The sequence below is a fragment of the Leptinotarsa decemlineata genome, unplaced genomic scaffold, assembly GCF_025532065.1.
Source record: "Leptinotarsa decemlineata unplaced genomic scaffold, Ldec_3_MD MMD2_tig00026282_RagTag_RagTag, whole genome shotgun sequence".
NCBI lineage: Eukaryota > Metazoa > Arthropoda > Insecta > Coleoptera > Chrysomelidae > Leptinotarsa > Leptinotarsa decemlineata.
Window position 1 is genome coordinate 21,395,963 of NW_027412668.1, and position 105,364 is coordinate 21,501,326.

General features: G+C 34.5%; 2 protein-coding genes and 1 non-coding gene across 3 annotated transcripts; 2 read left to right on the forward strand and 1 right to left on the reverse strand.

Moving 5' to 3' along the window:
- The first annotated feature begins 20,486 nt into the window (after positions 1-20,486).
- Positions 20,487-59,190, forward strand: LOC111515613 (glycoprotein-N-acetylgalactosamine 3-beta-galactosyltransferase 1). The gene is made up of 8 exons (XM_074180041.1): positions 20,487-20,502; positions 27,023-27,258; positions 30,501-30,936; positions 32,417-32,555; positions 35,963-36,122; positions 45,193-45,414; positions 47,746-48,008; positions 58,958-59,190. The coding sequence occupies exons 2-7, from the start codon at positions 27,202-27,204 to the stop codon at positions 47,971-47,973; spliced, it is 1,242 nt and encodes a 413-aa protein (XP_074036142.1). The 5' UTR covers positions 20,487-20,502; positions 27,023-27,201; the 3' UTR covers positions 47,974-48,008; positions 58,958-59,190.
- LOC111515614 (uncharacterized) lies at positions 42,117-43,946 on the reverse strand. The gene is made up of 2 exons (XR_012466766.1): positions 42,943-43,946; positions 42,117-42,851 (listed from the first exon to the last, which is right to left on the reverse strand). It is a non-coding gene; the product is annotated as an uncharacterized protein (transcript).
- A 4,682-nt stretch (positions 59,191-63,872) lies between the features above and the next one.
- Positions 63,873-91,217, forward strand: LOC111506179 (glycoprotein-N-acetylgalactosamine 3-beta-galactosyltransferase 1). Its single transcript, XM_074180042.1, has 6 exons — positions 63,873-64,013; positions 72,974-73,409; positions 82,513-82,651; positions 85,747-85,906; positions 88,543-88,764; positions 90,963-91,217. Exons 1-6 carry the CDS (start codon positions 63,996-63,998, stop codon positions 91,200-91,202), a joined length of 1,215 nt encoding a protein of 404 aa, XP_074036143.1. The 5' UTR covers positions 63,873-63,995; the 3' UTR covers positions 91,203-91,217.
- Positions 91,218-105,364: the final 14,147 nt, after the last annotated feature.

Genomic DNA, 105,364 nt, shown 5'->3' on the forward strand with positions numbered 1-105,364 from the left:
AAGTCGAAAAAGCAGGAGGGTGGGGGCTCCCCCCAACCCCCATGGCGACGGCCCTGCTTCCACGAGCAGATTTTGATTGAATTGGTACAGGAAAAACTGGCTAATGTCTCAGGGTTCATCTCAATATATCTAAAACTACATGTTTTTCGAATCTTTCATTTCAAGAACGATATTATTGTCGAATAAATTTATCGCAATACCAATTCCAAAGTTTATTAGCAGCATCAATCAATCAGTTTATGCATTATGAATGAGAGATACCAAAGTATTATTTTCATCATAACTTGAAACACATAAACATATTCACTCGAATACAAAAGATTAAATATATTAACAGAGCGTTCCTTCAAGAGATGTATATATATTGAAAGGGATATATTTTTAGAAGTAACAAATGTTTTGGAAAAGAACGTTTTTTTTCTGCTACTCTATCTTTATATAAAAAAATGTGGAAATCTTCCGAAGAAAGGAAGGGCGCAATCAATTTTGAAAAAAGTAACTCTATATATAAATGTGTAGATCAGGCAAAGAAGTAAGTTTCAGACACAAACTGGAAGAAAAAGCCCTCCTGAAACAGCTTTCATGTAAACCTAGAATTCCACGAAAGAAAATTTTTTCGAGGCGAATACTCTTTATGAACACTGAATTATACAAAAAAAAAACTCTTCTCTACTCAGTTTGTATTCCAAACATTCGTTATGGAATCAAATCAGATATCATTCACAGGATTTTTACACAATATACTGAATGAAAGGTAACAATTTCACTCACATGTTATCGTCACTGGTAAACATCGATGTTTCGCCGTAAGACACTTGCTTTAGGGCTCTTCAGTACCAATTTGGACAATATTCTAAGAAAAACCCACACAATTCATTCATAAATTACAAATTTCATGTCACGGAATAAGTTTGATCCACTTATGTCATGTCATCGATGACATCGTTATGACATACATTCACTTATGTGGCAGAAGGAATCTTGTTTTTATTGAAAGGGTTATATTTTAAGGAGTGACTGATTTTTTGGGAAAAAAAGTATTTGGCTTTCTACTACTTCATCTTGATACAAAAAATGTGGGAATCTTCCAAAGAAAGGAAAGAAGCAATCAATTTTAAAAGAAGTAACTCTATACATAGATGTGTAGATCATGCAGAGAAGTAACTTTCAGACACAAACTAGAAGCAAAAAGCCCCCCTGAAACAGATACTGTCATATAAACACTGAATTATACAAAAAACACTTTTTTCTACGCAGGTATCATTCACAGGATTTATACACAATATACTAAATGAAAGGTAAACATTTCACTTATATGGAACACTGTCATCCTCACTGGTAGACATCGATATTTCGCCGTGAAATTCTTGCCTTAGGACGCTTCTCTATATTCTGTATCACTACATATAGGCCACACGAAGTCATTCTGAACAGCTAAATATACCCGATCTGATAAATTCACTAGTGATACCATATACCACATGATAACACATGAAAATAATGATTAGTAGACAAAAAATATAACACGCCGCCCATGCCATACAAAGAACTGCCAATGTTCGGTAACTATTTAGTTTTTATGTCATTCGAATTGACTCGGTATATACTTTAGTTATCGTGAATCTCTTATTGAATGATGACATTTTTCCCAGGGTCTGGCATTTTGTTATAAAATTACTTTGCTTCTCAATAATTACATTCCAGCTATGTTTTCTTCAATAAATAATGTGGAATTTTTGAGAAAATATTCATTTCTGGTAGCATGACAATGATTAAGGTTACAGTACGAATCTATACTATGTTAAATTGTTTTAACTCCCCCTATACAATGTGTTACTGAAACTTGCTAGGCTTATTGCCTTAGGTAACTTATATTCCCACCTTTCACAACAGAAGTTGTGTCATCTGCATATGTCCTTACCGCTAAAACCATTTAGTTTGATGTGCTAATATCTGTACCTGCATTAGGTAAGTTGTCAATACATTAGTCGACCCTTTTCTACTTGTCGCCATGGTGTTTGTTATTCTTGAACTTCTTAGAATGGGTTTCCATATTCGGTTGGGATTCACAGCTTTTTCTTTTCTGTTGAAATCATCCGTGTGTTTGTAGATCGTCACAGGGATGCTATCCCTGGTTTGGGGCAATGAGTTCCGTGTTTCCAAACATTTTTCTACGGTTTTCTTTCTTATCACCCCTGTAGGTGATAATGGGTCTCTCTTGTCTTTAGTCGACCTGAGACTTTGTTATATTTCCTTAGTGAGTTTGAAAACCGTTTTAATGTTGTGCTTTCCCAACAGTTTTCCAATGCTGTCTGTGACCCTAGGGATATATGGTAGCAAGCACGTGCAACCATCTGAACTTCCTCCCCCTTTTGAACCGTGGAACTCTTCAGTTTCATGGCCTTGTTGATCTCGTGTATACCTACTGTATTCATTCGATCTCAAGGTCACTGGAAGACGTTCCGTTTCTTCCTCGAGATGCTCTGGTTTACATATTGTTCGAGTTCGTTCAGTTAAATAATAATGAAAATAATCGTCTTTATTGAAGAAAAATCAAATATATAAATCACAATATAATGATGTTACCCTCTCATTTGATCAATAGAAGGCAATATTTAGCCATATCATATCTAATCTTCTAATGATCAGCTATTAATGAAAGCACAGATAAACGAATAGTAGTGAAAATAACTAGAAAACACTATAACACATACAAAATGAAAATACCATAGAGTGCAGAATGGAAAGATGCAAAGAAATGACAAATATTCACGCTGGCTAAATTTTGTTTCCTCATATACCTCTTGAAAGCGCCCTAAGTTCATTATCTTGACATGAGCTTGGATAGAATTGAATAGTTCAATGACACAATAAGTGAAACCCCTTTGAAACATAGTAGAGATGACTCCTCTCTTTTGACTAGGAACCACCAGGTTCGATAGTGCGTGCAGGTATTTATGGGTGTGCGTGGGTTTTCGGTACAATTTGTGGGTTAGTCTAGCACCACATCTTCCGATGAGTACATCTAGGAATGCTATCCGCTGGTCCTGTTCAGTCTCCATGGTGAACTTGATGTTGGGGTGGCGTTGAGTGTTCAAGTGGTCTGTGAAAAGTACAGCGTCCCTTCATGTTTCCAGATGACGAAGGTATCATCCACGTAACGTAGCCACAAAGTCGGATTCAATTCGAAGGTGTCGATTGTCTGCTCTTCAAAGCGTCCCATGAAGTAGTTGGTCATCACTGGACTGAGTGGACTTGCTCATGACATGCGTATGACATGCTCTGAAAAGTCCAACGATATCACTTGGAAACAAGTAGGCTAGCCACCTCAGAGAGTTTTTCATCGGGACATTGGTAAACAAGGTAAACGAGTTTTTGTGAAATTCCTTTAACTCCATAATAATACAGTTTTTAAAGTAGTATGTCATGATCGGCAGTATCTTAAGTTTTGCTAAAATCGCAGTTTTGACATCCGTGCTGAGATCTGTTGAAAAATGCTGATTCATCAGAGAACTGGACTAATCTCCTTTTGATTGTCGTTTCAAAAATCTCTGAAATCATTGGTAGAATTGAAACAGTTCTGTAATTTTTTGAAACATCTTTTCATGTTTCAAAAACTGCTGTTATTTTTGCATGCTTCATTTTACCTAGAAACACTCCTTCGTAATGTATTTACTGATATTATCAATGCAATTGTGTTTCATCATAAGTATAAGTCCTTCAGTATGCTGGATAAAATACCAAAAGCATCTTTTTTTCTGATTGGCATTGAACATCAATTTCAGTGTCATCTATTATTTGGGCAAATTATTTATACACGAATATTTAACTACGCAAAAATATATATTACGGAAGAACAGCACGGGTTTGTTAACAATAAATCAATCAATACCAATGTATTCATTTTTAATAAGTATGCATATAATACACTAGAGTATATGAATTAAATAAAATTGGATTTTCTGAGAATTTGTTTAAATTATTGAAAAGTTATTTACAAAATAGATACTTCTGGGTTAAACACAATGGTAACATAGCACGCAAATTTCATGCTAGCTCTGGTGTTCCTCAAGGATCTAACCATGGATCACTATTATCTGTTCTATTCATAAATGATCTCTCTTCCATTCAGAAATTTTCTGAATGTTTGCTTTTTGTCGACGATCTGAAAATATATAAACAGATACAAACATATTGGGATTGTGTTAATCTGCAAAGTGACATCGACAGTATTTATGAATGGAGCATCACAAACAAATTGAAATTTAATATTAACGAATGAAGCATCATCACAATAACTCTTTTGAAGGATTCTGTTATTTTTGATTATATGATGGATGGGGAAGTCCTCCACAGATGTTCTGAGAATGGAGATCTTGGGATAACTTACATCAGTACTTTATCGTTTACCAAACATTTTCAAAATATCATTGAATAATCAAATCGAATGTCAGGATTCATTAGACATTAGACAAACTCGGGACTTTACGAATAACGATACTATAAAATTATTATACTACTCACTTGTGAGACCTAAGTTGGAATTTGCAAGTATAATATCGGCAGGTGAATATCGGTCTACAATCAATGAAAACGAAAAAATAAAAAATAAATTGCTCAGGTATTTATATTACAAACAGTTCCGAATTAGTTAGGGCTGACCCTGAAGTTATCAGATCCAATCAACTTAGACATTACTTTAAAGTTCTCTCTTCAGAAACTAGGAGATCCCTCACCATGATGTATTTTTGTAATGTGATAAACAACAGGATAAATGCACCAGGAATCCTATCATTATTGAGATTCAATGTCCCTTCTCGTAGGACTCGGAGAACTTATCCATTTAATATTCCGTTGGTGGTACAACGAACAGATCCCCTCTCGTGACCATGTTACGATTGGCCGATACATGTAGTGTGCTTGTAGATTTAGATTGGACTCTACCTCAGAGAGTATTTCTTAGAGCAATATTAGATCATTTCTTGAATACATCTGTTTCATACGGTATACATATTTATCATATTTAGTATTTTCATCTGTTCATGAATATAATTTTCTATCCATAAGCTAATTTAGATATTATTGTTATCGATTTTATTGCACAACCATATTCAATAACAGAGTAAATATAGTGCACTGCTATTCAACCTCAAAGTTCTTGAGTAGGTACACAACTGACTATCATGATTTATAATTATTGAAATGTGAAGATTATTCATTATCCATGTAATTAGAACTTTGCTTTGGTCTGTTTGGATACAAATAAATAAATAAATACATCTATCGATCGTAGAAGTGACATCTTTAATGCCTAGGCAGCGCCGGCTGCTGCTGACGCAATTGACGGTACATTTCGTCGATATCCTTACAATAGGACTCTGCTGTGGTGGTTTGACTCGGTTGCAGAAAGTTATAGTGAATCACACCAGCCGCTGATCACCATACAGTAACCATGGTCGTTTTTGGTGAGTTTTCGCCTTTGGGAAGGGTCTGCGTAGCTCATCGGTGTTCAATCACTGCCCTGAACTTTTCTTATTGAGGTAGAAGATCCACTTTTCATCACTCGTGAGGATCCGATACAAAAAAGGATCATTTTGGTTGCGCAAAAGCAGAGAAGAACATACCTTGAATTGTGACAATTTCTGTCGATCGTTCACTTTTCAACTTCTTTGACCTTTCTAATATGTTTTGCACCATCAAGAACAGCATGGGAGCTGTCGCCCAGTTCTTCCGCCATCCCTTGCACGCATCGTTTATGCTGGATCAGTCTCCACAAGGGTCCTCAATTGCTCTTTCTGAATTTATAATAATAATAATAATAATAATAATAATAATAATAATAATAATAATAATAATAATAATAATCGACTTTATTCAGTATTTAATATTACTAATATTACATAATAGGCGAAATTTGGCTATCAGCTACTCTTACACTTAACCTAATATGCATCATAAAAAAAATAACTGGACCAAATAAAAATAGATTTTGTGATGAAACAAATTGTTTGGAGTATACAACAAGATCATATTTTAATTTATACATTTGATTCTTCTGATCACATATTGAATTTTGCTTTTAGTTTCTGTTCGAATGTGGATTTCGAGAATTGCATGAGATCCTTAGTAATCGTATTATGAAAATAATACAGCAAGGAAGGAAAATGATTTTCTGAACATGGATGACGAATGACAAGGGATGTGTAAGTTTTCGTTACTTCGAAGTTTGAAAGGATGGAGCTCTAACCTCTTTGTCAATTTATTGGATAGAGAAACAGAAGTTTTAGATTTGAGTACTGAATAGGTGATATTGCAGTAGTTATATTCCCTGAGAACGGACATTGATACCCAACCAAGGTTGGCACGAGCTTGGAAAATATGTTCAAATTTACGTATTCCCAAAATGAAGCGAACACAAGAATTTTGCACACGTTGTATTTTGTATTGATTACCGGAATCCAAGAAGGGACCATAGACAGGGTTTCCATAGTTGATTTTCGAAAGGATAGGCGATTGTGAAAGTAGCTTTTTTGTGCTAAAGGACAAGCTGTGTCTATATGGATAAAGAACTCTGAAAGTGGCATAGGTTTTGATCATAAGCTGTTTTACATGTGCGTTGAATTCTGAATTTTGATCAAAAGTGATTCCCACGTTTTTTGCAGAGTCAACCGATTTGAGAATTTGGTCACCTATCTTGAGTTCCATATGATCTTTAGCATATTGTCTTTGGTTTATGTTGCCGAAGAACATAATATGGCATTTGCTAGGATTCAGCTTCAAATTGTGTTTGCTCGACAGAGTTTTAATGACTTTAAGGTCATCATTTATTTGATTTTGGGATACCAAGATGTTATTAGGTTCGATACTATGGTATAGTTGGGTGTCATCCCGCAAATGCTTGTACCTGACAATGCTTAATTTGAGAGAGAGTGTATAAAAAAATAGGATAGGACCAAGAATTGAGCCTTGAGGTACTCCTGATCTAACCCTTTCAAGGGATGAACTTCTCTCATCAACAAAGTACCTTTTGATATCTGTTGTTCAAATAATAACTGAAAAATTTTATGACATCAGCTGAACATTCATAGTATTTGAGCTTGAAAAAGAGGAGTTTGTGGCTAATGGTATCAAGCACCTTATAAAAATCTAATAATACTAGAGCGGTGAGTTTTTTTTTCATCAATATTGGCTACAATACTGTCACTAACATAAAGTAGAGCAGTAATAGTACAATACCCATTTCGAAACCCTGCCTGGTAGTCTGGAAGAATGTTTTCGAATATAATAAAGGCTGTTAGTTTAGTGTATTTCAAGAATTTTTGAAACGGCTGATAAGATACTTACTGGGCGTAAATCTGAGATAGTAAGTGGATTTTTCAATTTAGATAGCGGTTTAACAATGGCTTCTTTCTATACTTTGGGAAAATAAGCTTTTTCCAGGCAGTAATTGATAATATGAGTTAGGTAACATTCAATAAAGGGGCTGCAGTACTCAAGCATACATAAAGTAATACAGTCGGCTCCACAAGAATTGGATTTTAGACTATTGAGAATGTCGTTCACTTCAGAAATTGTGAAAAATTTAAAATTGAACTTGCTTTCGATATTATTGAAGCAATTATTATCATAGTAGTGAAAGTAGGTCGCCGTCGGGCTCTTTATCAACAGAGACAGTGCAGAAGTAATCGTTGAATCCGTCTGGATTCTGGAGGTGACTAGGGATAGCGACTTGTGGATAGCGTAACGGTTGAGTTCTTTCCAAAGATGTTTGGAATTATTTGTACTGAGGACTTGATCATGGAATGCCTTTTTATCGCGGCGAATTGCGGCTAACGTCAAATTCCTGAACTCTCCCAATCAGATAAGAAGGCAGTTCTTTCGTATTTAGCCAACGCATCATCACGTTCTTTCATCATAACTCTTATAGGATTTGTGAGCCATGGTGATTTAGGTTTGCTTACTCGTACTGATTGGGGCATGGTTAGCAAATAAAGCGAGCAGAATGTCATTGAAAAAATCAACTTTTTCATCGAGATCATTAATATGGTAAATATCGTTGAGTGGAGTGTTATTCAAGTCCTCAAGGAATCTGTTGAGGTGGAAATTCTTAAAATCCCTAAAGGTAATAAATTTGGGGTCTACCTGAAGTTTTTCAATCCTTTTTTGTATCGGATCCTCACGAGTGATGAAAAGTGGATCCTCTACCTCAATAAGAAAAGTTCAGGGCAGTGATTGAACACCGATGAGCCACGCAGACCCTTCCCAAAGGCGAAAACTCACCAAAAACGACCATGGTTACTGTATGGTGGTCAGCGGCTGGTGTGATTCACTATAACTTTCTGCAACCGAGCCTGATATATTACTAGCATCAAGTACTCCGAAGGTGCTTATGAGACTGGGGTTAGATAGGAAAATGGGGTCTAACAATGAGAGCGATGTATCACATACCCTAGTGGGCTCATTGATTATTTACTTAAAGTCATAGGCATCAAAACATCTGCTGAGGATATTTTCGGGTTTAAGTAGGTCAATGTTCATATCGCCTAGACAGATAATTTCGTCTACAGTGGGTATAATTTGCGAAAGGTTCTCATCAACATCACTTATGAATTGATTAACGTTTCCAGGAGGTGCTCTGTATATATTACCTATGGCTATTTTACGATTGTTTACTTTGATCTGTATCCAGATTTGTTCAATATTCTCATCAAAAGTGAAAGGAAAATTATATCTAGAACATGGAATATTCTTATTGACATAAAGTGCAACACCTCCACCGCGAGATCTTGTTCTGTCAGACCTGAAAAGAGTATAGTCTGACTGTGTCATCCCATATAGGTCGTTAGTAAGCCATGTTTCAGTTATCGCCATAATGTCATAAGACTGAACAGCATTTTTAAATTCCTAAAAAGATGATATCAGAGATCTCACATTCAAATGGCATTAGTTAACAAAACTCAATCATACATAAAACGTATAAAATTAATATAAAAACAGACCTAATTCAGTGTTTGTTTCAAATAGACGTAAAAACGAGCAAGGCTGTCTTAGTATCAAAAAAAAGAGAAGAATATAGATAAATTATTTCCGTTGATTCCACTTATTTCTATAGGTCGACTACTTCGTAGCTCATCTTCGAGGCTAAAATCTCTGGATCTAATTTTCGCAAACCAACTTCGAACAGTGCGTTCGTAATTTTTTGGGCTGTTTCGGCAGCGCTTTGGTTCAATTAGAATTCGTAGAGGAAAATTGGTCGAAAATCGTTCAACGACATCATATAGTAATGAGCTGAAAAGAGCCAAAAAAAATGAAATTTGAAAAAAAATAATAGCATCAATGTATGTAGTACAAAAACGCATGACATTAAAACGGATAAAACTTTTGAAATAACGTAATATTTTTTCATGTATAAAGAAAATGAATACGCTTGAGTACCTATAGTGAAACACGTTTGCAGATCCGTAAACTGTCCAGTGCAAATCTCACTGTTATTCAAATATATTATACTCATTTTATAGTCTTGTTCATATCGAACATAAACTCTTTCTATTGCTTCACCTAATTTTACTTTCCTTATTGTATCTTATGCATCCAAATTGTTTTCATTTCTTTAAATTTTTCAATATAACATTTCGTTAATTTCATATTATTATATATCATTTCTCTAAAAATAAAGCATATTCTATAAATTGTCAATAATTCCACATGAACACATATGTGGGGTGCAGAGGACTCTAGACGTTTCAGGCACGTCTTTCATTTTGTCACGTTTTGATCTTTCCTCTGCTTTTCGATATAAATTTGTACAGTCTCTGATTTGAGATGGACGGACGGTAGACGGTCGGTTCGTCGTGGGTGATTTGTTCACTTACTCAAATCTACCGCCGTGTTGGTCGCTAGTTCAAGCCCCAGGTTGAGCGATCGATTTTCACTTGCTATCGTCCAGCCCGTGTTAGGAATGACACGTTAAAAGGTAAGGTCTCGTTATTCTTTAGCTCGCACAAGTTTCGACTTCTGAGGGTTATCGTTCGTAGGGGTGCGACAGCTGGTTAACGGAAAAACAGACAGATCGTCTAAACAATGTCCAATTAGTGTTTGAACATCTCTAGAAAAAATCAATCATAAAATCATCCGAATTTTGATAATACCTATCACCTATTGTTTCATATGACTTTTGGAACACCCTATATATCTGAGTCTTTCGTGATTTGATTTTTGGGCATCCCTGTATTGAATATGTCGCTGCGTTAACAAAGAAGTGCATTGAAAATGTCGTATAAATTATTGGAATTTCAATGTACATCAAGCAAGTTTTGTTTATGTATTAGTCATAACGCTTTGTTCGCATTTTTATAAGGAAACAACATGTTTCTTCATTAAATCCATTGTTGAACCAACTTGTGTTGTTTTTCTTTCCAAGGAATCAGACCTCGGGTAAGTTTTGGTCATTTTCTCATAAACCAAGTTCATTACTACAGTACATGCGTGTAGGCAAATCCACTGATAGTATAATTGCGGAAAAAAGCAGTGCTTCATGATTCATGAAAACATTTACCAAATGTTACAAATTCACCATCGCTATAACACTACAAACTGCCCCAACTGAAAACGTTCACTCACCTTATCCCTGAAATAACAATAATAATAATAATAACCGTCTTTATTCATCAACATAATAGAAATAAAATACAAAACTTCAGAACGGTGTCGACAAAAAGGTGAAGTATCAGCCTAGCCTGCTTTCCAGCTAAACCTTGCAACAAAACAATAAATAAATCGAAGAAAACTATACGAGTACTATTTGAGAATCAGGGTATATAGAATCAAAAATACTTCAAAACACTTAAAAATAGTGTTATTATAAAGTATACTTGGTATAAAAATTAAATTGGTGCTTAAATTTTAGCCTTGAAAGCAAATCTTCAGTGACCCAAGGAATATTTTCAATTTATTTTTGAAATTATATAAAGAGAAGTTCTGAAACTCCTTGGGAAGAGTATTATAAAATTTGGGTGCTGAATATGAAAATGAACGTGGGAGCAACTGAAAATAGCTCAAACCCGTCAATTTTCATTTCGAGGGGGAATTAATTCAACAAATATGTCATCATTGTATTATAAACCTGTTGATCTCCAACACTTCTCACCTCAGAAATGTTAGTAATTCTCCCAACTTGTGATACCGAGTTTTAAAAATATTCAATTGCAACCATATCAGCTGATTCAATGGAGTCCTCATAAATAGCTCAGAATTTCGAGATTTTTTCGAAAAATTTTTGTTTATTCATATAGGGTCTTCCAACAGGGACTTTCGAACATTGGCAATTGAAAAGGGCCATCTTGTTGAAGCTATATCTGTTAAATTAGTTGTCATTTATTCAGTCTGTTTTGACAAATTACAACGGACGGATATAGCATTCAACAATACCTGCAAATAATAAAATTGTTTTATCAAAATGAGTGTTCTCTTCGGGCAACCTACCGCGCGCTTCGTCCATTTCACGGTCACTATAATCGTCTTACCGAAAGGACTGTTCGCAATGTGGTGGATAAGTTTGAGTCCACTGGTTCAGTAAACGATCGATCAATACCGACATGTAGTTCTAACAGGACTGCGCTACATGCCACACATCTCATGGCACATTGGATATTCTGCACGAGCGATTTGAGAGGATAGTCATCTCACGTGGTGATGTGAATTGGCCACCGGGATCGTGTGATTTGACCTCGTTAGACTTTTTTGTGGGATTTTCTCGAGTCGCAGGACGTCTCGAATGCCTTCCACCCTGAGAAGTCGTGGTGAACATTTGAACTATGTTATATTCAACACAAAATGACATCAATAGGTCTTTCAAACGAATAAAAAAGTTTGATGATATCTCACACACTTTGTTTTATTTAAATTTGAATATAGAGAGCGTCTAATGAAATACCCTATATTATTCGATATCAGAAACCTTTTGAAACGGGAACAGACTTTATCACATTCGTCAAACAGCAATATGATATTTATTTGAGCTTTCTTTGAAAATTCTGTATATTTATGTAATTAATTATCAGTAAATGACTTAACAAATGGAATTTGTGAACCAATTACAATCTCAGTTCTTGAACAGCAGGTACTTTTTTTGAATATGAATAAAATTATTGCCATTGTGAAAGAAGGTTCAGCAATGGTGAGTGGTCAACCTCTTGTTGGTCGTTCAACAGGGAGTCTGAACGGATAACCTTATTTATTTCCAGAGACTTCAGCAGGTTCAACCTCTGTCCCATAGCTTTCACATGAAGAAAGTCGAACGTGATCGTTCTCCAAGAGGTGGCACCCATAAGTGGAATTGGTCTTCTTCAGTTCAAAACGTGTTTTATGTTCGGATATTCCCGCTTCGAAAATCGACATTAAAAACTGGTGATATGTTTCTCCATTCAGAATTCCGTCAAATAAATGAGGTCCCAAAATTCTATCTTTGTAAATTCCTACCCACGCGTTAATTCTAAATCGCACTTGAGGTCGAATTTCTCGGAATTGTCTGGGGTTGTTTATGCTCCAAATGTGTTCATTATTTCGGTTGAATAACCAACAATTTTGTCCAAATCACATTTTCCAGGGAAACAGTTAAATCAGGTCTTGTTATCAGCCAATTACAAAATTCGAATCGCCTTTCAGGATTACTTTTATTGCAATTTTTGAGATATGTGTATTTTGAAACATTTTAAACCGTTTTTTTTAAGATGTCTCCAAGCACTCCTATGACAAATATTCATTTCGGAGGAAATTCTGTCTCCATATTTTTTCCTCGGCTTTTCAAATGAACCAAACTGGGTGAGATTTTGATCCAATAACTTGAACATAGTTCAATGTAGTTGTCGTCTTCCGGGATACACGTTTAAATACATTTCACATGTTCTGAGACTGTTTCTATCGTGTATGTGATAAATTTGTACCATATCTCATCTTTCTTCGTTCGTGAAAGTCATTTTTCGCCAAAAATTCAATGACTTGTACAATAACAACATGTCATTGAGTGTAACAAATCGAATGTCAAATTCAGAAACATCAAAGTCAAAGCCTAATATGATAAGAATTAATTGTTTTCAATATCTTCAATTTTTGGGAAAAGAATGATAACTTACGATACATCGTTGAAAAAGGTAAAATCTAGTTCTATGTAGCGTCCAATGTAGCGCTCATAAAAAAAATAGAGTTGATGATGGTGGCCGGAAGACGAAACGTCGTATAGCAAATCTGAAAACACCATTATGTAGCAGGGAAAGAGTGGCAATGTGAAAGTGCAATCTATTTGCGAATCCTATAAATAAATAAAGCCAGAAAAAAATAAAAACCATTTTCCAAAATTTCTATTTTTTCCGGATATCTCCGAATATACTCGGAATTTCATAACTTTCTCAACGGCCTATTGTCAGTCAGGTAAATGCCCAAATTTAACCATCTTCGTATCTATCATAGTTTCCGAGATCCCAGTGATGAGGATCGAATTTGAAACACCCTGTATGTTTTCATTCAAAAATTCGATAGAAGAATTGATTGTATGCACTTCGATCATTTTCTAATAACCTTGGAAACAACATTCGCAAACTTCAGTGTAAGCTTTACTGTCACTTCGTATTCGTTATTCCTCATATTGTGAGTAATTTTCTAATGGGACTTGACGAGATAATGGTATCATATGGTTTCAAAAACATTCGAGGAATTTTTCACCTGAAGTCGATGACAAATCAATCAGTTGCAGGTACGTGATCCAAAATTAATTTTAGCACAGCACTTTAGAGCGTACTCAATCTACAATTGGGATTTTTTCATAGAAAACTGCTTGAAGCTTCTCTGATAACGAATAATATTATAGTCATTATACAAGAAATTACTTTTTGAGCCACGCTTCGAAGAATGTCTTTCGAATTTTTCTGCGATAATCATTATTTATTTATTGTTTTTCTGCGTGCTCCCAGTAAATATCTCGTCACTATTCCAGAACGAGGAGGGAACGTAAAGAATTATTGTTTACATATTGTCCGTATTTTGAATACCTCAAGAAAAACTAAAAGGAATTTTAATAGAAATCAACTTGGATAAAACTCCAATCAATTTTGTGAGAGGTAATTGAATTTTGTTTGAACACCTAATGCAATACTAAATACTTTTTAGCTGGAGTCAGAGTAGCTATTGAAAAAATTACATTATTTATGTATAAGTTTCATTTTCAACATCTCCGGCTTCAATTTATTTTTTTGGATCTCATATGGATGTGATTCCTTCAGTTGCAACATTTCCAAAGCATGTTTTTATACAGCTCTTCCTTGGTCATCTTTCAGACTTTGCAGTTTGAGGAAATCCAATTTAGCAATTGTTTTCTTCATTTGTTTTGGTTCAGCTCTCCCTATTAAATTTGAGAAAATATTGTTAATGAAATGATGAGTTATGAAGAAAAGAGAATTGAAACTTTCTATGTTTTTTAACACTTTCATTTGTAACTAACGTTACTGCAGTTTCGTCCTATAAGTACATTTTCAAACTTATACATTAAACTGTATAAGTTGTTTTCCAATAAACAGTGTGTTAAAGCCAAATGAAATAAATTCATTATTTCGGTTGCGGTACATATTTTAACGAAATCTCGAAACACGTCAAATTTAAATTTAAATTATAATTTGACATACTTCAACGGAAAAATTCTACCCCTACCTTCAACCTCCCTCGAATGACAACTACAACTCCCAATTTTTTAAATGGGAAGTATAGGCTTGTGATATATCGTTTGAATGGACTCTTAATTCTCTATTCAAAAATGTTATCGCTTTCAAGTTTATTGCAACAATTGAGATAAAATGAATTAAAATCATGTGGTTACCAAAATTCGATAAAATACACTGAAAACTTATTGCAATATAGTCAAAACTCATTTCATGTTTGAGTATTGATAATAAGAAAGTAAGCAAAAACCATAGAAATGCTCTTTTTAGATGCTATCCTTTAAAAAACTGTAAATAATTTCCGTGGCACCGTTAGTTTAAAACGCCTTGTCAACTTGTTTTGTATGTTACAACATTAGTTGTCAGTATTTCAATTTAAGTTTAAAGTTCTTTAACTTCAAGTCTGACGAATGATTATATTAACAAAAATGCATAGAATAACAGTTTTACAAATGATTGGTAACGGAGATAAAACCCGAACATAACAGGAAGTACTTCGCCTATTTCATGGGAAATTTCCTAATTTACCACCCATATCTCAAGGAACAATAAGCAAAATAGAGAAGCAGTTTCGCGAGCTGCCAATGCAATGAGTGATGAACTCAAATTAGATGTGATGCTTGAGTTTGAGGAAAACACACACACATCGAGTAGACTACATTCAATGTTAGCCATACATCGATAGTAAACGTATTGAAAGAAGATAAAATGCATCCCCATAAAATGATACCTACTCAGGAGCTCATGGAAGACGATTTTGATAAAAGAACTTATTTTTGTGAGCAAATGATGGACATGTTGGATAACAATATCATTCAATTAGAAGACGTTATGTTTTCTGATCAGTGGACTTTGTCTCTTAACGGTCATGCTAATCGGCAAAATTGCTGCTACTGGTCAACGGAAAAGCCTCACTGGATGAGAGAAGAACACACGCAATACCCTCAAAAGGTTAATATTTGGGCACGGATTGTAGGAAAGCATATAATTGGTCCATTTTTCATCGAGGGCAACTTGAATGGCGATAATTATTTGGCACTACTTCAAAATGATGTCATTCCAAGTTTAGCAAATCTGTTTCTGTTTAAAATCTGTTTTTCCATTAACCAGCTGTCATACCCCTACGAACGACAACCCTCAGAAGTCGAAACTTGTGCGAGCTAAGGATTAACGAAGTCTTACCTTTTAACGTGTGATTCCTGACACATGTATATCCTGATCCAGGAAACCCTCAACTTCCAGTGAATACGATATGGTTTCAGCAGGATGGAGCATCACCACATTACCAAGTTGATGTCCGGCAATACCTCGATACAACATTTTCCAATCGTTGGATAGGGAGGCAAAGATCGACTGAATGATCAGCGCGATCACCTGATCTTTCATCATTAAATTTCTTTTTATGGGGATATGTAAAGAGCAATGTGTACAAAAGTAAACCTTCAGATTTGAATGACTTAAAAGAAGGAATAACGCTTGCGATTGAGTCGGTCACGCCTGAAATGTTAAATAAAGTTAGAAGACAGTTTTATTCGATATTAGGATGTTGCCAAGACGTTCGCGGTGAACATTTTGAACATCTACATCGTTAACATCGATAGTTCTTTTTCGTATTCTACAATTCATTACGTTTTGTATTACATTTTAGTTTTTGAGTGTATTTCATCGAGTTTCGGTAACTACATGATGTTAAATATTACTGGAGACTTTTCCCAACACCAAACCGTTATTTTAACACCTTGACACGTGTTTCGATCACCAAGTGATCATCTTCAAGAGGAAGATCAAACTAATTATACTTACAAATCATCTGAAGATCTCCAATAGATTCAATGCATCGCCAGAACACTTCGTGACACGACTACCGTCAAACTCAAACCAGTCCGTTTCGTCTTTGACCAAGGCGTAATAATGATCGAATTCAACGCCAGAACCACAGTGAACAATTACTTCATGGATATTATAATAGTGATTTGCTAGATTGAATTGTTCATCTATTTCGAATCTTCCAAAGAGTTTCTTGCTTCCGTCAGAGGTTGAGTCTTGTTTGTTATTATTAGATTGACTGGTGCCTCAGCTATACTTGTTTCCTTATAACAGTCAGTTAGTTTGGCGCATGTTTGGCAATACAGTCGATCATCACCTGTTAAAAATTCCATTTTCAGATGATTTAACAATGATCTTTGCACGGACTGGTTATTAGTCATATTAGAAAAAGCTAGATGAAGTTCCAGAAATTCACATAAGTTTTCGCTACCTCTTGAACATCAGCTATAAAGTAAACAAGTGAGGATTTTTCCAGCAAAAGATTTACCAACACAAGACGAGATGAACTGTACGGAATCATTCAATCCAGAGCGGTCAGGAGTATTGATTTTGCTATTGTTTTGCTCACGAAGAGTATTCAACAAAAACACCAAGAATTTGGAACAATCCTCTTGGTGTCCTAACGAGTATCTAGTTGACTTCAAAGACTCCAGGAAATCGGTTGGAGGGAAATATGATACATTCTTACGAAACTGCAGCGGCATGAACAGGTGTTTGATGAATAAGTAGGAAACATTCCCGTTCTCGTTCATCATTAAAACCTCGTTCTTGAAATTCTTCGTCATGAAAAACACTTGTAAAATGCCATTCATGTAGCAAGTGTTTCCTAAATCATCCAATCCAATTTTCTTCTCTAGATTTTCAGGACAACTCTCAACTGATTTGTAAAGAAGAACACGTTTCACAGAATCTCCATTCGAACCATTTCTCAAGCTGCGATCGATCCTTCCAAGTGTAGAATGATTTCATAGAGGGATCGATTCGGCTCTTGCTTCATGAAGCTCTTTCACTGATAGGGAAGTAATAATTATGCATAGTTATTATTATAATTTCCAATAATATGGCAAATATAATGTACACAACTTGTACATTTTATACAGATCACAGTGCATTTTCTAATTATTATTTTTGAGTGAGAACTGGTCAAAAGTCGAAACAAAAAAGCTTCATTGCATTCAGAAACATTACGGTATCAGGTACCGTAATGTTCGATTTACCGGCCGCAAATAAGTAAAGCGTAAGTTGATATACTGAACAAAATGAAATTAAATATTTTGTCGGAGATGGGATGAAATCAGTTACTGTTAAGTTATTCAAATCGAAATAAATAGTTTGCAATTTGAAATAATAATAATAATGGTGATACTATTCATTTAATTATAAGTATCACATGAGGCCAATACTGTTCGTGACATATTCAGAAGTCAATTTTTTATTTTTTTGTATATATCATGTATTGTAGTAATAATAACACAGATTTAACAAATATTGTATATGAACATACATATACAGTGCATTTCTTTAATGTCCCCCCTCCTTTTATTTTTTGGCGACTGGCGACTGGGCGCCATCTGGAAAAAATGATTGAAAAGGGGGGTCTTGTGACACATAATTTTGAAGCTCCTGATGAATCCTTCACAACCCTAGAATATGAAGTCAATATCTTCACTTATTACAAAATGGCGGAACATTTAATAATTTCCTGAAGACAAACACATTAACATCGATATTTCTAGGAATATTCCAAAAACCCCACAATGTTTGTTGAGTTATTTTTGTTTATAAAAACGACAAAAAATGTCAGTACGACAATGAGCATTATTGTTCAGTTAGAATATTCTCATTTAGCCACGTCAACAATCTCTAAAATAGATAATTCTCCTCCATTGGTAGAAAAAATTTAAGCGATTTTTATTTACGGTGCGACGCGAAACTTTAACGAGACCGAAAGGATTTTCAATAAACATTTTTCGAATTGTCCTATCTGTAGAAAATATTTGAGGGAACTTGTATCCAAATTCACAATTATCGGTATTGTACAAAACAAAAAGCCTTCAGGTCATCCGTCCATTCCGGAAAAACAGCAAGTGCAAATAATTGATGAGATGGTAGTAAATCTTGAACAGTATACTCATTCCGTCGCGAATGTTTGTGAGGTGTCTCCTTCTACTGTGTGCATTCTTTTAAAGAGGAATTGGTATCATTAATACAACATTAAATTGATACCCCAATTAACTGAAGATGACCCTGATCGAAGAACAGAGTTCTGCGTAATAATGACGGAAACCATTGCAAGGCATCCTACCTATCTCCACAATATTTGTTTCAGTGACGAATGTACATTTTTTGTAAACCAACACTCACGTTTTCCGGGAAATACGTACGAAATATTATAGGACCTCTATTTATTGATCAAAATTTAACAGGAAAAGAGTATTTGAATATGCTGGAAACTACTGTTGACCCTCTCATCACGGAAATCGTCGAAGCGAATGAATTCGATATGGATATTGTATTCCAACAAGATGGAGCACCACGAAATTATTCCAGAAAAGTAAGAAACTATTTAGATATTACTTTTTCCAGTCGTTGGATTAGCCGTCGAGGTACTACAGAATGGCCAACCAGCTGGCTAGATTTGACACCTTTGGACTTTTTGTATGAGGCTATTTCAAGCATAAAGTGTACGAAACTGAAACTGCTTCAATATAGGGCAGAGAATAATAAATATTTGTAGAGATATTGACGTTACTGTGTTCGAAAATGTTCGGCGTGAAATATCGGATAGGCTGTTCATTTGTCAAAAAGTTCAAGGCAACCATTTCAAGCATCTTCTGAACTGACTTCAAGCTCATTACCTCATATTATGTAGTTAAATGTCAATGTATTCAGGTAATTATTAAAAGTTTCGCCAGTTTGTAATAGTTGAAGATGTTATTATATTCCAGGGTTATGAAGCATTTGTCAAGGGCTTCAAAAAGATGTGTCACAAGACCCCCCTTTCCCTTTAATTTCCCAGATTGCGCCCAGTCACCATCAGTATTCATGCATTAACTTCACTATCCCAAATTTAAATTTTTTGAGTTGACCCATTCAAAAAATAAAAGAGGAGGACATTAAATAAATGAACTGTATGTACCTACATATATATTACAGTGATGAAATATTATGAAAATGCAGTTTATTCAAGTGTGTAACGCTTAGGCATTTCAATATATTCGTTACTATCTTCCCATATCGTGAAAATAGTATATATTTTTCACATCAACACCCTGGCAAGAAGGGAATTCATTTCTTCAGATTAGTTTTGCATAATCGAAAACCGTAAAAATACAAAGTCAGAAAAATTAGTAAAGAGATGCCTATTCTGAAGCTAATTCTAATGACATTTCAAAGTTGGGAACTTCCGGCTGGTGTTTTTTCTGGACCATATGAAACAAAAAAATTGGTGATGATTTCTAGGAGACAAAACGTCGGATTGAAAATATTGAGACACTATCTTGAACAGTTAGAAAAGTGGCAATGAAAAATGGTTTTGCTTCTTAAAAAATGAAATGAATTTTCGTTCTTTTCGGATATTTCAGTAATTTTCTGGAATTTTCTGAATTTTTAAACGTCATTTGGATGAATTATGAAATAGATAACTGGTAACTTTCTCCTAACCTAATTCAACCATTTTGTAGGTAGACTGGTTGAGACTAATTATTACGAATATTTTGTTTAGGTAAGATATGATGTTTCGGTGTTTTCGAAAAAGAAAAAAACAAGTTAGTAAATCAATATTATGAAATTTCATTAAGTGAGTCTCTGAAAGCCATTATACTTTTCTTGACAATAAACGTGACGAAATTCTACAATTTTATTATCGTTGAACTGATAAGGTATTAGATAATTTTTTTGCAGGAAGTGTAATTCGACCAATTCCTAGGGAGATGTAATCGTAATCAGTAAGATGAATCAAGTTATGCTGGTGAGTTGAATACTTATATTTTGTACTTCTTGGAGTGAGCTAGTGGTATTCTAAACGGATAAACTATTATTCAGAGGCTGAGTTAAACATAGATATTACTTTTGAAATACGATAGTTTGTATATATTTTATATCACGTCTTGAGAAAATTCTGTAGAAAAAATATATTGAAAACGACCCTAGAAGTAGTTGAAAATATTCACTAAGGGAAAGGTTGAAATAAGACAATTTTTTTTATGAATGAAGTGAAAAATGGATATCATAAAATTATGAAGATAAGGATAATAAATTCAGATGTAATGATCCATAGATTTGTTAAAAACAGTTTCAATAATTGAAAAATCATCTGAGAATTTGAGGGGCATTTTGAAAGATATATACAGTTATGTAGAATCATCTAGAAAACCCAAAAAAGGTTTTGTTTTATATTTCAATTGTTAAAAACTGAAATTACAATGAAATTAAATAAAAGTAACAATTGAAAATCGAACAATTTACAATTAATCAAAATTCAAATTGAAAGTGCAAGCCAAGTTACTTCACGACGTTTCGATTGTGATTGTGAAATACGAGATATGTTGAAACTTTATTATAAATTCAATAGGAATAATACGAAAACAGCACATATTTATTTTGAATCATATCCGGAAAGACAACAGCCGGATAGAACATTATTCGGAATTTTGGACATACACTTGACTAAGTACGGTGTGTTTCAAAAACCAAGAATGAAGTATGGAAGCAGCATGGAAAAAAATATTAGAAATAACTCATTAGCCGAAGTGAAATAATTGTTCTTTCCATAGTCGAAGAAGTATAATTATTTTTGGTACTTTTTTAGATCTGTATCTGTATATGTAGAGTAGGGAGGGTGAGTGTAGGCCCACAGCATTAAGCCACATGTGACCCATTGTATATCCTCCCGAGGAGTTGTCCTTCTAGGATTCTAGGTAATCGTCCATCCTGTTCTTTCCAGGAAAGTGCTGGAGAGACATCTCCCATCACTGGGAGACATCTCCCAGTGACTCCGGACACTCGCATATGACATGCCTGACAGTATCACCTTCCTGTTCACACATCCTGCATAGAGGTGTGTCCACTAGTAAGATTGCATCCTTTGATTTCAACCTATCTCTTTAGGGATTGAGTATGGGTGTGACGCTTGGGTAGTTTCGTAATTGTCGAAGTTATCAGGCCGTAGGTGCCACTGGGTCTTAAAATTCTCAGTCCAGCCGCTTTCTTGGCCAGAGAGTCGGCAATGCGATTACCTTTACTCCTGTCGTGCCCTTCAATCCACCTCAGGATAATGTTATAATCTACCGAGGCTTTGGCTAAATCTTTGTGGCACTCTAGTAATAGCCCTGAGGTATCACGTTGTCTGTTCAAGGCTAATAGGGCTTGTCTGCTATCAGTGCAGACTTTTCTTGTCAGAAATTCCTTTCGTGGTTATGTCTTTTGTGACGATTGAGATACCAGCCAGTTCTGTTTGAACCATGCTGGTATTTTTCCCATTCCCCACTTAATCCGTAGGCTTAGTGATCTGGAGTACACTCCACATCCTGAGCCTTCTTTGGTTTTTGAGCCGTCTGTATATATGCGTATTGCATTTGTAGCATCTGACTCTGTTCTGTTTTATTTGTATTTTGTAGAGTTTATTTAACACAAACCTGGGTTCAGTTGCATCACTGGTTGCCTGCAGCAGAGGTTGCGCAGTAAGCGCTTCTCGCCATAGGCTCAGCCTCAATTGACCCATTCCTACTTCGAGATTTACACCAACCGTGCGCAATCGTAACATGGTCATTAACGCAACCTCCTTAACGTATAGGTCCAAAGGAGTCAGATCAGTAATTAATATCATTGCCAAGGTTGGTGTTGTTCTCATGGTTCATGCGATGATTAAACAAGCCAATCGCTGTATATGATTTTTGGATGGCTGTTGCTTGTAGAACTTTCGATCCTCATGCAATGGCTCCGTCCGTTAACAAAGGTCTTATTATTGCAGTGTAGATCCAGGTGACCACACGGGGTGAAGACCCCATGTGCGTCCCACTGTCCTCCGACATTGCTCATAAGCCACATATGCTCTTTTCGCTCTACTCTGTAGGTGATAGTTTCTGCCGAGGATAGTACCGAGGTATTTCACCTCTTCAGAGAAGTTTAGTTTGCTTTTGAAGATTTAGGGAGGTTTTAAGCCTGATAAACTTCTTTTCCTGGTGAAAAGGACTATCTCAGTCTTATTGAGAGTTTCAGATGAACGCAAATTCTTCCAAATCAACGCATCAAGTCTCGGCAGAAATAGATGTGCCACAGACGAACGTTTAGAAGGAATTCAAAAAAAGTGGTTTGAAATGTTATGAGATACATATTTCACAAAAATTATATCCAGGTGACCCTGAGAGAAGGATGGAATTTTGTAGCTGGTTCTCGAATAGGATAGACCCTACAAACTTCTTGAAAAACGTTATTTGGACCGACGAAAGTCCTTTTTGAACTGTTATGTTTTTAATAGAAATAATGAGCACATATGGAGTGAAAATAATTAACTACACTTCAGAGAAGTCAGACTATAAGTTCGGTTTCGTTTGAATGTGTGGGCTGGAATTTATAACGACCAAATACTTGGACCTCATTTCTTCTCTAATACTTCGAACATGACGGGGCTCCTCCACACAATAAAAGAGCAGTTGGCGAATATTTAAAGCAGAGATTTCCTTTTAGGGGGTTAGGAAATTCTGGACCAGTGAGGTGACCGGCAAGGTCACCTGACCTTACAGTTTTGGATACTTTCTTGTGGAGCACTTCATAGAACAGAATCTATGCAGAGCAAGAATATGACATAGTAGGTGAACTTAAAAAAAATATCATTACGCAATTTAGATCAGAAAAAGGGATATTTTTAGGGCTGTTCTTAATTTGAGACGACGAGGAAGGCCATCATTTCGAACCTTTGTTGTAATATTTTTGTGCATTTCCAACATGCTCATGATTTCATTCTTGGTTTTTGAAACGCACCATACTCAGCCAAGTGTTTGTCCAAAATTCCGAATAATGGTCCACTCGGCTGTTGTCTTTCCGGATATAATTCAAAATGAATTTGTGCTCTTTTCTTACTATTTCTATCAAATTTATAATGAAGTTTCAGCATAGCTCGTATTTCTTCATTTGAGAATGAGGACATTTCGACTGAAATATTTGTTCAAACTTATGATGTTTGATGAGTTCTGACTACTAGTGTCTATTAAACAAAATTTCCCTATGGAGTCATGACCATCTCAGATGAAGTTGTTTTTATTAATGCATGTGGTTCTAGAATAGCAAATCATAACAAATTATACATCATTGAAATTAGAAAGAGAAGCACTATTTTCTGTATAAAATAACAATATGACGCCCATAATAGAAAAAAAAGTCGATGATGATTGCCAGAAGACGAAACGTCGGAGAGTAAATCTGAACATGAAAACGTGTAGCTGAAAAAAATCATCGATGGAATTGTGCTTTTCATTTTGAGCTATGTTGTTAAAAACGCTAGAAAGGATTGAAAACAAAAATTACGATTTTCAGTTTTTTTCTGATATTTTCGGAAATACTCGTTTCAAAACAGTATTTTGTCAAGCACAATATATATATATATATATATATATATATATATATATATATATATATATATATATATATATATATATATATATATATATATATATATATATATATATATATATATATATATATATATATATATATTATCAACTATATACAGGACTATTAAAATTCGTTTCTGTACATGGGGATCTCGTAAACGATAAGAGATAGAGTGTCGGTTGAATTGTGGAAAAATATTTTAGAGACCTATTCAATGATGTAAAAAAATCGAATATAGCTCTTTTGGTTCTGGAGATATACAGGAAAAACCAAAATATCCCAAATTATTTTTTTACCTATATCTTCTTTAAATCCCATTTTGATATTGGCACTTGATGTGGGCTATCAGAATATGTCCATGAATCTTTTATACAGGGTGTCATCTGACTTGGGCCACCTCCATCTTTGAAGTTTTGAATACAGACCTGTATATTGTTTGTTGTAGTTTTTGTTTCGTCGACATTCACTTCATACTGAGAAATTAAATTCAATTTTATATTCGGGTTGTTTCGGGAATATTTGATTATAATTGTGTGAATTATTCCCTTTTAAATTACGGTTCTGGAAATTGGTTGACTGAGTTGAATGAAAACACAATAGTAACTTTCACGTCTCCCTATGTACCGTAGAGTTTTTCGAGAGTTTTTTTTTTATTTTTAGGTACCTATTCATATTTTTTCCATTGCTCTGAGCGTTTTCTACAATGAACTTCCAATAAGAAAACCTCTTATGATTATCTGAAACATATCTACATCAAAAATATATTAAATGTGTTTCAATACGCAAAAAAAATATGATAGCAATAATAACATCCGAAACGAACACTATAATTGTAATGAAATTTGAAATGAAGTGATTTATACATATACACAAAATAATTATTGGCCCCATAAATGTTCGAATTGGAGTCCATCCATTTCGAGATATTTTTGAACTCGGTTTTTTATATTATTTATTGCCTTTAATACACTTATTTGCTGCATTGTTGCGAAATCATTCAAAATCCTCAATCTCGAGTCTTTCACATTTTTTATCTCTCTGAGAGCGTAAATCCTATTTTTCAATGTCCCCCATAAAAAATATTTCAAAATTGTAAGATCTGGTGATCTTGAAGGCCATCTTATTGGTCCATTATTTGTCTCGAAATGGAAGGACTTCGAACATTTATTGCGCCATTAATTTATATAAATTACTTCATTTCAATTTTTCTTACAATTATAGTGTTCGTTTCGGATATTATTATTGCTATAATTTATTTTTCTGTTCATCAAAACACATATCATATATTTTTGTTGTAGATATGTTTCAGATAATCATAAAAGGTTTTCTTATTCGAAGTTCATTGTAGAAAACGCTCAGAGCAATGGAAATATGTAAAAATATGAATAGGTACCTAAAAATGAAATCTAAAAACTCTACGGTACATAGGGAGACGTGAAAGTTGCTATTGTGTTTGTATTTAACTCAGTCAACCAATTTTCAGGGCCGTAATTTAAAAAGGAATAATTCACACAATTATAATCAAATATTACCGAAACATCCCAAAATATAAAATTCAATTTCTCAGTATAAAGTGAACGTCTACGATTCAAAAACTACAACGAAAAATACAGGTCCGTATTTAAAAATTCAAAGATGGGGGTGGCCCAAGTCAGATGACACCCTATATGAAAGATTCATTGATATATTCTGATAGCCCACATCAAGTGCCAATAGCAAAATGTTGACAGATTTTCAATATGTCTGCGAATAAAGAAAATATAGGTAAAAAAATGATGTGTATAGATATATTCTTTGATGTGTATGTAGATTAGTCATTTCGAGTCTCAAAGTATATTCAATCATCATTTTTTTCAATTCTGAGTTATCTGTTTTCAGTGCTTTGTTCTTATTTAGTTATGTTGAAGTTTTGAATGATATTTTTTATGCCCTACTATAAACATGTATGTGTAAAATAAATAGTTACTATTACTACTGTTAGTATTAATGTTTTGGTTAGGATGATTCTCGTTGAAAACGCGTGAACTTTGTTAATTGTCAATGTTTGTAATACAAACCTTCCATTTTAATCCACTCTTGAAGTGTGGACAGGTACTATTTCAGATTAATTCTAACAAAAACATTCAACAGTAACTGATAAAATTTACAGTCATGTTATTTTCATTAGTATTAATCAGTTGTGCTATTTGAGCATTTCAAATAGTGTAATTGTGTATTTAGGTTGACCTCACTTTTTTGAATGTAATAGAAACCTAAGAGTTGTTTATTCAAATAAAATTATTACAGGATTGCATACAAAATTGAAGGCCTATCAAATGATATGTAACTCGACTATTGTTATTGTTTAAAATTTTTGATGAGTTATTTTTTTGGGGGAAGGCTCATTTCAACTGGAAACTATATGAAACAATAATAGCTAGTAAATGATAGTGATTCAAAATTATAACGTTTAGCGAATCAGAGCTTGAATCCTCCATAGATTGCATATCTCCCTTTGAAATTCAAAAAGGTAATGAATAACTTATTGAATATGGAATGTGATATGAGGAATTTGTTATCGAAGACTTCGAAAGTAAATATTCAAAACGAATTCCAAAAAGGTGCTATCAACAAAGATAATATAAATTGACCTCAATAACCTCAGTTTATGTTATATATAATTTTCAATAATAGTGATACTCATTCAGCCGGTTAAGTAACGTTATAAACTTTTCAGAAGCATAATTATTTTGATCAAATGAAAAGTAAATTTTGAACGCTAAGAGAGAATGATGGTTTTATTTCTAAAAACTTATATTTTTCACAAGATTTACAAATATTTATCAATAAAACAGATGGAAAGATATAAAACATGCATGTGAATTGAAGAATACTTCTAGGATATACAGTGATAGAAGAATAGAAAAAATAATAAGAAAGAACATAATCCTAAGTCAATAAGTCTTCAGAAGTTTTTTCTGTGATTAGTGCGGTACAACGAGCCAACTCGCGGCATTCAAATCAGGAACTTCATCATCTTGATTCAGTTTGAGAAGAACACAAGAAAGTTTCTGAAAAGATGATGAATTGTACCTTCAGAACGGTTAATGTTAGCTCTATGGATTCATCCAGGAAGGTAAAAGTTTGTAGTTCCTATGAAATTTAGTTTTTAGGTTGTGCAGTGGGTAATATAACGTTTCAGTATCTCGCAGGACTGCTAAGGGTCTTTTGTACATTGACTTATCGTATTTGATGAGAATATGTCTCTGAATTCCAGGAGATGATAGTACATTTTCGATATGTTACGGTAAACGGAGACTTTTGAAATACTGATGGTTTATAACTTTTTAGAGATGAGACTTTTTTAGAGATGAGCAAGACGAAATGGATGAATAGCCATTTAATCATATCCGGATGTCGTTCGTGGTACCACCCAAGAAAGTAGTTGTTCTACTGTCTAGGAATATTGAGAGGAATGAATGTCTTGGGATTTCATTTCGAAATTTTTATTTTTCATATCCGGATATTATTCAATGTCCATAGTGATATCAGACCGAGAAGTAGTTGTTTCCGGCAGTCTTATATGAAATTCTAATGCGTTGAAATAATGGGAGAGATCAACGTTTCGAGATTTCATTTCAAAATATTCATTTTCTTGTACTTTGTATCTCTCGTCGATAGTCATCATACTTAATTTGATTTCAATTTTGGAATCAATTGTTATAACTGATATATATTTACTAGGTTCAATTTTCTGGAACAACCAAATTAACCTTCCAGTAGTCGCGCGTATCTGACAGATACATGCCGGCAATTCTTTAGCGCATTGGTTGGGAATCTGCTAAGTAGTGGGGTTGTGCCGTCTTCCATCTTCCTGTCTCACAAACTGGAAAATGTTAATATTGGTAACAACTCGTCGCAGTGAACGGTTCAGCTGAAAAGTGCTATTTGTATCTGAGAGATACCCCGTGACCATTAATGTAAGTTTCAATAATCCGATTATATACTTGTTTTATCAACGTGAAAGCAATACTTTATGTTTTACCAACAATACCTTTGCATATTTTTTTCTTGGACTAAGAAACAATACATAAAGAGTCACTTGTATCTGAGAGATATCCGCGACCACAAATTGTCTGAGCGAAAATATTTTTGTTACTTATCATTACGATTATTCTTACAGTGAATTATGGCATCCAAAAGAGTGTATAAGTTTGATAATGAAGCAGGTGTAATAGAGCTGCAAAGGCCCCATTTTGAAGATGATGATGTCATCAGTTGGGGAGGTCTTAGATGAAGCAAATGTTATAGACTCTTCTGAACACATAGAAAAAAGAGATGGAAGTTCAGATAGTGAACAAAACGATTCGGACGGAAGTATAGCGTCAGATAACGAAAATGAAAATTGTTATATAGCTCTCAGAAAGAAAAATGGAAAAATTAGCGACAATTACGTTTGGAAAAAGACACCCTACAACAGAAGGAGAAGGTTAGAGAAGCAAAATATTCTTTTGCGCCTACCAGGAGTTATTGGTAATGCTCGTCAAGCAAGGGGATGACTTGAAATATGGCAATGTCTATTCTATGACACCATTCTGAACTTGCTAGTGGCCTATACCAATCAGCAAATAATGAGTATACAAGTAAATTTCAGCAGAGATTGGGACGCCCGTACTACTGATCCCACTGAAATCAAAGCATTCATAGGGTTACTTTATTTGGCTGGAATGTATAAAGGCGGTCGATTGAATTTAGAGGAGCTGTGGGATACAGAAGGAAACGGTTTCGAAATTTCAGATTGACCATAGGATTGATGTGCTTCAGGTTTCTATTTCGTTCTATAAGGTTCGATAATCGAGAGACCAGAGATGAGAGAAAAAAGAATGATCGTTCAGCTCCTATAAGAGAAGTATTCGAAATGTTCGTAACCAACAGTACAAAGTGTTATTTCACTAGGAGCCAAAGTGACAATCGATGAAAAGCTTGAAGCTTTTTGCGGCAGATGCAACTTCATTCAATATATACCATCAAAACTGGCCAAGTATGGTATTAAGATTTTTGCCCTCGTTGATGCCAAAACAGAGTATACTTGTAATATGGAAATTTATGCCGGACTACAACCAGATGGACCACATTCCATGAGCAATAAAAGCATTGATGTGGTGAAAAGGATTATATCACCCATACACAACACTGGACGAAACGTGACTATGGATAATTGGTTCTGCGATATTTCACTTCTGCAAGATTTATCTACAAACCATAAGTTGTCCATAGTAGGAACACTGAAAACAAAACAAATGGCGAATTCCAAACCAGTTAAAAGTCCTGAAATACCGTCCTGAACCATCCAGTATGTTTGGTTTCAGAAAAGAAGGAACAATAGTATCCTACGTTCCTAAGAAAAACAAACCTGTTGTACCCATCTCAAGTTTACATTTTGATGATAGAATTGAAGAATCTACCGGAGATAAAATGAAACCTGAGATCATTACGTTTCATAATAAAACTGAAGGAGGAGTCGACGTGGTAGATAAATTGTGTTCCTAATACAATGTAGCCCTGAACACTAGACGTTGGCCAATGGTAATATTCTTTAGCATGCTCAATGTAGGAGGAATCAACTCTCAAGTTATCAATGTTGGGAATGGATGTCAAACTGAAAAGCGGCGGCATTTCTTACGAACCCTTGGTAATGAGTTGGTGAGAGAACACCTGCGAAGACGTAGTAATCCCAACACTGGTCTGCCGCATATGATATCAACCAGGCTCAGAGAAATAGTTGATCAAGAAGAAAATTTGCAGCAACCAAATATTCAAAATAATGACCCAAAGCGTAAACGTTGTGTACCATGTCAGAGAGAGAAGCGTACCAGATTAACAAAATTTCAATGTTCCTTCTGCGGGACACATCTCTGTCTCCAACATTTTAGCAACGTTTGTCGAGATGGTTATGCAGGTGCTACTAAGAAACGAAGATTGAAGATTGAAAGGTATTCATTTACTGATTTACAGTTCTTGAAGTTTTCACCAATTTTATGTGATAAATATTACCCATTTTGATTTTAAGAATAACTTTTATTTTGAAAATTACATGTTATAATAAAATTATTGCATTCAATCGTTGTTAACTATCATCCTCGAGTCCAATGAATGAACAGTTTTCATCAGTTAAAGTCGAGTATCTGAGAGATACATCTGCGATCATTTTTGTCGCGCCAGGATCCGCGACAAATGAAAGGTTAACCAAATTATATAAAGAAACGTGAATGTATGGAGATGTTTTTCAATACCTCGCTATATTCGAAAATTTTGTTTGAATATTTGTAATGAAAGGTAGTATTTATACTAACTGAAATGATTCTTCTTCTGTTTCAGAACCAATCACACTTCTACCTGGTGGCTGGCATAGCGATAGGTTTCACAATAGCATACGTTACATTGGCACCAAGTGCTGTCTACGAGCACAATTATGACTATTATGATCACCCAAAAAACGTTAGATTTCATGAATCATACCAGAATGAGGAAAATAATCCCGTAAATCACGGCCACGAAAACGAATATGAAGAATTTCACAGGGAAGGTGATATGGATGATGTATTTGGTCCAAAAGAAGAAGTCGGCGCTCACAATGATAATGATACCTTCCATAAAATGACAAACACAGATCTCGCTGATGCCCTCTATAAGGAAGTGAAAATTTTGTGTTGGGTGATGACTGGACCAGAGAATCATGAGAAGAAAGCAAAACATGTGAAAGCCACCTGGGGAAAACGCTGTAATATTCTATTATTCATGAGCTCCCAAGAAGGTATTTATAATTATCAATATTTTTATGTAATTTATGATCTCTCTTCTATTAAAAAAATATGCGGTAAGTGTATTTCATAACCTTTAAATTGATATGCTACTCCCAAGAAATCAATTGATGTTGAAACAGAGTGAATCAGAAAATATTATGGGAGACCATAATACCTTGAAGAGCAACACATGAAATTCACTTGAGAAAATAATGATTTTTTGATGTATGTGACTATCTATATAGGTACTTTATGTTAAAATTTTCAGCTTTTGACGTTGAATCAAAGTCTATTTGAGTTTGAGTTCCAAGTCATATTTGGTGATTTTGGGATAGTTATTGTTGATCATTATGCTGTGAACATATATATGCTACGGCATCAAACAACTCCGTTGTGAATAGTGAAAATGCTCAGTAGATAATGTTGTAAATCGTGCCCAAAAGAAAATAACGCCGGCCGCCACTGGTAGCCATACACCAATTGTGACGTAGTTGAGAGCGCGCGAATGTTCAATGCCGTTCTAGATGTGGCTAGAATAATACTACCGGATTCGATGGAATTCCGAGGAATGTTCTAGCGCCTTCGATTGCCAAATATAAGTGTCATCCACTCGCCCATCGACACAGTCAAGTGGAAGTTACAGTGCGGTACGAGGAGCGAACTAGTAAGCTTCCTGAAAAGGAAGAAAATGGTTTCCAACCTTTTACAGAAATAAAATGGTTAAAAATTTTTGTATTTCAGATAATCATGAGACGTGAATTGAAGGAATGCAACAGGATCGTGGTATAGTATCTTATACCTCTTGTGAATTCAATTTTGAGACAATTAAGATGCAGAACAGTACCTTGTCGTACGCCATATTCAACAATGCACTCGGTACTCAAACTGCCATTGGGTAATATCTGTTGTTTCCTGTCACTCAGATAATTATTCATTAGTTTTCTGGCTACTCCACGAAAACCCAAATTCTCTAAAATGTCTAATAGTTGCGAGTGATCAACACAATATTCTCAGTTATCATATCTACCTGACTAATGGATGAGGCGATACTGTGAAATTAAACACGCAGGTACCTGGTACGTATGTACCTGATGCGCAGGTACCTGACAAAGGTATGACAAAGGTAAACGAGCTAAAATTCAGAAAATAGAGATGAAAAAGAAAAAAAAAAGGAATATTTTGACTCATAACTGGCTATAACTTTCTCACTGGTGCAACCTTCGCCACTTACGACCAGGCATAAAGCGGCTTTCGTCGACTCCATCAAATCCCGAGCACCCAATTTTTATGCCAACGAAATTAATCAACTTCGTTACGTTGTTGGCTGAAGTGCCATGATTCAAATGGCGCGTAATTTCATTAAATTTAATGAGTATTCACTGACATACTAGTTTAAAGTAGATTTATAAAAACCGTCAAAATTTTCGAAACAACCTGATACTTTTCACTTCTTCTTCCTTTCATTTGAACTTTGTTTTTTCATTATTTCAGATAAAACTTTACCTGCAATTGCATTACCTGTGGGGGAAGGCAGGAACAACTTATGGGCTAAAACAAAAGAAGCATTCAAATATGTATTCCAAAATTATTTCGATGAAGCTGATTGGTTTATGAAAGCAGATGATGATACGTGAGTTGAAAGTTTTTACAAACTCATTATATTTCCCAGATCACCGCATCAAAGAGGAAGACAAATAGATGAATTATCTTCCTCTCTACTCGTTGATCTCGAAATATAGGTAACCGGCATCAAGGCAGTCTTGGCCAGACAAATGAAGAAGGTTGCCAAAATAATAATTCATTCGTCTCATGTGCACCGAAGTGCTTTAAAGAATAGAAGAAAATAAAGTTACGTGAATAAAAAGAAGCGTAAAAATTGCAATCATGCAAGAAGCTAATGACAATATATAGTGAACAGTACAGATCATAAATAATGAGGGTTGAATTCGTCGATATCATAGTAAATTTTTTTAGGTAGATACATTCTGAGTCTGTGTTAGAAACTGATGAGAACTTTGGTTTTCTAGGTTAGATAGTAGTGTTCCAATAAAGAGATTGGATCAGCACGTTTCGACCATAACCGCGATGGGCATCTGCTCATTGGTAAACTCGTTAAATCTATTTTTGGAAGTGATTCATAATTTAAAATCATCTCGTCAACGTAATCTCTACAATGCTTCGAATAGCTCTTTTTTGAAAGATAAATATTTTGTCGATATGGCAAGATTGTTTCTCATTCAGTAATCCGTAGGTCATAACATTATGAAACAGCGGCTTAAACACTTGCCTCATTGCAAATTGACTTCAATAACTCATTTGCAAGTTTGTTAATATGTGTTTTCTAGGAAAGGCTACTTCTCAAGTAACACCTTCATTTCGTTTCCATATTCAACACTGATTTGTTGGATTGGTTAGACTGGCATTGCAGAAAAAAAAGAGTACTTGGAACACCTTGTTCTGTTTTGTTATTGAAAAAATGATGCATTAAAAATATGATAAAAAATTTGACTCAATTTATTTTATACATATACAGGAACATGTTTTTGGGATCTTACCTAAACAAGATCCTTCATCAAAAACGAAATCTTTCAGTTAATATGATTAATGTTCTTCATGTTTGAAGTTGTTAATTTTATTTTAAATGTTTTCTATCCATCAGTAACCTTGAAAGTGGAGCAAAAAATGATTTTGATAGTAAATTGATGGATGTAGCCGTTACTACATGTAGCTATGCATTGATAGTTTAAAAATGTCCTTATAGAACTAATCTGCAATAATGTTAGTTACAAATAAAAGTGGTAAAAACATAGAAAGTTTCAATTCTCTTTTCTTATTTTGATAGTGTCGAGCTTCCAATTTATTGCATTCTCGCTTACTCTGGGTGTTGACTTGTTCACAATGCTTCAGATATCACTTTTTTCTTATAGATGAACAAAAACACGACGTCTTTTCTTCCATTATTCGGTATCGACTGATACCGAATCAGTCATGAGTCATTGAATGGATCATGATTGTGAATTCTAAAGTAACTCTTGACTTTAGATCGAAAAACAAATACTTGTCAATCATCAGAAATGCAATACTCCTTTCGACGCGCGTTTCATCAACCAATTTGGCGTCTTCAGGAGATGTTTCCTTCATCTGTATCGTGTTCCAAATGACAAATACAAACTAACTATCAAATGAAAAGCTGTAACACTCCATAAAATTCAAAATATTCTTGAAAACATTTATTTTTCAGGAACTAATCTGAACAGAACTAATCACATAAAAAAATAGTCAGTTTTTGTTCCAATCATTCACAAGATAAGAAATATAGAGGGCCTTGCCAAGCCAACATTTTCAAAAAGAGAATAATTCCCCTGGTAGGATTCTTGTGAATGATTCGCATGTATCAATATAGTACTTACCTATTCGCTACAATTTTTATGCTATTTCGAAAAATAGGGAATGTACTGATGATTGGTAATGTAATAAGGTGAATTTGAAAATTCCGTGGACTACGTACATTCAATTAGCCATATTTGATTAGCATGTTTAGTTTGTTTGTGAGAGGTATAAAAGTAAGAAATGTTTTTCGGGTTCAGTGATATTCTACTATAGAAAAAAAAATTGATGGAAAAAGTTGTACCAAATTTTGTGTAAACATTGAAATGAGTGCTCGAAAGGCTGACAGTAGCATACGGTGATTGTACTCTGAGTCAGAAAAATGTTTACGAGTTGTACAAGCTTTTCACAAATGGTCGAGAAAATGTGACGAATTGACAAATCGATAAAATACCTGTTTTTGAGCAAAAATGAAAATTCACCATATTTTTTGAAGACAGCGTATAGCAAGTGTTCTAAAAGAATCAATAGGTAAATAATTTCTGGAATGTTCTCAGGTTTTCACATATATACGAATATGTGAAATGTCGAATATATTTTCATATAGATCAGGGGTTCCCAACCTTTTTGCACCAGCGTACCACTTGACTTTTTGAGAAATATTGGCGTACCACCAGACCTAAATATTTTAATAAACGTATAATATTTACTCTTCTAACAGTGTTCAAAGGCTTTTCTGACTGAATTTCTGAGAAAACTTCATATTTAATGATTAGATATTTGTTTCTTTATAACATGCTCATAATAAAGGAGGAAAAAAAGATTAAAGGTATTAATTCACAGTTTTATTTATTACCCATAGGTCTAAAAACATACAAATAAATAGAAAGGTTAATGCAGTCAAGCTGCTGGAAAATAATTCCATTAATTATATATTCCATTATATATATATATATATATATATATATATATATATATATATATATATATATATATATGATGAGCTGTTTTCTCGGGTTTCGCTCCGTGTTCTGTGTATTTTCTCCCCATAAGGATTATTTTCACAACGTTTCGGCAAAGTCTCATTTGCCATCTTCTGGTGATGTCTGGTTTTTTCAACTAGACAACTAGTCTAGTTGAAAAAACCAGACATCACCAGAAGATGGCAAATGAGACTTTGCCGAAACGTTGTGAAAATAATCCTTATGGGGAGAAAATACACAGAACACGGAGCGAAACCCGAGAAAACAGCTCATCATACTTTATCCGTGAGAATCTTCGAGTTAACATATATATATATATATATATATATATATATATATATATATATATATATATATATATAACCGCTCTTAGGATGAGATTCTCATCCAACGCGGTCAGTGCTGTGATATCGAAGGATTCGACGGTCCTACGGGCATTAGATTAGTTGTAATAAACGGTCGGAAATTGATATTGTGTTTAGTTTATTCGCTGTTGTTATTATTGATTTTAGTTTTTGTAGTTGGTTACAAGTAATTTACCACAAAATATTCTATAATAACCCTAAATTTCGTTTTTATATGAGCGCACGCCTATGGTGAGGGAATGAAATTAGCTCCTCACTTTGTTTCGAGGTCACCGAGAACTTTGTGAATTTATGAATGGAAGTGGTGGGAGTGGATTTACTAGTTGATTTTTACTGTGTTTGAATTTTATTAACATTTTCAGGTACGTGATTGTGGAAAATTTGAGGTACATGTTACTTGGCATTGATACACAGAAGCCAATTTACTTCGGAGCCAGATTCAAACCATTCATCAAACAGGGATATATGAGTGGCGGTGCAGGATATGTTCTCAGTAAGGAAGCATTGAGAAAATTTGTAGTTGTGAGTAAAAAAATACATTTCGCTCATTCATAATTTAGTATCAGGATATTGAATGGATTTCATGCAATTTCATTTTTGTTTATATTTATTTTATTGCTCGCCCGGTCTATTCGAAATCATATCCAATTTCGGACAATATTGGGACCAGGCGCATGCGCGAACAGTGAAGCAACAGTTCGAAAGTAGCACGCTATTAGGCTATTAGTCTGGACGCAGTATTGAAATATTGAAGTTCAGTTAGAGGTTAGAGTCTTTGTGTTGTATTGTCAGTGTAGTAATGAAATAAAGTTGGGTTTAATTGTACAGTGTGGTTAATTATTGTGGAACCTACAGGGAAAGACGAAACTATAGTATTATTTCGATAAATATGGATATTGAGGTTGTCAGCTGCTCAAGGTGTAAGATTACCACCTTATTGACCGCTGCTACCTTTCTCTAATAGGACATTTATAAGTCACTCATGCAGGGCTCTGGTTTGAGCGTGAGCATTTGCTGATCTGCTCGGAGGGAGTTTGTTTTTTCTCCTGATGTAGATTCTGCTTTCATTGCTCAACAATTTGGCGCATAATATATCTTGCATTTGATTAGGCTATAAGTCGCTCCCCTGCCGCACCTTCTAGCCTCATGGATTTGCTAACAGAAAAAAGTACTAACTATGCTCTTGTTTAATCTCAACTTGGAATCGTGCAAAAAATAGCAAATGAACGGTTTTATACTGCAGAAGAGGGCAATAAGGTAGTTATGTGAAGGGCAATACAATGAACATTGCAAATCTTTGCTTATCAATCATCCTGTTTCAACTTTCAGTCTAAACACTTCAGAACACAAAATGCCCAATGACAGAATTCATAACACTCGATGACTAAATGAGGTACGATTAATATTGGAGGAATATTAGAGGAAAGTCGCCTAATATGGGGGTAGTGCGACACCTATTGTGAACATTAAAAACTAACCGCCGAGTTCCTAGAAAGCGCCCATTCACGTTTTGGAGCAAACTCGTGATGCGTTTCGACGACTGAGGTTATGGTAATTTTGTGTATGAATAAAAATTTCTGGTGACTGTTGCATTTTAGATATTTAAGGAAACTTAAAGGTAAGTTTTTAAAACTTAATTGTATCATTCAATACGGAATTTGGCGTAGTTTATGGAAATGGTTTTGGTTTTTTTAAGAAAACATCACAGTTTTTTCACAAACATTCCCTTTCAAAAAATCTAATTTGCTCGTAATATGGGATACCTATCAATTCCTAATTTGGGGTACCCCATATTAGGGGACTGTGTGATTTTCCGTGTAAAAGTAAAGTATTTTCTTTCAGATGCCTAAAAAACGAAAAGTTTGGAACAAGGAACGAATGATTTCAGCAATTTCAGCTGTTCGACAAAGCGAAATGGGTGCGCAGACCCACGGTATACCTCAAACGACTTTAGAAAAGTATGTAAAGATGAAGGGAGCACCTGAACACATTGTGAGTTCTTCGTTAGGACGAAAGATAGTTTTTCCAAAACAAATGGAGTCAATGCCCGCAAATCACTGTTTAGAAATGGAAAGAATTTTTTAAGACGGGTGCAGATACAGCTTATGCAAGGCTAATGATATAAGGAATCCATTAAGTGTAGCAAAAGAAAGTGCTAAGAAGAAATGGTTTTCTGGATTTATCGCAAGGCACAAAGAATTGTCATTGAGAACGCCCCAAGGAATATCATATGCGCCAATTAAATCATTTACCAGAGGAAATTTTGCGGCATTTTTTGATTTGTATGATCCACTTTTTGAAAAAATAAATCATAACTGGAATGAAACCACAAAAACTTGAATGTTTCCTCCTGATAAAAACGCATTCAAAGAATATGATTTTGTGGCAGAAATACAAGGAGCAATTAATGAAGAAAGAGTAGAAACATGAACAATGAATGAAGAAAAAGACACAGTAGAGGAAGAACAATTAGATATCAACGAGCCAAAAGAAAAAATCCCTGAAAGACAAGTGACCCCTCCAAGACAGCAAATTGCTGAGAGACAGGTTACCCCTGAGAACAGATTACCCCTGCAAACTTGATGTCTGTTCCAACTGCTTCAAAAGTTATTATTAAAAAAAAGAGTACAAAATGTGGAAAAGCTGCCGCTGTAACTAGCACTCCATACAAAGAGGAATTAGAGGCCAGTATAGAAAAAATAAATTTACCTTCAAATTCGGGCGTCAAAAGAAAGATTAATGATTGAAAACCAAGTCAGCAGAAAAAAATCAAACATACCCGAAAGAAAAAGAAACAGTCAGTTGCCAAAGAAAGAGCAAACAAACGCAAGTTGGTATCCTGGAGTTCTTCTTCAGATTCGGCCCCTGAACCCGAGTATCAAGATTCAGATGACCAGCAGGTAAAAAACTTTGAAGAAGATACCAAATGGGCTCATGTTGAATGTTCTAATTGTTGAAGAAATTTGTATATTTGTATATATATGTTCTTTCTAGATGAGAATTTTTTTACGTTCATAAGGGACGAAACTTTTCACTAGATATACGCATTTCCATAAATGAATTTTTATCAAAAAAAAAAAAAAATAATTTTAGTTATTTTCAAATTTTACATATTAATTTGGGTACCCCATATTGCGAACATATGTACCCCATATTAGGATATCTTATGCCCCTAATATGGGGTAGTGTACTTTTTTCAAATTCTGCATATTTTCTTCTGCTTCTGCCAAAAACACGTTTCTTCCTATCAAATGTTTGATAGTATAACCAGCGAAACATAAAATATGGAAATAATGCTTAAAACTACCTCCGTTTTTTTATTATGGTGTTTTGAAAAAAACTACCCCATATTAGGAGACTTTCCTCTACCAACAAAAACTACTATGCTGTTTAGGAGCAATAAAAATATACATTTATCAGTATTTTTTTGTAAGACTCGAAAGTCTATGATGAAACAATATAAATTCAATTTATCAGGTACACAAATACAAATACATATCTGAATATAAATATCAAATATACCTATTGTTACAGGAGCAGGAGCAGGAGCAGGTATTAAATTTCCCTCAGTTATCTCAAAGGTTCGATTTTATTCCATCCTTTTTATAAAAGAGTACCTATGGTTCTCCACTCACAAGCGATTTTGGTGAAATTGGTGTGAATTGTTGTATTTGTGCCACTTGCCAGTATACAGGTGTCTGCAGTATGCTGAATAATGCCCTCTGTAAATAGTCCCACCGTGATTTAAAAGTGCATATAGATTATAACAACAAGTAGGCACATTTTCTGCTGAAAAATTGTCCATATCCAATTCATCTAGAGAAAATTTGATGACAACATTCAATTCGCCTCTAAATCTTTCTGTTGGAGAGAATTTTTTTAAATGAATTACTAAAATATTGGATAACTTGTGGATTGCATTTCAAACACGTCGGTTTTTCATTTTCATCCAAAGTTTCTTCTCTTGTGAACGAATCCAAGCATTGCCACAAACTCAAATGGTCGGTTCTTTGTGGTATGGAGAGAGACAAATCCCAGAAAAGATCCAATGTTACTGATAAGTATCCACAGTGTGTGCATTTCATCGTAGATTTCAATTGACCAACGAAATTATCTACAATCTCAGAGTTATGCATCCTCCAATATGTGAGCTATGAATCTTGTGCATTTCCGCTGTCGCTCAATTTTTCTTCCATTTCTGTAAGGATTGTTTTTTTTTGTACCTTGGGAGCTGTTTGACTTGTCCATTCAGTCCAAGTCTCCAGAAAATACTGCAGCCTCTTGGGCTTATTGCGTTTATTCTCCCCTCTTCTTATGACACCCATTTCATCAGTCTCGTTTCCTGTATTAGTTTGTACAGGTTTCGTGTTGGATGTTCGTCATATTCTTCTGGGCGTAATTTATCCAGGTGTCCTCTAAGCGGACAATGACCGGTTAGTAACCCAGTAATTATTCTGAGCCGATCCCTACTATATTGAAGAACTTCTTCGGTTCTTTTCTCGGACGGTTCCCTAATGAAGGTTCTACTGGGTTTGTTGCCAGGTACTTTTGTTCAGTACTCTGTGTGCTTCTTATTGATCCATGTCCTAATCTGGTTTCGTACCAATGATTATGGTACCCTGGTTCAGAACCTATATATGAAGTTGATGATCCGCATCATCAGCTTTTAGGATTGGTTTAGGTTTCTCATTAATTGTATTAACGTCTTCATGAAAACCTTCTGAAAGATAACGAAGGAACTCCTGGGCGTCTTGATGAGTATTACCCATGAATCGAGGAGCAAAACGTTGAATCTGATTTTTTTAGGCGGCTGTATTTACTACTCTATCAAATGAATCTTCTGATCACAATTCCTCGATGACACCTGCAAACGCTTTGATTAAAGCACCCTCCATACTAAAAACACTAGTATTGATATCTTTCATGAATTCATACTTTTTCAAATATTCCAATAACCATCTCGTGTTTGATAAACATTTGATTACGCTGTTCAAGAAACAGGTGTTGCCAATATTCTTCAACCCATTTAGCCCAAGGGTTTTGACTGAAGAATTTATTACTGGACAATTCGAAATATCTTCGAAAATCATTTCAGAATTTTGTTGAGAGAAAGTATTTTTCCCATTTGCTTTTGTTTTTATTCCATAAAGTGGTTCGTTATTACCTATTTCTTCTTTTTAAAGTTTGTTTTCAGGAAATATGTAAATTTCATCAAGTTTTTTAAAATCAGGAAGAGTACCAAAAAACGAAACCGCATTTCCTCTTTGGATGGCTATACTAATTTTTTGAAAGAGAAAAGATGTGGCTGTTGATTCGTGGGTTTCATTGGTTACCTTTTTTCCAATGTTATTGATGAAAGGTAAGGCTTCAGAGCCAAAAATACCAAAAGTTTCAACGGCTATTCGGCGAAAGATATACTCATTTCCCAAATTCTGATATTTCTGTAGTTTGGAACTTTCTCCTGAAGAGGCAGCAGCACCAGCTGCTAAAGTCCCACCAGCTGCTAAAGTCCTACCAGATGCTAAAGTCCCAAACAACAGATTTACTGCTTTTCCATGGGGCAAGTGTCATACCATCCCGTCGTTTTCCGTCGTCTCGACTTGTATCTATGGGTTCTAAAATCGCACGAATTTTTGCTGCCCTTTTGATTAGATCAGTTATTGCACAATGGTATAAGAATTTTACGGAATTTGTTCACGTTTGAAAATTGGTAAAAAGTTATCTTTTACAGACTCGATGAATTTCAGTAAGAGAAAATTCCTGAGTTGAGTCTTTACTTAACTTTATCAATTTGGATTTAGTATATTGTTAAAATATATTGGAATAGTTATTCTCTTTTGCATTTTTTTGTCACAGTGATGGATATTTATGTATGAATTCTGAATATATATTATGAACAAAGTTTCTCACGAATTTAGCATTTTGTGAAGGAGAAATTATCGAAAGAGAGAGAAGAAATTATTCAATTTCACTAGGGGGCCAGTTGTATAGGTCTCGTTTATAGTTTAGTTTGAACTTGGGTTCAAGCTTATATTTGAACTTAAGTTTAAACCGATAAAATGCTAAAATATCTTTCAGTTAAAGACTCGTAGACACGACAACATTGACAAGTGAATTGAAATTGACCTGCCGTCGTACATTGACGTAAATGTCATGTGCAATTTGCTTCATAATTTCATAATCTGACTCTGTAATAAAATTCAAATTGAAAATATAATAAAAAGAAATTCTGTAATTTATCAGTCTTTCATTATCACAGTGTTTGATATATCAGCCCCTTTGAAAAAAAATTTTTTTATTTTATGCTAGGCTCTAGAGAGTTATATCTTCTCTAACAAATTTTGTATATTGCAAATTTTTGCAGCACATCTTCAGGTTTTATTATTGAAGGGTTTTTGAATTACATTCACCTGATATGAATATCAGTTTGAGAAACTGATGATTTGTCAAAATATCGGCAATAGAAGCCAAAACGAAGTATGCTTTACATTACCAGAGTTGAAATAAAAATGATCATACCAGAAAGCGTTTTTTTATTATATTAGTAAATAGAAAGCTGCGATCACATTCAATTTAACAAATTCACAAAATGATTATCTATCAAGTTTTGTCTGGTGAAATGTCCATTTTCTTGAATTTGTTCTTCATTAATGTCTTCCCACATCTGCTTCTTGTTCAATGGGATTGTCGTCTTGTGGGTCGGGATCATTCTGGCTAAGATCAATATTATGTAATACCCCCGTAGCTACTATAATGGCTAAAGTGGAGTTCAATAACACCCTCATTCATAGTCTCAAAACTTGAAATCTTCTCTTCCATACTCCATATTGTTGCTCTACAACATTATGGGATTCGTTAGAAAGATTTTCAGCAGCAGTGTTTGGATTTGCTACTGGAATCATTACATGGTTTTCCAGGGTATAGCCTGAATCATCTACAATGAATCTATTTCCATACATCCCACCGTTGAGCTGAGCCTTCAATCAGCTATTACTGTAAATGAGTCTATCATTAGCTGATCCTGGCCAGCGAGCAACTATATTCCTTATGTATAATCACTTGAAATCACTTGAAAAAGATAATATTTTAGCGAAACATGTTGTGATATATTTTTCAAATAAAGTTTGTGGAGATCAAATCGTCAGGTGTAGTTTTTGAAAATCCTTATGTATAAGTTAGCATCAGACACATTCTGAACATTAATTAAAAATTAGCCTTTCCTATTACGAAATTTTTCAGCATTTTCTCCACCTGACCAATTGACCAGTTTCTGTTTTTAGAGACTATGGAGTTGTATTCACGAACACACATCTCAGGAATCATTTATATTATATATTCTCACCTGGAGATTGAATCCTAATATGGGTGCAGTCCACAGCACCAATAACATTAGGAAAATTGGCTATATTCTGGAAGTCGGTTTGGGTTTCCTTCAGTTCCTCATTCGTCATAGGCATCCTAATATACATAGGTAACAATCTCGCTATTTCCCTTGATACATCATGAACAACATGTGATGCTGTGCTAGTGTCAATTCCTCCAAAGTATGCCGCTACATTCAGCATGATGCCTGTAACATAAAACCTTAATGCTACCAGAATTTGTGTCAATGGATTAAGAGTATGATTCCTAAAATGATATAATACAATGGGCTCACTTAAAGATAATGTATCATTATTAGTCATTGTTGTAATTCAAAAGAAATACTCAGTGTGGCGTATTCCTATGCAAATTTAGGCCAATTTCTTGAATTAATACCCTTACAGATGCTTCCGACATCCTGAACCTATTGATAAATTCCTGGTTTATCCAAATGTCCATGGTGTCGATTCGCGGTAGAAAAAATTGCGGTCTTCTTGGGTTTTCCTCTTCAAATAATACATCTTCAAATATGTCCATTAAGAAAACATGAAAATATCTGGGCGCGTCAGGTTATAATACATAAATTAACCACAAATAGTTGACACATCAGTATTCAATCCGAACATGTGTTTAGTGTTTAACCGACGCTTGTAGTTTAACTGCCCCTCCATCCATCTGTTGACAGTTAAACTCCGAATGGCAGTCACAAACACCTATACAACGAATTTTATTCGTTAAACCAAAGTTTAACTAAGACTCGTGGTTTAAACTGAACTTATACAAGTGGGCCTAAGTTGATCAATGTCTCTCCTCTAAATAACACTATTATCTTATTGATCTCAATCATTACTGAAAAAAGTCTCTTAGTAAGATTATTTCTACAGAATTATTATTTTAGAGTCTTAAAAATTCATTGTGTGATCCAGATGAATAACACGGGCTAAGTGACTAAAAGAACGTTTCAATAGCTTGCAATCACTTTTATTGCCAGAAATCCTTGTTTTCGAGTTTTGTCAGGTTTCCATATTCGTTTCACAACTCTGTTCATATGTAAATTAATATCATTTTTATTTTTTCTAAATTTATTTGTGAAGAGTTCACTCTACGACAAGAGTTTTTTCTTTTTACACGTTTTAGCTTCCGCTTCAAAGCCATTTTCAAGAAAGTATGGCTACATTGAAGTCTCAATCTGGTTTTACATCTCAGGTTCTGAGGTTTTCAAAGGTTTTTGACTTGACCCTGGGGTCTCAATCTGCCCCCTTAGAAACGACTGTAGATCATCAGTCCTCAGGCCCTGATTTGGTATTTATGATAGATAGGTGGACCGTTAGTGGGACTGAGATCTTATCCGGAATAATTCGGATATTGAGGAAATTTCATATAGTGCTGGTGATGGAGAATTAGCGAAGGAGTGTCTGCGGTGGTGTGAAGTTTAATGGACGTTGAAGAGTTTGAGGGGTTTTAGAGGACCTGAGTGAAATGTGTGGTATTTAGGTTGAATTTTCATTGTTTCCAGTTGAATAAGTGGAGGTCATTTCGGTAATGGGTGCGTGTGTATTTGTATTTGTTTGTATGTGCGCGCTTGTCTCAGTCTAGAGTCAAAAATAAATTGTTGAAACCTAATCTGATCACTACTAGGTTGGTACTCGGTTCAATTTGTGAGGTTGCAGTCAATAGCTGGGCTGTTACAAAGAAAACTCTTTGTTATATGTCAAGCTTTCGGTATATTCCACACCTTCGTCAGCAAAACTACAATAATAAGATTATATATCTTATTATATATAATATATGATAGTAAGTTCTTCATATATAAATATTGAGAACTTACTAACGTGAGAATAAAATATAGAATGGTTCAAAAACAGATAGAAAAACATGAAATAATGACAGTTGGTCAAAATTTGACTGACATGTCAAGTGAGAAAATTCTGAATAATACTCGAATTACTAGATCTTTCATTTTCTTTATCATATTTCAGTAGGTATGTGTAAATTTTGCTGAGACTTTCAATATTAGTTCTTTTATTCATTGAATGTTCTTCGTGATTGATATGTATCATTTCCAAAAATATTCTTTTAGTCGTATTGATTTCTCTATCTGAAATATGTGGGTTTTCAAAATTCATTTTATGATTCTCCGAATTAACATGTCATGTTAATGCACAAGAATTAACAATTCGTCTACAGTCGCTCTTATTGTTATCCACAGCCACTATCATATTCATTTCAGGAAGCCATACCAAACAAAGCAATTTGTAGACAAGACACTGGAGGTTCTGAAGATGTTGAAATTGGAAAATGTCTTGCAGCTGTTAATGTAGAAGCTGGAGATTCGAGGGATCCAGAGCATAGAGGAAGGTTTTTCGCTTTTTCGCCGCTTCACCATCTCATTCCTGGACACGTAGATAACAAATTTTGGTACTGGAAGTACATATATTATAACGAGTCCCAGGTTAGTAGCTATATATTCAATTGAGTGCATAAATTGACTTATTAAAAATGAACTTTTGAGACATCCCCATTTTCCATTTCATGGTCAGGATAAATTGAAGAGTTGAAAAATAAGATATATTCACATTATATTACAAATCAATTCAGAAAGAGGAATACTTCAAAAAAACATCGATATTGTAGAAGAAGAACAACCCAGTTTGCATTCATGAACTCACTTCCTTCGATAGAGCAGAGTTTTTTCATGAGATTAGAAACTCATTACCTTTTTTCTGGCGTAACGAAGTTTTGGTATGACTATCTTATACCTCAATAGAAAAAAAAACTGAATATATTCTGAGAACAGAAAAAGTAGAAAGTTTTGCACCGATCAAAACAAAACAGATGCACTAGTACCTTCACCTTGCATGCTATTACAGCGGGCGTAAGTAACTGCTCAAAAGTTGTCAAAATCGACGACGAGCAAAAATTGTTTCACAATTTTTAGTAAAAATTGGTAGTACATGTCGTGAATATATAAATCAATAAATATCTTATGTACTATTAAGATAATTATATGTTTTTTCAAATAATGATAATGCGCTGATTCATTACTAGAAAATATGGTATACTGGACTGTATAAATCAAAGATCTGTTGGCAGTGAAAACGTTCAACTCCAATAAATGAATTGTACAGAGTGGGTTAAATGTGCACGCTCAAAAGGAAATTCCTGTTTTCAAACTAGATGAATGAAAACTGATGGTGGTGTCTGAGGGTTAAATTTTATGTGCGTTTTCGAAAAGTTGCCGTAATTTTTTTCCTGTCAAAAATTCTTGTTTATATGAAAAAAATTTCAAAGAACTTTACGCAGAATTCAATGGTGTAAAAAACATATTTTTTCAATATCTCATTTCAAAAAAGTTTTTAACAATATCGAATTCTACGTAACAAAAAGCTTTGGAAATTATTTCATAGAAACAAGATTTTTTTTACTGGAGCAGTTACAGGAACTTCTCGAAAATGCACATTTTTGAAAAACATGCTTTAACTCAAAAACGATGATAGATATCGATATGCGGTTGTCACCATTGAATTTGTCATAAAATTCTACCCTCAGACACAAGCATCAGTTTGAAAACGGAAGTTTCCATTTGAAAGTGTCTAATTCAGCCCACTCTGTACATGTTTCATAACATATATCAATCAGCAAAATCCCCGCGTCACTAATTACAAAAACTAATATGTATGCATGTTTGTATGTATATATTACATATGTGTTTCTTGTATGTTTCTTCGGAAAATACATCGTAAGTATTATTATTACTATTTTTTATCTCAACCATTGTTCATTAAAGAGCGGAATGAAATATAAAATAACGTCAAAAATGAGGAGCTAGGCAGCTCAATATTGTCAATAATAAACGTTGTCATGATATGTATCTCTTTGTCAAAAAAAGTTTTCGAATCTTGTCAAAAGGATTATATCAATCCTGCTCATTGAATAACATGGTGATTTCAAGTTGTTTGTTATGAATTGTATTTGATGTCACAAGTGACGGAAGCACCAAACTCTTACGAAGGTTCGAAATTAATGAACACTTCAATCTACTAGACCACTGTTATAATTTTCATGCAGTCATTGTTCACTGTGGTTCTTGCGTTGAATCTGGTCATTATTACGCCTTGGCCAAAGACGAAACGGACTGGTTTAAGTTTGGTAGTCGTGTCACTAAGTGTTCTGGCGATGTATTGAATTCATTGGATTCTCTGGAGACACCCTACATTTCGTTTTATGAGAGAGAGAGAACATTGGCAGATCAAGATCTTCAGATATGTGGTGCTGCAGGTTTTTCCTGCAGCTGAAAAAGCAAATGCGCCACCGGAATCAATGAAGTCGTCCCGGAGCGCCAATTGATTTTTGTTGTTGTTTCATAGTTTCATGATTTTTATTTTGGAAGTGTTATCATTATATAATATTTCAATTCAACATTTATCTATAACAAGGTATTATTTTTGTCCTTTTTATCAATTCCCTGTTGAAAGGAAGGAAAGAGCGCAAATATTAGCGAGAACTATGTAAAAAATGTTTGATAAAGAGAGTGTCTTTTCAAAACGGATCCAAGGAAAAAGCCTTTCTGAAAGAACTACTTTTCCCCACGAATACATAATTACCCAAATATCACTTTTCATTTTGAATTTGAAAAATGATTAACGAATGGTCTACATGGAGTTTTACTGGAATTTGTCAAATTTTCCTTTTCTCTATTCGTGATATGTGAATGCAAAAGTGGAGAGCTCAGTAATTAAAATATTGTAAAAAACAAAAATCATTCTGGAATTATCTTTTCCAGGGTATGGATTGCTGCTCTGATAATGCAGTCTCATTTCATTATATGAAACCAGATATGATGTATACAATGGAATATCTTTTGTACCACCTTCGTCCATTTGGAATAGCTTATGATCCCAAACTACCACCTAAACTGTCAGGAATCTTGAAGGATGGCCATAGTAAAGAACATAAAGATAACGTATCTTCGGAGGGTCAGACTCAAAATAGAATAGTTTCGCAGACGTGAAAGTAACTAGGACTAAAATAGGATATAAGAAAATGGTATGTATTTCCTCAAGTCAGCAAAAGAGTTTCGGTGTGTTTCTAATGATTTTTTTTTGGTCTTCCTACGCCAGAGATTCCAAGTTTACTGTTCAGTTACATAGAATATTCGATAAAATAACAGTTCTTTTCGATATGAATATGTTTCTTGTATTTGATTTGTTAAGTTATTGTAGATGTGATATTTGTGAGACAGTTCGGTTCTTAGGTTTTCAAGAGACTATTCTATTGAAAAATGGACAGCCGATCTTTGCTTCTAATGACACTTTGATTTTACTTTGTTAGGCAATACTGACCGATTTATTTTGTTGTTGGTAACCTCAAATAATGTTACAAGATATGACACTATTCAGTTGCTAATTCAAATTATGATGATCCCTCTCCGAGAAGGAGTTGATATTAGTTAGATAGTCATACCTTCAAGAAATATGGACAGGCAATTAATGCTATAAATTACACTTTGCTTTTACTTCGTTTGACAATACTAACTGGTCTATTTCGTTGTTGGTAACCTCAAATAATTTTGCAAGTTATGACACTATTCAGCAGCGAATTTAAGTTTTGATGGTCTCTCTCCGAAAAAGAGTTGATAATAGTTAGATATTCGTAGCAAATAAAATCTAATAACCACTTTTCAGGGCGGAAAGAAAAATAAATATTTTGACTTCTGGATTTCTTGTAACCATAAAAACTACAGCCTGTTGTTCATTTTATCTCCTGAAGATGCCAACTTGGTTGGTGAAACGCACGTCGAAAAGGGTATTGTAGTTCTGTTCGAGAAATATGCTTGTTTAGGAGTTATTCTACGCCAGTGGTTCCAGTTTAGGTCTTCATTAGTTTTGAGGTTGTGTAGGGGAGACCGGGTACAAAAGTAACACTTTGTACTTTCACTTCGATTTCTGGCTGGGTGTTACTGTTTTTTTTTAAATTAATATAACCATGTATAAATTCAGTTTATATCCTTTACACTAGTTACTCGATTTATTATATTATGATGTGTTTTATATGGATAACATCAATTCAAAAAAAAATTGTTAGTTGTTTCTTTCGACCACGTAGGCAGGTCGAAAGTAACACGTTGTGGGTCGAAAGTTACAAGACCAGAGATTGGTAATGAATACAATATTCTACGTGGTAAATCAATAAATTATTCATTTGAAGACTTCGTAATAATAACACAAATCAACTTCTGTATTTCAAATATTCAAAAATTATATATTAAAAAAAACAAATCAATAAAAAGTATTCTTAGTTTAAGTAATGAGATCAATTAAGTATGATGCTAAAAATTTTTTTAAAATCAGACTTTTATAACTCAGTCATTATTCTTTCACTCAGAATCGCAATTATGGCACACATAATTCTTATCGTCACCCACGCATTCCACATGGGACCACATTTTACATTCGATACATTGTATCCACTATCCATTTGGTCGACTATTGCCAAAAGTTTCTAAACAGACAAGACGGAAGCAATCTTCGTCGTCAGATTTATTTTCCTTTTCTTTTGGTGCCTTCTTTGTCTTTTTTCCTTTTCCCTTTTCTTTTGCACATATCAATTTTCTTTTACCTTCTCCAGTTTTAGTTTGCAGTACCATTTTCTTGGCTTTAATTCGTTGTTGGTGTTCTTGTTCAATTGAGTTTTTTTCGGAAGTATCCGTCAGAATGCCAGTCTTACGTTTTTTACGACCTTTATTTGTTTCAGTCCTCGGACCCGCTTCTGGTAAAGGTGTAAGATCTTTAGGTGAGAAATTAAACGGCTGTATAGAATTTGTAAATTGCAGCTCGCTAGGTCCTGCCACTGGTGATTTGAATTTTTGATCAAAAATTGAGTTAGCTAACACAGGATCAGTGTCAGCAGAGATCGAGTCCGGTATATTTTGATCAGCCGGTGGTTGGTCATTATTGTTCGACAAATCATTGCTATCTGTATGGTGTACAGATAGGTCAATTGATGTTGGAAGATCACCAGCTGGAGAACTTGGATCAACTTGAATGGATGATATTGCGTCAGAACTAGTCAACACATCATTTGGCGGAATTTGTCTGTTAACTTGTAACGGCCGGTCAGTCACAGATGATGGTGCGTAGTCAACAGCAGTAAAAATATTCCTATTAAATGGACTTATGCCAGTACAGGTGAATACAGCAATTGCATTTCTATTAGTGACAGAAAGAGGAAATGCTTTCTGATCAACTGTGGGCTTGACTTGTCTTTTGAAATCATGTAGAAACAGTAGAAATACTGCATCCTGCATCCATCCACTAGCATTGCCAGCTCCAGCACAACCAACAGGACCCTCGCGTATCATGTGGTCTTGGAATCGTTTCAGTGGGAATACGAAAAAAGGCGGGATATGTCCTCCTTGAGCATTGATGGCAACAGCAACAGTTACTAATCTTCCACGCTCTGCTGAGGTTACTGCAACCACTTGAGCTACAATTTTGCTAGGTTTTTGAACAGTGCTCACCCCTGTCTCGTCCATATTCCAGATTTCTTTTGACTCGAATTGGTACCCATCCATTACTTCAGCGAGATTATAAAAAAATGTACTCACATTATGCTCGTTGAAACTTGAAGCCCGCGACTGACTTGTTGCTCGAGGACATCTCAAAGACAGGCTTGGGTGTCGTTTTAAAAATCCCGTCAAGCATTCCTTACCCGCCATTCGACTGCCACTTTTCGGGAAATGTTTTTCCATTTTTAATCGCTAACTCGTAGGCCAGTTTACGAACTTCAGATGGAGATAGCCCAAAACACACTGCAGAGCAGTCAATCAAATAGTCGCGTAGATTATTTTCCTCATTATTAGTAAAAACTCGGTTGACGCAATGGTAGCCCACAACTGCGCTAGTATTTCCTGCTTTTAGTTTTTTTTATAAATCTATATAATGTTACATGGCAAACATTATTTTCTGCCAGGCCTCTAATTTTTGTACCATCTTCAAAATTATCTTCAGCCGCTTTTCGATACACTTTCGGGTCGGTAGTTCCTCGTTCACTAGTTCTCATGCGTTGTCGTGGCATTCTGTTGAAGTAAAGACACACATAAAAATATGATAGATAATTAAATCATAACGGGGACAAAAGTAACATGTTACTTTTGTACCCATAGGGCTATGTTACTTTTGTACCCGTCCACATTTTTATCAAAACGTCCAACATAACCTTTGAACGGAACGTGCTATACAAAAATGAATTTAAGCAATATATAATCACTTTAATCAAGAATGGATATGCAAATATTCAGATTACTATCATCCTTTTCAGACTTCGTAAACATTCAATAAGAATACGTCTAAAAACTTACTTTTGATTTGTGAAAACACGTCTTGTCACACAGCCTAACGACGCATGACGCACGCGACGACTGAATTCAATTGAGGGGGCGCTTTTGGCTATCGTCTGACGGCGGTAAAGCGGTGTTCGTCTATTGGATCAATCTAGAGAACATTTGTTACTTTCGACCCGCTGTTACTTTTGTACCCGGTCTCCCCTACTGTTGGTGCACTTATTAAGTACTCTGTGGTCACTGTGTAGTTTAGAGTATGCATTTGCAATAAAAAAATATTGAACTGTATTTTTTGTTAGCCAAAAAAATATGTATTTGCTTGCTACACAAATTTTTCATTTATTTTTCATTGTCGCCTTAGGCGCCTTTCCTCTGTTCGTAAAAAATGTATGAATATCTTGAAGTATGTGTGTAATTTCTATGTTATGAAAGGGATCTGGATTGGGGTATCATCAAGCACTTTTCTCTATTTTCATCATGATAAATAATTTATTGAGAATCATTCTTATCCACTCTTTTGTTGGGAAAAAAACTCATGAATCATAACGTATTCACTAGACGATCTTACAAAAAACGCAACACGGGCGTGTCTTCAATAACTGATTTTACATATTCAATGCTAAATATACCTTATGCTATAATTTCAAGTACCAACATTTCAAGTACCTGATTTTTACCTGAGTTTGAAATGAATTAAATTACCAGCTTCCACATTTGAAAAAATATTTAGTAACTAATTGGTCATTCAGTAAATTACCCGAATTTCTGAATCTAAATTTCTTAACATCTAGTGTCATTCTGCTTAAAGGTGATTTTCAAATGTGGAATTGGTCTTTCTATTTGTAAATAGATTCTATTTGTGAACACAAAACTACTTTTATAGTCTTCAATTCTTTGGGAAAATGTTCTCCCTGTTTGACCAATATACACCTGATATACTCCTGATCTATGTGACTCCGAAGTTTTGTCTGTTTTTAATAGATTTACTTTTTTTTTAGCTTTTTTTTCTGTAAAAATAATTTATAATGAAGTTTGGAACAATCAGGAAATACAAATCAATTCAAAGAACTACGATTATAAAAAAAAGGAAAGAAGAAAAAAAAATCACATCAAAGGTGCTGCTTCGTTCCCTCCTGTTCATAAAAGGGGACATATGCCTCATTGCTCACAAGTGATTTTGGCGAAATTGGGAACACGTGTGAATCGTTGTATTCATGTATAGATTTACTTAAACTATTATTCGTTCTGCAAGCTACTTTTACGCATTTTTCCAAAAAGGGCAATATTATTGGTTGGTTCACCCAAATATGACAATGTTTTATAACTGATGTTATGGCATCTTGAATTTGGGTAGACCAGGTACATGGCTTTCTTTTGTAGTTATTGAATTATTTATCTCCCTCTCAGTGGTGAATTTTATTGACGGGTGGATGGAATTGACATATTCAATGAACTTGCCTAATTGCCTATTTGTACCCGTCAAACAGACTAAGATATCATCTACTTATCTGTACCAGTACAAGTAATTCTAAGTTAACTGATCAATTATGGATTTTATACTCTATGCTATCCATGAAAATTTCAGCCAGCAAGGCTGGCTGCATGAACAGCATTTTTCGTTAAACTGAAAATAATTTTGGGATAGTAAATCTAAATTTTTTCAACCCAAATTCAAGATGTTATAGGACATTGTCATATTTAGGTGAACCAACCAATAATATTGCCCGTTTTTTGAAGAAAGAATGCGTAAACGTAGCTTACAGAACGAATAATAGTCTAAGTAAATTCAATAAAAACAATGAAGACAAAACTTCGGTGTCGAATAGATCAGGAGTATATAAGCTGACTTGTGGCTCTTGCCACGAAACTGTGTATTGGCCAAACAGGAAAGACATTTTCACAAAGAATTAAAGAGCATAGAAGTAGTTTTGTAAATAGAAAGAACAATTCCACATTTGCAAACCACGTTTTAGCAAAGAGACACGAATTTATTCATGAATACGATGTGTTTCATTTAGAAGAAGAGTTTGAAACTTAATATTTTAGAATGCTTAGAAATCAACAGATTCAGGAATTCGGGTAATTTACTGAATGATCAATAAGAATTGAATAACTCCACGTTACTAAATATTTTTTCAAATGTGGAAACTGGGACAAGCTCAGGTAATTTAATTCATTAGGTGAAAATCAGGTACTTGAAATATAAGTACTTCAAATTGTAGAATAAGGTATATTTAGCACTGATTATGTAGAATTAGTAAGTAAAGACACGCCCGAAGAAGCTATTCTATGGCAATACACATGTTGCGTTTTTGTTAAATCGTTTAGTGAAAATCTCGCAATAAAGTGTTTTTTGAATGCGTTAGTTATGTATGGATTTTCATCAAGTATCGGCCAATCCAATCATATATCATGACTCATTATTTTGTTAACGTGATTTCTCAGTGATAGAATTCTAGTTTCTGAGATCAATGAAGAGTATATACACATTATATTCTCATATTTTATCTGATTCAACCAACACATTTTTCGTATTCAACTGAGAGTAACTGATTATTTAATCTTTCCTCAAAGAAATAAAGATATCCGTAAATGATTGTTTCTTATCAATTTTTCGAAAAATCTATGAAATTTATTGTATTGCATTTTTTATTATTGAAAGCTTTTATTGAACTTGACTTGTATATATGTTAACAAATATTCCACAAGTTTAATTTGACCCACTTCCCGGTATTCGATTGACCTGAAATGTTGCATACTGGTCCAGAACCGATGACAATGTATGTTAATCATGAACGTGACCTGATGCTGCCTCCAGGATCGGCTCTGTACGGAAGATCTCCTCAGCGGTAAATAGCAGGGACACGAAATTTTGTATACGCATTCGTTTATGATAGACAGTTGGTAGGCCCACCATGAAATAGATGCCACATCCAGGGTTGGCTTCAATAAAAATATATTTCTAGAAAAAAAAACTAAATCAAGTTTTTACCTTTAAATACCTACTTCCTGACTCTAAAAAGAAGACAATAAATGGTGTAGTAGGTTGTAAGAACCCATATTTATTTGTATTGTAAAAAAATATTATTATCTACCACCCTCCACGTTCCCAGAGTAAGAGGGTCCATCACGCAATGTAAGCAACAGGCACAAGAGGCCTGACTTGTGTAATTTCGTGAGATGGGCGTCATCAGCATTGGTCTGCAACCCGTCTAGGAAAAGGAAAACTCCAAAATCAAACCCGGAACGGTGTTTCGTCAGGCACGAGTAAGTTCTAAGCTGAAAAAAGTGGCGTATCTTTCACCAAATTACTACCCAAGTCAAGGTGAGGCCGTACTGAGGACTAAGTGGCATTAGGGTGTAAAATGATGTCGTGAACGTACCACCTCAGAGCACCGGAGCGCACTCTGTTGTATATTAGCTCTTACCCTACTAGACGAAGGGAGGGTTGACAAATATTTCATCGGTACTCGTGGAAACACAGTGGGAAATAAAGAAACATCAACACAAAGGAATAGAAGGTTAGAGAAAGAGAAATTGAAACGAAATGAAAAACTTGTCAATGAAAGCGTTAACTTGAAACGCCAAAGGCCTCCTGATATAAGAATTAGACTGTTCGAAATTAACTGGGACTTGGCCATGTAATAATGACGCCATCAATGAAATGAATAGAAAGAAATATAACAAGCTAATTCTTCTATAAGGTGTACCGGAGGAGTTGATACCTACTCCTCCGGCATACCTTATAGAACATCCCAACAAACAATATTCTAAGGGAAATCAATGGCCTGTTACAATTTCCCCACACCTGATATTGATGGCCAAGCACCAATCTCCCGCAATGGGCCATTGCGTATAGGTTTACTCTGGCCGACAGCAGCCCCGGTACAAGTTCCCATCAGATCATTTTAAATTCCCAGCAATGGGCCAGCACTCTCATATATCTGAAAATGCAATAGGCCAGTAACAGCCTTGTTCTTACCCAACAAACAATATTCTAAGGGAAATCAATGGCCTGTTACAATTTTCCCACACCTGATATTAATGGCCAAGCACCAATCTCCCGCATTGGGCCATTGCATATAGGTTTACATTATATATATATATATATATATATATATATATATATATATATATATATATATATATATATATATATATATATAGAAAAAATAAAATAAGTATCATAACTGAATGAAAGAACCTAATTTATTATTCATTTTATAAACACAACATAAAATTCTCAAAAAAACATATTAAATGAAATAAAACATTTCTCTGACAAATGACAATTTCATTACTCCTTTCTTCGTCTTTCTCGACCCCCTTTTCTATCTGGTGCACTTCTCAGCCATACCTTTATGGCACCGTCCACTTCGACTGCTGTCATTTCCCGTGCCACGGGATTTTTCCTTACCACAGCTGTAAAATATATATAACTATTATATACCATGTATTTTTATTTTTTAAATGGTCGAGGGTTTATGAAAATGTTCTGATGAAAAAATCTGTTAACATCACAAATTCTTCTCAAATTTCAAATGATTTATCAAATATTTTTCAAAATTGTAAGTATCAAACATTAGTTTTTATCCATAAAATAAATTTGAATAAATCTGCTCCTTATTTTAAAAACATTTTGAAAAAATTCAATGAAAAACATTGTTATTTTACTAGGGGACAAAATAATTATATTCTAAATCTAAATAACTTAAAATCAACACAATAAGATTCAATTTTTTTCAAAGGGGTGTTCAGTATAACAAATTATCAAACGAAATAAAAATGAAAAATCTCAGTTCTTTCAAATTTATTTTGAAAAAAAACATTTTTTTGAACGGAGCTGAACTAATTTTTCCAAGAAAATATTATTTATTGCTGTATTTCTCACCGTTGTCATTTGAACATGTTTGGTTTTTATTTATATTCAGATAGTTATGAAAGTTTGTTAAATATAGTTTTAGGGTTAAATAAAGTTATTTTATTCTATTCTAATTTATGGAAACGGAGATGGATTATGGCTTATATACCTACTATCATTTTCAGAGTATTCTCATACTCTTTGAAACTCAGTTTTTGGTTTCTCCCTGACCAATTCATATTCAAAGCCAGATCATGGCTTATTAATTTCGAAAGTAGTCTTCTAACAGTATCAAACCCATCTCTGCCGCCGACAACGGAAAGGGATGAACACTGAAAATATAAACAAAAGAAATTACTAGTAAACTATTTCTGAGAAAGCAATTTTTTTGTTTAGTATATACCTTTCCCATATACAAAATATGGATTCAAAGAATTATTATTTATTAATGAAAATGGTAAAACTTCAAATCTGTAGGTTTTACAATTTGTAGGTAGATATATGTAGATAAACTATGTTCAATATCGTGATTCATCCACAACAAATTATTTTAGGTTCTAACTATACTCACAATTTCTGAAAAAGTTAGATCATTCTTTAACTCTGTATCAAATTCTATGAGTTGTTCTTGTGATGATAATGGTATCTTTTGAAGAAGCACATCATCATTTTCCATTGGATCACTCTCTTTGGAAGTGTGTACTATCTGGCTGAGATATTGGACATCTTTGGTAAGAACCTCAACTTTGGTTGATACTTGCCTAACTAAAGCTGTAACGAATAAAGGAAAATATAAATAATTGTTAACAATAATTGCATACCTAAACATACTTGTTTAGCACACTCAAAACGAATAAACAGTCTAGGATATGATACACCCCAATGCTAGTGAGGTTTTGAACTTGAAACTTTTAATACATTTTTTTCTTTCTGAGAGTGTGTTGTAACAGGGTTCTTAATTCTAGCTATATACCATTTGTTGAATTTTGTCAAATATGTTATTTTAACAAATGATTAGGCTAAAATTAAGGGTCACAGTGTAGCACACTCTCAAAACAAGGCAGCTAATGAGATCATTAGACAGAAAATTCTATACTGGAAGAGAATTTCTCACTAATAAGCCCTTACCACTTACTGCAACCCCAAGAAAATATTTATGTACACATACACACTTGCACACACAAAAATACATACATATCTATTTTTGCCCAATTTTTATCACTTACTCTCAATCCTCCTAACAGAGTCGTATATGTTCTTGAAAGTATACACTGGTTCTGAAGTTAACTCAAGTGCTTCTTGAAGGCTGCTTCTTTTCAGATTGCTTGTAGATGGTGTAATATCAATATTTGTCCGATGTAAATTTAACTTTGGAACACTTGGAATATTATGCTCATCGTCAGAAGAAATAGTTGATGGTGATTTTGATGGACAAGACAATGATTGCTTTTGCCGATCACTTGTATATTTCGGATTACCACATTCTGATTCCGAACTATCATATCTACTATATCTTTTTGTTTTTCTTTTTCCTAATCCATCTTCCTCTGATGAATGGGCAGAACAGTTTCAACCTTGATATAGCTTTTTCGTAGTCATCTGTAATGATGCTGTGATGAACTTTAAACTTTAAAAAATTATTTCTAAATGAATGAATATTAACATTGTTATATTTTTTCTTTTATATATATTATATATGACAATTGGCAGTGTGGCAGTTGAGGTTGGAACAAATATTAGAGGTTAGTAAATTTGGAACCTTTTACTAATCAATGGCCAACAATGGGCTTACGATAGAAAACATTCAATGACTTAACTACTATAAACCACTACTGGCCCAATGTTGGTTATTTGGTGAAAGCCTGCAACTGAAGAGCATATATTAGCCCATTGACAATTCGCCATCACAGGCACTTTCCCATCATAAACTTCAATGGGCCGCACTTTTGCCATCGTTGTATTGTTTGTTGGGATACCATAGTTTATCCTAATAATAGTTTTTCCCGTTCCTTAAGTTTTCCTGTTGAAGGACTCTACATTTTATGGATGGACTTTGATATCGATCGATAACTATCGATAGAAACTAAAAACTATAAAATAAAATAATGATAAAAAAACTTTCGAAACAAGATTTTATTTAAGTGCCCTAAAAAGATCAAAATAAAATTTTAAATCACATTAACCACATTTATTTATGACTTTACAGAATTGAAATTATGATAAAAGCTTTTTGCGATAATTTTAATTTGTAATTGAAATTTTGTAATTAGGTAGGCACCTACTAAACTTGTAAGCAATTCATAATGTTTGTTATTGAATAAAAGTGCCGTGAATGCTTAAAATGTGGAACTTTAACCTTGAATAACTTTTTTGCACACATAGGATTTATCGGGTTTGAAATGTATTGCAGTACCTAGTTCATCTGTCAGAATGTTTCTCAATTTAAATTTCATCTGACTGAATATGTACAGATTTCTTCTAGGCATCGCGACAAGCTTTTATTATAGTTTCAATTCTGTAAATTCATAAATGAATGTGGTTGATGTGATTCAAAATTTTATTTTGATCTTTTTAGGGAAGCTTGAATGAAAGCTTGTTTTGAAAGTTTTTCATCATTATTTTATTTCAATGTAGATATGATTAGTGATTTCTCGTTCAAGTAACATATTTACTGCTCTGATCATTTTGACTTCCTCGAAAATGACAAAAATAAATATCTTCACAAAATTTATTATGTAATTTGAATTTTTCGATGGATTGTAAAAATGTATTGTGTTATATTTTTGTTTTCAGTGTAAATACAACCGATAATGTTCCTATGGTAATTACTGTTCGATAGAAATACTTCAAATGACAGATTTTTTGAAGGCGAACGAAAATTGTGAATTGTGGAAAGTGGAAATTGAATGAAGGGTCTTGATTGATGCCTTTTGATGCCAATATTTTCGAGGCAGAACTTTGACATCCGTTCTAGTTGTTAAATTCGAGATGTATAAATTGAAGAGAAATAAAATTTTTCTCTAAAAGATTTTTTATTATTTATACAAAATATATTGAGTGTTATTTTTCTCACATTCATAATTTGAGTTGGTTTTTCCATCAAGCTTTTTTTTGGGAAAAACATACTGCCTCGGTACACTTGCAAACTTCCCATTTGAAAATTATATTCAAATATATAAATATTGATAGTAATAAACATTACTGGGGTTTTTTTCCGACACCAAACCGTTATTTTAACTCCTCGACAGTTGTTCCGATCATTAAGTGATCATCTTCAAGAGGAAGATCAAAACCGTTTCGATTATCAAATTCGAAGTGTTTTTTTTTGTTGGATATTTCCAATAGTATATTATTGTTCAATAGGTTCCTTAAATTTTTCCTACAAAACAGCAAAGCAGAGAAATTTTTCAGGGTTCACTTTCAAGTGTCGAGTAATGCATTCAGATCAGGGTTTATGCAATTTATTGATTTTAAAGTATTTTTGAAATTGACGAGAAAATATAATTGCGTATTGTCGGCATGAAAGTGACGTTTGCACTATTTCAAATATTTATGAAAATCAGAAGTATATAGTTCATATAATGGAGATCCTAAAATACTTCCCAGAGGTATTCCAGATTTCGTTTACAATGGTGCATACGTTGTCAGCTTCCACAAATTGTATACTACAATTGCTACACAAAAAAAAGCATAATTTGAGATTCGTCATCAGATCATTAAAATGCAACAGAGCATTTAGAATCGTATGATTTATCATATAGAATGCTTCAAAATAATATGGCAAAATCAGAGAATCAAATAAAACGAGAAGGTTTCTGGCTTCATCAACAACATGAAGTGTATCTGCATTTATGTGAATTTCAATTGAATTGATGATTTCACTCCTATTGATTTTCGATCCGAAAATGATAACTTTCGTTTTTTCTGTGTTATTAAATAGCTAGTGTGTAGTTGCTAGTTCAATAAAGTGTCTTATATCAGAGTCTATGATTTCGCAGGCTTCTTTGACATCTTCTGGATAAAAACTATGATACAATTGAGTGTCGTCAGCGTGAAGATGTACAATACAGGTTTCAAGTTTCCTCAGAAAGATTGACGAGTAAATAGTCAAGAGCAAAGGACTCAAAACTGATCCTTCTGGTACTCCTGCCTTCAGTTCCAGATCATTCGACACTTGAGAATCCATCCAAACGTGCTGCTTTCTACCTTTCAGATAATTGCCCATAAGTTTGACAGCGTTATCAGATAACCCCATATAATGTAAGATATTTAGTAAGAGTTTATGATTGAAGGTATCGAATGCTCTGCTGAAATCGAGGAGAACCAATATCGTATACTTACCCTGATCCGTTGCTCTCATTATGTCATCACTAATATGTAAGAGTGCAGTTGTACAACTATGACCTTTTCTGAATCCAGACTGTATATTTGGCATTAATGAGTTTCTCTCAAGATATTATCTCAACTGTAATTCCATTACCTTTTCCAAAAACTTTCGATAATGTTGGCGAAATACTGATTCCACGCAAGTCTCTAAACTCAGTAATATTACTTTTTTCGGCAAAACCTTAACCACCGCACTCTTCCACACAGAGGGATAAACATTTTCAGAAAAACAGGTATTTATTATATGGGTTATAAAAGTGATTATATGAGGGTAGCATAATTTAATTATTCCCAAGCATAGCATTTGTACTGATCTCGCAAATAGTTGTGTAAACAAATACGTCATCAACTTCTAGAAACTCGAAATTTCAATTTTTCAATCGGTTTTCCTTATAAAAGTTTAAAAGTTCATCTGAAGATTCAGAAAACGGGATAGTATTCACCAAAAAATCATTAATTTTCTCTGGATCCTTCAGATGTTCAGTAATATCTGTCGATATTACATTTACGATTTCATTGTATTTCAGTGATTTCCAGAGCTCTTTTCTATTACAATTTTTAAAGTTATAACAGAAGTAAACCATGAGGCTCTAGGTTTTGTTACCCTTGATGTTTTATAAGGTGCATGCCAAAAAGATTTGTTAGACAGTTAATCAAAAAATTAACTTTTCCTTCTATAGAATTTTGATCAAATATTATGGAGAAGGGTGTGTTGAGTAGATCAATTTCAAACAGATCAGCATCGAAGTTTTTGAAATTTCTATGTGTACACATCTTGGGACCTACTTTTTGTCCGTCTACTCTACTTTGCAAGCTACGAGCAAATGGTCCGTAATACCACTTGTGTCCATCGACATCACTTCTGAAACAGATTTTGCTTCTTGAACTATCATTAAATCGAGAAGAGTTGCAGTATTATTTGAAATTCTTGTTGAAGTTTCTACTATTTGTTTTAAACAAAAAGACTTTAAGATGTATATAAGCTTTTGAGCTCTTGAGCATTCGTAAGTCATTAAATTGATATTAAAATCACCAGTGCATAGTATTTTATTCACTTTCGGATATATTGCTCGTAGGATTTGCCTGCGTTGATGAGAAATTCCCCCTTAGAATCTTATTGATGAATATACATAAGCCACCACCTCTAGTTTCGCGATCTATCCTGAATAATGTGAAACCATTTAGGTTCATTCAGATATCATGATGAAGCCACGTCTCAGATATCATAAAAATATCAAATTATCCTTCTAATATTAGTTGATGAACTTCTTGAAATGATGGCAGGAGCGATCTCACATTCAAACTTCCTATTTTGAGGGATTCCATGACTAATGGAAATAAATATTACCTAATCACCGATCTTTATCCTGAATACCTATTTTTAAATAAAAAAAAAAGTTTAGCTGTCGTAAAAAGCGATATCTTAAATAGTTCGGATTAGCTGCAAAGAAAAACAACAATGGTTTCTAAGATGTTAATGTACTAATGTATTCACCTGATGTGAGAACATTTTGAAACAGGTAATCCTCGGATGATAATAATAACCGTGACCTAGTTCAAACAAAAAAAAAACGGAACATATTTCAACATAAGTGGAGCGTAATTTCATCCGAAATAAGTTCATGATTCAAAAACATCTGCCATTTTGCTTATCTTGATGACTGATTGTTCATGATCATATTTGAGAAGAATCTGTCCAAAGTTCGTTTACAGTTTGCCACGGATGCCAAGTTTTGCATGGCTGCACGTAGTAATGTATTTTGAGCAGGTGTTAAGTCTTCTCTAACCGTGATACCCGTATTCTTCAGATTTTTCTAATTCTTATATACAATATTTTTATAATAATTCGGTAAAACGAATAAATAACAGACAAGATTTCTGAGGATCATAATTACCAATACGATAACATTTCTCAACGTCGGAACTATTTATATATATGTTCATTTTCTGATTGAAAACTTCTAAATCACATTTTAAACTATCCTCATTCACATTTGTCGCTAAACCATAGAGTCTGATATTCTTATACTTCTCATAACTTGTTCACATTTTTCTTGTTGATTGACGAGTGTCGAAATAATTCCAGCTTGATCTTTCAACTGCCCTTTCAGTTCAGCATTCTCTTCTTTCAACATCTTCAATTCTGAATCAAATTTCCTAATTATCGTTTCTGTTACGGTTTTGGATAAATGAAAGAAAAAATCTTCTGAAGTGCACAATTTGGTGACCAATGTTTTTACCATTGACTGTAGATCACCCATTTCTTCATTTCCTCCTCGGGTATTCATGCCGATAACAGTTTTCAAGGAAACTTCAAAATTGAAAATTGTTCAAATTCAGAGTACATACTACTCCACTTATAATTTTAGATTTAGATTTTGCACGTTGTCTAATGTTTACAATAATTAGCAGCAGCGAATCCAAAACACGTCTACTCCATTCGACACACACACAGAGATATCCATCGACGGCCACTTACAGGAAACGTTTTTTCTGGTAGGTGGAGAATCATACACAAAAATGAGGCCGACTTCAAGGTGGACAAAAGGAATTTGACCCAATGTCGATGGTTCCAACAGTCAAGTCGAATCATAATCGAAGAAGGTAATTGATAATGCTGTTTTGCCAACTCCAGTTTTTGAACCCACTCCTAAACCTAAGCTCTCTTGTCACCGTTACCTTAGCACTTCATACACGAGATCGGGCAACTTTAGTGCTGATCCACTTTTCCTTCAAGGGGTTTGGATGGTATCCTTTTTGATGACGGTCCCAGAAATATGTGTTATCTAGGTCTCCTCTCTGGGACCTCAACTGCATCCTATCTTCGATCTGTCACGTCTCTAGAATCCGCCTCTACGATGTATCTATGCCACTAGGTCATAGTTTTTTTTTAATAACCTCACACCTCAAACAAGGTGCCATAAAAAATTGTCAGCTATAACTTGATAAGACAGATTCAGTTTATTGTTTTTAACGTGATTGGAATACCTGAAAGCAATTTAAAATTTTTGAGCTAACGTATTTATAATAAATTAAAATTATTTTGGAAAGCCCAAATGAAATTTATGAAAGTTTTGATGATCATTTTTGTATTATTAGGACTAAGAATTACTGTGTCGTCTCGTCTTTCAGTTCAGAGCTTGCAAGAATCTTCAGAAGTGTATCCAGTGTTTTCTATTTTTTTCAGATCATTTAAACTTACAAATATTTTGTTTGGGATACGATGTCCCGGTATTTAATTTTAACAAAAGACTATGTCGAATCGCTGTCGTGTATAGTTAAAAAATCAATAATATAAAATTTTATCGGATCTCTGAAGGTTCCTATAATTTTCATCCTGATATTCGGAAATCACTGTTATCATTGAGTTGATAAGATACAAGATAACTTTTTTGTAGGAACGGTTACTCGATCAATTGCTAGGGATATGTAGGTGATCAGTAAGATGAATGGAATGAATCAGGTGAGTTGAATAGATGTTTTCGTCCTTTTAAAACTGTATTTGTGATTTCTTATGTTGGAAGGTAAGAGATTAATTCGTTACCAAACCATTTAGAAACCTCAAATTGAGACAAATGTGTCAATAACACTTCCTGACAAAATGGTTAACGCTATCGCGACCGAAGTTTTTCGTGTCTCTATTTATCGGGTTTGAAGGCCGTCGACTTCTGGAATTTCTTCTGACGTTTCGCTTGTGTGAGTGGCTAGCTTCTTCAGGGGTTTATACTGTGTCAGATAGTTTGGAGTACTAATACCTGTACCTAGATCAGGTAATTTGTCGTTAATATTAATTGACTCCTTTCTACCCGCTGTCATGCTGTTTGCTAGGATTGAAGTTCTTAGAATGGGATTCCATATTCGATTGAGGTTTACCTCTGTTGAACTCATCCATGTGTTTGTCGATCTCTATTGCCTCTCGTAACAGTCGGCTACGGTATCCCTAGTTTATATGTTTTTTCATTAACCAGCTGTCGCACCCCTACGAACGACAACCCTTAAGCCCTGTTTTCCTAGCGACGCATTTTTCGCATCGCGTGCGACGTGTTACGCTCAGCTTAATACGTCCCCTAGTCCTCCATAGAGATTCAATAGAACACGTTGCACGCCGACGTGATGCGCTCAACGTGTTATACCGACAGCTTGGAGAAGAGTCTATTCGGATCCACGCAGCGCAATAATCAGGTTTTGTCCGTCTCGGAACGTTTATTTTGTTGTGTGTAGTGTTTGTGATTTGACTGAAACCTACGAAAATAAATGTTATGGTTTCTTTCTTAATTTTATTGATCTGTCCACATACCTCAGAGTTAAAGCCAATTTTTCTGCCGGTGTAATTGGTATCTTGACTCGGTTACAGAAAGAAAGTCTCAGTTGCTCTTCTACAAGGTTCAAAACGTATGCGTGACAGCCTAAAATACTTTCTGAACTGCTCTTCTTCATCAATGAGATGGTTATCGATTAAAAGTTTGAGAAATCCCTCGTTTTCCCGATTTTCATAAAAGTCACTTTTTTCTTTTCTAAATTTCGCGTGTTTCCAGAAAATATGGTCCTCTTCATCATTTTTCATTTGTTCAAGGATAATCATTACAATAATTTTCTTTCTTCTTTAGATTGGTTCCATAATGACACACCCGAGACACTGTCCATTGTATGTCAGTACGTCAACTGAACAGATAAACACGCTTTGCTAGGAAAACATTAAAACGCCGCGTGATAAGTTTCACGCCCCTGCCGACGCAATTGAGGCGAGCCCGGTTCCTGCTGCGTAAAAAACACGTCGCTAGGAAAACCTACCTTCAGAAGTCGGAACTTGTGCGAGCTAAGAACTAGCTAGGTCTTACCTTTTAACGTGTGATTCCTAACACGGTTGGGGGCAATGTGTTCTGTTCGAAAACACAGTACAGCTTATTGCCTAACCTTGCACTCAGCTATACCGTACTGATGACAGCTAACGAGCTAGAAACAATGTATGTGCGGTTTGCTTATTATTTTTTGAGTACTTCGTCCAAGAATTTTTTCCGCTTTTGATTATATCAAATTCATTCACCAAATTATCATCTAGTCGCCACCATTGCCAACTCCGTTATTTTTGATGCTACGAATTCGGTTAAATGGGTAGCATTATTGGCCTTTTGGATGCCGAAAACAAAAAAATATTGACAGTCCTGTTCTCAAAATATTTCATAAAATGATATTTTTTTTGAATTGTTCTTTATGGTGCATTTTGATTCGTAAAAATATTCTCAACAACAAAGCTCATATCACTTTTCTTCCTACAGTTAAAAATGAGGGACTAATGTGGAAAATTTTATATATTTCACTAGTACAAAAAATTTCTTTGTTTTGGCAAATGAAATTTCATGATTGTCCAAACACTCAATATTGGTACTTATACGAATGACAAATATTCTGATACTAACAGCAAAAAGAAAAAATTCCTCTGGGATTTGAACTCGTAAAAGCCGTGATCATCATATCGGGTCACTTCACTTGACACCACTGAGCTATTCGGTATTATTTTACAAAACGATAATTATCATCTTGAAGCCATTCCACTAGCCGTATTTATTTTGTGAATCAAACTATGTCTGCTCTAATGATAACATTAAAGCCGTTTTTGTACAGAACAAAAAATACTGGAGCGTCATATTAATGCGATTGGAAAAAATATGTTTGATTCGATAAAAAAGAATTATTATGAATAATCAAGTTGCCTTGAAACGTTGTTGAAATACTATTTGTCCAATCTTCTCAAGTATATCATGACAATGTCATAAATTATTGTAACTGTCAACTACTGTCCGAATATTTTTCGAAATGCCGTTTTCCCATCAAGAAAAATGTGATATGTTAGAATCCTACTTGGTTTGCCAGGAAAATAGTTTAAGAGCACTCCAACACTACAGCAGTTCGTTCCCCGATCGTGAATTACTTTATAGGCAGTTTTTTGCTGTGCTTCATCGTCGATTCAGGAACAATAAAAAAGTTTGTGTGAAGAGGAGAACTAAATATCATTTTGTTATATCTGAATATTCAGAAATTGACGTTTTAGCCTACTTCAAGGTAAATCCAAATAATTCCATCAGAGATTCATCTAGAGAAATAGCTGTTTCACCGTCTGTTATCCAAGATTTCTCCTAATGAGTTGAGATTAGTGCAAACACTAGAACCTGGTGACCCTGAGATACTATTAGTGTTTTATCGGGTAAATATTCGTTTTGAGGGCACCCGACGATTTTGAAAAAAATTTTGAGTGTACTTACGTATTTTGATGCGTAGATTACGAATCTGAAAAAAAACCAGCGCTCTCCCGTATTTACACAGTTCAGAAAAGTGCAACTTCTCAGCCTTCTTTTTTACAAGATAAACTATTTAAAAACACAAGCATTCATTCACTAGGTCACCTTTACACATTATTCCTCCTTCCTTGACACTTTTCACTTCAACAATCAACATATTTCCAATATGTTGATAGTTATATATCTCTGTATTTTGCATTTTTGAGGTTAATGGCATAGTTGGTACGACTCATACTGGCAATACTCCTAGAGTAATTCAAATGTTTTTTGCCTTCATTCTTCAGATCGTAAATTGCTTTTTGGTGGTGTATTACAAAATAGTAGGCAGCGGCAAATACCAACCGCTTTTTTCTGAAATGTTACTAGCAACTAACATAGAAATAGAAGAATGTCACCAGAAGAAGCATTCGTTTTTAAATAAAGTTTTTTATAAGACAAATGTTGATTGTTGAATTAAAAAGTGTCAATTAAGGAGGAATAAGGTGTAAAAGTGACCTAGTGAATAAATGCTTGTGTTTTTAAATATTTTATCTTGTGAAAAAGAATGCTGGAAAGTTGCCCTTTTCTGAACTTTGAAGGGCCGTAACTTTGTGAATAAGGAAGAGCGCCGATTTTTCCTTTCGGATTCGTAATCTACGGATCAGAATAGGTAAGTACACTCAAACATTTTTTCAAAATCACCTGGTGCTCTCAAAACGAATAGTTACCTTTTGTCGGTGTATATATTGTCATGAATAAACTCATATTATTATTATTAAATGCAGACAGGGTCCAAACTTCTATAGAAATATCATATGGAGCGATGAGGCTAATATTTCAAATTGTGGGATGTATGAAAGAAAGAATTTTCATTATTGGAGTAGACATAAATAATTTCTAGTCCATTCCCACAATCCGAAAAGACGATTTAGTATTAATGTTTGGAGTGGTCTATTTAGAGGCATAATCATCTGTCCATTTTTCTACCATGGTTCTTTGAACGGACCCCGTTACAATAATTTATTATTGACAAGAGTGTTGAAAGAGTTTTTAGATAATCTTGATCTGGAGACTCGTCAGATGATTTATTTTCAGCAGGATGGAGCACCAGCACAAAATTTCAGTGGCGTAGAAAAAATGTTGCGAGAATGTTTTGGAAACAGATGGATTGTTACAAATGGACCGGTGAAGTGGTCTCTTCGTTCACAAGAAATGATACCTCTAGATTTTAATTTTTGGAGATTTCTGAAAAATGAGGTGTATGAAATGAAACATAATAATATAAATGAACTGAAAAATTATATTACACGTAGTGTCAAGAGAAGGGCTTAAATATGTGTACAACTAGAAGGCGGTGTTTTTCGGCTTCAAAAAGAATTAGGGATTGTACATAAAATGCCCTTCAGTATACAGAATTGACAACAACCTACTACTACTTCCTACCATCACCTTTATCATTTGAGGAACTTTCTTCTTATTGGTGGAGCAATTATTAACAAATGTCACCTAGTGATTGAAATGAAAGAAACAGCTGCAGATTTAGCTGAACTGATTCTGAAAAGATTTCGCTAGATAAATAGGGTACAGAACATAATGGAGGAAGAAAATCCCAGGAAGAGACGGGGAAGATGGTTACCATTACGATTACCATTACGATGGTTACCATTACGATATTCTTCTATCGATACATATCAATTGAGACTTGTTCCATCTTATGTACAAGATTCAAATCAGAGGGAAGCACCAAATGAACTTTATTTCGATACCTCACTTCAATATCCCGGATTACTTTGTTTCAGAGTTTTTTCCGTCATCGCAATGACACAAAATATATATGGATATGTGGATACAGCCCACAAATGAAAACCTTATGACAGGTTATTATTGTACTTGTAAGGCAGGTGCCAAAACACTGGGCATATGTGTTCATTTATCAAGTGTTCTTCGGTTCATTGGATACGCCAGACATGAACCAAATGTTCAAGTATCCGTTAATAAACTATTTGTCGATGCGGGAAATCGAAATGGAAATGAGGTGAAACCTCACGTCATTGACTGAATATGCTTCAGTTTTTGCAACAAACTCTTTAATAGTTTTTTGTTGATCATTATTATTTCAATGTATATTATTTATTTTATTAAAATTTCACAGTGTTATTTTTAAATAAATCTTGCGACCCTTACTTTCGTACATATTCTGTAATACAATTGACTTCCATTATTGTGCCCTGTATCACCCTCTATATATCAATTGAATTATCTTCTATATAACCATATCCATATCCATCGACTAACTTTCACACAATCTATTGTTTTCATAATGTTATAAAAATTATTTTTTCATTCCTCAGATTATGCCTTCATACGTCACCCTGTATGGTCTATAATTATTGGCAATCGGTGCTGAAAAGACACAAGACCCATGAAAGAATTGCTAAAGCCAATGCTACAATTTCCCAGAGGCATAAAGTTGCAAAATAACAAGGCGTTTTTCTCCCATTCAACTACCAAATTCTCCATTTTGCCGACTTTGAACAATTTTTTTCTCAATAACTCTCTGTTATTTTCCGTTGTGCCCGTGGACACTTTTGATTAGGACATTGACTAGTTTATTTTACCAAAAAATCATAAAAAAATCAAAAAGTATATCTAAATTTGAAGTCATGGGCATTTGAGTAAAGTTTTATTTTTTTACCCATTTGTTTAAATGGGGACTAGGAAAAAAAATTTGCTAAAACGATAAATATACAGCATCCTATATACGACGGTTTATTTTAAAAGACTGTAATATTACAAATTACACAACTATGGTGTTAACCACGGTAAATTTTTTTGAAGGGTTAAAAATTTTGAGTTTTTGGTGCAGTTATTGTTATTTTTTGGTAACACCATGAATTACTCAAAATTATACAGTATTGTAACAAGAACTTAATATTCAAGAATATCAAATCACAAAACATCAAAATAAAATAGGTATTTCGAAACAAACTCATTGATTTTCTGGATATTTTCTTGTCCAAAATAAGTGTTTTGAGTTGGCTTCGAAACCAAACGTATGTTTGACATCAAGTACGTTACATATTTGTTAAATATTCATTACGTAGTTATTGTTATTGCTTATTTTGTTAACGTTTGATAATAAGTATTATCTAAATAATATCAAGATGCTTACAAAAGAAAAAAAAAGTGGAGATTATATTTTTGTGTGGGGAAAATACTCCAAGTAGACAAGTTACCCGTATTTTAAATAAATTTGAAGAAATAGGCAGTATTAATAACAATTTCAAAAAACCTCACTCAGGTGCAAAAGTATCTAGAGAAGTGGAAGAGAAAGTGTGTTAAAGTGTTATCGAAAATGGTAAGATATCAATTGAACAAATATCAACGTCTCTTGATGTACATATTACTACCGTACAAAAACTTTTAAGAAGGAATAAATTCAAAGCTTTCACTTATGATGTACTGTTTGGAACCTTTGGTGTAGTAAAGAATATCACTGGAGTTTTTTCCCAACACCAAATCGTTATTTTTACACCTCGACACGTTTTTCGATCACCAAGTGATCATCTTCAAGAGGAAGATAAAACTGTTTTAACTTCCTCTTGAAGATGATCACTTGGTGATCGAAACACGTGTCAAGGTGTAAAAATAACGATTTGGTGTTGGGAAAAAACTCCAGTGACATTCAAAGCTATCAGACCAAAATTTATAAATAGCCTAAGAGAAAGGGATTTTATTCCAAGATTTGAGTTTGCCGCATGATATCACGGAGAATACGAAGAAAACGCACAGGACTGATGAAACAACATTTACAACTAATGGAACAGTAAGTTCACAGAACTATAGATGGTGGGCTTTAGCAAACCCTCATTTCACCATAGAGTGCAAGGACTAATACTCATTTGAGGTAAATGTCTTATGTGGACTCTTGAATAATACTGTGGTTGGTCCCTTCTCCATTGATGGAAACCTTAATGCCGACCGATATTTGCAATTTTCACAAGATTTATTACCAATTTCAAATCAAATACCGCGTAGACAAAGAGAACAAATTTGGTATCAGTTAGATGGAGCTAGTGTTCACTGTAGTGTAGCAATACGACAATTTCTAAATGAAACATTCAATGGAAAATGGATAAGACGGTACTAAGAGTATCCAATGCCAGCGCGGTCACCAGATTTAGTCCCAATGGATTTATTCTTATGGGCTTTATTGAAGAATGAAGTTATTAAACATCGTTCTTTTAGGGATAGAGAACATTTTAAAACTGTGATTACTAATTGTGTTAGGGCCATTCAACCGGATCACATTACGAATGCAGACAAGGATTGTGTAAGAAGAACCAAACTGTGCATGTTACGGGATGGACATCATACTGAGATGTAAAATGCTTCTTTCGGAAACATGCTTTTGTTTTTGAAGCGAATATAACAATTATTTTGGACAAGAAATTCTCCAAAAAATCAATGATTTTGTTCCGAAATACCAATTTTATTTTAATTTGATATTATTGAATATAAAGTTCTTGTTGCAATACTGTATAATTTAGAGTAATTTTTGTAGTTAACAAAAAATAAAAGTAACTGCACCAAAAACTTATTTTACTCTTCAAAAAAATTGACTGTGATTGGTACCATAGTACCATGGTACCATAGTTGTGTAATTTGTATTACTACAGGCTTTTGAAATAAACCGTCGACAGGATACTGTCTATTTATCGTTTTAGCATTTTTTTGTAGTTTCCATTTAAAAAATAATACTTCATTTACATGGCCATTACTTCAAATCTAGATGTATTTTTTAATGCCGAACAACTTTTATAATTAACATTTCTCAAAATTTTTCATAATAAGTGTCCTTTACTCTTGTCTATAATCAAATATTTGAAAGCTCCTCGTATATTACGTGTGTTTTACTTTATTTTATTGGTGCATGTTTAGTTTTCGAGGATGCACAAACTTTTATAAAGAATCACTTTTTAGCGAAAAACCCTTAATAAATAAGTTTCTCATATTGCATACTTTGGGGATGACACTGTATAAAAAATTAAAAAAGATTAGCTGAAAAATAACAATTATATTAAGGAAAAAAACTGAAATTACAATGAAATAAAATACAAGCAACAATCAAAAATACAAGATGAAAATTGAAAATTATTAAAAAGAAATGGAAATAAAAAATTAAAAGATTTCAATCCAAGTTACTTCACGACGTTTCGATTGTTAGTATCCACAATTGTCTTCGGGTGATGACTTTTTAATTTTTTTATAGATGCTTTCAGGGATTTCAAATCAATTTATATCATATTAGACATGGGAAGGCCGAACCAATGAAATGCATTTCCAGGACTTATTCGATTCTATAACATGAGTTTCTTTTTCAAACTTGGTATATTGAATTTTATACATGAATTATCAGTCGAATTATCTCTGTATCTGTAGAGAAAGGAGGGTGAGTGGAAGGTGCAGCGACATTATTGTCGTTGCGCGGCTTCTTCAACCTTCTTGGGATTCCCTCCGTGGAGGTGCTCAAGTAAGGGTGCTTTCCTGCAGGGGCAGCCGGTTCCTTGCTTTTATTTAAGGCGGAGCTCTTGGCGCCCGCCGCAGGAAGTGTGCTGTTGGAGGTGGAGTGAGGGAGGAGGAGAGTGCACTTTCAGTTACTGCCTCTATCGCTCTCTTTCTCCTTTTGGCCTGTGCGCCGCAGATGCGCTTATGCCTTGGCCTTTGTATTACATCACGGGGTGATCTGCCATGTTCAGCCTCATTCCAAGTGGTAGATTGGGATGGACAATTCTGTTAATCCCCAGCTACCACCATAGATTGGAGTGAGCATTTCTGTCCAGCCACGGGATTGGTTTTTGTTTTTTTCTGTGTTTATTTCATTCATGTGTGTTCCCACGAGTAGCAGGGGAAGAGTTGATCACTCTGGCATAGCCCTGCATTACCAGAGCTTGGGTAGGCAGTCGAATCATAAAAAGATATGTGACTGTATGGACAACAGCAATGTACCTTTCGAATGTGATATTACTCAAACCCCGTTTTGATAGGTAGTATTTTCATATCAAATAGTGTCGTTTAATAAACTAAAATTGGTGATTTTGACGTGAAATTATTGTTACGGTAGCTGAAATGATTCTCTTTATTTCAGAACAAACTGTATTTCTACCTGGTGGTTGGCATAGTGATAGGTTTCACAATAGCATATGTTACATTGACACCGACTACTACATATAAGTACAGTGATGACTATCACCATCACCCGAAAAACGTCAGGTTTCATAAATCACACCAGAACAAAAAAAATAATTCCGTAGATCATGACCATGAAAACGAATATGAGGATTATCACAAAGAAAGTGATATGGATAGTGTGTTAGGACCAAAAGAAGAAGTCGGCGCTCACAATGATAATGATACCTTTCATAAAATGACAAACACAGATCTCGCTGATGCTCTCTATAAAGAAGTGAAAATTTTGTGTTGGGTGATGACTGGACCAGAAAATCATGACAAGAAAGCAAAACATGTGAAAGCCACCTGGGGAAAACGCTGTAATATTCTATTATTCATGAGCTCGCAAAAAGGTATTTATAATTGTTTCTGAAAGTTGAATTTTGAAAGCGGTTTACTGATAAAAGCTCATTATGTATACAAAACTCTTACAGGATGCTTCGCGTAAATTCTATTTCATAATCCAATAGTCGCCAACCTCTTCAATGTGTTGAGCTACTTTGTTAATTTTGGAATAAACAGCGAGCTACCCACACGGAAGCCACGTAACGCAACGTAAATGAAATAATCCACAGTTAATTTATCATTATATGTATTTATTTTACTATTTAACTGGTAAACATAATACATAGGTACAAATAATAAACTAATAACAAAATAACTAATATTACTAGTACGTACTTGTTCATAGCTACATTCCTACCTATCAAACGAAGGTGTTTGAAAAATAAACACAAACTTTTATCCAGCCACAACGGCATGTCACGTATGATTTAAAAATAGTTAATAATAACAACAAAAAAGTAACGCACTATCATAAACATAAACATTGAAAAATAAAAAAGCACGTTCAATGAGAAGGCTGACACTCAGACTCATCGATAATTTTTTTAATGTTTGCAGTATAATTTGATGCAGCCATTCGAATACAATTATCCAAATGTTCATCTGTAAGTCGATTGCGATATTTGTTCTTAATAAACTTCATATTGGAAAGAAAAGATTCACACAAATAGGTTGAACTGAATAATGCTTTCACTTTCAAGGCAACACGGCATAGAACTGAATATTTGTCTTTACTTACAATAGGCCAGATACATTCAGTACTTGAGACTAACGATTTTAAGGCTAAATCATTTTGAAACTCAATGACTTCCATTTCTGTTGCAGCGATGTCTTCGCCAAAGTTCTGCATAACTCAAGTTGCAAACTGTTGGATATCAATTTCCATAAAGCCATTTCATTGAAATCCTTAAAACGATTTTTGAAGTTATTCTTCAGGGTAGAAATTATTTCTACATGATATTTGTTGTCATAGGGTTCTAATGGATTTTGAGATATTTTTTCTGAAAGAATAGGAAAATGCTTGGCATCGCTGATAATTAGGTTTTGTTCCCAAAACTCCAGCTTTTTGATAAATGCTTTTATATCACAAATCATTTCCGCTAGTTCTTTGTCTCTCCCCTGAAGCTGCAAATTAAGTTCGTTTAATTTCTTTGTAATGTCCACGAGAAAACCAAAATCTCTAAGCCAGATTGAATTTTCTAGTTCCGGAGTCGGTTCATCGCGTTGTTTGAAAAATTGAACAATGCCAGATAGGACATCATTAAAACGTTTCAGCACCCGTCCTCTACTTAACCATCGGACTTCAGAGTGAAGGAGTAGGTCCCCGTATTGACAGTCAACTTCATCGGCCAAGGTTCTGAATAATCTTCTTTGCAACGCTTGAGCTCTAATCTTGTTCACAATTTTTACCACCAGTTTCATAACATTGTTTAGTTTCAGGAAATTTCCACATAATGCTTGCTGATGGATAATGCAGTGGTAACAGAGAAATTGCGGAAAAGTTTCATCTTTACGACATAACGCCACCAGACCCTTATCACAACCCACCATAGCTGGAGCGCCATCGGTTGTCAAGCCTACCATTTTCGGTATTGGAATGTTCTCGGAAGAAATAATATTTTTCAAATGAGAAAACAACTCATGTCCAGTAGTGTGTCCTTTCAGTGGCATGAATGAAAATGAACAAAAGATCTTCTTTAATCGTAAAATCACTAAAAACCATCCTGACGAACACCGCCATCTGGGCAGTGTCAACGACATCTGTTGATTCATCCAGTTGAAGTGAAAAATAAACACAGTTATCTAAGTCAGTTCTCAACTGTAAAAAAATATCATTGCTAATTACTTCTACACGTCTCATCACTGTATTAGCAGAAAGTTGCATAGATTTTATAGCTGTAACTATCTCGTCTTCATTTCTAAAGTTGGCAAATAACGAATCAGCAGCTTCTAAAAACGCCTGTTTTATCATTTCCCCGTCTTCATAAGGTTTCTTTTTTTGTGCAATTATCTGGGACACACGGTACGATGCTTCAGTTGCAGCCTTATTTTTGACGACTGTTCTTAAAAATATTGATTGTTGTCCAATTAACTGCTTTTATGTTTCAGTTCCTCCTTCCTGGCGGTAGAATGTAGTGGGAATGATTTTTCAAAATTAGGATGTACAGTTTTATGATGTCTCTCAATATTTCCTTTTTTAGCAACGGAGACCGAAGTATTACATAACAAACACACATTCTTATCTTTAACTTCTGTAAAAAAATATTGTTCTTTCCATTCGGAATGAAAGTGGTATGTCTTTACCTCCTTACAACTGCTTGCCATAATATTATTTTTGTTGTTCTCTACTAACCCAACCGCTGGACGTTGGTTACGCGTTCAGTTTTGAACGAAGAGCAATGTCGCCGCGCCGTGCGTATTTATCCCGTTCAAAGCAATTCAGATCGTTTTCGAACACTAACGCGCTGGTCCGGCTGGTCGGTTCTAGCCGATTCTAGCTCAATGGCGTCAGCGGCAGATCGCTCACCGCAACGTTGCCGCTGTTTATGTTTAATATTATGACAATTAGATTTTTTTGTGGAATTTTCGGAAGCTTCTCTGATTTTTGCAGTTTGTATTTTTTAAATTAAAATCGTTGTGAGAGCTACCAGAATTGCCTCCGCGAGCTACCGGTAGCTCGCGATCGACAGGTTAGCGACCACTGTTATAATCTATTGAGAATGAGAATTTTTATCTCCACTCTGTATTTACATACTCTGGAGTGGGGGTCGGCAAGTAGTTTTAGGTGTGTCCGTAATGTGATAGATTGAACAACTTGACAGCCACATCTGTCCATTCCACCGCTACATCGTTCCTAAGATCGGCCAGAAATTTCTCAATAACTGCACAATGTGTTCTTCAGAGTTTTTTTGTCGGAAAATAAATTAATCATTGTTTGCAATATCGTTTTCAAAGATATCCAGCTTGCGACGAAAAGCAGACACGCTTAGTATCAGATCACATATTAATTCATCATCTCCTTAATTCTATGTTGAGCGCACTTAAATATTTCAAAATATCTTTCAGGAAAGCCACAACCAGCATATTGCGCTTGTTTGTTATGATCTCAAAGTGCTTTCTGGCTTCCTGCGTATCTAAGTCTTTGCAAGAAGGAGGTTACTTGTTCAATTAACCAGGCTAGATGGGAAACCAATCAAACTATATCAGTTGTAGGTACTTGTAAAACAGTTTAGCTAGTGAACTCAAAATTAAATTAGTACTAAGGTGAATTATATGTGGCTCAAAAATATTATTCTATTCAATAAAGGTATAGTATACCTTATCTACGTACTAATTTATACTTGGTATACTTGGCGATCCGAGGTTCTGCCTTTTGCTGACCTAGCCCTAAAGTGAATTGTCGTAACTGTTCTGCCATAAGTGCACGTTCGAGAAATTATTGAAGATATTGAATATATTGTGTCAAATTATATTTCTGAAAACAAATCAATGAGAAAGTAGCATTTATATTTTGAAGTATTGAAGATATACAAAAAATTTATCTTCCATAATTAAAAGAAAAAATATCCAAAAAAAATTTAATAGTCATGTAATTTGTAAAATGTAATTTGTACGTCAGAAAAATCTTATTTTGAGGTGAAACTTCTTTACGTGTGCTTGACTGGTAGATGCCTGACAAGAGCGTTACGAAAAGTGTGAACGGGCGAGGTGAACGTTAAAGTAAAACTTCTTTACGCGCGCTTGACTTGGGAAGTAAGCTGGTAAATGCGTGGCGAGAGCGTTACTAAGTATGATCAGGCGAGGCGAACGGGAGTTGAGAGGGAGGTATAAGTTACTGAAGACTGAGAGAGAGAGAGAGTTACGTTTCGTATATTACTGAAGGTGTAAGAGAGAGGTGTGAGCACACATTTACGATCGAGCAATTATCATACGTTGCCACTAATTTTTGCAGGAGATTTCAGTGTTAATTTCGCGAAGATGGACAATTCTTGGTAAACTTTTTACGAGATAAATCAGAACTATAAATGAATAATAACCAAATTAAGCCTACCACAAAACATGGAACAACAATCGATGCAGTTTTCTCAAGACATATTTCCAATTTTCATTCGAAAACATATGTATCTTATTTTTTGTACCATAAGGCTATTGTCTCGGTCTTACATTCAACCACAGTAATTACTGATGTATCTGATAATGAAAATAATGAAAACAAAATTGAAAAACATCAATTCAAAAATGTTAATTCATCAATGAAAACCGATAATAAATTTTAATACTTGTAAAAAATTAATATGTATATGTATTGTAATGAATCTGAAGCCGGCCCTGACCGATGTCCCAGTCAACAAACGCATGTCGCATCGCGAAAGAGCGGGAAGGATGCGGATGAGTCCCGAAATCCGCAGAGGGATCCGGAACGTTCGTTGACGATATAAAAAAGGTCGCTCTCCGTCCCGAGGAGTAGTCTGTACTTAGAAAGTGAATCGTGCGTTTGAGGAAAGGAATCTAATCGTGAAGATAAATTAAGCGTTAGTTACTAAGTGTTGGATATAAATTAGTTGTGATAGTGTAATTTTGTTAAAAATAAATTTGATTAAGACAGTTAATTCTTTAATTCGTTACAGTATATTAGGGCGTTTAATTTTTAGACGATATTTTTCTCTATCCTACCTGAGGATCTGATAACTTATAGAAAAAAAAATCCGTTGCTCTTCTTATTCTAAAATTTGATTTCATATATGAATAATACGCGAAACATTTTTTTTTCGGTTTCAACTTGATTTTTCGGTATTCATTTTCTTTTTGAGAAAATGAGTGAGCAGATTTTGTAGGGAATTGAATTTGGTACAAAAAGTTTCATGAAAAAAAACTTCCCAATCTGTTTTTGAGTTGTAGAGCTGGTTGTAACTTTGCATTGCTACAACTTGCAATACGTATTATTTCTGTTCCTCATTGTGAGTTAAACTCCGATTATACAGTGTGTCAATTTTCAAACTTACAATGGGCTATATCTCACGAACGAAAGCTGATATCGAAAAATGTTTGAAACCGTTTCTAGGATAGTAAGGGAGAACTGAAGTGACATAAAAGGAACTCACCCCATCAACCTCCTAGGCCCCATCCACCAAAACACAAAACGTTCAAATTGTAAACCCTTACTTGTGATACATTATTGAAAAGACTATAAAAAATGCTATCTAAGTGTATAAATAATAATTGTACAGGGTGAAGCAATAATTGTGAAACTTTGGCTTGAATGGAATATTTAATGAGGTTTTTGTTGAACTGCAAATTTATTAAAAATGTCAATTGAGTTCAAAGTGGGTTTCGTTGTTTTGTAAACAATAATACAACCTATTTTCAGATTCTGCACGAGCTATGGCAAATGTTGTTCTAGTAGGTAATGACACGACATGCTTGCGTAATTCTTTCCCGCAATTCCCGAAGTGACACAGGTTGAGTTTTATAAACAACTGACTTGAGGTGACCACACAGAAAAAAGTCAGGTGGTGTCAAGTCTGGTGACCTCGGTGGCCTCTCAATGGGACCTGTCCTTCCAATCCATTTGTTCGGATAAATTAGTATCAACCAGTGCCTAACTGGAGCTTTATAGTGAGAAGGTGCTCCATCTTGTTGGAAGTGCAGCAAATCTTCGTCTACAGCTAGGTTGCCTTGGTCGTCCCTTTGGTTCACTAATTCATGCACAATTAAAGGTTCGATGGTGTTTTCCTGCATATCGAGATAAATGTCGCCACTTAAATTGCCTGGTATGAACAAGGGACCAATCATAGTATCATCTAATATTTCTGGCTAAACATTAAGTTTTTCAGGATATTGAGTGTGGCCTCTGAATCGATGCGGGTTCGCATCACTCCAGTACGGACAGTTTTGTTTATTTACATCACCATTCAGCATAAAAGTACATTCATCACTGAAACAAATATTTTTTAACATTCTCGGTTCAACACGAATTCTTTCAGTCATGAGTTCACAAAACTCAATTCGTCGGTCTGGATCATCATCGCCTAGTTCTTGAAGAATTTGTGTTTTGTACGGGTGAAACTTATGTAATTGAAACACCTTTCTAACCGACTCATGTGAAAGTCCTGTCACTGCAGATACTTGACGTATTGATGCAGTAGGCTCTATTACAAAATTTCCAAGGACCTCAATTAGGGTTGCTTCATTCAGTAATCTTGGGGCATTTTTTTTATTTTGCACTGATCCCGTTTCAATAAACTTTTCAACTAAATTGCGGACGTACACGTGACTTGTCCGGATGCCTTTCATGAAATATTTGAGCTGTTTTTAAATAACACTGGTTCTGGGAGGCAAATATGAAAATTATCTCCACGCGCTTAAGTATACTGTAAACCATCGTGACAACTACAGCTGAATGACAGTACAGATCGTACAAATGATGAAAACTAATGACAGTTAAAAGTTTCAAACCAACCAAAAATTATTGACTCTGACAGAACCCAAAAAACAGATATTTCCAACTTGTTTTGCAAAAACGGCAAATTAAGTTTTTATTTAACAAAAAAAGTATCGACGGACACTTATCTTTTGAAATAATAGTCCGCGATGTAGCATTACAAATAAAAAAGTCATAGTAAGCCGGCTGATACTAAATTTCGTGCAGACTTTGACAATAGGCTGTATTATTGTTTACAAAACAACGGAACCCACTCAGAACATTTACTTAAATGTCATTTTTTAATAAATTTGTAGTTCAACAAAAATCTCATTAAATATTCCATTCAAGCCAAAGTTTCACAATTATTGCTTCACCCTGTACAATTATTATTTATACCATTGGATAGCATTTTTCATAGTCTTTTCAATGATGTATCACAAGTAGGGGTTAGCAATTTAAACTTTTTGAGTTTTGGTGGGTGGGGCCTAGGGGGTTGAGTTCTCTTTCATGTCACTTCAGTTCCCAGTTACTATCCTAGAAACGGTTTTTTCGATTTCGATATCGATATTTTTCGATATCAGCTTTCGTTCGTAAGATATAGCCCATTGTAAGTTTTAAAATTGACACACTGTATGATTCCATCAATTGAACTCCTCCTTCAGCAGTATCATTTACGACGCGTAAATTGTTTCAAACTGTTAAGCATGTATTATAATCCTAATCATATTTCCATTGTTCTGGATATATTAAATTCCCAATTAAATTATTAATTCATCAAAATACTTTCCATCATTTTGTAGGAGTAACATATCGAAAATGTTATAGAAGGTGTTCAGAATCGATGACAGTCAGTGAAACAGTAAGTAACGACAGTTGGTGAGACTTCAAGATATAACTCTGTTGCTCTTAGCTAACACATATACCACTGATGATATTTGCCTCAGCAGTAGACGAAACGTTTCGTATTTACGGTTCCATTCTACCACAAACTTCGTTTGTTGAAAGAAGTTCTTCAACAGCAAAGTTCAACCTTGTGTGTGAGGTGGCAGTCCTCGTTAACGTGATCCTCTTCTCAATCTCGTTCTCAACAACCATTGAGTTTGATGGATTATAGTCGGAGTCTGTTCCAGTATTTCACGGAGCAAGTCAGTCTCAATGCTGGTAGAATCATGATTTATGGGAATCTTTTTTCCCTGAAGTTGACAGGGTAGCAGTTGAAGTTGTTTCTTCTATTTCACTGAGCCCTAGTGTGTTTATTTTTTTCTTGATAAATGGTAACCATTTTCTCTCTCATTCTGAAAGTATAACATCAAAGTTCAACAACAAAAACTTTTATATTCTATTTTCGATATCAAAAACTCAATAAGCTTCACAAGTCAAATTATATCCCAGTGTCATGTTTTTGACTATTGTGCAATTTTTTTGGGAGACTGTTTGCAAAAACGTGTGCCTTGCAACGAAATGAACATTTTTAAATAGTTTTTTTTAACTTCTTCTTTAGAGTTTAGAGAGTGGTATTTTTGAATGGTTTGACCCCTTACTTGATGTAAATTAATAACAGTATTCATGATAATGATTACACAATTCAACTTCTAGACGTGTTTCGCTAACACCGTAGCTTCCTCGGTAGAAATGCATATTACACACTGGGTTCCAGCAACAATCATAAGAGCCTAACTCAAGTGATACTAACTCAACTCGAATGATAAAATATAACAATTTTTTCAAGTAATTGTAAATGTGATAGAAAAAACGATCACAATATTCACAGGGAACTTGCAGATTTTTTTACATACTGAATGTTTTCTGCTATGATAATTATTAACTACTGCAAAATATGAGCAGTGAAATATCAATAGTCAGTTTATAAAAAATATAAAAAGTTCCTTACGTTGAAAAACCAATTCAAACAAGTGTTTAAAGGCACAAACTATCATGACGTCATACTGTATTAATCCGGGCGCACGCATATGGCGCAAGCTGTGTCTGCCGTTCAAATCTACATATTTAAGCAGCTGTAGCGAAAAGCTTTTATGTGAAATATGATGGGGTCCTGTTTTTTCAATAGATTGATATTATTTACTTGTATAGTTTAGTGATTTGTGTTTATGTGTTGTTGAATTTATAAATCTAACAAGGACTTTCAATTTCAAAAGCAATGGAACACAAACAATATTACAAATATTGCATTATACCTTTATCCGCGAATTAAATCATCCAATAAAATATTTATAAGATGACCTGACGACGATCGTAATGGTTGAACACAAAGGTTGAATGCATGCAGAAGGCATAAGAATGATATGTCACATAACAGCAAAGCTCTTCATGTATCTGAAGACTATTTTACTGTAAGAATTAAAATATTATTATCTATCTGATTAATAAAAAGTTTCAAGACTGATCATTATTTTATAATGAGTGCTGTATGACTATTTTATTGCAAAATGGTAAAAGCTTTGAAATCCCCACAAAAAATGTTTTCGAAAAAGAATTTTTCGAATAATTTCACACTCAGTACAACTATTTTTCGCATCTGATGGTAGTAGTGGCCAAAAAACGACGGCGTTGAAAAACGAAAAATAGTAACACTGAAAACCTCGGCTGCGAAAGTTTCAACCATTTTGTCGAGTTCATACTCCTTTTCCTTTCCTTTTGATTTAAACTACGTTTATTCATCATTTCAGATGAAACATTACCCGCCATTGCATTGCCTGTGGGCGAGGGTAGGAACAACTTATGGGCTAAAACGAAAGAAGCGTTCAAATATGTATTTGAGAATTATTTTGATGAAGCTGATTGGTTTATGAAAGCAGATGATGATACGTGAGTTGCAAATATTTTTAAACTTCATGTCCCTCAGATAACCATGGTTTCATCAGCTACATTACCATCATGTCATATGATGACACTAAAATAAAATGTTTAAATTTGTTGAATTGCCGATGTTTCGACATTTTTCATTTTACCTTTCTCATGATTTTAAAACTGTTTGTTTGTTTAAAAAATGTTTTTTCGTGAACCAGCTGTCACACCCCTACGAACGACAACTCTCAAAAGTTGAAACTTGTGAGAGCTAGGGAGTAACGAGGTCTCACATTTCAACGTGTGTAACATATATAAATCCTTAGTCCATTATATATTGAAATGTTGTTAATTCACATGATTTCATAGAGAAGGTTGAAGAATTGATGTTACAATAGGGGGAGACTTTAGTCCCTATACCGAAGATTATTGAATATTTCTGGGATCTACTCTTGGAAGCAGAAAAGTAGTTGGATTACCTTCTACGGACTCGGATCCGATATATGAATGATGTATTTGCGTTTTTTGACACAAAAGAATCTGAGGTAGAGGACTCCTAATAACAGATTCCCGATTATTAAGTTTGCATATGGAATTGAAAAAAATGGAAAGTAACCATTCTTAGATGTCTTAGTGATTAGAAGTAACCAAATCCAGAATTTGATGCTTTCAGACATTGAGTTAAAGAAAGGTACGATAATGAGAATGATTTTATCAGGAACTTAACTGAAAGAAACGGATATTCTTCAAATATGGAAGATGAGTTGGAGAAAATCTTCGTAAATTTTCGGAAAGACATGATTTCAAAGTTTTTCATTAGTTTGGACTCCCATTGCCTGATATGATATAAATTAATTTGAAATCCCTGAAATAATCTATAAGAAATTAAAAAAGATTAGCTGAAAAAATAACAATTATACTAAGCAAAAAATCTGAAATTACAATGGAATAAAATGCAAGCAACAATCAAAAAATCAAAAAAATTACCTATTATCGTGGTATGAAAATTAAAAATTATTATAACAAGAAATGAAAATCAAAAATTAAAAGATGCCATGTTACTCCACGACGTTTCGATTGTTAGTATCCACATTCGTCTTCGGTTGATAAATAGACTTATTCCTTCGAAATCTGACTATTTATAGGTCATTCGAGTACTTTTACCTAACCCCTCTTCCCTCTCACCGCTTTATCGTTATTAGCGGAAGCTGACCGTTTGGCGGGAGTTGGTCGTGTTCCGCTTGATTATAGGTTTCCATATGTTGCGTATGTTTACGCTCGCTTGGCTAAATGCGTTGTTGGACAACATATATGCGGCTTCTTTGAATTTCCTCCTAAACCAGTGTTCCTCTTTGTGGATGATTTCAGCTTGAGACCACTTGATGTTATTTTGATGAGTCCAAATATGCTCTGCTATTCCTAATTTGCTGGTTTCTCCTCGCTGTGTGTGTTTCTTGTGCTCGGCAATGCGAACTTACCAAATATGTCCAAATATGCTCTGCTATTCCTAATTTGCTGGTTTCTCCTCGCTGTGTGTGTTTCTTGTGCTCGGCAATGCGAACTTTCAATGGCCTCTTAGTTTCACCGATGTATGATTTTCCACACACATAGGATATCACATAGGGTATCCACGTTTGGTGGCCTGGTTTTCGTGAGACTGCTACGGATAGTGTTCTCAGATCTGTAGCAGGTCCTGATGTTATACTTGGACTCAATTCTTCTTCCTTTCTGACAACCCTCTGATGTAGGGAAGTACTGGTTGTGGCGGCTTCTCTTCGTTATGAGGCTCTTGCTGTCTTCCAGCCAAAGTCTGCTCCACCATCACTTTGGAGTAACCATTCCGTTGAAGGTCATTTTTCATGATGCCTAGTTCCTTCTCCAGACCTTCCTTCGTATTTCAAAGACCGAAAACACAGTCAGTTAGTCTTGATAATTCCTCTCTTAGTCGATTGAATGTGGTTGGAATCCTGGTTCAGATACTGTCTCATGTGAGTGGGTTTTCGGTATACAGATGTTTCTCATATAGTGTTGATCATCTTCACAATTCTTCTTAAAATGACAATTCGTTTATAGATTCTTTCAGGGATTTCAAATCAATTTATATCATATTAAGCTTATCACTCACTTGTCCAGCACAGCACAGCACGGAACGTCCCGTCAAAATACGGATAGGATTGGAACGATCGGAATACTGGAAAAATTTCTCCTCTTCTTCTTTCAGATCGTTGAAAGATGATAAAACTATACCAGATTTGCCATCTTTTGATAAATGGGATGGACCGACATTTTTTTTGTGGCTATTTCCCTTGAAATCGAACAAACGGCACCTTCAGTATGCTGGTTGTCGCTGGACACTGGGCGATGCTACTACCCGTCGCCATCAGGCGACGGACAGCGCCGTGCTGTGCTGTGCCGGACAAGTGAGCGATAAGCTTTAGACAATGGAAGTCCGAACTGATAAAATGCACCACAAAACATTGTCAACCACCTTCAAAAAAATCATAGTTCATTGTCCTTTCGAATGAACCATAATAAACTAAAGAATTACAGCGTATTTTCAAAAACTTGGACATGAAAGTAGCTACCAAAACTTCTTGATCACTACAACAAATGTTAGATAACTCTAAAAACAAGATGTTGTAGAATAAAAAGTCGAAGAAATATGATATAACCTGTGAGGACTGTGAGACTGTGAGGACTGTCAGACTAAGCGATCCATTAATACTCGGTTCAGAGAACGTGTAGAACATATCCGTTTTCGAAAACAAAAAAAATCATGTGTTTCTCAACACGCGTTGGGGAACGGCCATAGTATAAATGAAAACTGTCTGAAACGGTGGACATTACATAACTATTATTATCTTATCGATATGTTTGCTGTCCTTTCTATGAGCATGACAGGAGTACCCTAGTAAAGAACGTATATGATACTTATATTTCCAGTGTTGATGTATGTTAATTATTCAAATAAAAGACCAGTATATAAACTGACTTGACAATGAATATTTATATTCTTCTTACCTTTAATTTATGGAAGTACTGTTTTACATATTTCATTTTTTTTAATTTGATTATCTGTTATCGAGGTTTCAACTGCTACATTAATAACTTTTCAGGTACGTCATTTTGGAAAATTTGAGGTACATGCTGCTTGGTATTGATCCACAGAGGCCCATTTACTTTGGAGCTAAATTCAAGCCATACGTCAAACAAGGTTATATGAGTGGGGGTGCAGGATATGTTCTCAGTAAGGAAGCATTGAGGAAATTTGTAGTTGTAAGTAAGATTTTCATTGAACAGAATAATTGACTGATACAGTAGAAAGGGTTTCATGCGTTCAAATCATGACCAATTTTTTTTTTGAGAACTTCAGATTGATCATACCAGATTTCATATACAAATGTCCCGAGAGAAATGATTACAGTTTACGTTCATTACTCATACTGAGTGGTAGCTTTTGAGTGATCAAAAATTAATCAACTTTCCAATAGAAAACATATTTCATTTCTCTGTATTTTTAACGTTTAACCATTCTATTCGATTCTTATGACTATTTTGTGATATTGATTTTTTCATACTTCTTTGGAAACTATTTTTATTCGTTAGACTCGATACACGATTGTGAGTTTTTACTTAATCAGTATATTTGTTACTTAAATTGGGCGTTTGATTGCATTAGTCACGGATTCTTATTGAATAAACTGTCTAGACACGGGATCCGTGGTGTCACTCATGAATGAATGAAAAATTTTTTGAGTAAACGTAGTAATCAAGCTATTATTGGTAACCACCTGTCATCCTGCAACGATTATTCTGAAGTAGGTGTTCCTCAGGGCTCGCTTCTAGGACCTACGTTATTTTTACTCTATATCAACGATATTGTGAAGATATATAATAGTCCAATTATTGTTTACACTGATGATAGATACATCAGTTATTTCATCAGACAGGGATGAATCTTGTATACGTCTGAAATGTAATAAAATTTCCTTTAATATGACTCAGTGATTCAGAGCCAATTCACTCTATCTGAATACAAATAAAACAAAATGTATACGATTTCATAACAGGTAAAAAGAAGTTAATGACGTTGGTTTCGTTGACTTATAGTCAGTAGATAAGACCGTCAGATTTCTTGGTTTATATATATGGACGAACATATTTCCTGGGGAGAACACTGTGAAGTAATCAATAAATTGAATTATGTTTCCTATCAATTACGTAATTTGAGATCAGTTCTGTCTAATGATCAGTTGATGATACTCTACCATGTCCAAGTAGACTCCATACTCCGATATGCTATTTGTATTTGAGGAAGATTTTTGAAAGCAAATGATGTATTTGCTGCACAGAAGAGAATACTTGGCAAAGTTATGTTGATGTATTCAGAACCTGTAAAATCATAACACTACCATCACTCTTTATCTTTGAAGTTTGTGTTTATGTATTCAGTACCTATAGCATTTTTTAACTAGATCAAGTATTCATAAACATGACACAAGAATGAAAAATCAGCTGAATATACCCTTTTCTAGGGTTCAAATATCCAAAGACTCTCATAACTCACTAGGTCCCTTATTATTTAATAAATTACCAGACTATGTGATTCAAAAAATGTTTTAAACAGTTTTTGTTTGAAAGATGCTATTATAAAGTTGACCAGGCACTATAATGAGTACTTGTAAGTCGTTTACGATCTGTCAGTTATATATGAGTATATGTTTATTTTTACTTTTATGTATATATATATATATATATATATATATATATATATATATATGCATGAATGTCGTCATGTTGTGTGTGTTTCCCTAAAATCTTGATCTTGATTTTAATTTTAGATAACTTAACTTTAATTTTAGATATACGACTACTCCTATACAATTATTATTATTACTACTGATCTATAGTGAATGTTTCGCTACAGAAGAAACATCTGAATAAGTCAGGCAAACTTTATCCATTCATTAGATTTCTAATGGAGAAAAAACACTGCAAATACTTCAAAATAAAATCTCGAAATATTCATCTCTCCCAACTACCTACACAGTAGTTTCTGCTAGCATTTACCATATATCTCCTTGATGAAGTCTTCAGAAACGTTTTGATCTCTGTTAGAGTATTGGTTCATGGGATGTTTCTTCCATGCTTGGGGTTTTGTTCACGAGATGGAGCTGTCACTAGTTAACAATCTTTCTTTTCGACGAACGTTTCATACATGTAGTCGAACCGCGTTGAAATTAATCGGGCCCCAAACACTTTGCAGTTTTGGTCGAATCGTTCCTACACTGATGAGAGGTAACGCATCGAAACCGGTCTGTAGGTGAATAATTTCAGCTCGGTCCTGGACGAACTAGAAACATCTGCAAGACTATCCTCTGAGCATAAATGTCTGTCGGATGTAATTCAATATCCGACGTGGTAATAGCCGGGGAAGTAGCTGTTTTCCTGTAGGCATTTACCAAAACCTACGGTGTAGGTACTTGAGAGAGGTGCAAAATAAAAATCGAAATATTAATGTTTTCATACTACTGATATATGTCATTTCACTTAAGTTCTATTTCAAAAATAGGCTCTTTGCTTTCACAAGGATAATATCTGATTTCGAACATAAAAATGATCATTTTTAATCACATAGTATTGAAGTCGTCTCTGGTATGAATAGTATATTTTTCTTGAGGAGAAAAAATTATGTGCAGATTCACAGACCCCATGGGACCTGGGAGCTATACAAAATTCTTTTTATTTCTTTGAAAGACTGAAAGTATTCCATAGGTATGAAGAATAAAATTATACTTTTTGGGTGGAACTATATATTCTTGTTGATACCATTTGAGGTTGGTGAACTCCAGAAAATAAAAATATTGTAGTCTTCTTGTTGTTATGCGCAACCACTATCGTATTCGTTTCAGGAAGCCATACCAAATAGAGAAATATGCAGAGCAGACAATGAAGGAGCTGAAGATGTTGAAATCGGGAAATGTCTTGCAGCTGTTAATGTAGAAGCTGGCGATTCAAGGGATCCGGAGAGCAGAGGAAGGTTTTTCGCTTTCACACCACTTCACCATCTCATTCCTGGACACGTTGATAAAAGTTTTTGGTATTGGCAATACATATATTATAATGAGTCCCAGGTAGGTATATAGTTGAGGTTAGGTACATATAGAGTTATCATAAAATGTTCTTTTGAGACACATTTATTTCCATTCTTCCACTTTTTCAAAAAAAATCGTTCAAGATGGTTGAAGAAGTGGAAAAGTGAGGATCATATCACATATCAATTTTGAAAAAATCATACTTAGGAAAATCACCGACCTTGTGGACTTGAGGGATTGTAGATTATGATAGCTTTTGAACTTTCAAAGGTGCTACTCACGTTGGTTTCATAAACTTACTCACACCGAGTAAGTTTATGAGCCAAGTACAATCACGACATCTGAAACACTTCATCAAGTAGTTCTCAGTCATGGATGACGCAAACTTGGTTAGCAAAACGCGTATTGGGAGAATATTTTTGTTCTCCCAATATCCAAAACGCGTATTGGGAGGAAAAATTATTTCCATATTTATGGAGATAATCAATAATCTCATCTCAATAGAGAACTTCTTTATTCTGAATATAATCTGTAAGCTTCAGAGAGTGAAGAAACGGCATAATTTTGCATGAAATATGTTGAAATTGGACTGTAAAATATTCTGAGAAACAGTAATGAAGAAAAAGATGCTGAGAAAATCTTTCACAATTTTTATCAAAAATCGATCATACATATCTGAAAAGATACGAATTTACAAATTTTTTATGAATAATTTAGATTTGAAAATAATTTTTCAGTAGAAATACTGCTGATACTTTAATATATTACATATTGTTGTTGCAGGCAGCCCGGTTTTAGTTGGAGTGTTTTATTTAATAGTAGAAAAAAGTTGAGTTTGATTATTATTATATATTTGAGTTGAATTAATCATGAACCTTGTCAACAGAAAATGAGAGAGCGATCTAAGATGGAAGCAGCTAATGAAACGACAGGTTCATGTGAACGATATATAGCGAATCTAATTGTTGGAAAATCATCTAAAGATAGCTCTACACCCCATTTGGTTGCTTGCAAGGTTCTTGGAAAAACAAGCCGTTCAACTATCGCCTGGTTCATAATCTGATTCCATCAGATTGCTATTTCTCGATTTTTCTATGGACGAGAAAATATGTTTTTTTCTAACGGTGCGCCTTGTATGGTCAAAACTGGTAATCTGGTCAAGCTCTGAAAGTATTCTACCCAAAATTGATTCACATCACCTGTCTAGCCCACGGATTACATCGAGTTACGGAAAAGATCAGAAACGAGTTTGGGAAAGTCAATAAATTGATTTATTTTACAAAAAAGGTGTTTGTGGAAGCATCATCGCGAGTACAAGTATATAAAGAGCAACTACCAAACGTAGAACTACCCCCAAAACCGATACCAAGATAGGGAACTTGGTTGTTTTTTGTTAAGAATTTCGAACCCATAAAAGGAGTAGTTTACAGATCAGACGCCATTGCAATCAATTCAAGCCAGCTGGCTTCTGAGGATCCTTCAATACAAAAAAATATATTGCTCTTATTGCAACACATTTCAGCAATATACCCGATGCAATTGAGAAACCGTGCAAGCTTTTGGAAAAATTAGAAAAAATGATTGAACAGAGTACCGCCCTTTCGAGCTCACTATCGCAAGGTTCATGGCAAATTAAATGCAGTTTTATATAAAACAACCCGGTCTTGAACGAATAAAGAAAATTGACGCATTTATCAACGGCACCGGACATACCCCGTCTAAAGAGGTCTATGCAGAAATAGCGCCAAATTTCAAGTTTGGTAACGTCAGTTGACGTCGAAAGGCCATTTTCAGCCTTTAAATTAATATTGTGTAATAAACGTCAAAAGTTTGCTGCAAAAATCCTGAAAAAATATGTTATCATTTTATCGCTAGAATTGAAATAAATAAGTATAATTCTTGTGTATAATTTATATTTTATTATATGATAATAATAATAGTAATAATTCATATTTGTAACTAATATAAATATATGTATAACATTTAAATATAATGTTGAAATTAACGTAAATTTGTATAGTGTATGGTTTTTATATTGTGCATATTTTGTCCTTTTTCAGTGCATGGATTTTTCTACATTTTGATAGTGCATGTAATCTGACGTCTAGTGATGGCATTACATTAATATGTTTGTAATTTTAATTGAACATCCATCTTTGAAGAGAATGATTATTTTTTTACTGTTTGAATGATTTTCTGATGAGATGGGACAATAAATCATTTCTTATCTTTTCCAGGGTATGGAATGCTGCTCTGACAATGCAGTATCATTTCATTATATGTCACCAGATATGATGTATACAATGGAATATCTTTTGTACCACCTCCGTCCATTTGGAATTGCTTATGATCCCAAACTACCACCTAAACTTTCTGAAATTTTGAAAGAAGACCACAGTAAAGAAAATGAAGTCAAAGTGCCTGCGGAAACTCAGACTCAAAATGAAATTATTTCACATATTTCAACACATAAATAAACCGTTGTTCATCAAGGCACTGTTTCAATTACAGAAAGAGGAACTAGTCGCAAGTGTCTCCACAATATCTAGAGTGTCAAAAAATGGTTAACGGAGATAATCTCTAAAGAAGCTAGTGAAACGTCTGGAAGAAATTCCAAAAATCGACGGCCTTCAAACCCAAAAAATGTGACACACTAGAGATAATTCCTCATATCCTTCTCACACACAAGAAAACTAATTGTAGCGATTACTATAGAACGTGCCAGAGGAACAAACGTCACTCAGCACTCACCGGGCAAACGACTACTGAATCAAAAACCACCGTATAAAGGTAAACACTCTGTACGATGCAAAAACAGATCGAGTCCGTAAATAATTGATAGGTGACGCTGATTGCGAGAAATATTAAACCAAACAACAAATGTGCATTGCACTCATATGAGAAAGTTTTCATCGCGGGAGATCATGAAATATATTTGAATATTTTATATATAGTAGGTATCAAATGTAAAAAATGTATAGAATTGATTTCATAACAATCCGTAAAATAGAAGGCAGTTTGTATGTATAGAAAAAATTTGTGGAGTTCCACAAGGGTCTACCGTTGGACTAATATATGTGTTCATATATGAAAACTAATAAATCGTTATTGATATATGCAGGAAATATTCGATATTTCATTTCATCACGAATAAAATATACGTTTATCGGTTAGTAACAATTTATTAATAACTCATGATGAAACAAGTAAATATATATTCATCATCTGTCAAGTTTTCATTGCTTCATATAGACAAAAACAAATTTTGAAATTCATATATCTTCCAACGTTGGAGTATTTTTCAAATTCACAAATTTCTTGTTATTTCAATATTCAAAGATTCATATTCATCCCATGCTGTGTTATGGACATTCAACCCTCCACGATCTGTGAAATGAACAGAGCCGAGTTAATAGAGAATTTATCTGAAACAAGCACTTTTTCCAAACCCCAGAACTGCAATATTCTTCTTGACGCGCGTTTCATCACTCAAGTTGGAGATTTTAGGAGATAAAGATAACTAATAGGGAACCTAATGAAGTGTAATGAAGGAAAGCAAAATTTCACCCCTAGAAGTAACTTATACTCAGTGTTCATTTGGGGAAATGTCCCTATTTCGTCTAAGGTGCTTTTTACAGATGAATTTTCTGAATATTGACAACCTTTAGAGATTACCTTCCGAAACGTTAGCCGTTTTGGAAAAACTGAGTATCAAGATTTCAGTTTTTATTCATTTATGGTATTTGTGGGCAAAGTTCGTGAATACGATCAGTTCAGGCGTTCAATTTTTGTTTGGCAAAGCCTGTAGCGATTCCAACGACAGGTTCTGGTCCGATGAAGCTGCTTGCAGCACCCTTCTTTGCAAGGGAGTTAGCAGCTTCATTGCCTTCATTGCCAGTATGGCCAGGAATCCAGACCAGAGACAATCTATTGAGTTTTCCTATCGAGGAGAGTCGTTTTTGGCAATTTGCTACCAATTCAGTCGTTGCTCGGCAGGTAATACAATTGTATTTAAATACAATACAATACAGAAGTGTTTCAAATCGCTTTGTTTATAATTATTCCGCAGTATTGAATATTATAGTATAATTGGTGTTAAAAGAGTTTTTCATTATCATGAACATTACTGGATGAATATTTATTATTTTCTAGTACATACGTACTGGAAAATTAATATTTCTAAATAAGATTTCGAAATATTCATTCCTCCCAACTCCCTTCACCGTAGGTTCTGGAAAATGCCTGCTAAAAAACACTGACTTCCCCCTGACACGATGGATACTGAATTATATCCGACAGGCATTTACAGAGGTTAGTCTCGCAGATGTTTCTTGTCCATCCAGCAGCAGAACTATGCTGAAATCATCCGAGTAGTTCACCTATAGACTGGTTTCGAGGTATCACCTCTCATCAGTGCAGGAAGATCCGACCCAAACAGCAAAGTGCCTGGAACTCCAGTAATTTCAACGCGGCTAACACCAAACTGATATTTTTGCACTCGACGCGCGTTTCGCTAACAAAGTTAGCATCTTCAGGAGAAGCAAATTGATACTGAATCTAAAGACAAGGGTTAGCTGTTTATATGCCTAAAGTTTTTGGTCCGATGTGGACTTTGTTAAATGATGATTATCCTAATTGATTTTTCGGTAATTAACTAGTGAAACCACTACCTGCAAATTAATTTGTCCGCTGTTTAATTTATTGTTGACAAATTAATTTGCAGGTAGTGGTTCCACTAGTTAATTACCGAAAAATCAATTGGGATAATCATCATTCAACAAACAAAGTCCACCAGACCAGAAAACTTTAGGTATATAAATAGCTAACCCTTGTCTTTAGATTCAGTATTAATTTGCTCCTCCTGAAGATGCTAACCTTGTTAGCGAAACGCGTGTCGAGTGGAAAAATAACAGTTTGGTGTTAGGGTAATTGATCTCTAGAAAAAGTTTTCAACTCTCACATCAAAGGTTCCAATCTCATCGTTCAAACCGATTTTTGTGAAAATCTTAGTGTTTTTGGGTACTTTCATCAATATGTCTTTCTGGAAACCTTTAGGAACAAATGATAACATTCCGTGTGAGAAATCTGTGTCAATCGACAAGGATCCGGAATCTGAAAATAAGGACTTACATGTTGAAGTTCAGCGAGTAATTTTAAATATTCATGAATGCTTGAAGAAGGAAAATTGTTACTTGATTTGAAAGGGTTATATTTTTAGGAGTGATTATTCTCTCATCCATTTTTTGTATCAGATGGAGAAGTAGAAAGCCAAAAACTTTCTTTCCCAGAAAATTGTTACATTTCACAGAATGCTATTGTGAATAGAATATGCGAGTTAACGAAACTATCTCGTTCGACAGTTCTTCGAGTCTTTAAAATAGGGTATGTCATTGGCCGTGCAATGAAACGAAAACAAAGGAATACAAAATTCGCAAACGTTGATGGTGCTACAAAAGATGTGATTCAGCGAACAATTTATGGTATATACCAAAAAAATGAAGTACCAACCTTGGAAATGATCTGGTATAAATCACTCGACTATCCCGATTACAATTACAAATCTTTAGAAACTCTAAGATGTGTCTCATTGTCTTGTTTCAAATATGAAAAAATTGAACTATCGGATGGTCATAATGAAATCGACACGCATTGTTCAACTCCGACAAGAATATTTGAGGCGAATAAAAAGCTACCGAGAATCCAGCAGACATATAATCTATCTCGACGAAACTTGGTTTGACACCCATGATGTCGAATATGGCTGGGTAGACGAAACAAAATATTGTGCTTTGAACACACCTTCTTCAATGGGACAACGTGTTATAATTTTGCATGTCAGGAATGAAAGTGGTTTCGTACCTAACGCTTTGCTTCTGTCGGCCAAAAATATAAAAGATTCGTCTGCTGATTACCACGAAGATATGACTGCGGCTTTATTCGAAACCTGGTTCAGTGAGCAGCTTCTCCCAAATATTCCTTCAAACTCGGTTATTGTTATGGATAACGCTTCGTATCATTCTCGGTTATTGACTACAATACCAAACAATAACACAATAAAGCAGATATTGTTGATTTCATGCGAAATCATGACATGGAAATACCCGAAAAGATTTCAACGAAAAAGGTATTACTGGCGACCATAAAACAACGTAATTTCAAAAAAGAGTATATTATTGATTCGATGTGTGAAACACGTGGTCTTATTCTCTTACGTTTGCCTACATACTATTGTGTGTTCAATCCAATTGAAATGGTTTGGGCCACAATGAAAGGAAGCTTGCGAAAATATAATCAGTCACCGACTTTGAATGCTGTAGTGCTTGACAATATAAGGCGAGTGGTGAATGAAGTAGGTAATAGTGATGAGTGGAAGAACTGTGTGGCCCACGTTATAAAAATATTATGTGCAAAGTTCCATGATGATTCCACCTCATCCGAATATAGCGAAGAAGAATTTTGATTTTTCTAGCAATTCTGTTGGCTTCTATTATTTTGTAAATATATGTTTGACGAGAATTCGGTGTGATTATTTGTGTTTTCATTGTATTTTAGAGTTTTCGACTCGGAAACCAACTACCTTAAATTTCGAAGTTTTTCATAATTACCCATGGTGGCAAAATTCAGTTGAGATAACTTTTTCATGGGGTGATCAATTGCTATGATTGTAAGAATAAGTAACTGAAAAACTACCACTAAAAAACAATATGCCGACGTCTATGTCGAGGCGGGAATTTCTTCTGTGTGCTGTTCCAATTGGTATTGGAAATATGATACGAAACATTCATCTTAGATAGAGATTGTTGACTAGTAGCAGCTTCATTTCGTAAAAAAATCCCCAAGCGAAAAAGAAACATTCCATGTACATGTACAAACATTCATTGTCTGAAACAGTTCTACAAAAACGCAACACGCGTTTCGCTGTAAAATAGCTGTTTCAGGCTTGTCCTTACTAGTTTGAAGAAGCTATTGTATAGCGAAACATGTGGTGCGTTTTTGTAAAACTGTTTTAGTAAAAATCTCACATAGAAGTATACGTTATGGATTTTTATCAAGTATCGGCCAATTCCATCACAAACCAAAATTACATGAAGCAATTTATGCAATACGTGCCATCGAAATGAACATCAATGTGGAGCAGCTATATCAGTGTATAACGTCTACTTCCACAGTTTGCTACAGTATGACATTGAATTCAGAAGTAGGTCACCACATGTGTATACCATATTCTTGATTCAAAAACAGCTATTCGCACATCGTTTGGTCTCAGTTACAGAATGTCTGGCAGGAAATATTTCAGAGTACATAGTACATAAGATACTTACACTCACTAATGTGTACATTCACGAAATATCATTATAGTTTTCATAATAGCCGGGATGACCTACAGACTTCCAGATCCAGACGTCAGGATCCTATAATCCTATAAGAAATCAGTCATAAACTTTACCAAACAATAATCGCATTCGCAATGAACCCTTTATACAAGAATCAAATTTTATAATCATCTACCTAATGAAATGAAACAACTTCCATTGAACAAATTCAAATTTGATCTGAAATAACTGATGCAGCATCATGTGTTTTATAACATTGATGAATTTTTCTAGAGTGGATTTCAATCTAGATTTTTCCCAATGAAACTCACACTTCAGTCGACTTTTTTCTCTTTCCGCAAGCCCTGAGCGATTGGTATCTATGGTCTATACATCGTGTTATCCAGTATTAAACGACGTTACCCTGAAAATGTAAAATTAACCAGATTGTGACTTAAGTATAACTGATTTAAGAGAATACCTCAGAATTAGAATGTGATTAATAATATTATGTTTGTTTTGATACAAAAATGCACGATACACTCATAACGGTATGCTACTCGTTAGTTCCAAACGCGTCCAGTTCGCGCAGATGACGTGACTGCGAAGCATATCGGGGTTGTAACTTCGTAGACTTGCCTTAATTCAATTTGAATTTCTCACAAGTTCTCTGTTGTGCTGTGAAGTTTAAGAATTATTACGAAATTATTGCCAAGAGTGGTTTTCAAACATTTTTAATTCATTAATTAAACAAAAATACGAGTAGGTAGGTATATAACTAAGAATGCCTGGTTATGCGGTTTTTGGTTGTAATAATTACAACAGAGTGACAAAAGGGACAAATATTAAGTATTTTCGATTCCCAAAGGGCAAAGAACTGTCTAAACAATGGATTTCAGCATGTAGGAGGAAGGACAACAATCAATTTGAAAAATGGTGTGTTTTAATTAAAACAATGATGACACATAATTTATTAGGTATTCAAAGGTTTTCAGCAACTATTTGTTCTCTTCATTTCCATAAAGATTGTTTCGAAGATTTATCAGTCAAAGAGCAATATGGTATTTTTTCAACAAAAAACGCCCGTATTTTGGAAACTGATGCTGTGCCCACTCTGAACTTCTTATTTAAGAGAAAGCAAACTAAAGAATCAGAAAGAACAATTCGTTCTGCTAAAAGGAGAAAATCCACTCTTTTACCAGAGCAACAATTGGAAAATTATGAAGGTAGTGTTTCCACATCACTACAATTAAATACTGAAGAGATAGAACAACCTGAACAAACAAACGTAAATAGCACTTGCAGTACTTCAGTTCAGTCGAATGCACAACAAAAAACAGAAAAAGAGAGGTTAGGTTCTTTTATCAATCAAACTTATTGTCACTGTGAATATTGCCTCTAATCGATTTTTTTTCTTTATGCATTTTTAATTTTTTTTCAGAATTGCGGAGTTACGTATAGCAGAACTAGAAGAAAAGGTTGCACATTTGGAATCGTTAAATAGGGAGCTGTGCGATGAAAATTTACAGCTGAAGAAAGATATGGAGACATGCAGAAAATCATTGGAGAAATGCATTACATTGTTTGTGCAGAACAAGGACCTATATAAGATTGCGGGAGATTGACAAACAAATGAGTTTCCATAATTTGCAAAAAAAGGATGGAAAAAAAAATTAATAAGTTCGTAAATCAACGAAAGAAAACTCGATGAATAACCAAAATAGCTTCTATCTCATTTTGTAGCTCGTTGTCATATGTCTTGTTACTTCAAATAATTAGAATATGGAAAATTTGACCCATGTGCAATTTATCTTTTTGAAAACAAAAGTACTTCAAAAAATATGTATTTTATTACCTAGCCGATTGAATTTGTCAAAAATATTGTCAAAAGTCGGAAATATCATCACAGTATGTATCACCCTCGGTTTCATCAATAGGGTGAGAAAATGACTCATAATTTTAGTATTCAGTAGACTCGGGAAACAAATATACCTACTTCTGAAAAAATCAACATGTATGTATTTATGCATCAAGACTAATAATTCCATTTTCATGCGAAAATGCCTGGAGATATTCGACCGAATCTCATTCTCCTTCTAATGAATTGTCCGTTGTCCGGCACAAGTCAGGACAGAGCGGACAGAGAGATGCGCGTCGACATACCGTTATGAGTGTATCGTGCAAAAATGCTTAGGTGTTAGTAGCTTTCACAGCTACTTCTGTGTTTTTTTTTCGTGTTTATTCACCTCCCAGTCTAATGTAAATGAAAGATTGCATTTTTGAACGATTTTTTTTGTACTTATATGTTGTTTACTGTGAATAACCCTTTTTTACTATTAATGCAGCAATCATGTATCGAGTAGGAAATGAAGTCTGACCTAAATCTAATTTGATCTATGAATGAAAGAATAAAATGATATCACTGAATGAATCGGCACAATTTTTTCAACTGTCATATCGATATCTTTCGAGGAATCAACATAGATCAAATCCATTTGACTATTGGATTACATTACAACCATACCATTACAAGAAGATTAGAGTCCGAAGACTTTTGACTCATTAAACCATCTTGAGATTTGTAATTATCGCCTCTCTAACTGCGGGATAATGCGATTATATATGACTAATTTAAATAGCTTTGAAAATTTCACAAAACAGAGAAAGGACGATAATCATCAATGTGAAATATATCACAGGACTCGAAGACGGAAACGATTTTAGCTCTTTTTGGGAAAGGAAGGAAGTAATCAATTCGAAAATAAGTAACTCTATACATGGATGTGTAGATCATGCAACATTATGGAAAATACACACAATTCATTCATGAATTACGATTTTTAATGTCACGGAATAAGTTTGATCTGCTTATGTCATCGATGACATCGTAATGACATTCATTCACCTATTTGATTTAATCCCAGCCAAGAGAAATCCTATTTGAATTGAAGGGGTTGTATTTTTAGGAGTGATTAATTTTTGGGAAAGAAAGTTTTTGGCTTTCTACTACTCCATCTTGATACTCCAGTTTGTGTCTGAAAGTTACTTTTTTGCATGATCTACACATCCATGTATAGAATTACTTATTTTCAAATTGATTACTTTCTTCCTTTTTTTTGAAAGATTCCCTCATCCTTTTTTTTGTATCAAGATGGAGTAGTAGAAAGCCAAAAACTTTCGTTCCCAAAAATTATTCACTCCTAAAAATATAACCCCATCAATTCAAATAAGATTCCTCTTGGCTGGGATTAAATTAAATAGGTGAATGAATGTCATTACGATGTCATTGATGACATAAGCAGATCAAGCTCATTCCGTGACATTAAAAATCGTAATTCATGAATGAATTGTGTGTATTTTCTATAATGTTATCCAATTTGGTACTGAAGAGCCTTAGGGTAAGTATCCTAAGGCGAAACATCAATGTATACCGTTGAGGATGACAGTGTTCCATGAGAGTGCAATTTGTTACCATTCATTTGAAGTAGAACTCATGTGAATGATATCTGATTTTTTTTTCAGATTGTGGAAAGTAATAATTACCCAAAAAAAAGGTCGATAAAAAACTGATTTCTTCCTCCACAAAAAATGACTTTCGTTGAATAAAAAAAAAATCTGATTTTTATTTCACAACGAATGTTCGAAATACAAACTGAGTAGAGAAAGTCTCTTCTGTATAATTCACTGTTCATATAGAAGTATTTGTTTCGAAAGAATTTTTTTCTTTCGTGTATTTTAATGTTTATATGAAAGTCGCTGTTTCAGGAGGACTTTCTTTCAGTTTGTGTCTGAAAGTTACTTCTTTGCATGATCTACACATCCATGTATAGGGTTACTTATTTCCAAATTGATTACGTCCTACCTTTCTTTGGAAAATTCCCTCATCCTTTTTTTTGTATCAAGATAGAGTAGTAGAAAGCCCAAAACTTTCTTTCCCAAAAATTATTCACTCCTAAAAATATAACCCCTTCAATTCAGATTTTAGCTCGTTTTCACACATCTGGAATTTTATTCAATTCTGGCGTCAATTCACGAAATAGATGATTCATTTCCTTGCAGGTGTTCCAATGAGTCAAGAGGAGATCGATACACTTCGTCCTATCTACCGACCTCGAAACCTATCTATTGAATAATCACTCATACTTTGTGTTTGATGTGAAGAAACACCGTCTTGTTTTCGAGCTCAATTGTATGATATGATTTACATGCTCATCAAATGTGACGTTACTGTAGAAAAATACCCTAGGTTTTTGCTTTAGAGACCCATGATACGGGTAGATAACTCAAATCTAGGGGAACTAGGTGCATGATGGGGTAGCGAGGTAAGACGGGGTCACGCACACATACCAAAAACTAAACGCTTTCGAACAATACTCAGTGCGGCCATGACAGTCGACGAAAGTGCGTGCGTCCTTTGTTTACAATCAAATTATTGTAAAAGTGCGTAATTGATGTAATATTTTGTGTTTTTTAACAACTTCAGGAACAGGTATGAAATAGCGTTGAACTGATGATTATTTTTTCCTTTGTTTAACATTTTTTCAGGATACAGATACATTTGGTTCAAACAGTTCATCCAATTTTCGGGAGCCTCTCCTAGCAATAAGGTGTTGCTGCTTTTAGACGGACATGTGAGTCATACTCAAAATCTAGATGTTGCACGAAAATCTTGCACGAAAACATGGAGTTGTAATAATTTGCTTCCCTCTTCATTGCACACATAAGTTGCAATCTGCTGATGTAGCTTTCATGAGGCCTTCAAGTACTTACTATGACCATGCCGTTTCAAATTGGTTGAGATCGCATCCAGGACGTGTGATCACCATGTTCGAAATAACTGAAATATTTGGGCAAGCTTACATGCACATGCTTACCACAGCGGGTAACAGCTTCAGGAAGTGTAGTATATGGCCATACAACCAAGACAATTTTAGTGCTGCTGAAACTACAAACATACCATTAGTTCAAGACAATCCAGATACGTCAAGGTCTATCAACCTACCGTTAATAGAGAGCAATGCACACATAGATCCTCATACTGGGCGTGAAGAATCAACCACGTCAAGCGTTGTCAACTCTCAGTCGACGGAGACAGAGCCTCATACCAGACTTGAGTCACCATCTTTATAACATTCTGGTAATCTTCCATCAACTGAGTCAGCACCTCATCCACCTGAAATACTATCCCCGTCAAGTTCTGCAAACCTTCCCTCTTCAAAGTCAGCAACTCGTACACCTGAAACTCAATCGATTCAAAAAGATCTTCTTCCACCTGTTCTTTCCGAAAATCAACTTATGCCAGTTCAACTATCCAATGCTGATTCCCCACAACAATATTGTTCACAATTATTTGAAGTGCAAGCAGGAAGTTCCATGCAAATTCGTTCTCCCATACGAGCCGTCTGCCGTGATTTAACTTCTAGTTTCGAAAATGCTTCACCTAAAGATATATTGCCAATACCTGCAGTTCAAATGAAAGAATAAAGGAAAATATATCGAAAATAGCGGTAATAACCTCAACTTCATTGTAACGATATATTCGTTACCGTCATTTCATTGTATTCATGACACGATAAAATGTGACATCTATGAATTCCATGTAACCGGTATTGGCAAATGTGACATCTATGAATTCCATGTAACCGGTATTGGCAAGTGTTCCTCCTAGCATAAGCCATCTTTGGTTCACTAGTAACGTGAAGATAGGTAAGGAGAGAAGATGAAGGAGGAATTTTGAAGAAGTGAAAAGTCTTTCGTAGAGTTGAGGAGGTAGAGCTCGATATCTTGGAGTTTAGTTTTTTTTGGATGTGAAAGTGATGATGCTGATTCAAAAAAATCTGAATATTTCATGGTGATCACTGTGAATTTAAACCCAAGCTATCTATTTTACATTCGTTGATGAATTGGGGTTTTCTCGGATGCAAGAATTAAAGTCCTGAGATTTTCTGCTGATTAAAGATGTCCCTCCGTCCAGGTGTGAAAAATCTCTGAAATTAGTGTGAGGGATTACTGGCAATTTTGACGAGAAGTCCTGGAATTTCACAGTGGGTGAAAATAAAAAAAAACTAATCCTGTTTCATAATCATTCTGATGTGAGCAACCCTGCCTCTCAAGGAAGTGTTTAGTCCCACACTGATCAACTGAACTCAACTAGGGAACAACAACCTTTAACAATGTCTCTACTAGGAGACATGATGGAGTAAACAGGTGGAACCATCATACTGACAAGGTCAATCTTTGTATTTTTCTTTGTAAATATATGTATTAAGTTTTGTGAATATATAATTTTCTTGCTCACCTGATCACAGAAGGAAGTTTTCATTACTATCTTCGTAATGGTATTTTGTATTTTTTTTCCATCACAAAATAAAAAAAATGCTGGCGCCCAGCCATTCAAATATTTAACATTCATATTTTTACTTGCTTGACACATTAAAAATCAGAAACTAGCAAAGTTGTCCAAAGAACTCACACCGTTCTCTACTGACTAGCCTGGGCATTCAAAGTAGCCCCGACTACGTTACATATTTTTCGTGCCCCACGTTGGGCTTCACGTTACTATTGAACCAAAGATGGATTGTGCTAGGAGGAACACTTGCCAATACCGGTTACATGGAATTCATAGATGTCACATTTTATCGTGTCATGAATACAATGAAATGACGGTAACGAATATATCGTTACACCATATAAAAAGGAACTTGAAGCTTTAAAATTGTCAAAGAACGTTCCGGGTAAAAGAAATAGATCATCAAAGGACGTTCCAGCTAAAAATAGTAAATCATCCAAGAACTTTACTACCAAAAATAGTAAACTTCAGAAAAAGACCAGGCCATCAACTTCAGGAAAAGAAGATAGCGTTTATTTTTATTGCAATGATACAAACCACACTTACCTGAAATCAACTGAAAATTGGGTAAAATGTCTACTCTGTGAGCGATAGGTTCATACTGCATGTGCGGGAGTGGATGATGAAAACTTAGAAGAGGTACTCATATGCATGTTCTGTGGAGATGAATAAAAAAACCCATCTTGCCCCCTTAAACCCATTATGCCTCATTTATCATTCCCCATTATACCCCACATACGGGACAAGACGGGTTTTTTATGGTCTCCTAAATAATACTAATTATTATAAATTTGTGATAACATTATCGTCTGAAGACTATGCCAAATTGTAGTTGATTAAGGAACTAAAGTGCCATTAATAAATGAAAAGATTATATTGATTTTTACTGTAGTTTTTTATTGTTTTCCCTTAGCGTCCCAATCATACCCCTAGTTCCCCTATCAAGTCAAAGCCTATTATGATGAGAATTAATTTTTTTTTGAATATCTTCAATTTTTCGGAAAAGAATGATAACTTATTATACGTTATCTTGAATGATAAATCAAACTTTGGTTCTATTCAAAACAGAAAGAATCCAATGTAGCGCCCATAGAAAAAATAAAATAGCAAATTTGAGAACACCTTTATGTAGCAGGGAAAAAGTGGCAATATCGAAGTGCAATTCATTCTCGAATCTTTCGAAAAATAACGCCAGAAAAAAACATTTTCCGAAATTTCTGTTTTTTCCGGATATGTCCGGATATACTCGGAATTTCAAAACGTTCTCATAAGCATATTGTCAGTCAGTAAATGCGCAACTTTGCCCCAATTTAACCATCTTCGTATCTCTCATAGTTTCCGAGATCCCAATGGTGAGGATCAAATTTGCTTAAGTTATGCTTGAAGAAGTTATTGTATAGCGAAACACGTGTCGCGGTTTTTGTAAAACCCTTATAGTGAAAATCATACAATAAACTGTATTGATTAGTTTTTTAATATGGATTTTCATCAAGTATCGGCCAGTTCTATTTAACACCCTGTATAAGTGAAATTTCGATGTTTTCATTAGCTCAGGTAGGTCAAAACTGAATATTGCAAACAGTAGTGGGCAAAAGTTACCACCCTGAAGAACTCCAGAAGATATTATTAAAAACTCCGATCCTAACTCTTTGTAACCTATCGCATAAACAATGAGCAAACCAAGATACCGCTGCATCACTTAATTCAAGATAACGTAGCTTGCAGTCAGTAAAGCAAAATTCACTAAAATGAATCTGATCCAAAAGAACTAGAATTATTCAATATAAATACAGTAATAGGTGAAGCACTTCATTCTCATCCCAACATTCAATTATTTGTGATGAAAAGAATCGAAATTAAGAGACAATAAAAGAATCATTGGTGTATACAAAATCCAATAACTGTATCATGCTCTTTGAAACCAGTTTTGATCATTGGTTCACTTTGACCTACATATTTCGTGTAACGGTCATCATTGTTTATTTCATGTATCCCAAATTTCTCAGTATCCATCATCCTATCTTTCAGATTGCCAGACATTCACTGAAGTTTTGAAAGTTACTTCTTTGCATTGCTTTAAAAAACTCGCCCCAACTCGCCAGGATATCTTGATTTATGAATAATAACAATAACATTTTTATCATTGCCTTGATGTAGACGATTCAGACAGTCTCTTTCTTATGTTTGAACATATACTCAAGTTAGTTTATTTGTGGTGAGGATTAAAACAAATACACTGTTTTATGAAAGTAAATAATTTTGAAAGTTTTAAATGATCTAGACGGTGCCTAATCATTTCTGTTAGAATAGGTACAAGCTTCAATTCAACCTACAATGTTTGTATTTATTATTGAACTGAAATTTTGTATACACGTTCAGTTTGAATGACTACATGGCTAGCTAAGTGACGTCACTCCTCATCCAATATGATGGACCGCACAAGATGGCGGACTAGTTTTTCTATGCACCTCCATGGTATACGTATTAAATGGAAGGGTTTGCTGAAAAAAATACCCGAGATGATGAATTGGTTTTAAAGCAACTTCTTGATACGGTTATCAAATGAAAGGGTTCAAGAAACAGAAACACATAATTTGGTGGTGCTCGCATGAATATTGTAGGGATCGATCATGCAATAATAATGCTTCAACTGAAATTAACAGCAACAATAACTGAAAAGTAAAAAACAAATTGACATTGAACAAATATTTTTAAATACAACATTTCATTTACATACTCTAAAAAATATAATGAATTTTGAATTGAACCAAATACATCTGTGATTTGGTGCAGTGGTAGTGCCGCATACTCACGATCGAACGGTCGTGAGTTCGATCCACACTTCGACCAGACATTTCTCTCGAGAAAATTTATCTAGTTGAAGATTGGATGATTCTGCAACTTTACATGGCTGACGGACGGCGAATGGTCATGATGCTCCCTCGGTGGCTCGGGGAGTTTTTAACGTTGCCTATAC

Bases quoted from the DNA above. Each gene is read 5' to 3' on its own strand.
- LOC111506179 (XM_074180042.1), top strand. The intron at 85,907-88,542 runs GTAAGTAAGATT...TATTCGTTTCAG, and splicing joins CATTGAGGAAATTTGTAGTT to GAAGCCATACCAAATAGAGA. The intron at 88,765-90,962 runs GTAGGTATATAG...TATCTTTTCCAG, and splicing joins TATATTATAATGAGTCCCAG to GGTATGGAATGCTGCTCTGA.
- LOC111515613 (XM_074180041.1), top strand. From the start codon at position 27,202: ATGATGAATTGTACCTTCAGAACGGTTAATGTTAGCTCTATGGATTCA. The intron at 27,259-30,500 runs GTAAAAGTTTGT...CTTCTGTTTCAG, and splicing joins CTATGGATTCATCCAGGAAG to AACCAATCACACTTCTACCT. The intron at 45,415-47,745 runs GTTAGTAGCTAT...TATCTTTTCCAG, and splicing joins TATATTATAACGAGTCCCAG to GGTATGGATTGCTGCTCTGA.